General features: G+C 32.4%; 12 protein-coding genes and 1 pseudogene across 22 annotated transcripts in view; 8 read left to right on the forward strand and 5 right to left on the reverse strand.

Annotated features, from left to right (window-relative positions):
- The first annotated feature begins 11,012 nt into the window (after window positions 1-11,012).
- LOC150027340 (uncharacterized) lies at window positions 11,013-13,028 on the forward strand. Its single transcript, XM_090303937.1, has 2 exons — window positions 11,013-12,192; window positions 12,507-13,028. The coding sequence occupies exons 1-2, from the start codon at window positions 11,013-11,015 to the stop codon at window positions 12,539-12,541; spliced, it is 1,215 nt and encodes a 404-aa protein (XP_090160063.1). The 3' UTR covers window positions 12,542-13,028.
- Window positions 13,029-21,541: 8,513 nt separating this feature from the next.
- Window positions 21,542-47,356, forward strand: UPL6 (ubiquitin protein ligase 6). Of its 4 annotated transcripts, none has more exons than XM_068639887.2 (26): window positions 21,542-22,162; window positions 25,248-25,345; window positions 25,498-25,625; window positions 27,474-27,585; window positions 30,199-30,379; window positions 32,392-32,574; window positions 33,240-33,422; window positions 34,815-34,890; window positions 35,754-35,872; window positions 35,973-36,274; window positions 36,391-36,487; window positions 36,783-36,923; window positions 37,449-37,532; window positions 37,610-37,696; window positions 37,855-37,995; window positions 38,075-38,200; window positions 38,838-38,936; window positions 39,432-39,499; window positions 40,986-41,052; window positions 41,715-41,885; window positions 42,195-42,284; window positions 44,682-44,762; window positions 45,876-45,949; window positions 46,030-46,101; window positions 46,210-46,299; window positions 47,055-47,356. In XM_068639887.2, the coding sequence occupies exons 1-26, from the start codon at window positions 22,004-22,006 to the stop codon at window positions 47,119-47,121; spliced, it is 3,096 nt and encodes a 1,031-aa protein (XP_068495988.1). In that variant the 5' UTR covers window positions 21,542-22,003; the 3' UTR covers window positions 47,122-47,356. The 4 variants fall into 4 exon arrangements, 2 of the variants coding, with proteins under 2 accessions (XP_068495988.1, XP_090159295.1); XR_016521380.1 differs by having other exon boundaries at window positions 21,607-22,162; window positions 32,418-32,574; window positions 43,501-44,762; XM_090303169.1 differs by having other exon boundaries at window positions 21,607-22,162; window positions 32,418-32,574.
- A 2,647-nt stretch (window positions 47,357-50,003) lies between these two features.
- On the forward strand, window positions 50,004-60,734 carry EMB1441 (zinc knuckle (CCHC-type) family protein). 4 transcript variants are annotated; one of them, XM_068639891.2, is made up of 13 exons: window positions 50,004-50,326; window positions 50,410-50,619; window positions 50,716-50,840; window positions 51,510-52,002; window positions 52,125-52,310; window positions 53,281-53,574; window positions 54,184-54,336; window positions 55,942-56,096; window positions 57,373-57,478; window positions 57,580-58,530; window positions 58,867-58,945; window positions 59,502-59,864; window positions 60,184-60,734. In XM_068639891.2, exons 1-13 carry the CDS (start codon window positions 50,222-50,224, stop codon window positions 60,375-60,377), a joined length of 3,414 nt encoding a protein of 1,137 aa, XP_068495992.1. In that variant the 5' UTR covers window positions 50,004-50,221; the 3' UTR covers window positions 60,378-60,734. The 4 variants fall into 4 exon arrangements, with proteins under 4 accessions (XP_068495992.1, XP_068495993.1, XP_068495994.1 ...); XM_068639892.2 differs by having other exon boundaries at window positions 59,505-59,864; XM_068639893.2 differs by having other exon boundaries at window positions 50,032-50,326; window positions 50,410-50,609.
- A 1,131-nt stretch (window positions 60,735-61,865) lies between these two features.
- LOC137831967 (small ribosomal subunit protein bS1c) lies at window positions 61,866-66,101 on the reverse strand. Its single transcript, XM_068639895.2, has 7 exons — window positions 65,729-66,101; window positions 64,739-65,014; window positions 64,415-64,495; window positions 63,618-63,899; window positions 63,425-63,535; window positions 63,051-63,137; window positions 61,866-62,189 (listed from the first exon to the last, which is right to left on the reverse strand). Exons 1-7 carry the CDS (start codon window positions 65,987-65,989, stop codon window positions 62,085-62,087), a joined length of 1,203 nt encoding a protein of 400 aa, XP_068495996.1. The 5' UTR covers window positions 65,990-66,101; the 3' UTR covers window positions 61,866-62,084.
- Window positions 66,102-69,047: 2,946 nt separating this feature from the next.
- Window positions 69,048-71,473, reverse strand: LOC137831968 (putative protein phosphatase 2C 13). Its single transcript, XM_068639896.2, has 2 exons — window positions 71,089-71,473; window positions 69,048-70,430 (listed from the first exon to the last, which is right to left on the reverse strand). Exons 1-2 carry the CDS (start codon window positions 71,293-71,295, stop codon window positions 69,435-69,437), a joined length of 1,203 nt encoding a protein of 400 aa, XP_068495997.1. The 5' UTR covers window positions 71,296-71,473; the 3' UTR covers window positions 69,048-69,434.
- A 6,096-nt stretch (window positions 71,474-77,569) lies between these two features.
- LOC137831969 (Pectin lyase-like superfamily protein) lies at window positions 77,570-85,514 on the forward strand. Of its 2 annotated transcripts, XM_090303982.1 has the most exons (8): window positions 77,570-77,755; window positions 80,693-80,778; window positions 82,560-83,123; window positions 83,372-83,539; window positions 83,628-83,672; window positions 83,754-83,961; window positions 84,062-84,143; window positions 84,740-85,514. In XM_090303982.1, exons 3-8 carry the CDS (start codon window positions 82,716-82,718, stop codon window positions 85,245-85,247), a joined length of 1,419 nt encoding a protein of 472 aa, XP_090160108.1. In that variant the 5' UTR covers window positions 77,570-77,755; window positions 80,693-80,778; window positions 82,560-82,715; the 3' UTR covers window positions 85,248-85,514. The 2 variants fall into 2 exon arrangements, with proteins under 2 accessions (XP_090160108.1, XP_068496000.1); XM_068639899.2 differs by lacking the exons at window positions 77,570-77,755; window positions 80,693-80,778 and having other exon boundaries at window positions 82,526-83,123.
- Window positions 85,515-86,776: 1,262 nt separating this feature from the next.
- On the forward strand, window positions 86,777-88,961 carry EMB2786 (COMPLEX 1 LYR-like protein). Of its 2 annotated transcripts, XM_068639901.1 has the most exons (5): window positions 86,777-86,914; window positions 87,003-87,066; window positions 87,621-87,665; window positions 88,369-88,466; window positions 88,641-88,961. In XM_068639901.1, the coding sequence occupies exons 2-5, from the start codon at window positions 87,013-87,015 to the stop codon at window positions 88,729-88,731; spliced, it is 288 nt and encodes a 95-aa protein (XP_068496002.1). In that variant the 5' UTR covers window positions 86,777-86,914; window positions 87,003-87,012; the 3' UTR covers window positions 88,732-88,961. The 2 variants fall into 2 exon arrangements, with proteins under 2 accessions (XP_068496002.1, XP_068496004.1); XM_068639903.2 differs by lacking the exon at window positions 87,621-87,665 and having other exon boundaries at window positions 86,781-86,914.
- A 913-nt stretch (window positions 88,962-89,874) lies between these two features.
- Window positions 89,875-104,965, reverse strand: LOC137831971 (putative boron transporter 2; annotated as a pseudogene). Its single transcript, XR_016521416.1, has 13 exons — window positions 104,792-104,965; window positions 103,957-104,237; window positions 103,661-103,743; window positions 103,318-103,510; window positions 103,047-103,185; window positions 102,724-102,889; window positions 101,767-101,933; window positions 101,469-101,642; window positions 101,195-101,290; window positions 100,862-100,999; window positions 100,339-100,658; window positions 99,961-100,228; window positions 89,875-90,380 (listed from the first exon to the last, which is right to left on the reverse strand). The product of XR_016521416.1 is annotated as a putative boron transporter 2 (transcript).
- A 7,633-nt stretch (window positions 104,966-112,598) lies between these two features.
- On the reverse strand, window positions 112,599-117,946 carry LOC137831972 (uncharacterized). The gene is made up of 8 exons (XM_068639904.1): window positions 117,633-117,946; window positions 116,872-116,935; window positions 116,630-116,774; window positions 116,478-116,551; window positions 115,939-116,403; window positions 114,547-114,954; window positions 114,212-114,424; window positions 112,599-113,675 (listed from the first exon to the last, which is right to left on the reverse strand). The coding sequence occupies exons 2-8, from the start codon at window positions 116,917-116,919 to the stop codon at window positions 113,079-113,081; spliced, it is 1,950 nt and encodes a 649-aa protein (XP_068496005.1). The 5' UTR covers window positions 116,920-116,935; window positions 117,633-117,946; the 3' UTR covers window positions 112,599-113,078.
- A 2,988-nt stretch (window positions 117,947-120,934) lies between these two features.
- LOC137831973 (DEAD box RNA helicase family protein) lies at window positions 120,935-128,689 on the reverse strand. The gene is made up of 8 exons (XM_068639905.1): window positions 128,480-128,689; window positions 126,975-128,260; window positions 125,965-126,186; window positions 125,561-125,629; window positions 124,756-125,025; window positions 124,306-124,656; window positions 122,610-122,887; window positions 120,935-122,438 (listed from the first exon to the last, which is right to left on the reverse strand). Exons 2-8 carry the CDS (start codon window positions 128,235-128,237, stop codon window positions 121,349-121,351), a joined length of 3,543 nt encoding a protein of 1,180 aa, XP_068496006.1. The 5' UTR covers window positions 128,238-128,260; window positions 128,480-128,689; the 3' UTR covers window positions 120,935-121,348.
- A 4,332-nt stretch (window positions 128,690-133,021) lies between these two features.
- LOC137833536 (lysine-specific demethylase JMJ13) lies at window positions 133,022-136,530 on the forward strand. The gene is made up of 9 exons (XM_090303696.1): window positions 133,022-133,211; window positions 133,814-133,970; window positions 134,056-134,275; window positions 134,454-134,507; window positions 134,585-134,664; window positions 134,774-135,051; window positions 135,366-135,761; window positions 135,961-136,136; window positions 136,288-136,530. The coding sequence occupies exons 1-9, from the start codon at window positions 133,022-133,024 to the stop codon at window positions 136,498-136,500; spliced, it is 1,764 nt and encodes a 587-aa protein (XP_090159822.1). The 3' UTR covers window positions 136,501-136,530.
- A 2,899-nt stretch (window positions 136,531-139,429) lies between these two features.
- LOC137831978 (thioredoxin-like protein YLS8) lies at window positions 139,430-140,280 on the forward strand. The gene is made up of 2 exons (XM_068639916.1): window positions 139,430-139,680; window positions 139,834-140,280. The coding sequence occupies exons 1-2, from the start codon at window positions 139,447-139,449 to the stop codon at window positions 140,140-140,142; spliced, it is 543 nt and encodes a 180-aa protein (XP_068496017.1). The 5' UTR covers window positions 139,430-139,446; the 3' UTR covers window positions 140,143-140,280.
- A 3,691-nt stretch (window positions 140,281-143,971) lies between these two features.
- LOC137831975 (uncharacterized) overlaps window positions 143,972-144,179 on the forward strand; it is a 2,568-nt gene continuing 2,360 nt past the window's right edge. Inside the window, exon 1 of one of the 2 annotated variants that reach the window (XM_068639907.2) lies at window positions 143,972-144,179. This exon is cut by the window's right edge and continues 77 nt beyond it. The gene's annotated coding sequence lies outside the window, so the exon portion shown is untranslated. The other variant, XM_068639906.2, reaches the window with a different exon arrangement.

A 144,179-nucleotide genomic window follows, 5' to 3' on the forward strand; every position in this document is an offset into this window, starting at 1 on the left:
TAAATGTAGATATATTTTTTAGATCCTATGGTAAAATCATTTCTTTTATTTCTAACACTAATATTTATTTAATTATTTTATTATAGTGAATTTTATATTAGTATCTATTCAATAATTTTATTGTATTGACTTTTATATCAGTTTAAGTGATAATCGACATGGTATGTGTAGTTTTAAAAAAAATAACTTTTGTTATAAGTGTCTCCCAATTTTTAATTGAAAGGAATTTGAATCGGCCTAAACAAATATTTTGTAGTAAAATAAAATTTTAATATTTAATCAAAATAGTAAACATAAACATTTACTAGCTAATATTTATGTGTGGTAATTAAATAATAAAATGTATAATTCAAATAATATTTAATATTTATCTAATATATAAAAATAAATAAATAAATAACCAAATCTTATTATTACTTTGAAGTGGTGATGGGAGAATGAAGGTAGCTACAATTCCTTCTTGGTAGAAGTTAGGGATGTCAACATGGACTAATCCGTTTGGTATGGGTTCATTTTGCATTGTCCCGCAAAATGTAGGTCAAATTGGTTTATCATGTTTAAGTAATGCAGGTTCAATTTCTTGGTCTGCCCTACATAAAAAAAATTCATAAAAAGAATATTGATTTCTTTATAATATATATAAAAGTAGAAGGAGATTATTTTTAATTAAGGTGTTTCTTTCTGCATCCCATAAAATTACTTCTTGCACTTCATCAATTTTAAAATTTAATTTTCATAATCTAAAAGTCAATTTTAGAAATAAAAATTTAGAAGAGAAAAAAAATTCCAAAATAACCATTTTGAAACAACTATTTTACCTTTCAAAATTCGAGTTCTGAAATTTATAGGGTGCAAGAAGAAATTTGAGGTATTGTTCGCTTTGGAAATCTCCTAAGCTCCGGGGGGAGTGATTCCCCCTTAGTTGAGGGGTTAATTAAGGTGATTTTAGAGATCGTGCTCCGTCACGGTTTTGTCCTTAAAAGACGTATTGATAAGTTGAGAGATGAAGTTGTATTTAGACTGTCATCGACCTCAACTCCTGAGCGATATGAAACTATATTAACGGTATCGGAACTATATTATTGTTCCCTTTTCATTGTTATTATCATTTATCATTATTTTAATTTTATTAAAATTGAATGCGATTAATGTTTATCCTACTGTTATCTTATGACATTTTATTCCGCTCTTATATTTTATGGTATCTTAAGAATCAAACGAATAAGATTATTTCGCTAAAAAAATTATCGGCATAAGATCGCTATATAAACTTGTATGACATATTGTAAGTACATTTATATTCATTACATAAAGTTGTAATTTAATTTTAGTCATATTGTTAAATTATTATTAGTATCTATTTTTTACAATCATTAATATTGTCATCATCATAATTATTTTTATTATTATTAATTATTATTTTAATTTTATTATAATAAATCTTAAATTTATTTTTATTTATAAAAAATAAAAAACAATTTAGAAGTGTTTCTACCAACTATAAAAAATGATCTTTTAAGCGTCTGTTCCATCCAAAACGTACTTGAATCTTTAGAACTAATACCATCCTGATGATGTGGACCAAACCAGAAGAATCATAGCATCTGCCTTCAGTTAAACATAAACGAAATTTATCTTAATGTTTAACAACACAATTGATTAATCTAAAACTAAATTACTTCTAAAGTGTTATTGAAGATCTCACATCAACTAGAAATAAGAGTCTTTCATTTTATTAAGTGAGTGCAAACCTTAATTCTATGAACCGATTTTATGGGATTGAATTGGAATTTAAGTTCACTTCGTAACCAGATGCGTTTAAATTCAGAATGAAAATAAATGAAGTAAAATGGCATCCAATTATGGATTGAAAAGGTGTTAAAAGAAGAAGCCGTCAAAGCAAAGCAGAAGAGAAGAAAAGGACGAGCACCAGTGTCGGGTCCCCTGGACGCACGCCTGAGCTTTGGAACAAAATCATAACATTAAGAAAACAATATTTTTAGGCTAAGCGTGAACCCTATGTTACCCATTCATCGTCTTTGCCATTTTTTTATAAAAGCATACGTAACTATGTTTGTCTCGAACTCTACATTTCCATATCCATTCCTAAATTAAATAATTAGTGCTTCCTCTCTCGTTTACAAGCACCCCTCTCCTATATATGCTCTTCCACCACATTCTCTTCTTTTCTTTCATTGCACCCACCAATAGCAAAACCCTAGGTCTTCGTCAATTTAATCTATTATATATGTATATATCAATTTCTACGTCTATCTCTACGTATTCATCTCTTTTGATTTGTCAAACGCCTCAAAATTGGAGGCTTTACCATTATCCACATACCTTTTGAAGTTAGAGTTCACACTGTGTATCATATGGGGTGGTGGTGATTGGAAGTGGCACATGTTGAGTGCTACTTATGTTATCTAGTGACACATGTCTATAGGGCATCTTGGGGTGATGTGGGGGACCATTAACAATCTTTTATGTTGGTAACGTTTCACAGAGGGATTGGGTCATGCTGGTTATCATTGGAAAGTTGGTTATGAAGTATATAGATAATTGGATATGGTTTCACATAAAGTGAAAGGTTCAAGATCTTATGCTTAAAACCCTAGAACCGACTAGAACGTTGTACACCTTTGTGTGTGTGTGTGTGTGAGTGAAGGTAGGTACGTTGTTTTTTTATTTGTTTTTTTGTTGGATTTGTTGTTTGTTCGGATCAAAGGTTGAGAAACGAGAAGGTTATAAGAAAGCATCCATGGTTACGTTCTGGTGTGGAAATTTGACCACCAGCTGGAGCAGTAACTGTCATATTTGTCATTTTACTTGAATCCGATGCATGGCCAGGTCACCATACCCCACATTCTCACTATATTTCATACATGCTTCAAACTTCAAAACATTATATATTGATGATCTTAATTATAAGATTAATCACTTCTCGTTCTTCTGATATGTGAATAAAATACAATATAGTTAGTGGGTAAAGTAAATGAAAGTATAAAAAATGGGTGTGTTTCGAGAGATAATATTTTTAGTACCATTCATCTGTTAGTTTTGAAGTCGGTGATTTATCATGATTTTGTTTTAAAAGACACTTCGATAAAAATATATAAATTATTTAGTTCGATTTATGAACGATATGAAATTATATTAAAAATATTATAAAAGAGTGTATTTTTCTTAGGAGAAAATGAATATATATTGACTATAAGTAGGTCTAGTAGTGGGAGAGGTATATACTCACGAAAATGCTCTAACATGACCCTAGAGAGAGAGAAAGAATTTACGTTGCTAAATTTAAGTAGAGAAAGCAAATATATTATTTATCATAGAAAGTGGAGTTTTGAAAATGTTGTATATATAGTGATGAAAAGAAAGTGTGGTACATAAGTTATGAAATAACTATTTGTCTATTTCTTGAGAAAAAAGTTGTATCCATGTATAAAAGTTGAAACGCTTTGTCTTTTTCAATTTAATCTTGTCCTTATCTTTTCTTCTTCTTTCTGTGCTACCTAACATGTTTTTATATGGGACGAAATTATAACAATTAAAAAAAATGCTCAATTTCCCCATCCCTTGTTCCTATTAATTCACACTCATGGTTCTATCTTTTTACCACGTGATTTTTATTGTGGTGTATTTCACTCGATAATACTATATCTTTTAAATTGTCTTCATATTAACTCTTTAAATGCATTATAAAGAAAGTATTAAATTAAAATTTGATATATTTAACATCTGAAAACTGTGGGGGGAAAAACTTGATTCAATTTAAAGAAAAATCGTTTGAACAAATTTAGTCTCCAAAAAATAAAGCTACCCAATAATTTGTCAAAATTAATAGTAAGACATTTTAGCCTTCCAATGATTTTACTTTTACTTTTAGTGAATAATAATTAATCCTTCAATATACTTGTTTGTGCCAATTTAACATACAATAAAATTATCAGTGTCCTAAATCGGTCCCAAAAAATGTTAAGATAAAGAGATAGAATAACTAAAGTGTCTGATGCGTTTGTTATTAAGAAAGATTATTGAATATATATTTTCTTCTATAAGGTTAAATTGAGTCGATTATGTTTTTCAATTAGACTCAATTGGGGTATTATACAAGAAATATTCCATACTTTCTATTAAATTTGAATATAAAAATTGTAAGGAGATTTCTAAATATTCATTTTAATTCTATCATTTAAATTTGTTGATTTATTACATAACTTAGTAATCTTAATAAATAAGGAGATATGGAAAAAATGGTGTATGGCTCTGAATTATAGATGAGAGAGTGTATGAGGATAAAAATATATTAAGAAAGTAATGAAAAAAATATTAAGAGAAAGTGATGAGTGAGACTTGAAAATTCTGAAGAGAAATATGAGTTAGATTTGATGAAAGATAAGTGACTAAGTCTAGATACAATGGCACCAATTGAATGAAGTCTACATTTAAAAACGACTGGTCTTTAAATAATTCGAAAACTTTTCTATTTTTTAACAACGTTATTACGGCTTTATTCAATTCACTTTCCTTTCTTGTAATATTAATATATTCCCTCATTATTCCATTACGAGCCACCTTTTTTGTTTTCTTTTATTTCTTCGTTATCGGAATAATTCAATATATTTTTCTCATCAAAACATCTCTTCTTTTATACTAAAAAAATTGGTATGCAATTTGCCTTCTTGCATGATGTTACATTTCCTAATGTTTACTTCTAAAAAAAAAAATTAAACTAAATGTTCGATCACTTTAACAAATTTGCATGGAATGAACTTGTACCGGTAGACACGGACGGACGTGGCCGACCGACCAAATGCATAATAAATACAAGGGCATTTATGTAACAAGCCAAAGTAGTTAAGATACACTTCCGAAAAATAAGGAGAACACGCTCAGAGAAGATATGTTATCGGGGTATTCCGGAGCACGACTGGCAAGACCTATCCATAACCACCCTGAGCCCAAGGGATAGAAAGCCCATTAGGCAATCTTATAAATACTGTGCTCAAGCCAGAGAAAGGTATGTTTTCATCCACTTACTAAACCACAGAATCTCTCACTTACTTGAGCGTTGGAAGGAGCGACCGACCGAAGGAGAAGAAGATCGACACGTCAGCAACTATATTACGTCAACCGACCGTGCCTGACCCCATCTCTCCACTTAAGTACAGACCTAAATCTACACTACAAAACATTATTAAATAAAAATTGATTTTAAAAATCACGCATAATTAATCATTATATTATTTAAATTAAATATTATTTTATAAATTTAAAAATTATATAAATATTTATTTAAAATAATTTTTATTATTAATAAAATTTATAAATTAGTTTCTAACTCGGTATTTAATTAACTATTATTTTACAAATTTATGTCCTTTGTTTAACGATGATTTAGGAAGGGAAAAAATAATAAAATAAACCATTATATTATTGTTATGAGTCACCTGGGATAGTTACATTTTTTTGTTTTCAAATGTAATTTTCGAAGCACAACGTGTTAGGTAAAAATATTTTAAAAAATTATGGATTATCTTGGTTATACTACCATTGACACAAACACCAACCTCCACTTCTCCATCATCGTTCGCACTTGCCTACACCACTCTCTGACCAAATATTAAAATGTGACTAACATTCAAGATCAAAGTCAGAAATATGTTCTTATATGCGTTTTCGTTAATTTTATACATAAAGTTTTATGCCTAATTCTATTATATCTATATCATTAGTTTTTTTTTAAATTTGACTTAACACATTAATCAGTTTAAAGGCCTATTTTAGATTATGTATAGCTATGTTATTAGGTTTTCGGTAACAGATTATTTGTTTATTTTTTTGTTTTTTTAACCAATAATATAAAATATATTAAAACAATCTACAATGATATACATATTTAAAATGATGTGATATTTCCAACAAATAAAAATACTTATTATACTCTAACCTTTTTATAAAGTATCAGTGTTTAAAACTGACTCAGCCTCCCTATACCGGATCATGAAATTGCACTTTCTAAGCATATGAGTTTGATTCCAAAACTGCACCTAAACATTTAACACTTCACACAACCAAAACATAGAATTAACAGAATTTTAGAGTCCCAAAAATCTCCACCGGAAGAGAACTCTCATCATTACCACCTTTCTCATTAAAAAATCCAGATGTGAAACAAAAAACTACCACCGGAGAGATCTATGGTAACAAATTATTTTGTTATTTTAATTTTAATTTATCATTGTAATAAATAGTTCATCCTTAAAGACTTGATGCAAAAGCTATACTTAAGACGTTTCAGTAGAAGTTAACTAAGGAATGAAATAAACACAAACTTGGTTTAAATTGGTGAAATTCAAAGATAATGTTAGAACTTTTGGAATAGCGTCCCCCACATAGCTCCAATCTATTGAGCTTATTTCTTCCTTTTATTGGCATACGTCAACTTTTTATCTTTGATTTGAGGTGAATAAAGTTTCTTCATGGATCATAATGAAAACCATGTCACGTGTGTGTTGGCCATCCTTTGATCCACCTTTCTAAGAAACATGATCACATGCATATTCCATATGTTCCACTATAATGCATGGTGAAAATTTTGGCTTTTTGGTCTATATGCTCTGAAAAGACACAGCACATAACGCGCAACATGGACCAAAATGTTTGGGACCCTCTATAATAGCCCCAACTATAGTGCACTATATATGAACCAAAGCATTCACTTTAATTAATTACTAATGTAGGAACATAGAACCTAGCTCAAGTCACAACCTAGCTTTGGAGTTCCAATCACCAACATTTCCTCCCAAGTGGAAGGCAAAACCCAAAAGCACTCTGTTCACTATGTTACCAATTTAATCATTTTATGAACTCAGAACGTATGGTCTTGGAGTTTGAACTACGCAGCAATGTCCCTTCAAAGTGCAGAAAAAACACCTTTCTTTCTTCTGCTGTAGGGAACATGTGGTTGCGTTAAAGCCCAACACCATTATTCCTTCAGTCGAATCAGACATGGCTTAAGTATCAATATTAATATTATAACTTCAAACCCATGCAGCAAGTTTTGAAAACCAACAATTTCTTGTGTTCTTTTTTAGTGATTAAACCCTTAAACTATTCAGGGCATTAACCCATTTAAAAAAAAAAGAATGATCAACGACTCTTTAATCAGCAATTATGGATCATGCTTTGTCTGTTTTGCTTTGATTCTTTAATTAAAGTTTGAGACAGAGAGGACAAAAACTTTATGCTAATATGAAGCCATTTCTTATGGCTTTCACACCAATGTAGCAAACAAAGTCCATGAAGACAAAGCACACCATTCGTGCACTACTTAGTGCTGGTCAGTAAAAGTAACACATCAATTATCTTAATAAGATACCATTATTATATCCCAAAGAAGAAGATTCTTGGTCAAACCAAAAACGTGTGTTTCATTGCGATGGTATTATAAAATGCAAATTATAAAGATACTAACCACAATACTACAACACAATTGCTTGAAAAGAAAAAATTGGACTTGTTTTGATCTTTTGGGCAGAGTTATATGCAATGATTTCATTTTTCATAGGCCACACTCTGGAAGGTATCTTAAACCTGCTACTTGATTCACATTCAACTTTGCCTCCCTTAACAAATCAACAAGCTTAGCCAGTCAAAAACAATGTTAATGCCTACCCAAATAAGGGGATAAAAAATGAGGGTCAAAGAATCCAAACCAAATGTCAATAACCAAAATATCTTCTTACATGTTATTTAAGAAATTCTCCTAATTAAGTGGGTGAGTTAGTGAGTCAGCTAGGTAAGCATTGTGGGTGAAACTCAAAATTTGTGTTAATGTTGTCTTGGTCATTGAATTAGAATGAAGCACTCAAGTCCTAATTGATTTGAAACTGGTGTTTTGCAGCAACACCTAATGCCATTTGACATTATAAAAACAATAACCCAATTTCAATTTCTGGCAAGGAGTCAACTGCTATCACTTCTTGCCGTATAGATATCATGTTCCAGTTACAAAAACATATTGTTATTGACTTTTATTTCGGTCAACATGAACAAAATGTTATGAATCTAAATTTCAAGGATTTCTACACTAGTTGTTTTCTTTTTGGGTCTATTTTTGTTAATGGTTAAGTTGGTATAAGCATTTACTTGCATGAAAGATCAACCTATTTATAATCAGAATTGGGCCAGAAGTTCTTTAAATGTTGGGTGTTTCTTCATGCACTCCAACAAATTTCTTCCTCCACCCCATCCATTTTGGAATAGACTGTTTAACCAATCTTAAAAATGACTTTTGGATTATTCGTTTTGAAATATTATCAGGATATATTTTTTGGAATATATTTTATGAATTCTGGATTTATTATTTTGGAACTCAAAAAAGTGTTCCAAAAAAATTTATTCCAAAATCATTTTTTGTCTTCTAGAAACATTTTTTTCTTAGAGAACACCTCTATCCTCTATCCTGAAATCACCCAAGAATAATTTGGTGGATATTTTGAATAATGGAGAGTGCGGAAGAAAAATATAAAATTTCAGGAAGAAACATCCTAATTGTTGAGTTGTATTTTTGTAAACTTGAATATTATTGGATCATCTATATCTATATATCTATATATAAAAAGAATATTTTATTATAACCATTTTTTTTATACAATTTAAGAGAGAGTATACTCTCACACATTTCCACACCAAATCTCACATGTCAAATAAAATAATCTTCATTTTCAATCACTCTCTACACTCCATTTTTTGTTTTTCAATTTTGACTTATCCAAAATATTTATGTATGTATTTCTAGTATCGTAAAAGTTAAATAAAAAAAATTAGATATATAAGCACAACCGCGCCTGTGTTTCTGCTAGTAATAATATTAAAAAATGTGGATAGAACATTGTAAATAAATAAATATATATATATATATATATATATATATATATATATATAAATGGGCATGCACAGTACTCACAATATTGACGTTAAATTCTTCAAGATTTAGTAAATGATCTGGTTTAGTAAATATCAACGGAACGAAAATTCTAACAACAAAATTTTTTTTCACGTATGTGCCTTTGTCTCGCATGATAAATGAAAACTATCCTAATTTTTTTTTAAAAAATAATATATATATATATATATATATATATATGAACCATTTTTAGTGAAAGATTTACCACATTAGTGAATGAGAAACGCGTAATGTTGTGATTGGGCGGGGATTTCATTTTCGTTTTAATTTGAATATGTTAGAAAAAAATTTCTAATTTTTTTTTGTGTAGCTTTTGTTTTTTTTTTAGCTTTTATTTGTATTTGTAAATTTTTCTTTATCAAATGAAAAATTTTCTTTTTGAAAAATATTTGTTTCATTTAAATTGAATAAAAAGACTTTAATATCTTAAAAAATAAATTGTTTAATAATTAATAATATTAAAAATTTTAATTATATAATTTTTTTAATTTAAGTATGATATATTTTATTATATATATATATATATATATATATTTTTGTATGTTAGTATTGAAAATTGTGATATTATATATAATGTGACTATTCCACTAAAACAAAAAATTATTAGTTAAAAATAATCAATATGTAAAATCAGAAAAGAAAATTATCAAAATATTTTTTTTTAAAACATCATAGGAATAATTTTCCAATTTAGCAACTTTTTTGAAAAATGTTACATATTGTCATGTAAAGTATGTTTTCAAACAAATATTTTTTGTTTAAATTAAAGTAATAAATTATAATTTAAAGAATAAGATATCTAAAACTTCTTTATTTAAAAACTTTGGTGGATGAAATTGATAAATTTACTGGATGGTAAAAAAGAACTTTTAAATATATAGTAATCTGGCACAATTGAAAAAGCGAATGTCAAATAATCATTTTTCAGGAGAATAATACTATAATAGTTTAAATTACTGCATTTAACTATTGTGTTACTATCATTTTTATATGAATTGCACGTGCGGTAGTTTTTTAATTTAGCAAAAAAGTCAATCATTTCGCTAAGAGATTCATGTAGAGTCTCTTTATCAAAATTTTCACCGTCTCTACGGGAAGAATTTTATTTTTAAAGCTCAAGATTTGTTAAAGAATGTGGACCTTTGGAACACTATGGAAAAACATAGAAACCAACCCCTTCCATTCAACTCTTGTTAAGTGTAATAGTTTTTATTCTTTTTTTTGCCTCCATTTGCTTTGGGCCTCAACTATTATTCTGAATCTCATCTCTTTGTATATATCTTCTTTGTACTGTCTTTCTGCTCAATTAGATAATAATAATCTCTGAATTCCTTTTTCTCTTCAACACGTGTACTGTTACTCTTCTTCATCCACTGTGCTAGGGTCCCCATTTTTGTTTCTTGGGTTCTTTTTCTTCTTATCAGGTGGCTCCAAGTTCGTGTCGCTCTCCTTTGGCACCGCTGGTCCGGTCAAGCAACATCACGGACTGATGAGCATATATTTATTCACATTCAATAGCCTTAATCATAGATTATTGGACTATAATAATAAATAAATCCATTGTTTTAATTAATATTCTTATAATTGGGTTTATTTGGGTCTTATATATTATTATTGTTAATTTTGTGTTTTTAGGGTAAATGATCTGAAGCATCTACCCTTGTGAATGGGCCAAATATGCTAAAGTCCAGGTTGCTTCTTTGAATCAAAACAGAAAACAAATTCTGAGGAGAAGAAAGAGAAAATAAAAGCTACAAGATTCCAGAAACAGAATTGGAAGCAAATCTTCTGCAAAATAAAAAGAATTATGGAAAGTGGGAACTGTTTATATCAGGTGGCTCCAAGTTCGTGTCGCTCTCCTTTGGCACCGCTGGTCCGGTCAAGCAACATCACGGACACGCACCAAATCTATTATGGTATCAGAGCTCTTCCTTTGAAGAGCTATGCTGCGCGCTCCCTTTTTCTTTTTCGTTCTTCTTCATCTTTATGAACATTTCTTGTATTTACTTTGTTTTCTTTCTTCTTGTCTAGTGAAATGGCGGAAGAACGAACAACAAGGACTACGCTGGAACCCTCTGCAAACAGCTATCTCTATCTACATCCCGGAGAGAACCCAGCAGCTTCACTGGTCTCGCCGGTTCTTGACTCAACGAACTACCACTCATGGAGCAGGTCCGTTATAACGACGTTGAGCGCAAAGAATAAGGTGGAATTCGTTTTGGGATCTCACCCCTGCCCACCGAGGAACGATTCTACATATTCGACGTGGATAAGGTGCAACAATATGGTAGTTTCATGGTTAGTGCATTCGGTATCCCTTCCAATTAGGCAAAGTGTTATTTGGATGGACGTAGCGGTTGATGTTTTGAATGATTTAAAAACACGATATTCACAAGGTGACCTATCTGGAATTTCGAATCTGCAATTAGAGGCCTCTTCCTTGAGTCAAAATGATTTGTCAGTCACCAATTACTTTACCAAATTAAGGATAATTTGGGATGAACTTGATAATTTTCGACCTAACCCCGTTTGCGTTTGTGAGAATAAATGTTCTTGTACTGTAGCATCTACTATCAGCAAAAGGAAGTGCGAAGACCAGGCAATGCAATTCTTGCGGGGGCTTAATGAACAATTCAGCAATATCCGATCTCACGTGCTTCTTATGGAACCAGTACCGCCTATCTCCAAAATCTTCTCTTTAGTGGCTCAGCAAGAGCGTCAATTGGCAAGTAATTTTTTGATTACAAGTATTAATCATACTAGTACAAGTCGTAATTCTGCTATCACTTGCTCTTTCTGTGGAAAATTGGGTCACACCGAGAACGTATGTTTTAGGAAAGTAGGTTTTCCAAATCAAGAGAATAAAAATTTTAGGTTCAGCAACAATAGAAAAGTTTGTACCCACTATGGTAAGATAGGTCACACCATAGACACTTGTTACAGGAAGCATGGTTTTCCTCCGGGTTACAATCCACCTAACAGTAGGACAACCCCTTTACTCAATGCTATTCTAACTGACTATGTTTCTTCTGAGAATTGTCAACAAGAACAGGGAAATGGAGACATGCGCTCTGCCTTTACAGCTCAACAATGTCAGGTTCTGTCCGCATTGCTCAAACAAAATTTTGCCAACAATACAACAAGTCAACCCTCTGCACAATTAAACCAAGTGGGCTCCTTCACTGTTGATACAAACCGTAAAGAATCTCCAACAGGTAATGCTATTCTTTCAAATCTTTACACTACTATTAAAGGCTCCTGGATACTGGATTCAGGAGCAACTGACCATGTTTGCACTTGCTTGTCTGATTTCGCCATGTATAAAAGCATCAAACCTGTTCTCATTAGTCTACCGAATGGGCACCGTTTTTACACCAGTTATTCTGGAGCTGTTTCTTTTAGCAATAGATTTTATCTAACGAATGTTTTGTATGTACCTAAATTTACTTTCAATTTAGTGTTCGCTTCTAAACTTGCTTCAAATCTGAACTGCCAATTAATTTTCTCATCTAAGGATTGTGTAATACAGGACAATCTAACGAAAGAGAAGATTGGTACAGTTGATGCTAAAGATGGCTTGCATGTTTTTCATGCTTCTGTTTTTCAAAGAAATGTCACGAACAATTTTGTTCCTTCTTTTCATTGTGTAACGAAGGATGATAATGTGTGGCACAATAGACTGGGACATCTTTCTGATGAAAGATTGCATGTTTTGAGATCTCGATATTCTTGTATTCCTGTTAAAAAAACATATCTGTGTGATACTTGCCATAGAGCAAAGCAACGAAAACTTCCCTTTGTTTTAAGTGATTCCATTACTTCCAAAATTTTTGATATTTTACATATGGATATTTGGGGTCCCTGCTCTATCATTTCTATGCATGGTTTTAGATATTTCTTAACTATTGTGGATGATTTTTCTCGTTATACTTGGGTCATTCCTATGCGCACAAAATCTGAAGTGAGAACCCATGTAACTAGCTTTATATCTTATGTTGAAAATCACTTTCAAACTACTGTCAAAATTATTCGCTCTGATAATGGAGCTGAGTTTGCCATGACAAATCTTTTCTCTTCTAAAGGAATTATTCATCAAAAAAACATGCATTGAAACACCTGAGCAAAACGGTATAGTAGAGCGTAAACACCAACATATTCTTAATGTGACTCGTGCTTTACTTGTTCAAGCTAATTTACCTCCTATATTTTGGCACTTTGCTGTTTTGCATGCTGTTTTACTTATTAATTGTATACCAACACCTTTACTTAAAAACATGACTCCCAATGACAGATTATACGGTACTCTGTATGACATTTCTTTACTACGTGTTTTTGGTTGCCTTTGCTATTCCAGCACTATCAAATCTGACCGAAAAAAACTAGATGATAGATCTGTTTCTGGTATCTTTTTAGGTTTTCAACCTCACACAAAAGGTAATCTTTTTCTTAATCTTAAGAATCATAGAATTGAGATCTCAAGACATACTGTTTTTTATGAAAATCTCTTTCCTTACAAAATGAAAGATGATAGCAATAAGAGTCCCAACAGTTTATCCTTGCCCATTCCTCAATCTTATAACCCCAATTATGATTTTTTTTCTCTAATAATACTGTTACTGAGCTTGTTACTGAGCCCATGATGCCCACTGAAATTGTGGATCACAATCTGCCAAGAAGATCTAATCGATCCAGAAGGGCACCAACATATCTTGAAGATTTTCAGACTGATCTAGCATCAACACATAATGTAAGTTCAAAATATCCCATTGGTAATTTTGTTTCCTATAATCAATTATCTTCCAATTTTAAACACATTGTTGCCTCTTTTTCTTCTTACAATGAACCGTGCACTTATGAGGATGCCTCCAAACATGACTGCTGGAAAAAGGCAATGGAGGCAGAGCTCAATGCCCTCTCGGATAATAAAACTTGGACCCTTGTACCGCTTCCATCAGGAAAAACAGCAATTGGGTGTCGTTGGGTATACAAAGTCAAACATAAATCTGATGGGACGATAGATCGTTACAAAGCACGCCTTGTTGCAAAAGGCTACAGGCAACTTGAAGGGCTCGACTTTCTCGACACCTTTGCCCCTGTCGCAAAGCTTACCACTCTACGTCTTCTTTTGGCTGTGGCTTCGTCACATAACTGGGATCTCAAACAGCTGGACGTTAATAACGCCTTCCTCCATGGAGATCTACATGAAGAAGTCTACATGAAGCCTCCACCTGGGGTTGTTGTTCCTAATCCAAAATTTGTCTGCAAACTCCAGCGATCTCTATATGGGCTACGACAGGCTGGCAGGCAATGGTATGCTAAATTATCACATTTTTTACTCAATAATGGTTATGTGTTATCTGCTGCTGATCATTCATTATTTTTAAAAACACATTCTAATCATATCACTGCTCTTCTTGTGTATGTCGATGATATTGTGCTCACGGGCAACAATGCTGAGGAGATTAAGCACATCACCAACCTGTTGCATCAACACTTCCAAATCAAAAATCTGGGTGATCTCACATTCTTTCTGGGACTCGAGGTAGCCCGCAACAGCGCTGGAATCCACCTATCCCAACGAAAATACACCATGGATCTTCTACATGAAACAGGGATGCTTGAATGCGCACCTATCCCCACTCCTATGGTCCACTATTCACCTCTCTCTAGCACTCAAGGAGTTCCACTAGCTGCTGCCGACTCGTCTTCATACCGCAGATTAATAGGAAGACTTATTTACTTGACTAACATCAGGCCAGATATCACATTCAGTGTGAACAAGCTCAGCCAGTTTGTATCCGCACCCACCACTATTCACCAACAAGCTGCCTTTCGCATACTTCGGTACTTGAAGAATGCCCCTGGCAACGACATCTTTCTATCAGCAGCAAGCATCCCCCAGCTAAAGGCATATAGCGACTCGGATTGGGCTACCTGTCCAGAGACAAGAAAGTCGGTCACAGGTTTTTCAATTTATCTTGGTGAGTCTCTTGTGTCTTGGAAATCCAAGAAGCAGCAGACGATCTCCAGAAGCTCCTCTAAAGCTGAGTACCGTGCTCTAGCAGCAACTACATGCGAGATCCAGTGGCTGACATATCTGCTTCGTGATCTTCATGTTTCCTTCACCCAACCAGCACTACTGTGATAACCAGTCTGCAATCCAGATTGCATCGAATCAAGTTTTCCACGAACGTACTAAACATATCGAAATCGACTGCCACCTTGTTCGGGAGAAACTCAACGCTGGACTGATAAAACTCCTTCCGATTCCTTCCTCCATGCAAACAACAAATATGTTCACAAAGCCTCTGCCTCCATCTACATTCCAGCAACTCCAATCCAAGCTGGGCATGAAAAATCTTTACTCCCAGCTTGAGGGGGGTGTTAAGTGTAATAGTTTTTATTCTTTTTTTGGGCCTCCATTTGCTTTGGGCCTCTTTGGGATTCAGCTATTATTCTGAATCTAATCTCTTTGTATATATCTTCTCTGTACTTTCTTTCTGCTCAATCAGATAATAATAATATCTGAATTCCTTTTTCTCTTCAACACGTGTACTGTTACTCTTCTTCATCCATTGTGCTAGGGTCCCCATTTTTGTTTCTTGGGTTCTTTTTCTTCTTATCAGGTGGCTCCAAGTTCGTGCCGCTCTCCTTTGGCACCGCTGGTCCGGTCAAGCAACATCACGGACACGCACCAAATCTATTAACTCTCCCCACCAAACTTTGAGATTACAATTTATCGATATGAAATATATTTTCTAATCTTTGAATGATTATCAGTGTCCTTCTCAATATGAGGTGTCTTTTATTGGAGGCATAACACTCGGTCCGATGTTTATTAAGGGAATAATTTGATAATGATAGAATCTCATAATGGGTGCATCATTACATAATTATGTTAGAATTTGGAGGGAAACAAAGAATTCATACACTTATATATTTTCTATACATAGAGTGATATAAGAAATAAGGAATTACCACGTTTTAATCAAAATAAATAAATTGTATTTGTAAATGACGAACATGGAATAAAATACAGTTACTTCACAATATGATGAATAGAAAATTAACTTTTTTTTAAAATAAATTTAAAACATGAAAAAGATGAATTAATCATTTTTATATCATTGTACTAAAAATATGAATATGAATGAAAAGTGCGTAGTATTAATTTAATTTTCTAAAAATGCAGGATTAGAATATTAATATATATAATAAATAGAAAGTAGGATGGGTGATTAAACGCGTCAGTAAAGGACAAAGAAAGGGAAAACGGGTTCAACCATAATTAAATGCAATAGAAAGTAAGAAAAGAAATGAATCAAAATAGTTTTGTTTGGACAACAGTTTTAAGAATCACAACATCTAATCGTCCAAGATTAAGACACAAAAAGGAAAATAAAAAACAAAGACAAAGAGATTTTGCTTTGCTATCATTCCAATTTTATTCTTCAAACTCCAAACCTTCTTCTCTTTTTTTTTTCTTCTTCGTCTTCTTTTTCTCCTTTCTCACCTATTTAAGCTATTGACAAATTAAGAGATAAAATGCAAATATGTCACACCTCGTTCCGAACAACTTTCATCTTTTATCTAACTTTTTTCTATACGCAAACATGATACGGTATTTAAATAATCAAAATAAAATAACGGTACAATAATAACGTACAATAATTTCATATTATCTTTTGAATACATAATACAGAAGTTTGCACAAATTCAACAATGCATTTACAATTCATTGAAAAACACTCCAACTCCATTTTTCATCCTTTATCATTCCCTTGATTTGTATAATAAAACATGTTTATAATAATTTTTAAATATTTTTCACATTAACCATCACAATAAAAAAAACATAAACTCAATTGTTTAAAGAGAATGTTACCTGCTTTGTCGAAAAACTAATGTCCTTTAAATAGTCAGCTATTTGAAAAAAAATTGGTTCACAGGGAAATGAAAATGGTTAGATATGTAAGCTATCTAACCATATTAAACTTATTTATAAAAAAATTTACATACAGTTTTAAAAAGTTGGAAGATTCTTCTCTAAGTTAAAGTATGTAGGTAGCTCTTTTCTCCAATTTCATGTAAGAAAAAAATTAATAAAGTTTTAAAGAATATCATCCTGAAGTTTGATGCTCACCTTCAATTTTTTAATTCCTGTTTGAATTCGGAGTATTAAGAAACAAAAACAATAATCAATTCTCAATCATAAGAGAAAAAATAAAAAAACATATGCATTTTATTTCTAAAAAGTACAAGATAATGTTAAACCATTCAATTTTGTAACCAAAATAAATAGTCAGGAAGTATATTATTCAAAGATTCATATTATTCATACTTTTTTTCATTTTTTTATTTGCACTATTGATTTTTTTTTCAAATTCTTTAACAAAAATATTCTATGGAGATTATTTTTTCCAGTAAAAAAAAATGAAGATAGGGAGATAGATATTCGGGTATTTAAAAAAATTCATGATGTAAAAAGTTTTTTTTTTTTTTTCCATAATTTCTTGTGTACTCTCATCATTTAAAAAATAAATATTTTATATTTTTTTTAAATGTATTTATTTTTTAAATTATTCTAGAACATGTTTTTTAAAATTCATGAAATACATTATAGAATGTAACAAGGTTTTCATAACAAGATTTCTAAATTAAAATTTATAGAAGGCATAAATTATATTATAGAACATAATTTTCTTTTCAGAACATATATAATATTCTTTACAATATGTTTTTCAATGAATTTGATAGAACAATGAAGGAGAAGCGGATTGAGGTCTATTCAGTCATTTTGTCCGACTATGAAGTGCAGGATTAAAAATAAGGGTGTGTAGGGTAAGAAAATGACTGTGTACAAATGAAAAGCCGAAGAAAGGGCAAATAACAACATGTTTATTTGAAGGCAAATTCTCCATCTACCATATCAATTCTAATGTTATTGAAAATAATAAAAATATCCTTAATAACAAAAATAACCTTAAAAAATAAAGGAGGGTGTGAAAAAAATATTACTTTAAGAATCATTTTCCACAATTTGAATTTTTAAAACAAATTTTTGAATTTTAGAAATTCTTATCTGAAGAGTATTTTCAAATTTTGTGTTTCCATTTTTTTTTTTCAGAAATGTATTTTTTACTTTTGAGTTATATTTATTAAAATAATAATTATTTAAAATATATATTTTTGCGTCTAAAACATAATTTTTCTCGTTTAAATATAGTTATTTGTTCAAGTAAAAGGTTGGAAAAATGAGAAATTCACAGATACTTTTATTATAGGCTAATACAATTTTTATTATGAGGAGAAGCTATACATAAATTTTGGTAGGTGGAGTAGTTTTAGAAGTCTCATTGTAATAATGAGACCTAAGTTAACTTTCACATTTCAAAAATTGTTCTCTCGTAAAAGTATAAATTCATATAAACATTTTTTTAAAATTATCAAAATTTATTTCAATTAACTTACTTTTTTTTATATGTTAATATTTGTATTTTTTATATTTTTTCTTGTTTAACTTAGATTTGACTGAGTTTGAAAAATATTTTTAAATTTAGATTGTTGTAAAGAATATCTAATCAAAATTAATATCGGAAATAAATAGATTTTAATTAAATGTTTAAAAAACTTTTAATCTATATTGTTGATTGATTAACTATAATTGGCAAAAAATTGAGATTATAATTAATTAATTTAGAATGATTTGTTAAAACACGGTAATTCTAATATGATATGAAATTAGTTAAGTTATTTGTATATAACATTAATTCTGTCATGAATTTAGTTCAAGTATTTATAACTTTTAATTATTTCAATAAATAAATCTGTTTTGAGAAGACGGAAAGAAGAATAAACTTATGATTAAAAAAATGTTCCACTTCCATTAGTAAAATGAAGAAAAAGATGAGCACCTCTATAAATAACAGAACAGTAGTTTATTATAAGTAATTATAATTCTAGAAAAAAGTTTAAGGTTGTGTTAAAGAATTCAAATAGATTAAGATAATTTCAATTAGAAAAAAAATATGAAATAAAAATTATAAAGTACACTATTCACATTCTAATAATTATTGACTAATTCAACATTATTGTGTGCGGTAATGGTGACAAAAGGATATTAAACAATGTTTGATTATAACGAATATACCATAATAGACTCAGGGGTCCAAATAATACATGTGACTGGATGTAGAATTACTGTCAGTAATCTTCAAATTCTCTTAAATTTCCTTTCTTCAATGCTAATGTTTGGTTTGGTTACCTGTGATTGCACTACGATTTTCAAGTCAATACTCTAATTTGGGTATATTTAGTAGAATGTCAAAAACTTACTTGCTTCTTCACATAAAACTTTATTTATAATGTTTAATTTATGAGTTTTAACCTTTATGGACTGAATATCATATTTGTTAACTAATATACATAGGATATATGAGATGTATCTGGGTTTATATGTTAGTTAAAAATATTTTTCATATATTTTTGAAAGTGGATTGACTTGTTCTATATTATCATGTTTATTGTTGTTTGTTACTACATTTATATCATTTGGTTAGAGGATAAGTAAAATAAATAAATAAATAGTAAAATTTGTTAATTTTCTTGTTGATAAAAGAATAAAAAAAAGAGAGTAAAGATTGATAATTGAATTTACGAGTGTCATGTTTAAGTGTTAAGTGGACAACAGTGAGAAATATCATAAAAAATAATAAAAAGTAGTAAATATTTATAGAGAGAAAGTAATTGAAAATTCTAACAATAAAATAAATACACGCATGGAAGAAGAGTTATTATATAACAACCATGTTTTAGCTCAAAATCATTTTTTATTTATTTACAGGAAGATTGTTGAGCTCAAATTTCTTATTTAATAAATATTCAAAATCTTAAATAAATAAAATATAAATATAATCAAACTTATATATTAATTATTTAATATCTATATCTTTATACAAAGTGACCTGTTTTTAATCATTTCACATCGTTTCTCACTGAGATTTCTATTCTTTATTAAATTGAAATTATTTTTTTGATGTAATAAAATTAATTGTATAATTTATATCTACTAATATCTTTCTAATCCTTAACTAAAAAATAATTATTTAATTTTTACCAATTTAATAATTTTTTTTATTTTTTATAAATTATATTTGCAAAATCGTGATATATGCAGTGTTCAAAAGTATACAATTCCACTTGATAACCTATTGTTGATGTAAACAAAGCAACTACAAGAAGAAAAAAAACACCATAACTAAAGCCCGCGTAATGACTAATATTAGTTATTGGAAAGCAACATTCTTAAAAAAAAAAACATAAAATAATTCATTGGTGACTCAAATAGTTCAAATGACATCAACCATCACACCAATAGATGGATAAATGAGTGGAAGACACCACTCACAAGTTGTTTGGAATATCTTCAATAACCACCAACAACATGCTTAAACCACTGTAATTTTATAGAAAAACCTTATTAGGAGAACATGAGTGCTAGTATGGATAGAAATAAGAAAAAATGTATTTTCAAAATGAAAATTTTTCATTTGATGTTTTTTTTTTAGTTTAAATATCGTAGCATTGTGATAATTTTTTTTATATTGTTATTATACGAGTTTGAAAGGTCTTAATGTTATCTTTATCTCGTCATGTTACTTTTGATATTTGATATCAAGTGGATGAGATATACCTGCAAAATGTATTTCGATATTTAAATTAATATTCAGGACACGATGATTGAGAGTAATAAATATTGTTCGATACATATCATTGTCTTTGTTTGTGTACATATCTCAATTTTGTATGGTATATATATGTATTGACTTCTTTTTGTCACTGTGTAAATTTGTTCAAGGTTTTCCGATAAATATAAAATTTAAGGAAGAAAACTTAAAAATCATTTATGCTATTAGTGATTTTAGAGTGTGTCTATAGACACAATTGTGTTAGTTGTGAAGGTATTATAGTTGTTTGATTACAAGTTTAAAAATAATGATATTTGTTGGGTTATAAAATTGCATTATATAATTATATCTATGGTAAAAAAACTAAACACGTTATAAATATATAATTTTGTCAACCAATAATCTAAAGAAGTTTTTAAAAAAGAGACACCTTCTTCTATCACTAATATAAATTGAAATTAATTATAGCTGTTTGTGCTTCTTAGTCAGGGGGTTAAAGTTTCAATAATCCATAAAAGTTTTAAGTCAAACAAGACTTATTAATTACTTGTCGTTATTATAATTGGAATGCAAGAATACACTCTTTTTTTACTCATACAATTTTTTATTGACAATAAACAACTTGGAGATTGAAATTAAAAAAATATATCGACTTTTATTGGTTTCTTACTTTCAAGTAATCAGAAATGATTTTACCAATTAGTTTTGAAATAATTATAAAAGTAAATAATTAATATTTGCATAAGTCTTGGTCAATTTAATCAAAGCATATTTCTGGTTGTAATATAATTTTATTTATATTGAATTAAATTGATCATATAATATATAATAAACTAAGAACTATAACATTTAATTTTATGTAACTAACATTATATTTATTATTATATTGTGGAAAATTCAAGAAACAATAAAATCTTTTTGTGGCAACTAGTCAGTGCTCTTGCTACCATACTTTGGCATTTGAACCGGTGGTTTCTTGTTCCTTGCCATCAGAACCTTCCTCGCATGTTAACACACTTCACCCAGAAAGTTAAAGAAGATTCGCGTTTTCTTTTCTTATTTTCCCTTGGGAGCATTTTCTGCTTATTATTTGCATTATTATTTCTTTTCCCCGGTAATCGAAATCTGCAATTCACAATTATCTTTCTACCAACTACCTTTGCTGTGGTCTCCATATCTAGGGCTTCGAGTCCTCGTTGAAATCTCTCTCATTGCAGATTTACCACAGCTTCGCCTACTTCGATTGTTTTCTCTGCTTCTCTTTCTTTCTTTATTTATCATATTTTGAAAGTTAGGGCGTGAATTGGGCGGAGCCGCGTGGAAAGGAAATCGAATAAACATGTTTTTCAGCGGCGATTCCTCTACTCGTAAGCGTGTTGATTTAGGCGGTCGCAGTTCGAAGGAACGGGACAGAAAGAATCTTCTTGAACAGACGCGATTAGAGCGGAACCGGCGCTTGTGGTTGCGCCAGCAGAACTCTTCTGCACTCAAGATTCAGGTTTGGTTTCTCTGCTTCCGCATGCTTTTGATTCCACTGGTTGTAATCACTACGAAATAACTCTAATTCAATAGTCTAGTTAGTTACTGTGAAGTGTACCTCAGGTGGATCTACTATGCGAAAACAATTGAATTGAACTTTTATGTTTCTTTGCTTATTTATTTTGCAGCTATTTTTGCATTTTAATGCCTTGATTCTTGTAGTGAGAATTTGTTGTTGAAACTTGTGTTAAGCTGGCTGTGGCAATTTCAATTGCTGTTTTTGGAGTCTTAGGTGTGTACTTTTAAGTGTTTCAGATTGTTGAGGGTGTTTTTGAGATGGGATGATGGGTGTTCTGGCTTTCAGCCTAGCTATACACGCATAATTTCATTAGGAATCAGTAATAGTGACTTGAGCTGTTTTGAGTGGTCATGCAAAGCTAACTGCTGATTGAATATCATCATCATCATTATTATTATTTTGAAGAAGAATTTTACGAAGATAGGAGATAAAATACACCAGGAGGAGGATAGGGAGTCCTCCTATAACAATAATGAAAAAAATACTAGCTTATATTACCAACATGTACATATAAGTTCTTTCAACTCCTTGCTTATTGGTGATAACAATTTCCTTGAAATCTCTGAGCAGAGGGACGGAGAAAAGCCGTAAACTCATTCCCATTCCTTAATTAGATATGATGGTAATGGAAATAGACTACATTTTGGACATTCTTATCTGTTAGAATTACAAAACTATTCACGAGCCTACCTTTTAACAACAACACACTCCTACTGCATTCACTAGAGGAACAAAAGCACCTCACTGCCAAAAAATCAGAGATTCTCATTCTTCCCCTAATTTTGAAGCCTATGATGGGAAGTTGGTCCAAATTGTTCTAAAAATAAAATTTGCCTTAAAAAATGTCACAGCAAAAGTACTTAGTATTATTTAACACACACACATATGATTTATTCCTTAAATAGAAAATAGTCAGTAAAAACTAAATTTAAAACATATCAATCAAAAGTATATCTTTTACTTAATTTTTCTATCTCAATTCATTTAGTAGTTTGTCCTAAATTAATTGTAGGCCGTTTTTCTTTATAAAAAATATGTTTATTATTTTATGTGGTATTTTATTTTTAAATTTATTTAATAAATTATATATATTGTTTTATTGCATGGTTTTAATATGTTTAATAATTTAAAATAAGTAAAAATTAATACAGTAAGTAATAAAGTCAGCTTTTTGCTCAACTTTAAAATAGAATGTAAGTATTCTTTTCTTCATTTGTACCAAACTTGCTGCCATCAAAACTTTAATGTTCTCTTCAATGAAAGAAAGTGTAAACAACTAAAATATCAAATAAGTTTAATTTGTTTTTAATAAGTAGCCATGGGTACATATGATTGATGAAATGCAACTATAATACTTGTCAAGAATCATGTTGGATCTGAAAGCTACACGATCTAGAGGAAGTCAAGTGTTTTGTGTGGTTAGTGGTGCATGATGATATTGGGCATGAAGAGTGCAAAATTCACTCGACAAATGTGCTTGTTCTATGGAAGTCTGCCTGATAACAATAAATAAAATATTCTTGTCCCACTAGGCAAGCTCGGTTTCATGGATCACACCATTTTGCTCTACTGAAACCAAATTTGTAGGGATATTGCTTACCATGAGCTCACACTTGATGACTTCCTCTAGTGTCTTTTTTTATTTTCCTCTCCTCCTTTCATAGGACTAAAGACTGTGCAGTCTACTTTTCTTCACTTGGTCTTCTCGTGACCTTCTTTTTATATGGCCAAATCACCCTAATCAATTTTCTATTATTCTTCTATCAATTAGTTATACACAAATCCCTTCTCATATATGATAGTTCTATATATTTTCCTCTCTTGTGTGGTCGCACATCTATCTTAACTTTTTTCATTTTTATTACTTTCACTTTTCTCCCATGCTGTTTTCAACATTCACTAGTTAGACTAGCTGTTGAGTTTGGTAGTATTGTGCAATCACAAATAACCCCATATATCATTCTCCATTTTATCCAATCCTCATGTCTCCTGTGTGACATCCTTGTTGATTTCTCCATCTTTTTGTATTATAAACTTATAAACTTGTGGAATGGCATCTTTTGCTTTCAAGTCATATTCCTCGAGTATTACTAAAATTGCAATCCCTATGATCTATGTTATTCCTACCTAAGTGAAAATACTTTGTTTCCAAAGACTCTCAAAAATTCAACTTAATGCAGGATTTGCTGAATGTGTGTCAAAAAGTCAAAGATTCTCTATTTATAATGATCAAGAATGCAAAATAAGGAAAAAAAAAGAAGGGTAATAAGGGATGTAATTCCTGATCTCGAGCTATACATATTTCCCCGGAGTATCTAATCATATCTTGAATATTAGCCATGCATATTTTTCAAGTTATAGAGTATCATATCTCTAACATTCCCCATCAAGATGGATATATATCATGAGTTAAACTTGTTACAGTGTATCATATCTTTAACACTCATCTCTTCAATTTCAAATTTGATTATTAATTGTTCTCCTTGGCCAAGTTCAATGATCATTGAGGAAATAAATGTGTAGTTGTTTCACAGTTACAATGATATGGCATATAAACTGACTGAATCAATTAATCATACATTGCACTGCATATAGAATGATTTCAGCTTTGAAGATTTTGTTTACAATATTTTGCCATGGTATTTAACAATTCTCTTCAAAATTTAAATTCAATTTGACTTTATGAATTGGGTTGAATGCCTGTTGAATGATGCCATGCTATGTACTTTGCTTAAGAAAAAAAGTTTATGCAATCATAGATCATTGTTTATTTAAATTTTATTGTGTTTAGTGCCCATCATTTTTATGGTTCTAGGAAATTTGTTTTATAAAATTATAAATCAATTTTTAACGCTTACATCTATGGGAAATAAGCATTTCACATTTCCTAACTTTAAAGCTTAGGCCCCTAGAATATGGTTTCATATGTGCTATAAATGTCTATTACTGGAAAGATACATCTATGATGAGTGTTAATCCATCTTTCATGAGCATCTTGCAAATTGTTCACTGATTCTTGCTACAGAAATGCTTCAGAGGGAGAAAAGTTGTCAGAGCAGAACAGTCTAAACTACGAGAGAAATTCCTTAGCATCTATGGGAAGAACTGCCAGAATTTAGACAGGTGAATTTGGATTTTTATCTCTGAATTGTTGCATGAAATCTATTTACTTCCTTCCACTCAGTTTCTATAAAAATTATTATTGATGTATTTAGTATGATACCCAAACTCTGCACTGTTAAAACTGAAGTTAATGCCATTTTATTTGCATTCAGGAATGCTTTTGGTCCAGATTCTGATTTCCTCCGTCAGTTCCTCTATTTCTTTAATGCAGAAAATATTGAAGATTTTTTAATTCTTGTGCAAATTTGCCGATTGCTTCAACAGTTTGTTCGAGAGAGTGGTAATTTTTAATCAGAGTTCCTTTTGTCGTGGATTTTGTAGTTTATTTCATGTATATTTTATTAGGTTTTTAGCAAGATTCTGCAAGCTGGAATGTTTATTTCTTTTTCGTTTAATACTTCAACCACCAAAAGAAGATCTGTTTAACAGAACAATGCAAACCAATCCTTGTCTGACTAAGTGGACTCAATTACATGGGGAAACCAACCAAGGCCATCAAGCACTATAAACAACCTGTATTTTAATAAAACAATTCATAACAAGGTCTCTTTTATTAGTTTCTCTGAAAATTGTGAGTTTATCTCTTTCACTTTTAAGTGGATTATCTTTCATTTGACCCGTCATATGTATCTTTTATAGATCACATATATGCAGCACATTATTACTGTATCTTTAATCTTCGTTCTAAATATATTTTTTTAAAATTTTATTATGATTATTATTAGTGTTATTATTCTAAATATTTTTTATCCTGTTAATAATAATAATAATAATAATAATAATAATAATAATAATAATAATAAATATAATAATAGAAGAAGAAGAAAAAGAAGAAGAATGGGTTTTGTGGTTGGGGTGGGTGGGAGATTATCAGGTCACAAGAGTTGTATTACCGATTATGGGTCTTTGCTTCCTGCACTGTACATATTGCTTCTCCACTGCCAACAAGCCCTTTGCTGTTGGAATGAGGAAGAATGTATTTTGGAACCTTCATTCCGAAATATTTCAAGATTATCCATTCCAAAATGGGAGAGAGTGCATTCGAGAACCCTCATTTTGGATGTTAAAATGTTGTTCCTGATTGCATATTTTGAAGTTATGCTTTTATTACTTTCTGAAATGTCCATTCCAGGATAGTTTTTATGCCTGAACTTATTTCTTCACCCTTTGTGTAACATCCCACTAACAGTTATATTACTACTAATCATCACAAGATAATATAAACATATAAATAATATTCACATTACATTTTAAAGTTGCTTCAAAATAACTTTTATCCGCATAGGGATTTATAAATATATACATATCCCAAGAAAAAAAATCAAACAAAATATAAATTCTTTTCCCTCTCCTCAACATATTTCTGTTGAGATTCTTCTCTTGAAATATCATGTGCTCCTGTGTAACACTTTATCATCACAATTTGAAAATGAGACGCAAAAACACAAAACATGGTAAGCAAATGTTTTAAAATCTCACATGTATAAATCATTTACTTTAATTTGTACGTTTTCTCTCCAAACAATTATGTGGATGATTTGTGAATTTTTCATTTCTCTCAATGAATTCTTTTTCATGGACAAAAAAAGTGATAGTATAAAATCCTACCCCATGGCTGATGCTACATCTATTGTTAGTCATGTAAGAATAAGAATAGTATTAGTACCATGAACTATACTTTCTGTTCTTGAAAGCACTTGCATATAAGATATTATGGAAATTACTTTTGCTAAAGATGTTGAAGGATGTATTTATTTCATTTTTTGTACTTATTTTCTCCCAAATGAAGTCTGGTTTTATATAAAAATGTGGTTATATTTGAGACAGCACGGTAAGGAGAATGCAATTGACAACTTAGTCCCAGTTTTTTTGTTTGTTCCTGCATGTCTTTTGTAAGCCTAATCATGATTCATGGAGTCTGACTAAGTATGTAGACATAGAGACCCGAATATGTCATTCTTTATTTTTGCTGCATGCAACTGATCTAATATATTTCAATCTGTTTTTCTTGTTAGGACAAAAGCTGTATTTTTTTATTGTTGATATATGCCTCTGCATCCTTGCTGTATCTGCAAGTTTTATGGTTGGGAATGGAACTTTATGTGTAGTATTAAAATGTATGCAACAGGGGATGTTGTCCAACTTTTTGCTGCTGAGGAGTACTCGTCCAGGTGTGCTTTGGTGAACTATCGAGTGAAGCAATTTGTATATACTTGTATTCGTGCTGTACATCATAATAGGTTGGTTTCATTTGTTTAAAATTCATTATTTTTGGGCCTTTGACTTTTCTAAATTTTCTTGCTGGTTTCTATTTTCTTTTTAGTTTATTATTGTTTTGCATTGGATTCTAAGTTTCATGTTATTATTAAATAATACTACCTCCTTATATGCTTTATAGAAGAAATAAACAATTAATTGATTAACATCGATGAAAATTGCTTAGTTAGTTTCAATTTTAATTAATAATGTCGTGAATTTTAATATAGTTTAAAAAATAACCAGAGAATTGAATGGTTTAAGTCGTGATCATATTTATCAACACTATTGTAATTCAAGAGATAACTTTTCTCTAATGGTTGTAACTTATATGGTTAATAGACCAATGAATGCATCCACTTGTATGGGCAATAGACGTCTCATTATTAGACTTTGCAACAAATTAAGGGTATAAAATTTAATTCATATAATTAGGATAACAAAAAATTACACCCATTTGTTTCCCATATAGAGGACTGGGCATAGTATTAGTTAATTTCTTCTGTTTCATTTGTAGTATTTTTTAGGTGGTCAGCAGATTAAAGTCAGAAAAATGGTTATATTTATACTTTTTTTTTTGGGGTATGAATGAATTCTTCAAATGGTTTTTTATTTAGACTGGACCTGTATTCCTGAGTTTAATTGCTTCAATTAGAATGCCATTAGAAGTGGTGGCTGACTAGTGAATATGAATTTGAAATGGGTTATAGCCTATAGGCTGTGGAGGATCTTGTCAATACTTTGTGCTATTTTCTTTTATATATTGTCTTTTGTTAAAGACTTAATACTCATGTTGTTCCTTCTCCTTATACCCTTAGCTTTTGGGGGAGTTAGTTTATGACATGGGATCAAGGTCTCTATGATCATTTCGATTCTTGCACCCTCTGTCCATAATTAAGTTTATTTTAAGAACAAATGACAGATGCACATAATTAAATGGGCTTGTGCATTTATCATGGTTAAAGCCCAAATAAAATGGTTCACATGAGAGGGAAACCTTTTTATTTTTTTCATTAATAACTTAGTTTTGGGAGAGTTCATTTTATTAGTGAGAAAATTGAGGCTGTTTGATGGGTAGCAGTGTTTTTTTGGGAGAGTTTGAATGCAAGTTTCTACTGCTGTTTTTCAGTTGATTCTCAAATTCTCTAAGCGTTTTTTTTATTATGTGATTTATTATAGAGGGCAGAGAAAAAACAGAGGTAGGGGGAGGATAGAAAATCTCCAAGGAAGTTAAAAGAAAAAGGTAAAGGACAAAAGACAATTAAAGAAGATAAAAAACGCACCATGTTTGCTCAGACTATACATATCTGAGACCAGAACTTACAGAAATCATTTGAAGATCACCATAAGGGATCTGTAAACACCATCCTACCCACTTACATATCTATAAGCATTGATATACTCCCTAACCCCTGGATGAAGGATGTGGTACATAATGCTATTAGATTTTGTTCCCTTTATTTATTTTCTTAGCAGAGCAATATTGTTAAGTGTATTTAATCAATTCCTCAAAAAGCTTAAGTTGTTGGCTGTGTTAGACAAAGATCGCATGAAGTGTTTTATATCTAACATGGCTTTCATGCCTTTGACTTAAAGCAGGGACAACACACTGATCCTCTCTACCTTGTGTTGTAATTTACGTCTATTTAGAAAAGTGGGAACGTCAAAGAATTGAACTCTAGACCACATAATCACATGGTCTAAGGATCCAAGAGTTCTGGTCAAGTGAAAGTTCCAAGAATTTTAGCTTTTTAAGGATCATGGATCAATTAGTTTTTATAAATTCCTTTCAACGCAGGTTCTTAATAACTAAAAATTTTCATATTTGTAACAATTTCTATTACATGCTTTCTTGATTTCTCTCTTTTGTATGTTTTATTTCTAATTTTTAAATAGATATGGCTAAACTATAGGAAAGAGAGAGTTATTGAACTGAAACTGTGTTTTTGTACAACAGAAATTCTTTTTTTATATTGAGAAGAATATGAAATCAATACAATAAATACAAGCAATTTAATATCCTTTAATAATAAATATATGATAGGAGAATAAATTAAAACGTTTTTAATATAATATATATAGTGTAGATATTATTAACTATGTTGGATCTAAGTTGTTAAGGAAAAATTCATTTCTCTTTAAAAAGTTGTCACAATAAGATTTTGATTATTATATATTTTAAACACAGGTTATGGTGAACAATGAATTAAACTGGGCTCTGGTTTGGGTTTGGCTTGTTCCACTTCTACTTCTGTAATAATTAGATATATGGAGTCATCAAGAATGACAAGTATATGTGGTTGAATATTTGGTGATTTGTTTGTATTTCATGACATATCCTGGACATTTGTGTTGTCATTGTCCTTTTAAAAGGAAGATACATTTTGGCATGGATTTTGATGTTGCTGTATTTTTTTATTTGAAGAATACTTTAAAACCTTGGGTTCATGTTTTAGTCACATTGAATTTTTGTATATCTACATACCTGTTCCTTTGTTTATCTTGGGTACATAAAATTTCATATTTATGATATATATTCATAGGTAGGGACTGGTTTTTGTGTTATCATGCTTATATAGTATTTTTTTTCTGCACAGGTATCACTTGAAGGACCAGCTTTTATTAACTCCGAAGGAATCTAATGCATCGGCTATTCCTTTATTGGAAGTCTTAGTATTGTTGATAGATCTCAAACTGCCATGGAGCTGTAAGATAGTAGCATGTCTGTCTAAAAACAATGCATTTAGTCTACTTAGAGAGATTATTCTTACAGGAAAGGTAACATTGCAATTCTTTTTTTTTTTAGTTTTTATTTCTTGGCACCCTACAAAATCATCCTCATCTAGTGCCATATTAAGGTCAAAGAACAAGTTAAGATATCTTGGTTAACATATTTATCTTTTAATTTTCTTCATCAGTAATTATCCTAATATGTAAATATGTTCGTCAAAGTGTATTTTGTAATGCTTCCTATTCTTTATATTGTGTGTGGGAGCATTTGTTATCCTTGATACCGGTCTCATTTGAAGTTTTCTTGATGTCTAAGGAAGACTCTTTTAATAATAAACAACTAATCTCACGTGGTTGATTTTGAAAATGTGTTCCTTCAATGTTATAATGCAGTGTTTATTTTGGACTTGGCCTGACATGTGACGTGGCTTGACTCTCAAAAACGGCCACAGTTTTTATCAAAGATGATGTTTCATGGATTTATAGGAGAAACTAAGGGTTTTTACCAAAGATTTTAGTGGAGACAAACTTTGGATTTCACCCACTTTTTATTTGATCAGACCTTATTTTTCCACTCTTACTCCTTTTGATTGTGGTTTCTTGTCCCTTCAATGCAAACCATCTGACCAGAGCTCCCATCTATGTTTGTGGCCAACCCATGACACTCCAGTGGAGTTTCTGGCCCACTCGTATACACTCTGGAACACTGGAACATTGTTCTCTCTTCTTCTCTCTGTTCACATCCTTTGGTGTGTGTTCTGCTCATGTCAAAGAGGGGTCATGTTTTGTTTTATATTTTTTCTTTCATCATTACACTTAGAAATGTAAACTCCCTGTGTAGTTTTTTCTTTATTTCTTTAATGTTACTTGGATTGTTGCTGCTATTGAGCATATAAAATATTAGACAATGGTCATCCTACCATCTGCTATCTCATTTTTGGAGTTAGCCACCCCGCATTGCTATCTGGGATAATGATGATTATACAAATGATATTTAGTTTTATTATGTATTATGGTCTAGTCTCGTGGACCTATTTTAGGGTGCAAAGTTCTTCCAGTGCCTGTTTTTCTTCTTCTTTAAAATGACTTAAACCTAAAACCAAGCGTAAGGGGAATGAGGTGGCTCCTTGCTACTCACCAACAAGCATTGGTGAAATTTAGTATATTATTTAAAGGTGTAAGTGGGTATGGGTCGCATTGATTGTATTTCTCCTCTACGGATTGGATCATTGGTTTGTTTTAGTTCGGTTGAGTTCAAGTTCAATTTATCCTTACTGATTATGGTTGGTACGGGTTGATGTTTTCCAGACCGATCAAACCCAAAATGAACCAAAATACATATCACTGATTTTCAACACAAATTCTATGCAGAAATGTGGGAAAATGTTTAAGGTTATCTTATAATTTTTAATTTGTAAACAAATTTTAGAATTCAGTTATTAGTTATTTTTAATTGGTGGTAGTGGTGCATATATAAAATAACATGTTAGAGGCAAAGATAAAATGAAGTTACAATGAGTACACACCTGCCTAGAAGTACAAAGTAGATATTGATAGAGTCAGCTTCTAGATGCTAGGCAGAAGATAACCTTTTCTTTTCCAATAGGTGGGACTGAGCAAGGGCAGTAATGTAGTTTATTTATGGATTAATTTCATTTTTTTTGTTATAGAAAGCTTCCTTGTGCTCTAGAGGCTGCCAGACAGTCATTCCTCTTGTAAGGCCACGGTAGAATATGTCCTTCATGGGACCCCAAAATTCATAATGCACTTGTATTAAGATCAAAGCTTTTTTTATATTATTAATGAAAGTTATTAATATGTTTGAAGAAACTTCCATGCAGTGTATTGCATATGTTTGTGTTATAGTTCTTTGTGTGATTATTATTAATATTTGATGAATTCTGAGCTAAAGGATCAAATGTACAGTTAAATCTTATATTCCATCCACGTCATAATTCTAATCAGACTGCTTCTAGTTTTGTTATTTCGTATGATATTCATTTTATCTGTTATACCATGCTTTACTTGAACCCATAAACTACCTAAATGATCTACTGCAGGATAATGCTGAAAATTGTATTTACAGTGAAAAAGGATCATCATTGGAGCGTGTGCTTACTGTTCTAATATGCCACATTGGTCAGAAGCCATGTATCTGTTCACCAACTGATCCAGTATATAGCTTCTCATCACAGATCCTTACAATTCCTTTCTTGTGGCATGTTTTTCCAAACTTAAAACAGGTATACATTGTACTAACCTATTTGATGGACATCCTTTTCTCTGTAATAAGATGGGATTAAAGAGGTATTGTTCATCAAAGATGTTTATCTGTTCTGTAATATAAGGGGGAACTGAAATCCAGATTGATGTCATAGTGTTTAAAGGATCTATTCATTTCACACAGAAACCATGTATGATGATGATGAAATTCTTGGAAATCACTGAAAGAAATTTTACTCAGTAATTTAAACTCCTTTTATTTCTCCCTGTTGAAATACAGAAAATTAAATAATTCTATAAGTACGAACAGACATTCTAAATTCTCTTTGTGTGGATGGATCTTCAATACCTATATAGAGCACAACCCTGTTAACCAAAACTGAAGGAAAAGGTCAACATGCCATTCATAATTCAAGTAAAAGGACCATATGGAAAGACAAAATCTTTATTATGTGTTTAGGGTCTCTGCATGCTAATTTAAAAATCTGGGGGATTGGGGGATCACCTGAACTGACTAGAAATAAAGTTATCTCTATTTTTTTGCTTGTGTCTTTGTCTTTTCATATCTCCAGCCTTCATGCTGAATTTTCCTTGGCATGTTGGTTAATGTTTTACGACTATTTTTTTCTACTTGCTTTCACCTTGAAAAGTCTTGTGAGAAGTTGGATTATTTTTTTCTACTTAGGTTTTTGCAAAACAGGGCCTGGGCCAACATTATGTTCATCGGATGGCAACATGGTTACCAAATCTGATTAGTTCTCTTCCCAATGATATATCAGATGAATTTCCTACCTATGCCTGTCTTCTTGGAAATATATTAGAAATTGGTGGAATTGCTTTGTCTCGACCTGACTGTTCCTTTGATATGGTAAGGAGACTACAATTGCCATTTGTTAGTGTTATTCTAATATTTAATTTTATATTGCTTTGTGTAGCTTAGAAAATGGATTTTAAGCCTAAATCAACCTAAAAAATTTGCTCATAAGGTGAGATTTGTATTCACTAATACACTATAATTTGGTCATATCCGTCTTTGATGTGAGATTTGCAACACATATCCTCATGTCGAGAACTAGACATTTTGAGCATGGGACTAAATATTTTTGTGGTACTAGGTATTTGTGGGTGGTCCAAAAGCTAGTTTGTCTATTAATTTATTACAAACTTTGATTTGATTGGGTATACCAGATGTGATATTTTTTTCCTATAAATTTATAGTTGTGTTGCTTAAACTCTACACCTATTGTGCTTTTGGGCCTTGAACATTTTTATTCGATTTGATTGAAATGTGGATACTTTAGGTAAATGATAAACATAGAAAAGATGAATAATCTTAATAAGTAGTATTCTTTTGTTGAATATAATTGAGTATCTTAATGCCTTATAAGCAATCTTCGTGGTTGAATGTAGTTGAATGAACTTAAAATTATTTGCTTTAAAGAACAGAAGGAACCTCTGATTGGTGAGTATGTGCTTAATTAGGTATATGCATACCAGTGAATAGTAAATACAAAGCTCATATTTTAACGCATTAAAGATGTAAATAGTAGAAAAATTAAAGGTCCTAATATTTCAGTGTAAGCATAAGATAGAAAATTCTAAACAAGTATTTGTGGTCAAGATAGACTAGTAGGAAAAGGTCAATTTATTAAATATATATTCACTGGCCTTCTTTTAAAACATCATTTCATTTAAATTCAAATTGAAATTATTAATCTAGACTTATTTCTTTTATTTTTGCTAATTGTCAAACTTTTCATTGTGTTATAAATGGTGAGGCACTTAGTTTACAGCCAAAGGAGCTCATGTAATGCTTTAGAAACAATTACAATGAAGACACGTAACTTTTAATCAATATATTATAAGTCTTAATAATTTGATTCTGCTTTAACAACTGACCATATGTATAAATGTTAAACTTCTTTGTAACACAAATTTTGGAAATTACTCAAAAACACATTTTTTCTTGCTAAGCTTGGTTGTTTAGGAAGAAGGAGGAAGCACTAACAGATTGAAGAAGATTTACAGGCTTTGTGGATTAGGGCCGTTAGGCTATGCATTCATCTACCATTATGTTTAAACTTTTAACCATCTTCAAATCATTCTGCACAAAGCTTTGTCTTTAGATATGGCTGTGAAAGTGTATCTTTAAGTTTTTTTTTTATGGGGGCTTAGGGTTGGTGGTTTCAATCTTTAATGAGAATGAAGTTAGAAAGTTATTCTTAAAACCTAAGTTGATTTGTGTTTGTTTTGTATGCAGGCTATAGACCTTGCTTCTGTTACGACATTTTTGCTGGAATCATATCCATCTCCGACAAGATCTGATGGTAGAGAGAGTATGATTTCTGATTAGACCTTCAAGCTTTTCTTATTAAAGATACTATTTTCTTTATGAAATTTTATTGACAAATATCATCTTTCTTCTCTTTAAAAGAAGGAAGAATGTATTGTTAATTTGGTGAGAGTATTTCTGAATTTTTTGTTCATTATCATAAGGTACAATTACATCTATATATACATACATACTCCTAAAGAGACAGTTAGGCAATAACCTAGCCCTTTAATCCAGGAAATAACCTAACCCTTTAATCAAGGATGGATCACGTTTCCCAATATAAACAATTCTCAATATATACACATATACATTAATGTTTGGAAGGAAGAAGGCAATTACATTTCATGCAACAATATCTAAAAAGCCAAAAGGGGGAATAAAGAGTCAACCTCAGGTGTCTGATAAATTTAATTAATTAGTCTATAATCTGTTTGCATATTAGTTATAGAAACTAACTTAAAGCAAGTAGAAACCGTAGGCGAAATATTGACACTCCATATTGCAATTTGTCATGACCCAACAAAGATTAAGTTATTATTAGGTGAAGGGACATGAATGGTTTTCTATTACTTCTGTAACATCACAGCCTAGTTTTACCTGCAAACACTGAGTGTATAATTAGAAACTGCAAAAGAGTGGAAGGACACACTTTTTTTAGAACCCCAAGCAAAGTAATCTATCATACAGAAGTCAACTTACTATGCAATAATAAGTGTGCAACTTTTTCTATGTTAGATTTGAGCATAAACTCTGAAGCCTGGTTACTATATTTAATCATAATTATTATTTTTATTTTTTTGTGTGTATGGGAGATGGTTCTCTCTCTTTACCGTTTGTTTCTAAGCTGTGTAGTTTTAATTCCAGACTCTAAAATTGCTGAGGATGAAATGACTGGCGAAGATGAAGTCATGGAAGTAGTTTTGGATAGGAAATTGATTCAACAAATCTCTAATGCCATAGATACTCGCTTCCTTCTTCAACTGGTATACCATCTTGCAAATGATTTCTGTATCAAGTGTCAAAAAAAAATTCTCTACCATTTATTTTGAAAAATTGATGAATTTTGATTTTTGTCACATGCAGATAAATATATTATTTAGAGATTTTTCATCTGCCAATGATTCAGATCGTGAGCCAGAGGAGAGGGAGGTGGCAGCTGTTGGTGCAGTTTGTGGATTTTTACATGTTATCTTCAACACATTGCCTCTTGAAAAGATTATGACTGTACTTGCCTACAGAACTGAACTTGTTCCTATTCTTTGGAATTTTATGAAACGGTGCCATGAAAACAAAAAATGGTCATCCTTGTCTGAACGGTTATCATACCTCTCTGGCGATGCACCAGGTTGGCTGTTGCCGCTTTCTGTATTCTGTCCTGTTTACAAGTAAGAATCTTTTATACTATTGACTTGTTTAATAAATGCTTGTGTTGATGCACGAATTGTAGTTTCTGCACACTTTTAGTATTTCATTTAATCATAACCTGTTCTTCTTTAATCAGGCATATGCTCATGATAGTTGATAATGAGGAATATTATGAGCAGGAGAAACCACTATCACTGAAGGATATTAGAAGTCTTATCATTCTGCTAAGGCAGGTAATGTTATGGAATGGAATGCCTGTTATTTTAGTGAGACAAGTTGTTGAGAGTTCAGAGATTGAAATCTGTAGTTCCGAGGGAGAGGGAATTCATTCACAGATTGTTAAAATGAAAAATAAAATCTTTCTTGCTCTCTAATCATAAACAAGGTGTGTCAAATTTTTTCGAAGGATGTCTACCAATGTCATGCCAAAAATGTCAAAAACATCCCTAAAGTTTTAGTGCAATGCCCCTTACAAATGTAACCTGCTTTGAAGTAGCAACTAGTTTTTGAAGTTTGTTATTTCTGCAGGTGCTGTGGCAGCTATTGTGGGTGAATCATACCACGTCTGCTAATTTGGTAAAATCTGTTCCAGTCAGCACAGCAATTAAAAAGCAGTTCGAAGCCATTCAGCAGAGGGTTAGCATTGTAGTCTCTGAGCTTCTGTCCCAGGTAGAACAACAGAAACAATAGTTTCATGTTTCCTCTCTGTTGAACTTGGAAGATTTCATGATATTATGATGTTTTATCAAGGGCATCACTTGATACTTTACATTATAATGGGTTTATATGTTTGTGGCTTCTATAGTACTATGCTATAACTATTTCTGGGGAGTTTCAGAGAAACTGGACAGCCTTACTGCACTTTTATTCTTTTTTTCCCTTATCGAATAATTTTTCTTATTCCATTTTGAAGGGTATCTAATATTTTCTGTAGTGGTGCTTTCATTCCTTTTTCACTAATAAATAACCTCTGGTAAAATGATATATCATTTGTTTCTATTAAAAAGGAATGGCAATATCTTTTTTTCTATTAATTACAAGGAATATTTAGAGGTTATCCGTACTCTTCTAATACTTATTCAAGTTACAATTTCTTTGATGCCTCTTTCCTAAAAAGGGCATCTGCACTACTAATAACCTTATGCATCTGAAGGTTCTTTTATCTTTTTCCTAATTTACGTTTTCCCCCCATAGCTGCAAGATTGGAACAACAGACGACAGTTTACATCTCCCAGTGACTTTCATGCTGATGGGGTGAATGACTACTTTATCTCTCAGGTATTTCCTATACAATTGATATTTAGGGGAATATGCACAGAAACATGATTTGTTAGTTGTGCAACTTTTTTCTGCAGGCTGTTATAGAAAATACTCGAGCAAATGAAATTTTGAAGCAGGCTCCTTTCTTGATACCATTTACTAGCAGGGCTAAAATTTTCACTGTAAGAATCTCACTAAATTCTGATATTATTCAGATATGGGTTATTTTTGTATTACAGAATTACAGTTGATGATAATGAGCAGCTTTGGAGTTTCAGCATATCATATGTTTCCGATGTGTTTTCATAAACTAGCTGTTGTCTATTTATTGTTTCATCAGTCTCAACTAGCTGCTGCAAGGCAAAGACATGGATCTCAGGCTGTTTTTACTAGAAACCGGTTCAAAATACGTCGGAATCATATTTTGGAAGATGCCTACAATCAAATGAGTCAGCTGTCAGAAGATGACCTCCGAGGACTGGTAAGGCATGCTAATGTTTACTAACCATTTTCTCCCTGGTCTTGAGGACTTGTAAGTCATCCTTCAATTAAATTTTCAGATTCGTGTGGCTTTTGTTAATGAATTTGGAGTTGAAGAGGCAGGAATAGATGGAGGTGGAATATTTAAAGATTTCATGGAGAACATCACACGTGCTGCATTTGATGTGCAATATGGATTATTTAAGGTCATATGACATTATCCACTGTTTATGTTTTATGTTTCTTAACGTATAACAACTGCTAGATATAAAACCATTTTTGTACTTTGCCTAAAAGCGTAAGCTTTTGGAACAGTGCATTCAAGTCATAACCTCCATGATCGTGTGGTCTATAGTTTTGAATTTTATTACTTACATCCTTATAAACTAAAGTTGAATTTAAGCACAAGGTAGGTTTGTTCATCACAAAACTATTCACATATAGCCTAAGCTTTGAGTAGAATTTGTTCTGGATACTGTGTTAGTATTTTCATTTCAACGCAGTTGCCCAACTTGAGCAGCAAATTCAACTTTTAGATATTGTTGCAGTGGGGTGGCTGGTTTGGGGTGTATGGGTGAAGTGTGAAAGACAGGAATTGTAGTGAATAAACTTCACAGTTCATTTTTTTTTAATTTTGAAAATATAACTGCTATTATGCCTAGTAACAACGACCAACTGTTTGTAATGTGTCACTGAAAATATTTAAAAAAAAAATGCTTTTATGTTTTGTAATCTTTGGTTGGACATTGCTTCAGCAAAACACCTGTCTTTATAGCCCTTATGTTTTTACTTTGATTTATTGGTTTAATGGCTATCTGATGTTCCGAACATCATTATATCCAGGAAACAGCAGATCACCTGCTTTATCCTAATCCTGGATCAGGAATGATACATGAACAACATCTCCAATTTTTCCATTTTCTTGGTACTCTTCTTGCAAAGGTATGTTTCTGTCCATTTTCCTCCATCTTTTTAATAAGGTGTCACGACATCCCATATTTTCTTAAAATGGTCAAAATAATCCTTACATGATCTAGGGAATCTTCCTTTTCAGTTCTTTTTAATATATGAAATCAGAGGCTATGCAGCCTTAATATATGGCTAACCTGTTAACATTACCTGTAGTATAGCCCTGCAAACTTCACTCTCCAGATGTCAAGTTCGTAGGTGCAAGAGGGGTGTTTTAAGATTTCCAATAGTGTATAGTAGGAACAGGGCCAAAATACTCCGTATAAGACCTGGTTATTCTCCTCCCTTAGATAGTTTTTTTGGGGTTTAGTTTGGCTCAAGCAATCTGGTATAATGTGGGACCGTGCATAGTGATTGAATCTGCCTAGTGGGTCATTGTTCTGTATCTGTTATTTGTTTGTATGCATTATTTTCTTGTGTGTTTGTTTGATTAGAACAACACCTCACGCTTACAGATTACATTTGCAGGCTATGTTTGAAGGGATTCTGGTTGATTTACCATTTGCTACATTCTTTTTGAGCAAATTGAAACAAAAGTAAGACTTGGTTGTATTGGTTTGTTTGCCTCAGTTATTATTTACCCTATTTAAATTTAGATTGTTCAATGCTCAGATCTTGAGTTTCCATGCATTTGTTCACTTGCTTATGTTTTGTGATTCACAAATGACACTTGGTATTAATGTAATGCAAAAGCTTGTTGTGAATGTATTTATTTCTTGAAATGAATGGGCCTATGTGCTCTTCCCATAGAAGTGGTTTTCTACTACTACATTAAATATTTTTTCTGTTTTTGAAGTTTATTCCTGTGTTTGTGGTGGGTGTCAACCCAATAAATTTTGTTCCTACTCTGTTTAGAAAATAATAAGTGTAGAACATTGAGAGGGTTATATCCATACAGACTGGTAAAGCTTACTTCCTTTATGAAATTAAAAAAAAAAAACAATACAGAGATGTGGAGGAAGGGGAGGGGGTTGAATTTAAACCAATAGGAAAAACTAAAAGATGATTATGATTTAATGGCGACAAAACTGTAGCCCACGGTAAAATCTTAGGTTCAGTTCTTAGGATTGATTATTGATTCAAGGATGTATATTTTCTCTTTAAACAAACTGATTTTAGATATTAATAAGCTGTAATAGCCAATTTCTATGTACTTTCTTGATAACCAAGAGAAGATCTTTGACTACTTCCATTACCAATACACTAGCCTAAATAAACTTCTAGGATTTAGCCTATCAATAGCTTTAACTCCTAATGGGAACTAACTAACATGTTGGCTTGGTTCATTTAGATTAGGCTGTATTTCTACTCCAGTGTCGTTGATTTCCACTAGTTATTAAGGATTAATAGACAATTATAGATCTACTGTTCTAATTTGTTTTATACTATTGTTAACTGGAGAGAACCATGTTTGCGCAGCCAACAAAGTAGTAATTTGGACCTTCATCATCCTGTAAAAGATTTTAGTTACTCATGGAAGCCATAAGAACACAAGAACAAAGGAAACTAGAAAGAGAATTAATTACCTAGCTTTAAACAAAGACACAAGTCTCCTCTTAGAGTTTCTGAAACTTTTTTATATTTAAGGTTTCTAAACAAGGCCTAAAAGTTGAAGGATCCTAAAGAAAACTCGAAATATAAGAAAACATACAGATTTCTAACTGAGCCCTAGTGAAAACGTCCTAATTAATTTTTGGATGTTCCCCAAGTATCATGTAGTCAAGGGTTATGATGATTGACTTCCTATTTTCTTCCTGCATACGATTCAAATTACCTTGGATCCTTTATAAAGGTTGAAATTTTCTTTCCTATATAGAAAATAAACAAGAAAAATTACATGAACCAATAAGATAAAGCCATGCAAATTACTAAGTAAACATGCCTGTGCTAGGAATATGTAGAAAAAGAAAGAGAAATTATTGCTAATTTGATATGCATTAGTTCTATGAGAGGTTTGTGCTTTAGTGCTATAAGAAGCTATACTTCTTGCTTTCTTATGCCTTTATTTTCCGGTTGTATCAGGCACAACTATTTAAATGACTTGCCTTCCCTGGATCCAGAATTATATCGTCATCTTATTTTTCTTAAGGTAATATCTCCTCTTTGGCTTTCATTTCCTGGCATCTATTTCATTATTGAGAAAACTCTACTAAAATTAATTTAGGTACGCTAGTTATTACTGGATTGAACAAGGTTTCTTGCAAATAAAATAACAGCTTAAGCTCGTATGCAAGCTATAAAAAACTAATAGCACTATATATAGGTTACATAATTTTTTTTTAATTAACACTCACGTTTTGATGGCCCTGTGTTGAATTGATATGCACTAAAAAAAATTCAATGTTAAAAACAAATATTGTCAAATTCTAGTTTCAATGTTGGAATGAAAGAAGGGGGGTTTAAGATCAAATGTAACAATTCATCATTCATAAACATATTGTCATACTTGCATATGTATGATCAAACAACATAAAATCAACATTGGAATAGAAGGGGGGATCATAGCATGAGTGTTATACATGTTTGGACTACCACAAATATTAATGTAACTAGTCCTACCATATATACGTGATATACTACCCATAGATACATAATATATTTTAGCACTATGTTGTCCTTGGATTAAGAACTATGGGTGGGGATTTTGTAACACAATTGCTTTTGAATTAATGAAAGATTGCTTGTAGGAAAGCCTTGATTTTCTCGGTGAGTGTGTCAATATTTTCCCACTGATTCTTCTTTGACTAACAGCATTATGAGGGTGACATTTCGGAGTTGGAACTATATTTTGTTATAGTAAACAACGAATACGGAGAGCAAACAGAAGAGGAGCTACTTCCAGGCGGAAAGAACACCCGTGTTACTAATGAGAATGTCATTACTTTTATTCATCTTGTAGCCAATCATCGCTTGAATTTTCAGGTAAAGTAAGGCCTACTTTGAATAAAGTTCTCAATTAACACTCATAAGAGAAAAAATAAATGAATAGGTAAAATCAATTTATGCTTGTTAACCTTTTTATATGATCTCTTTTCTAAAAGTTGAGTGCATAAAACGTTTTTGGTTTAGTTTATGGGAAATTTTGATTCATTTGACCTATCTTTCTTGTACCAGAACTGTCTATAAGAAAAATAATTAACCAAACAAGGCTTAATTTTTTTTAATTTAAATTGCATCTCAGAGTGACTATAATTATGCATCAAATATATTAAAAATAACTATCTTTTTTAGATACGTCAACAAAGTTCTCATTTCCTGAGAGGATTTCAGCAACTTATTCAAAAGGATTGGATTGATATGTTCAATGAGCATGAACTTCAGGTTTCCTTCTATCTTGACCGACTTTCAGGCATCTAAAGCTATGGTTTTTTTTCATTTGAATTCTTATTCTTGCATTGTGATCTTATTGGTTTGATAAACAATTATCGTTTTCTCCTACATGCCATAATTTACGCCTGACTCTTGCTACAAATTTATGTTCTTCATGATTGATAATTATAAAGTGAAAAGTACGCCTTGACTTTGTTATATTTGCTTCTATGTTTTGATTTTCTTAAAAAGTGACTTTAAGCCTATTTAACTTTATAGAACTAGTCTCGTGAATGAGGTTTGTTCCTAGTTATATACTATAATTTGATCCTATTTCTAGTTAATGGGAGATCTTCAACACACCCCCTCATACCATACTCCCATATCAAGTGTGTGATTCAATATTTGTGGGTGGTCCAATAGATACAACCCACTCTGCTCCTTAGCAATCAGAATTGTCTTCCCTGTGGCAAGGTTTTGAAATACAAGGGGAGAAAAAAGTTACTCAACAATTTTAATCTTTCGTTAGCTTTTGTATAGAAAGAAGGCTATTGGTCAATTTTGGGACTTATAAGACATCCTTTAGTACATTAGAGATGATTTTAAAGTTATATTTATGGATTCGCATATGGGCACACTATCACCATTTAGCAATGTTGTTCAACAGTTTGGTATGACTCGCAATGAAGCATATCATTCATCTTTTTACCATCGCTCGAGTGCTAGGTGTATCTATCTTGTAGTATATGTTGATGACACTGTTCTTACAGACAGTGATCATCGTGGCATCTTACAACTAAAACATTACCTTTGTCAACACTTTTAGACCAAAGATCTTGACAAACTCAAATATTTCTTAGGGATTGAGATAGCACAATCTAATACTGTTATCTCTAAAAAAAGAAATGCATTGGATATTTTGGAGGAAACTAGGTTGATAAATTCAAAATTTGTTGATACACCCATGGATCCCAATGCCAAACTTCTACCCTATCAAGGGGAGCCTCTCTCAGATCCTAAGTACAAAAATTAGTTGGAAAATTAAACAATCTTGTTGTTAGTCGTCTTGATATTTCCTTTACCATCAGTGTGGTGAGCCAATTTCTTAATTTCCCTTGTGAGGACCATTGGAATGTAGTCATTTGTATACTAAAATGCATTAAAGGCTCTCCTAAAAAAGATTTGTTATATGGTCACAATAACCATACTAAAGTCATTTGTTATTCAGATGCTGATTCATCTGACAGAAGATCAACTTTCGGATATTGTGTCTCCATTGATGATAACTTGATCTCTTGGAAGAGCAAGAAACAAAGTGTTGTGGCGAGATATAATGCAAAAGCAGAGCTATGGCCTCAGCTACTTGTGAGCTTATTTGGCTTAAACAATTACTTTAAAAATTGCATTTTGGAGAGGTTAATCAAATGACACTTATATGTGATAATCAAGTTGCTCTTCATATTAGCTCAAATCCATTTTTCCATGAAAGGACCAAATATATTGAGATTGATTGTCATTTTATTCGAGAAAATATTGTATCGGAAGATGTCAAGATTGAGTTTGTTAATTCAAATAATTTATTAACAGATATTTTTACTGAATGCTTTTGTGGTCCAAGGATTGATTATATTTATAAGAAGCTGAGTATATCCGAGGTCAGTTTTATGAAATTGAGTTTGACCTCAAGTTCAAACTCTTAAGAGGTATGAAGTGCATTCCAAATGATATCATTGTGTTGTAACTAATAGTCCACAATTAGTTGCGACCTCTTCAATGGCTTCCTTAATGGTAGTCTCAAGGGTCCTATTTAGTCCCATAGTAGCTAGATATATAACTTAAAATAAAGCATATAAAGTTTAGGAAGTGCTGATGTTAAAGTCAGTTTTATTAATCTGAGTTTGGTCTTAAGTTCAAACTCTTAAGGTATGAAGTGCATTCGAAATGATATCATTGTGTTGTAACTAATAGTTTTCTATTAGTTGTGTGACCTCTTTGATGACTTCCTTAGTGGTAGTCTCAGGGGTCCTCTTTAGTCCCACATTAGCTAGATATATAACTTAAAATAAAACATTTGAATTAGGAAGTGCCAACGTTATAGTTGGTTTTATGAAATTGAGTTTGGTCTTAAGTTCAAACTCTTAAGAGGTATATAGTGCATTCCAAATCATATCATTGTGTTGTAACTATAGCCATAGTTTTTTGTGAACATGTGGTAGTCGAAAGGCTTGGTCTTTTAGTACACTTATTTGTTGATGAACTTCAATATTTTGTTGAAATTTTTTATATATATTGTTCAACTGCCAATTTTCCTGGATTCGGTTTTCAACTAATTCATGTTTTCTCTAGAATCTGTAATTTGTCTCAATGTAATTCAGTACTGAACTTGCTTCACAGTATTGTTTTCCATAGCTTTTGATATCAGGTTCACTTGACAGCTTGGATGTTGATGATTTGCGGCAGCATACAAACTATGCAGGAGGCTATCATAGTGTAAGCATCTGGTATTTTTGTGAGGATTTAGTCAGTAATGCAAAAGCAAGAAACATTCAAGTGATACACTAACTGAAAAACTTTTCGAGATTGTTCTTTTGCTTAGGGTTTTTTTTCTATGATTATTTGTTGGATTTTGAAGATAGATAAGATGGAGATTGTAGAAACTGAGAGACATGTAGTCTTTTATTGATGTATAAATCAATCACGGAGTTACTCAGCCTAGGAACCAGTACCCATTTAAGGCCTATTTGTATAAATTATTCTATAAACACTTACTACAAAAGAAAATAAAGAAGGAAAAATGAAAAGAAAAAAAAAATCTGCAAATTAAATTAATTTATGCATATGTTAATTTGTAGAAGTTTCATATAAAATGTTTCTTTTTAGTCGTTATTCCTTTTCCTAACTATAAATGTCCATGGAGAAACATATCTAAAGAAACCCTTAATTTATGAAGTGAACACATAATATGGTTGCCAAATTCTTCCCATCTCCACTCAATTAACTCAATCCTAAATCAGCTCCTTTAAATTCAACCGGCTCATAAACAGTGAAGCTTTTATTTTTGCATTTTAACTCTGTAAGGTGAGTACTTTCCGTTGGAAGAATATTTTTGGAGTTCTGATGAGCATGGGTTTGCCATTCAGCAATGGATCAAATTTGATTCTCATTCTAAGGGTCTTGGTCAAACAAAGGGAACGATTTCTGTGGAAGTGTGTGTAGTCTTTTCAACCTTCCAACTTTTGAGTATAGCATTTGATTGATGCTTAATTATGTGATTTTTAAGGTCGGCTCATGCTAAACCAATTACTGGATCTGGTTATGTTTATATCTTCTGGTTGCTGTTGCACTGAAACTTCCTCCAACTTGGTTTTCTCTTTCCTCCACGTTGGAGGATATCTGTGCTCTTCCAAATTTTACCTTCTACATAAAAGGGATGTTTGCTGATCTTGTAGCTTATGTTTGTTTTTTTTTTCCATCTATCTAGGGTAAAATATCAGTAGTCTGGATGTTTTTTAGCATTTGAACCATTTTGGTTTATCAGTTTTCTTTTTTTTGTTTGTTTGTTTGTTTGACTTGTGAATTCTGACTTGTGTTTTCATCTGATAGGAGCATTATGTTATTGAGATGTTCTGGGAAGTTCTCAAAGGCTTTTCATTAGAAAACAAGAAAAACTTTTTGAAGTAAGATGCACACCGCAATAAGATTTATTTGCTCTTTTTATGTCATGTTAGTATGAGATAAAAATTTATTATCCTTACAGGTTTGTGACAGGTTGCTCTCGGGGACCATTGCTAGGATTCCGATATCTTGAACCTTTGTTTTGCATACAAAGGTATGCTTTGATTGTATTAAATATTTTCTCCACTTGATCTCTACCAAAGTTGGTATATTTTACAGACAAAAGGATCGTATTGGAATTGTCTGATGTCTCTTATTATAGGGCCGGTGGTAATAGTTCGGAGGAAGCTCTTGACCGATTACCGACATCAGCCACCTGTATGAATTTACTAAAGCTTCCACCTTATAAAAGGTTCGTCATAGTACTTGTCTTTACAGTTTGAAGTGTGTACATGAAAATTTGTTTGTCTCTACCGTTGTAGAGCGGTTAGAAAATTAAAGATGTTTGAACTAATAACACTGACATAAGTAAGGAGAAATTGCGTTTTGTCAATTTATAGTGTATGTGTACCAGATATCTGAAAGTACATAGGAAACACAAATTTAATCGAGAGAATCAGATTCTCTAGATTTAACATTACACCGTCTTGTTGACGCATGAGTGTGTCACGGAAGAATAATGATTTTAGAATTGTAAAAATATCGAAATATAGTCTTAGCAGATTTAAAAATTTGAAAACCTTTTTAGCTGGTCTGAAACCTTATTAGGTAGTTCTTGGATATTAGTTCATTAATAAGATGTTTGTTGTGAATGTCCTTAATGTTTGAGCTTGGACATCAGTCATTATATAAGAACTTCTCTATGATAATAGTTCACGTTAAATTTAATTCAAACATTGTTTCACGTTAAGTTTTCGAGGGAGGGCAGATCTCTGGTTTATGGTTTCCACTTCAGTATTATCATTTCCCTCAATTTTGTCTATGTTACGACTATGAAGACTAAGGTTTTGAGCCACGATAACGGGAACCATTTTTCTTAACTCTAGTCAATATTCATGCATCTTTGCATGATCTTAATTCTCGATAATGTAGCTTGGATTTATTTTATCTGGTGTAAGGTTTTGATGTATTTTGTGTGGCAAACCTACTCACTCATTTTCAATGCAGTAAAGAGCAACTGGAAACCAAATTACTGTATGCCATAAATGCTGACGCTGGCTTCGATTTGAGTTAAAAGGAGGCGCCACTATTTACCGCATCATTTCGTTTCAATAGCATTAGAGGTCCAGTAATATTCTTTACTAGACAAACGCCACAGAACAAGAATATTCAATGTAATGTGAACTGAGGGATAGGAATGCCATGTACATAATATATTCATTTTCATCTTCTCACTGTCAATTTGTCCTTAAATGTAAATATATTTGATGAAAAATAATTACAGTGGGATACTTTTTTGTATCACTAAAGTTGTGTGGAATTAAATTATTCCGGAACGAACCCAACTTACACTCGATATTATCAAACATGGCATTCCATACGATAATACATAAATAATGTATTTGTTTGAATATATATATATATATATATATATATATATCTTTGAAGAGCATAAATTATACAAGTGTGACTATAAATGAGTTACATCAAATCTCAGCCCTTGATTTAGTTTTAATCTTACAGCTAATGTAAATACTGAAGAAGTTAGTCACAGTTCCTAGATTGTACACTGACTATGCTAAATAGACTTTAGTACGAATGCCTGGCAATTTCTCTTCGTGCACCATAAATGATATGACATCCCAAAATTTAAAATTTTCGTTGATTTCATTTTTCTTAGATGTGTGATTTTTATACATTCTGGATTTCAAAATTTGGAATGTTATTTTTATATTTTATTTAGGCTTTTGGATGGTCGTTTTGATTTTTTATATTCGAAATAATGTGGTGTGTAAATGGTGAAATAATGTGGTGTAAATGGTGTTGTGGTGTAAATGGTGTTAAAGATTGAAATTTGAAATTCATTTATGTTTGTTTATGAATCTTAAGGTTATTTATATCGTCTATATACGCATGATGAAATCCGGTTAGTTTTTAATAATTATATTATATTATTTATTTTATTTTATTTTTATTGTTTACTTGTTCTTATTTTAAAATATTTAAATCACGTGTTTTTATACCTTTTATTTGAATAATTTTTTTTAGTTTTAAACATAGATTTTTCTTTTATTTAAATTGTGTTTTTTTGTTTAAATCTTACTTTCTTCATTTGAATAATGTTTTATCTTCATTTCATTTGTGTTTTTAGTTAGTTAGAAATTAAATTTGACTTTTTAAATAACTATATTGTGTTTTTTTTTCTAAATTTGAATAACCATTTTTTTTATTTGAATTACAAACATAAAATTGTGTTTTTTTATAATTTGATTTTTCAAACGGTAAATTAAACTCTTATTTCAAATGGAATGTTAAAAAAATAAATTAAATTTTTACTTCAGAAAAAAACTTCAAAATAATCAATTTTACAATGATATTCAAAATAATAGTATAGTAGTATTAAATTATTATTATTAAATAACATGAAGATTTAATATTATCTTATAAATATATTATGCTATAAGTAATTTTAATTTGTGGTTTTTTATATTCAAATAAACTAGTTTCTAATTTTTTATATTTAATTTATTTTTTATAAGAATTCACGCTGAATATAGATAATCAAATTATAAATAAGAATGATGCAACAAAAACTTGTCGCAATATATATTTTAAAGTTGAGAAAGATTTTTGGTAGTAAAAATAATATGATCAAGAGTTTATAAGATTTTTCATCTCATAAATCTGAAAATTCAAGTAAGAAGTCATTTGTTAACGATTATTGAAATAATAGTTAGAGTCTGTCCAAAAATGACTCAATCGAAACATTTTGAGATTAAAATATTGGACAATGGAACATCATTGAAAATTGAAAAGAGAAAGTTAAAACCAAAATATCCCTCTGTCACTTGTGTCTAATGACAAAAAAAGTAAATAAAGAATACTGTTAACAAAACCCTTGGAGGTTATTTATAATATTTTTTAATATTTTAAACTGAAATACTCTTAATTATGAAATTAACGGATGTTTGTTATTTAGGATTACTATTTTATTTAGAAAAAAATATTTATTATAGGGTTAAGCACATTATAGATGTAAATGAGGAGGTTGAGTTAAACAAGAAGGTACAAATTAGATTTCATAATACAATTGTATAAGGCAATAGATATGTTTTTAGAACTAAAATTCTCTCAAGTCTACTAGCCCTTGTATATAGTGTCTATCTTGAATATTGTATTAAAAATATTTGTGCAACTAAAAATATTTAAAATAATAATGATATTACTAACATTATTTTTAATCACACATGATATTACTTTTATTAAAATCCTTAATATGGAAAATTCTATTACATTATGGAAGTTTAATAACTTCAACACATTCAAATTATTTTATGCTGCTATCAGTATTACTTCAATCATAGTTAGCTCAAATGGTTTAGAATATTGAAATAAATAATTCTAAGAGAGACTTATTGGTGATATCATAAACATGTGAAACAAAATTAGTAAGATGATGATTGATTACACATTTGTTTAGTTGTTTATATTTATGATGTTATTAGAAAAAAAAATACAAATATAGTTTTTTTTAGCTTGGCATATGAAATGCATAATTGAGTTATTGAGAATGTGAGAAAGTTCAAATACCATGAAGGATAGACAAAAAATTGAACATTAATCCTATCATAAAGAAGTAAACTAAAAAAAAAAATTATCATTGGATTAAAACATTAATTTATAATTTTTTATATATATTTAATTTCGTTCTTAAAATACTTACTTTTTTTTCTTCTTTATATTTTAGGCTTTAGTATTATTTTTTCCACACACATGTTATGTTTTTTTTATATATATTTTACCTTTCTTTTATATACGTTTATTTTTTAAAGTTTAACATGACATTTCTAAATATTTTAAACATCGTGTTGATTAATATAGTGGAAGTATGATGTTTAATTGAAAATATGTTATTTTTATTTTATTTTATATCCCATTATAAGATTAAAAGTAGTTAAAAACAAAGAAACAAGAACCCAAAAAAGAGTAACACTAAAAGTAAAAGCCATCACTTCTTCCCTGTAACCAAACACTTCCCTTTTCTTCTTCTTCTTCTTGTTTTCCAAAACCATTCCAATCAGTTAAATTCAATCGCTATATTACATTCTTTTCTTCTTCTTCTGCCTCACACTAATTTATCAAAGCAAACTTGATTAACCTAACCCTAACCCAAGATGGTGAAGGTGCGCATGAACACCGCCGATGTCGCCGCCGAGGTTAAATGCCTCCGACGCCTCATCGGAATGCGGTGCTCCAACGTCTACGATCTCTCTCCCAAGGTAGTACCTCCCTTTTCATTTTTTCATTTTTTCATAGACCTACGTTTCTCAATTCTATTCGATTCGATTTTCCCTTTCTGCAGACCTACGTGTTCAAGCTGATGAACAGCAGTGGAGTTTCGGAATCCGGGGAGAGCGAGAAGGTTCTCCTGCTCATGGAGAGTGGCGTGAGATTGCACTCTACTATTTACATGCGTGACAAGAGCAACACGCCTTCTGGCTTCACTCTCAAATTGAGGAAGCATATTCGGACGAGGAGGCTCGAGGATGTGCGCCAACTTGGGTACGATCGGGTATAGTATAACCCTCCTTCCATATACCATCCATCACCTTTTGTTTATTTCGCAAAAGAAAAAAAAAATCTATTTTCTTTTTGAAAACTGTGGCAGATTATCCTCTTCCAATTTGGAGTTGGGGAGAATGCAAACTATGTTATACTGGAGCTGTATGCCCAGGGGAATATCCTCCTCACAGATTCTAATTTTACCGTCATGACTCTGCTGCGGTCTCACAGGTTCTTGCTAATTTCTCCTGTCCTCTACTTTCCATTTCTTGCTTAGGAGTCTTTTAGTTTCTTCATGTGTATTTATATAAGAAGAAAATACAAATAAAACAAATCAGGAATGAGATAAGTTTCTCTTTTAATTTATACATTTGTATAAGTTTTTTCACATTGACTTCCCCACAGGCGTTGGCAAACTTATTTCATTTTTCCTTCTTATTTTCTTTACTTTTCTTTTAAGTGTTTCTAGATAAGTTAATCGGAACAGACCCTACAACTACTGTGCTATAAAATACGAAGGAGCAACTGTTTGCATGCGGGTAGCTTATGTTTTCACTAGCACACAATCATAGGATCTTTTGTTGCGAGGGAAATTAAGTGTACTTTTTGAAGGATCACAAGACCGCCTTGTTGATTTTGTATGTATTGCACTTTTAGATTTGAATCTTTTATGTCATGGGGAGTCGAGCTGATGGGCTTTGCGAGTTATGCCGCCAGACCTTGCTTTTGGAATCGGGTCTGATTAATTAAGATTGTTTTCACTTTCAGAATTCATTAGCTTGCACTTTTTTTATTTATGTTCTTCAGGTCATGGGTTGTCTGCTTATTTAATTTACCTATTTTTTGGATTCTGAAAATGTCTCTGTGATTGACAGAGTGGTTGCAATTTGTCATTAACAGGGATGATGATAAAGGGCTCGCAATTATGTCACGTCATCGATATCCTGTTGAAAGTTGTAGAGTTTTTGAGCGAACTACTATTGAAAAGTTGCAGGCATCTCTGGTGTCTTCCAAGGAAGATGATAATGATGAGACTGTTAAGGTCAATGGAAATGGAAGTAATGCTTCTAATGTAGGAAAAGAGAAGCAAGGAACCCAAAAAGGTGGGAAGTCATCAACACTGAAAGTTGTCCTTGGGGAGGCACTTGGTTATGGACCTGCACTTTCTGAACATATAATAATAGATGCTGGCCTAATCCCTAGTACTAAAGTTCCCAAAGATAAAACGTGGGATAATGCTACTATTCAAGCTTTGGTTCAAGCTGTTGTGAAGTTTGAAGATTGGATGCAGGATATTATTTCTGGTGAAGTAGTCCCTGAAGGATACATTTTGATGCAGAACAGAAGTTTGGGGAACAATTCTTCAATATCTCAGCCTGGAAATGTTAGCCAGGTTATGTTCTATTTCTCTCTAATTTTAGCAGCACTATAAATACGGAGGAGAAAATAGTAAAAAACTTCTTACTCATGTTTTTGTGGAATTTAGTGTTTACATACTTGTGTCTTTTGACACAGATGTATGATGAGTTCTGCCCCATCTTACTCAACCAATTTAAGTCAAGGGATTATACAAAATTTGAGACATTTGATGCAGCCTTGGATGAGTTCTACAGCAAAATTGAGAGTCAAAGGTCTGAACAGCAGCAGAAAGCCAAAGAAAACACAGCTGCTCAGAAACTTAATAAGATTCGCCAGGATCAGGTTGGTACCCTTGCCCAAACTGACAACACACTTCTTTGAAAGTCAGCTGTGCCTGTGGCACACAATCTTGTTAATGGAATATCTCATTTTGGATGATATAAAGGCATCATATCTTATTGAACATAAAACATGTGGATGTGAAAGTGTATTTTAAAAGAGTGCAATAAAAGGCTTAATAGTTGTATCCTCTGAAGCCCATTATCCTACTGAACATGGTGAACACTCCTGAATAGTGGTTGCATTGTGTCTTAACTCTTAACCATGTCAGATACTGTTTTAAATTATTTTAATTCCTTTTATAATTTTTTATGTATTATGTTTAGAAATAACTTTTTAATTTGTTCTCTTACTTTTTACACTTTTGTACTAATATTGATTTGAATACCATAATAAATATATTTTTTTGTAGTTTATTATGTTTCTAATGACTTGTGCTCATTTTTAAAACACATTCTTTTCTAATTTCAGTTTTTTATGTTTACTTTAGATTAATTTTATATATTATGTTATAGCCATGTCATTTCCTATAATTTTTAAAATTTTCCATTGTGTTCGTGCTGTATGGTTTCAATTTTTCGTTTGTACTTGTGCTTCCATTTTGCAAAATATATACATTTGGGTTGTGGTGCTTAAAATTATAATTTTCTTGCTATAAATGACGGGAAAATAAGGGGGGCCTATTTGGTTTGCAAAAAATTGTTCTGTTTTCATGTTTTATTTTCATTAATAACATGGTAGGAAATGAAGACAAAACATTTTTTAACCAAACAAGCTCTAAATTCCTCTTCCTTACTCCAATTTATCAGAGGGCTGAATTTTAACTGATGTATGTTTTGACTACTGGTTGCCATCTATAAATTAAAATAATTATTTATGGTTGCATGTGGTAACACTGGACACAAATATAACTTCAAATAAATATTTAGGACATCTGATACTCAGCATAATATCTCTCATTTCTGCTGTGTAGGAAAATCGAGTACATGCTTTGAGGAAAGAAGCTGATCAATGTGTTAAGATGGCAGAATTGATAGAATACAACTTGGAAGATGTGGATGCTGCTATAGTAGCTGTTCGTGTAGCTCTAGCTAAAGGTATGAACTGGGATGACCTTGCTCGGATGGTGAAGGAAGAAAAGAAAGCTGGAAACCCAGTAGCTGGCCTCATCGACAAGCTCCATCTGGAAAGGAACTGCATGACTTTATTGTTAAGCAACAATCTTGATGAGATGGACGATGATGAGAAGACACTCCCTGTGGATAAGGTTTTTATTGATTTACTATGCAAAATAATAAATTCATTAAGACAGAGAAAAGTACAAAGAGAAGGGAGGATAATGATCATCCTTAAAAAGGCAGAATAGTAAACAATAAAGGAAAACAAGAAAACCAATGGAGCAAAGCTATCCGATCCATCATGTAAATCTTCTTAAAAATGAGAGTTATGCTCCAACTAACTGTACTGAAGTGTACCATAGGCTGCCATTGCTATAAATATTGACATGGGATAAAATTTAAATATTTTATATTGAACTTCTATTAGGCTACCTAAAACATTTACAAGTTGTTTGTCTTCAATTGATTTATTCAAACTACAAATTTTTTAACACGTGTAAGTTGTTGTGCATAAGGAGACCTGCCATTGTCATGATTTTCAACCAAACATAAAATGATATTGATGTTTACCTTATATTGATCTCTTATAGGCTAGTATTATGCCCATAAGTCGGTATTATCACTTTTTCATCAACCTTTAATCTCACCTTATCACTGTCATCACTGATTTTCTTCATATTTTTTGAAAAATGCTGATTTTTAATGTTTTTTTCTCTTGAATGTTTAAAATTACTAAATATAGTATGTTTATGTTCCAGGTCGAAGTTGATTTAGCTCTTTCAGCTCATGCCAATGCTCGGAGGTGGTATGAACAGAAGAAAAAGCAGGAGAGCAAACAGGAAAAAACTGTAACTGCCCATGAAAAGGCTTTTAAAGCTGCAGAAAGAAAGACTCGCCAACAGCTTAGTCAGGTGGTTAAAACTTGTATTTGGGAATCTTTAATCTATATTGCAAATTAATATGTAGGTAATGGATTGCTATCTATAAGGATCCAATTGCAAGGTATGGGACTAGCATCTTGCATTGGAAGTATAGGATTCTGATGTGGGTTTATAAGGCCTTAGGCCCCCCGACTAAAGGGGCTAGCTTTTGTAGTTTGGTTCTCCCAAGATTATTAACAATTGGTGTTAGAGTTGGTTGCTTGTCTCAGAAAGGGCTAACTATAGCGGGACTGACTAAAAATGCTGAGTGAAGCATCTTAGAGTGTCTGCTGCTGTGATGTTGGTTCTTAGGAACAATGCTATTGACTTGAATATTGTGGGGTCTACATGATTTTTTCTATCCCGCTCCCTCTGCAGGACGATTTTATGGGAGGGTTCCGTAAGTTTATGGGTGCTTATTAATTGTGGTTCCCAAAATCATATCAGTCAATCCGACTGGTGGGAACTTTTAGTTTGGTCGAGGCATAAAACTGCTCATTCACAAAACTGGTGTCAAACTAGTAAAAAACCAATTCAACAAATAAAATTAATAAATCACTATTTTTTCTTGAAAAGTGAAAGTAGTTGTCGTTTTTTATTCTACATATAAACTTATTATTAATGAATATTATATTATATAAATTTCAACTGAAGTATGATTCACAAATTTTATACAAGCCTTCTATATGTATTTTAAATGTGTGCGGGTCTAGTCCAAGGACCTGTGCAAAGCTAGCCTCTGTGGGTGGGTATCAAGGCTGCAGAGTATGGTGGGATGCTAGGATCCAATTGCAAGGTATGGGACTTGAATCCTGTACTGGAAGTGTGGGATTCTATTGTGAGGTTTTTGAGGTCTTGGACTCGCCAACTAAACTGGATAGCTTTAGTAGTGGGGTTCCACCATGGTTCTTATTACTATCTCAAATAATCAATTAAGCAGGAACCCTTAAAAAAGTATGCAGTCTGTAATTATGGGAAAAATTAAGCAACATAATTAGTTTTGTAGAGTTTCTCATTTCAACATCTAATAAGTTTATTTGGTCATTATGATCATATATGTGCATTATAAATTTGTTACTTAATTGGGTTTCCATTTGTGGTACCGTAGGACATGCAAGTAAACTTGTGCCTATTATTTTTTTATCCTGTTTAATTTTCTAGATCTTACCTAGGCAAATTTATTATAATCTGCTTCAATACTTTCTCTGCTCTCATTAAACTGTTTTATTTTGAAAATAAAGCTTCTGAAATTTCTTAAATTTTAAGGCATGTTACAACATGTTATGTTTATATAGGAGATAATAGTATTTTTTGCCTCTTTAGATATTTGGGCAAAGGTTATTTACAAAGGGTCGTGGTTTCCTTCTTTGATCATTTTTTGTCATCTTTGGTGTCTGCTCTCCAAATTAGAAATTTACCAATGATCTTTTTATTCCTGATCGCTTCTCTCTAAATTAGAAATTAACAATAGGTTTTTATCTCCAAATTTATATCTGTAACACATTGATATGCAAGCATAGTCTGATTTTTTGCATTCCTGATTGCTGTACTTAACTACTAAATTAATTGTATGCTTTCTATCAAATTTATTTCCAGGAAAAAGCTGTTGCCTCAATTTCACATATACGTAAAGTCCACTGGTTTGAGAAATTTAATTGGTTCATTACCAGTGAGAACTATTTGGTTATCAGTGGACGTGATGCACAGCAAAATGAGCTGATAGTGAAGCGGTATATGTCAAAAGGAGACCTGTGAGTATTTCTGGTTGTATTGCACTCCTAAACTCCTCCCTCCTTGAAGCTAATGCTTAACTGTTAATAAAAAAAGTTGAGTAATGCTGAAAATAATAATAACTTGGTTCGGATGCTATCTTATTTTGAATATTAATTCTTAACTGTTAGCATGTCTCAATATTATTTGAAGAATATGTTGACTTCTCTGTCTTTTGAGAAAGAACACTATATTTAACCAAAACTTGCTGTATACTTGATTAAGAACATTGGAGCATTTCGAAGAGGTCCCAGATCACTGTGAATATTGTAAACAATGGATAAAATCATAGGAAACTTCCTTTTGTTTGAGTTGGAATACCAAATACCAATTGAAATTAGAGATTTGCTAGTTGGAAATTTATTGCTGCCCTTTGACGTATCTGGAGCCGTGAGGTGGGGGAGTTAGGTAGTAAAACTATGGTGTCCAAGAGTATTGCCTCAACTAACAGGAGGTTATTGTGGTTTCCCCCAGTTCCAACATAGCTAATGCTAGGATTCAATTGCAAAGTGTGGGACTTGAATCCCACATTTGTAGTATGGATTGTAGTGTGTGGGGTCATAGGATGTGAATGCCATGTCATTGCAAATTAAGGTTCTTGGAAATTGTTCTCAGGAGACTATTGCTTTTCTTTGTTTGGTGTCTGACATCTGAGGTTGGTTTTATATCCAAAGGATTTGTGGTTGAAGAGATAATCCACTTTTAGTATTCTCTTCATCTTAATCATCTTTCTTTGTTACATCATCAAGCCATTAGCAAATTGTATTCCTTCCAAAATCATTTATTGTCTTGCACTTTCATTGTTTTTTCTCTGAAACCTCATAGAAAGAAACTACGTACATGCACTTTCACAGTTATTTGGTTCTACTCATCTATTTTCATCTTAATCTTCTTTCCTCATTATATCATCAACCTGTATTCCTTCCAAAATCATTCCTTCTCTTGCAGTTTTCATTTTTTTCCTGAAACCTCAGATAGAAAAAACTATGGACTTCAATGCATTTAGTTGGTTATACTCATATCTCTTCATCAGACTGGGGATTTCATAAGACTTCTCAGAAGACTGGAATCTTGTAAATTTTATTTTCAATTCAAATTAATTTTACTAATTTCTTTCTAGTAAAGCACCTGGAACATCTGTAATTGCTAGTCAGAAATAAAAAGTTTTTATGCTTCACTTAAAATGTGAAGCATTTCTCTTTTTGAAGTATGATTTGATCTCTGATTCTCTCATTCATTGATTTGTTCATATAATAGATATGTACATGCTGATCTGCATGGAGCTTCTAGTACTGTTATCAAGAATCACAAGCCTGTGCAGCCAGTTCCACCACTGACCCTAAACCAAGCAGGATGTTTCACAGTATATGCTTAACACCTGCCCATACTATGTTATCTGAATTTAGTTTTTTGGTTGTGAACTAAACCAAACGTTAACTGTTACCACATCATTTTCAAATGTAGGTCTGCCATAGCCAGGCATGGGATTCAAAAATTGTTACTAGTGCCTGGTGGGTTTATCCTCATCAGGTTAGTAAAACAGCTCCTACAGGTGAGTATCTGACAGTAGGGAGTTTCATGATCCGGGGAAAGAAAAATTTTCTTCCCCCACACCCTCTTATCATGGGTTTTGGCCTTCTGTTTCGCTTGGATGAGAGTTCCTTAGGATCACATTTAAATGAACGAAGAGTAAGAGGAGAGGAAGAAGCAACAGATGATTTTGAAGAAAATGCTCCTCTTGAAGACAGATCTGATTCAGAGTCTGAAAAGGATGTCACTGATATAAAATCTGTCGCTGACTCAGAAATGAATGGTAAATTATCAGCAGATTCACACAAGCCCCTGTCAGAAGATTTTCCCGAAGATGCATCACAAACAGGTTTGGCTTCTATCAGCGCCAAAAAGGAAATTTCACATGCTTTTCCTGTGAAAGAAACAAGTATATCAAATATGGTTGATAGGGAGATATTTTCCGACATTGGCAGAGACAGCTTAGTGGCTGTGACCCCTCAACTTGAGGAACTTATTGACCAAGCTCTGGAACTTGGATCTGTTGCTAAATCAAGTAAGATTTATGGAACTGAGAACTCCTCTCAAATTGATCTAGGCGGTGACAAACATTCTGAACAAAGCAAAGCGGCAGTTAGGGATAAACCTTATATATCAAAAGCTGAGAGACGAAAGCTTAAAAGGGAACAGAAACACGAAGATGCAGATTCAAATGTTGAACATGGAAAGGATGAACTGAAACTGAAAGATATTTCTGAAAATCTACCAGAAAAAGAAGATCAAAATGTAAAAAAAGGTGGTGGTCAAAAAATCAGCCGAGGGCAGAAGGGTAAACTTAAAAAGATAAAGGAGAAGTATGCTGGCCAGGACGAGGGAGAAAGGAACATTCGAATGGCATTGTTGGCTGTGAGTTCAGTAGCTTAGATGTCCTTTGACTTCCATCCACAGGATAATTTTTGTTTTAGCCTTATGCACCACATGTTTTATATTTGCTAAATCGAAGGCACCTTGTGTCTGGAATACTTGTCACATACCTGCTAAGATGAGTCCAAAAAATGTTAAATTTAATTAATGCTGTACTTCCTAAAACATCTTTTGAATAAAACAGTGTAGGAGAACATGAGATCACATAATGGAAAATTTCAAGAACATATTATTGCCTCCCATGTAATTCTTACATATTTCTTCTGATTTGCCTGGCTCTACCTATAACTCTAAAGCTGTTTTTTCTGGTATTTGTAGTCTTCTGGAAAATCAATCAAGAAGGAAGAGACGTCATCTGAAAATGATGCATTGGACACGGGGGAAATATCTGGCAATGGTAAGCCTTCCAGATAGTTTCATAACCAGTGTTACTGAGATTGAGCTGACCAACAAGCTTGGTTTGAGTTTGGCTCAAATAGATAATAGAACCATTCTGATTGGCTTAGCTCAAATAATTTAGATTTGTGAGCCAATTTGAGCTGATTAATAGATTCGTGAACGTGCATATTATATTTTATATAAAATTGTTTATGGTAATATATTAGTTTGTTTTGTATAATGTTTTTATTTTTTTCATTTTATGTCCTGATAGACTGTTTTATGAACTAAACAAGTCAACTGTGTCACTAGGCAAGCTTCCAAGAAATTCTTTACCTAGTTCCACTATTTGGTTCATGTACAGTTGGGCCTCTTTAAAGCATTGAATAGTGACCCTGCTTGGTTCATTGCCCCGTGGTATACATGTTTTGTAATTCATTGTGTCATTACCTTGTATTTATTACCTAATTACTGAGATCTAAATTTCGCCGTAAATTAGACACAACATGTTTATACGGCAGTTATTGCAGTGTTTAATTTGTTATCTTTTCTATTGTATTATAATGATATTGTAGCAGGTCCTGTTGAAGCACCAAAAATATGTTATAAGTGTAAGAAGGCAGGTCACTTGTCTCAGGATTGTAAGGAGAAATCAGATGATCTGGCGCATAGGCATGCAATTGGTGAAGCTGAAGAAAATTCAAAAATGACTGATCTTGACACTTCCCAAGCAGACAGGGTGACAATGGAAGAAGATGATATTCATGAAATAGGAGAAGAAGAAAAAGAAAAACTAAATGACGTGGATTACTTGACTGGGAATCCACTTCCTAATGACATTCTCTTGTATGCTATTCCTGTCTGTAGTCCTTACAATGCACTTCAGTCTTACAAATATCGGGTGAAGATAATTCCTGGACCAGCGAAGAAAGGGAAAGGTTATTATTATTATTGTTATTTTTATTTTTATTTTATTATTTAATTTTACCTGAATTTTTTTGTTGGTATCTTGTCTCTTAGACTAGTAGTACCTTGTAGAAGTAAGTCTTAGAAAACTACCTTTTTGTTCGAATATTTGTATCTTCATAGGGTGTTGTAAGTGTTGCATTTACTGCATGTGTATTATTTCTTTCTGGAGTCTATGATATACTCTTTCTCCTCCACTGGCCATGGCAATCTATGTTTTAGTTTTAGAGTTGTCGATATTTGTTTCAAGATGTTGCCAAACTTATTTTTCTTTATACATATTTTGTACAGCTGCGAAAACTGCAATGAACTTGTTCAGCCACATGTCAGAAGCAACAACCCGGGAGAAGGAGTTGATGAAGGCCTGTACAGATCCTGAGCTAGTTGCTGCAATTATTGGTAATGTGAAAATATCAGCAGCCGGCCTTACTCAATTGAAGCAAAAGCAAAAGAAAGGCAAGAAGAGCAGCAAACAAGCTAGTTAGCCAACACACCTCACAGTTTTAATCCTACTTCCCGCACCTCTGCAACTCTTATTCTTATGTTCTCTATTTTCCCTGGACTAAAACTGCTTCTCCATCTGCAGTTTTTTCCCATCAGGTCAAGTTTTGTTTTGTTTCTGTTTCTTTTCTTTAGCTAGAATTTAGAAATTTGTATTGTTGTATATCCTTCTAAGTTTCAACACTAGAGAAGTTTTACATCCTTTTTGGTTTTCAGCCGTACTGTCACACACATCTACAGTCTCTGGATTTTATTCAGAAGATATTTAAACAGAGGGTCAAGAATGTTTTTATTCTCACAATCTTTAAAATGATTGATCTTTAGAAACTATTCTTTAAAAACTTCTTACTTTTATTTCTTTTTGCAAAGAAAATATCTATTAAATACAATATTGATAAACTTAACAAAAATATTAAGAATGTATTTGATAAAGAAAAGTTAGAAATGAGTTAAACAAGTCAAACTCAAGCTTTATGTTTCCCAACAATCCAAGCCAAAATTCTAACTTTGAGCAAAGCTTGAGCACCATCTTTTATGCAAGCCAAGCTTGAGTTTCAAGTGTTCAGTGCAGTTCAACTCATTTATAAATGAAAAACATTTTTATGATTTTTTTTATTCTTATTAAGCTGTATGTCTAATTATATTGTAATCTATATAAGACAATTGTGTAGATTACATAGAGTAATAAAAAAAATTACGTGAAACGAATAAAACAGTTATATTATCAGAACATTTTTTCCAGTTAGAAAATAGGAACGAATATGATTTTAAAATATTTATAAAATTGTCTCATGAATCTTTTCTATCCAGTTAGAAAATAGGAACGAAAAGATCAAAACTCTTAAATATTTAATTATTTTCAATTTTAATATATATATATATAATTAAATGATAAACCACAACAGGAGAGTAATCAAAGAAAAACAATGTTAATTGTTTAATATAATAATTTTGATCAACCTATATCTGCTTTTATATTATACAATATTATGTTTAAATAAAAGAACCTTAATTATTGTCATCAGGGACCATTCCTAGACTCAAAACATATTAAAATATCTCTAGGAGAGACTACTCACTTGTTCAACGATAAGGTAAGCCTATATTATAAGAAATTATACTGGAACTGATTTATATGACTACAAACAAGAATTTAATTTTTTTTTAGCAACGTTGATTCTGCAAGAAACTATGCTTAACAAGAAAAATGAAAATAAAAATATTATAATAATTAAATTGTTTTTAATTTGTTAAAAAGTGAAGTATAATAAAAAATTATAATAATGTGAGCACTTGCAAGAATTACTTATTAGAGCAAAACTCGAACACATTTAGTATGAGTTGCTTAAAAATAGCGTGGCATAACAAATTGTATTTAAAATGAAATATAGGTACTGCAAATGTTGCTTATAACATACACTTGCGTTTCTGGCAGTTGGAGATGATAAAGTTCAGAGACAAATATGTAAATCTGGTTGTTGAACTGCGCTTCCACTATTGTCAATCTAATCAAAGATAACATCGACAATCCCTCGAAATAATTTAGAGAGGAAATGAAAAGTTCTACAACTGCCTATTCTACAAAAATGAATTGCTAAAGAACTGTTCTTTACATTAGGTTCTTCTTTCTACAACAATATTCAGACCAAGAGAAAAACAAAAGGGGAGGAAAGAGGCCCCTCAGTTCTCAATCATGAATCCTCAGCCAGGGGTACCTCACTCAGATCCACTCCCTCTGGAGGCAAGTCTGAAGAAAGTGGTCCTAAGATTCCATCACCGCTGAGACTTAATCCACTCTGTAAACAAAAGGATAGGTATGAAATAGGTTCACCGAATGAACAAATAGTGCATCTCTGTAAGTATGCAGGAATGCTATAAGGTGATCAAAGAAATATATCCAACCCAAAGATTAAACTTGTAATAGTTGGAAGCAAGAATGTATTCATATATCTCAAGTCAGTAAAATAAGAGTCTTTCAGTAGTCTTAATTCCAAAAGATCAAAAGTACTGGTATCCCAACTAAGGTCATCAGAATTGAAATGCATATAAACTTTTGTATCTCATGTACTAAATAGGTCCACCAAAAATAATTTAAATAGTCATTTGACATAGACATTAATACGACACGGACACTTCGACACATAATCTCTAAAATATAGGACACAAGAACACAAATTTATATATTATATAACTGTGAATTATATAAATTGACAATAAAAATTTATGTGCACACGTATGTCTCAGTTTTTTTTTTGTAGAAGAAAAGTGTTTTTTATGACTGGTTCAAAATGATTTGTTCATTCTTTTTATAATCATAATAAAAATTTAAGCAATAGGTTTGAATTTTTAGAAAATTAATGTATTTGTTCTTTTTAAAAACATGTTGGAACCATGCTAGAATTTTCAGATATCCAACAAATATTTTTTGAATTTGACACTTCCCTTATTCGTATCGTACGAGTGTCGATGCTCAATGTGTTTCTAACACGGACACACCATTTAAGAGTCGTGTCCAGGCGTGTCCGAACCTAGCAAGTGACTTTACTTTTTTATCACAAGCGAAAATGCTAATGCATCACTATACCGAATGCAATCTAACTAGGTTAGCACTCCGTTCAGTATCAATCAGTGAGATAAGATTTCGAACAAATAAATACCTCTGGCTGGAACCTAAGCATATCAGCACGAGCCATAGCTTCTGCTTGCGCGATTCTCTGTCTGAAGGTCTGAGCCATCTCCTCCGCCTTTAAAAACAAATTTAGAATTATAAGGGTGCGTTGTATTTCAAATGTAATAATGCTAATGAAAAGGTTTTATCAGATTTGTCACAGAAAGGAAGAGATAGAAAGAAGTATAACATAATCAAAGGAACCCAGTATTTTGGCTGTTCTATCAATCAAAAGGACAGAAGAAGCAGGAAGTAGAAAACTGGAAATAAACCACGACAAGTGAAGCCACTTAAGTCCTACAATTATAATTTATTTGTATGAGTAGCAGGCAAAAAACTTGATTTACTTTCTTTGAATTATACCTTCTCAAAAACAAGCTTTGGGTTGCGAATCATGTCACCAGGTGAGGGTTCCAACTTCTTTGTGGAAAGACTTACTCGTCCTCGCTCCCGATCATGACTTAAGATCATCACCTAACCAAATAATAAATGAGAATTTATGTCTACATAACTTTGTGACTCCAAGCAAATGCAGTGTAGCTTATCATAGGTTTACCTTCAGAATGTCACCAGGTTGAAGAACAGTTGCAATATCAGTTATACGGTCATGACTGATCTGACTGACATGAAGGAGGCCACTGATTCCACCAATGTCAACGAAGGCACCGTATGGCTTTATGCTTTGAACAGATCCAACGACTACTGATCCAATTCCTAACTGTCCTTGGCTCTCAGCCACAGCTTTGCGGTGACTGAGGACAAGTCTAGACTGTTCCTCATCCACCTCCACAAACTTAAAAGGAATCTCCTGCTCAAGAAGATCTTCTCCAGTTGATTTCTGAGAATAGAGGCAAAAGGGAAAGTGTTTGAATTAGCAGCTGAAATCGTAATTTTTAAAATGATACAGAAGAATAAACATGAAAAGAAACTTCTTACTTTTATTTCTTTTTGCAAAGAAAATATCTATTAAATACAATATTGATAAACTTAACAAAAATATTAAGAATGTATTTGATAAAGAAAAGTTAGAAATGAGTTAAACAAGTCAAACTCAAGCTTTATGTTTCCCAACAATCCAAGCCAAAATTCTAACTTTGAGCAAAGCTTGAGCACCATCTTTTATGCAAGCCAAGCTTGAGTTTCAAGTGTTCAGTGCAGTTCAACTCATTTATACCCCTATTGTTTATATGCTTTTGAATTTTACATTCTTTTGAAACACCGACAATTAAGTTACCCTTATTTGATTCTTGTTCCCACCAAAGACCTTATTATACTTTCATTAATGCCAATAAGTTGAGCTTTTGCTACAAGTTGAATCTAATTCATGCAAGTCCGTAAATGTCAAGAGCTAACCGATGATATCTGTGAAAATGGAACAAACCCCTTGAGGCCTTCCACTTGAGCCACCAGACCACCTCTATTTGCATTGACAACCTGCCAGCCATAAAGCATATATAAGTCAGAAGATAGAGATGGATAGGGAAATGAAAAAGTTAATGTAGTTCAAGATCAAATAAACCAATTTGCAAAGGTAACAAGATCAATTTTTCTTATGCTTTACTTTATATTTTTTACTTGACAGATTACCCCATACGGATGTCATAACAAATAAGACTTGAAATAAAACAGATAAGCCAAATATTAACTGAATTAAGTTTCTCAGTTAGCAAAACCCACCTTACCCTTGACAACAGCATCTTCAGACTGAAGTTGTCTACAGCGTTCCCATGCAAGGTCATATTGGATAGACCTCAAACTCAGGATCAATGAATCATCCGTTCCATTCTCACCAATGATCATAAATTCCTCCCTCAAGCCAGGAACTATACCTGCTTCTTCCACTTTCTTAATTTTGTGGATGCAAGCCTCTTGCAGGGGTAAGTAGGCTGTGGACTTTGCAGTAATGTCAACATAAGCTCCACTCGCATCTGTGGCAAAAACAGTGCCCTTAACCTGAAAACACAAACAGAAACCATCACTAGTTCATTTGAAAACCCCCCAAAACGAATATATGTAAACAAATATATGTACTACACCCCATTACGACTTCTTTGTAAACACTTATTAAAGAAGAATATATGTAAGGCAAAAAGAATATAAAATGTACTGGGCCCTATTGAGATAAACTTCTTGTAAACTCTAATTAAAGAAGAACATATGCAAGGCAAAAAGAATTGAGTTTCTCCTGTCAGGTAAAATCAACTTACGCACTTAACTTTTATAAAAACTCCCTCATTTATCTTCTGCAAACTCAGTTCATTTTACCTTTTTATTTTCTTCTCTTACATGTATAAAAAAAGTTTCATAAATGCAGGCTACAATTGCAAGCCCCTACCAAGGATCCAAAATTCATCCTCAACCCTTCTAGATTTTTAGGGTCTCTGCCACTTGCGCCACATCAGCTGCATTTCTACAACATAAAGAATTACTATATAACCTAAATTGGTCACATCAGCTGCATTTGTCCATAATTCCCTACAACACAAGGTCAGAGAACAACACAGCAACTACAACCACAATTTAAAACCTCTTCCCCCTCTTTCATTTTCTTCAAACACAATCAATTAGCAAATGCCGCAAAATAGTATAAAATAGGTAAACACAAAACACTCTCAACCATACACATGTTCAAAACAATTTTCAGATGGTAAAGGGAATGCAACGTGCCTTTGCTCCAACTTCGGATTCGTAGTCGTATTTGTCGAGAGAGTCGCTGAATTGCTGGAGAGTGAAGGAGACGCCTTCGGTAGGAGCAGTGCGGCACCTCTCGTACGCTTCTTCGAAAAGCTGTTTCAGTCTCACTCTTTCTTTTTTCTGCGCGTTCTCTGTGGCCACGGAACACACCACCGGAATCATACGACGCCGTTGCTGCTTCGGCGGCGGCCTCCATCCCCACTGCAACTGCGACGCCGTCATCGCCATCGGCATGGCTCCTTTGTATAGTGTAGTCTTTCTTAGTGTTTGATAGATAAGGCGTGGAATACGAATTATCGAAATGGAAAGGTAATTAAGTTATCGTTTCACGTTTTTATGACGCAACAATTTTCAAGTTCAAAAATCACTTTTTTATGACGCAACAACTTTCAACTTTCACTCTTTTTACCAAATCAGAAAGTATTATGTTTGTTTACAGAAATAAAATATATAAAAAAAAAACATTTTTTTATCAAATATGTCCCTTTGTACTTTTTTTTTAAATAGCTTCCTCTTCAACTTATTTTGACAATTAAAGTAACTTACCCGAATATACTATTTTCAGCTTACATTTAGCTTATACTTTGTTTTGAAAGTTTAAACAAACATCTAAAAAAATATAATAAGTTGCTATTCAGTTAAAAAGGGGTTTTTTTTTTCTTCAAAAAAGCTTTAAAACTTGCCCGTTAAAAAAGTTTATCTTATCAAACACAAATAAAATAATTTTATATAAATTTCATCTACCAATTTCACCTATAATCTGAATAAAATGTTTTTCCAAACACATACTATACTACATATATATGTAAATACGTACATTTAAAATGCAGATCAACTAAGAAATAAAATACTAGTAATAAGATCTTCCACTTAGATTATAGAAACATGAGCCACCTGGTATCATATCCTAATAAAATATAAATTTCTTAGACAAAATTGAAAATAAAAACAAAAAATTATTTTGGTGATAAATGTTAGCTCCAGTGAAACTTATCTGCGTGAAAATAAGAGTTTCTAAATTTGTTAATGAAGATACTTCTATAAGAAATGGTGCTTAACTCTCTCACTCAAAACCCATTTTTATATTTTGCTAAATCAATATTTAATTATAACAATTAAATTATTTTTAAGTTGTTACTAGACGAAATGTCAAAAAAATTATAAAAGTGTGAGCTGTTTATAAAAACTATCTCTTGAAGCAAAATTTTGTGCAAATTTCATATAAGTTGCTTAAAAGTAATGTGCCATCACGAGTCATATTTATAGTGAAATAAGATTCCTTGTACAAAATATTTTTATTCTATTTCTCCTTTTTCTATTTTTTATTTTCATTCACTTTTTTCCCTTTTTTTAACTAAATACATACTTAACACATTTTTTACTTATATTAATGGTATAAAAATTCAATATTGATTGAACAAGGATATCAAAGATGCATACATACATATATATATATATATATATATATATATATGCATATGTGAAAATTGGACACCATTGTGGATTAATTGTGTGATTGTTGTTGGATGCAAATGGAACAAAAATGTCCTCAGTTACTGAAACATAGTGCAATGCTGTCACATTTTCATTGGGTGGTATAATAGTAATACATGAGCACTCCAAATGTTTTTGTCTAAAGCCATTATCAAAGCCTAGTGTTCTCATGTTCCTTTGCCTTCCAAAAGGATGCAACCTGAGGGTGCTCTCACAAATTAAAGCAATATTACTCCAAGCTGATTCAACAGGTTCAGAAATAATGATAATTTAATAACTCTTGTAGTATGATACTATAGTCTAATAATTGCAATTGTTCACAAATTCAGATACTTATAATCATGATTCTCTCCTTCTGCATCTTTCCAAGTGTGATGTTTCTCTATCAGTGTAGAAAGCAATCACTCAGAAGGTACTGCTCCTATCAGTGTGTTGAGTTCAATTTTAACGACAAAACACATACACCATTTATGCTGCACTGATAATGTTGGAAAATGCATATACATGAACCCCTTGAAAGTAGGTTTTAGCCTTAGCCCTACAAACATATGGTTGAAAATTACTTCTCTTTATTCTGCTTTTCTAACCTCTAAATTGTTTGCCTTTCGGTTCTTTTCATTTAACCTTCTAAGTTATGTTATCTTAATTAAGTCCATCAACCATTAGAAATTTTTATAAAAAATTGTTTACTTATTTCTATGTTTATTTGAAAACCCTATTCTAAAAAATGATTATTTTATTAACCAATACTATAATTTAGTCAATCAAACTTGAAATTAGTACAGTAAGTTGTTGGAGTTTATATATTTAGTAGGAACGCCCTATGCTTATATATTTAAGATATGTATCAATCAAGAATATAATCACTAAATTCTAAAATTTGAGGTTGAATATACACTTCGAATCAAGTTTCATCTCTAACTTGATTCAGTCAAGTAGCAAAAGATATTTGCTTCATTTGAGAATTGTGAAATAAAAGAGTAATAGTCTTATCTTCTAAAAGATTAAATCACACATTTGTGTATAGTTCATTCTTCGCTTAAAAGTTAAATGCCATATTAGGTGTTGAAGTATAATTTTACTAGTGTCACCATTTACCATTTAGAAAATTTAGTAACTAAATTGTTCTTTAACACATTTGTGAATATTGATGATTTAGATAAAATTTTAGTTCAAAATTTTTTAAGATCACCTAGAGATATAGACCGTAGTCTATTGGTTCAAAGAGCGTAACATTAATCTTCTTCGCTCCAAACTCTTCTTATGATTATAAAAGAATTTGTGCAACAAAATTGTACAGTATTAGCAGTCTTACGAAGTTAAAGATTGAAAAAGTACCATCATTGTAAAATTCCTGGTCATTTAATTCTCCCTTTGGGAGAAACGTCTACAATTTAGACAGAGGATCTGTGTAGGTTAACTTTATCCTGGTCATTTAATTCTCCCTTTGTGACGTCGTTAAATAAAGGAAACACCCAAAATCAGGTAATTGAAACAAAACTTTGGGTGATAGAGAAAAACATAAAGCCACATATTATACAGGTGCCAATCTTCCTGTGATTACATACAGCGTGGAAGGAAGATTAATAGCCCAACTTCAATTTACTTCTTATTAGTAATCAAATGTTACACTCAGATATCCAGCAGAGTTCACGAATTAAAAGTTTGATACCATAGTCTACTTTTGGTATTATCATTATGAGCTGCATAAAATTTCATATGTAGTAGTTCTAATGAGATTTCTAGCGCCTCGATTTTAGAGAATTAGAAGTAAACGTGTAGAGAAAAAGAAAACAAATAGGACGAACCGTGCACTCTACTCAACTATCTCATACCATCAAAAAAACCACTGTTGAATGCAACAATCAAGAAAATAACTAGTTTTGTGGTCACATTCACCTACAACATTGCTGAGAAGTCCAAATCATCTCTTACTTACAGATCTAACAATAATCTGAAATCAAATCCACCATTGTTCCCGCCAAAATTAGATAGCTACGTGTTTCTCTACATCCACCAAAATAACCCCAGATAAATCCCCTAAATTAAATAGGTCTAACCTCCCAACAATTATCCTTTTCTATCCCCCTACAAAACTGTTGACTGCTTGGCTCTAACTCTAAAACAGCCTACAAACACGAATCAGTCTTTTCATGAATGTGAATCGTGAGAACCATATATACATTCAGGTTCCCTCTAGCAAGCTCCTCAACCTGTTCCGGGCCTCTTCAGACAGAGAGCAGGATCTGAATCTTCGCATGTGGGGTGGACATGACTCGACAATCTGGACAGGGGACAAGCAGATAACAATCACAGTAAGATTATCTGATGAGTGTAGGCGCAAAGCTTCCTTAACTAGCTCTCTGGCACATTGTTCAGGGTTGTCATGCCTTCTTAATCCACGCCGCACCAGACTAACAGCATCCTGGCTTGACATCACATCCCAAACACCATCACAACCAATGATCAAGAACTCATCCTCCTCTGCCAATGTGACTACCTGAACATCCGGGTCGGCAATGAGAGGCGACACAGAACCAAGTGGAAATTTAAAGTCCCAATCCCCAAGGGCACGAGTCACAGAAAGATAACCATTGAGATACCCATCATCAATATAACCACCCATCTCCTCCACTCTCCTGCGTTCTGGTAAATAACTTGGTCTGTGATCTTTGGACATATCAACAGCTACTCCACGCTTACAAAGAACAGCTCTACAGTCCCCAGCATTAGCAACCATCAAATGCCTTCCAAGAACAAGAGCAGTCAACGCCGTTGTTCCACAGGAACTACTAACACTTTGTTCATCAGACAAGGCGATGTCTGCTCCCAAAAACGCCTTTCGATGAGAATCTTCCAACCTCTTCAGAAAAAGTGCATCAGCATCATACGATTGCAGCATATGAGCATCTTCAAAAAATAATCTCATAGCATTGTTTTTAACAAAGGCAGCTGCATCTGGCCCTCCATGCCCATCAAAAACTGCATAAAATGCACTAGCCATAGGATGCTCAAAGTCAAATCCAAGATGGGCAGCTAGATCATCTATCTGAATGTGCTCATCATCCATAGATCCCCTGGGTCCAATATCAGCACAACAGCCAGATCGCACATCTGGTGTAAACTTATTAGCAGGAGCCTCTAAATTTGAATCTCCAATCATCTCAGGGCAACTCACGGGCTGAAATACACACAAGAAATTAGTCAGCACCAAAAACGTTATTTGTTTAGATTAATGGGGAATTTTTTAAACAAAGACACACAGACAAATCAGAAGCTTTTCCACCAAGCATCTTATACTAAGAAACCCTATCATACTTGAACCAACTGGAATCTAAACTTTCTAATATTAAACACCGGATGCATCACCTGATTTCACCGAAGGAAAAAATGTTTAAAACGCAATAAACATAGTATGCTTTCTAATCACGCAAGGCATACTGAACACAAATTATAGAAACACCCAAATTAAAATCCTTTTAAAAAAAGTACTGCTTCTGAAACCCCCACAACCATTCCAGAAGAAAAGTTAATCCTCCCCAAATCTAACAATCAAAATAACGAGAAAGAACACGTCAAACACATAAATTCAAGGATAAATGCACACCGACTGAGGCACAAAGAAGGGAAATCAAAAAAGAAAAATTAAAATCAACCGATTCAACTTTCAAGAGAAAACCGACAACAAAACAAGACGAAACACCATTTTTTTACACCAAATATAAACAAAACCAAATTCCAAGAAGGAATATCAGAAAAAAGGAGAAAAAATTATTTAATACCGAAACAATAAAAAAAATATTCCATAAATCCAGGAAAGGGAACCCAGTAGTACCCACCGATTCAAACCGAGTCGTTTCGGTAGAAACAGATTCAGCAGCAACCCTCACGTGACCGAATATGGGAACAACGTTGGAGGTGGGCGAAACCTCGACCTTAACGCCGTGTTCTTGCGCCACGCAAAGGTGGTACTTCACGTCCAGCATCGGAATGCTCTTCTGGCAGATAATTTCCGTTTCTGTGACCGTGTTCTGGCTCACGACCATCGCCAATACGGTGCGTTTAGCTCGCCTCTTCCAAAACAATTGCAACGGATCACTAGGGCTACGGTTTAGGGATTGCGAAAACGTTTCCGATTAGGGTTTTCTCTGTTTTCTTAGAGCTCTTGACAACAGAATTTCGCGTTTGCTTTCGTGCGTTTTATTTTTTTTTTTCTTGCCACAAATTAATTAGCGGGAGTATTTATATACAACGCGCTACCACGAAATTTCACTTCACTGTACGTGGGGAAAATACAGTTGTACCCTTGGCGTAGATTGAAAAGATATTTTGCGTCCAATAAGCGAAAACGTTAAAATTGTGAAACGAGTGGTGGCGTGGGTTCGCCACGCTTCCGAGTCAAATGACGATAATAACCCTACCTCATGCTTCTTATCAAAGTTTAATTATGCACGCACGCAGACGCTATTTCATTTAGTGACAGGGATAATCCTGTCCACTAATTAATACATAATTAACGTATTATTATTTTATTTCATATAGAGATTTTATCTTCTCTTTTTAAGATTATAAAAGTCAAATCTTGGTTGTTTTAGGGTGGATTAAAGATAATTTGGAAGAAGTATATTATTATAGTGGAAATATGTTATAAAAAGTTAGTTAAGGTATTTTAAATTTTTATTTTGCGTTTAATGAATCTTTCTAGAGATATGATGCTAGTGTAAAATTTTAATGCATTTTTAAAACAGAATTATAATTTTTTTATATATTTTAGTTTAACTTTGAGATTAGTTATTTATTTTTTCTTTAAGAAAAACAGCTTCACCGTATAAAGCTATGCGTATAGAGATAGATACTTTAATGTAATTAAATAAAGTTGACTATAATCATGTTGAGTTTTGCATTTTTTCTTTTTTTATGACAATGGAATCTTTCAACTACATTAGAAAAATGAGATAATAATTTTTTTAAAGGGTTTCCGGTTTAATGATTTACAACTGAAAATCATTCAAAGGTATAACTAACTTGATTTAAATTAATTTTGAAATTCAAAGTTTATGTATCAAATTCGTTATTAAATAGAAAATAATGTTTGAATTGGATATAATTCTTGATATAATAGATTTAAATATATATATATATATATATATTATAAAAAGTAAATTTTAAAATATATAAAGTATTAGATTTATCTAACTTTTAAAATATTTTACGATAAACAACCATTTTAAATTAAATAGGATAAGATAATCATGTGAATTGAGTCGAATTATACGTTTTAGGTTGAAGTCACATATTATTTGATAACATAAAAAAAAAATGTTATAAACAACTAAAAATATGTGCTTGCAAATACTATTTATAAGATTAAAAAAATAACTGATACAGAATAGTACAAATTAATTGAAATGTCTTATCAAATATACTTATAATATTTTTTATTTTTTATCGAGAGATTTAAAGATCAAAAGGCGTATAAAAAAATTAATTAAAGTTAAAATAATATAAATAAATAATAGAATAATATAACATTGTATTAAACTCTAATAAATAACTAAAAATACTGAAAATATATTTAGTAACTGGTGTGAAAAATAAAAGTTTAATAATGAATACTATAAATAGATTATCTGTTTAATTAGTAAGTAAAGTGTTTCTTATCTGCTAATTAAAAAAAATTGATTATGACTTTATCATCGGAACTCTTTGTATGTACACATTCACCTGAGAGTGATATTGAACCTAAAAGTTGAGAGTTGACCCAAATCCAATAATTAAGTGATAATCCACATCCAGATGATAGCAAGTATAAACCCACATAACAAAGTTCAAACTAACTGATCAACCAAAAAAAAACCAAGTCACTAGTAGAAGATCGAAAAACCAAATCCACGTAAGAGCGTCCAAATTAACTATCCAACAATCAAAAGCTCAAATCAGCAATAAATAACATTAAACTGTCACTTCCTAATTTAGCTACCACATAGCATTTTATTTTTTTTCTTTTTGCTATATATTTCAATTTCTTTTATGAATTACATAACATTTGAGGGAAATCATTTGAAGCGTTTTAATGAATTTATTTCTTAAAAGTTTTGCGAAGAACATGTTAAATTTGTCTTAGATCATGACTAATATGTCGAATAATAGTAGCATGAATTCAGGACAAGGAATAATAATTAGGAAAAGGTTTATGATTGTTATTTTTTGAAATTTTTTTCAAACATGGTGTTATACATAGTGATAAATATTTTCATTGGAGAATTTATATTTTTGATATATCAGAATTTGTTTTTTAGACTTTTCTGTCTCTGTTACCTTTTTGGTGTATTAAAAACATATAGAAAGTAATGAGAAAACCTACCATTTATGTGAAAGGTGACAACGTTAATTGGTGTCTCTTCATCAAAAGTTATATTCATTCAAAGTATAGTATTTGATGAAGAGTTGCAACGGTTTAATCCACCTTAATTAGTTTATTCTTTTGAAGCATAGTTTTACATGATCTAACGAAACTTACCATACAAGGTAAAACTTTGTGTTTTATTTATTATGTATACCGGTATAGGCAAGGTTGGGATCCACCTGACTGTCCGAGGCCGAGTCTTCCTGACTGACATTTGGGGAACCTAGCTGAGGCTTAAGAGCTTTGGTTGAGAGGAAGAGGCCGACGACCGACTTGGCCGAGGCCTTAGAAGACTTGGCCGAGACGGCCGAGACCACAAGGATTTAGCTGATGGTCGGCCTATACCATGGGAACATGGCCGATGGCCGAACCCTATTACAATTAACGCTCAAATCGAGATCATCGAAGCTAATCCATCATTAAGAATTAGGTAATGCAATCCTAAGCGGTATCCACCTCGATAAATGGGTCAAACAAAGTAGGTCCATTAGAATAATATATATATATATATATATATATATATATATATATATATATATAAACACGCATCCCAAGGAGTAAGGTATGTCATTTATTATTGTTCACCTACCTGAGAGCTTCGGAGTGAGGTATGAGCGTCGGAGTGCCTTCGCAGGTACCCCACCATCTGGTGTTCAGCCGAGGCAAGTGCCAAAGGAAAAGTGGGAGGACGAGAAGAATTTCAGTTCACCACCCAGTCACCTGACCGACCGAAAGAAGAAGAAGACTTCAATAGTTCTATAGGTCTCATCTCCCTAATAGGAATATTATGTATATAAATTGTTATTATTCATGAATGTAATTATAGATAAGATAAATACTTTAGTGATTGAATGATACTTCTCATAGCGCCGAATTCACTAATGTTTAGTTTATTCACTCGGATAGAAAGGAACTAATTTGTGAGAGAATATTATGTTTGTTTCTAATTAAATGTGAAGAATCAAAGAACTGATTTGGGGAAGAAGAAGAAAATGACACAATACAATTACGCGAAGAAAACACAAAGAAATTCAACAAAACTTACGTAATATATTATAATAATAAAATAATATATTTATATAATAATAATATAAATGTATTTATAAAATAATAATAAAAGAAAATAAATTAATACTATAAATGTAAAAATTATAAAATAATAACAATACACGTAAAACTTAAATAGAGATAATATATAAAAAAAAAGTTATAAAATTATAAATAACAATAGTAAATAAATATTTTTTTAAAATAAAAAGATTATAAACAATAATAATAAAAATAAATATAACTTACAAATTTATTAATAATTAAAATAAATTATTAAATAATAATATTAACAATAATTTTTTTTATCAAAAATATTTGTTATATGTATCTATAATAAAAAATATTAAATAAATTTAAGTAATAAACATACTAATAATTAAAAATAATAAAAAAATGTATAATATATAAAAAATAATATACAAAATTTTAATTAACTAAAATTTATAAAAAAAATTATTTCATTTTTAGATTATTTTTAAAGATTAAAATAAATTTATAAATTTACATTCTAATATTTTAAAATAATTAAAAAATTTATCACATTAATCACATCACTCAAAAACAAATCTGTCTAAACAAATTTACTATAAATACCTTAATCCAAACAATCTAACTTTATTCATTTTTTTTTTAAATCATTTCAAAATATTTTTTCAAATCCTCACATAATCTCTTCCTTAATCCAAACTCGAAAATATCAAATTTCAAACATTTATAAAAGAATGCCCCACACGTAAAGGAGTAAAAAGACATGTGTGTTAAGCATGGATGTGTAGACGGAAGGATATGGTATTCATTTGTTTCTCCACACGATTTCAATGCGCAAGGTTTGTTGGGTTTAAATGAAATTCAATGTATGCAGTACCTTATTAATATAGGCATGGTCTACTTCTTCATATCCTATCTTCCTAACTCACAAAGTCAATTTTAATTTATACTTCATATACTACTTATTAACTTATAATGTGAATTAAAAGTTCATAAATTAATTTATTAGACTATGGTAGAATTAATGAATAAAATTGTTCAAAAATATATACAATAATATAAATATATCATCATAGAAATTTTATTATGAAATAAAAAATGCATTATTATGTAATTATACTTTAATTTCTCTTAAATAACTAATATTTTATGTAATTCATTTTTTTAACGATTACCTTTTTTGTGATATTAAGCACTGGAGTTTGAAAATGAAGAAAAAAAATAGTTTCATTTAGATTAAAATTTTGTACAGTTGGTAATCATAAGAATGATCACAAAAGTCAGTTTGGTGGGAGTTGGAAGAGAGGATGGGTGAATTAAACAAGCCACAAACAATGTAAAGTAGGAATAAAACCCAACTAATATTCTAATTTAAAATAATAATTTCACCAAAAACCTTTTTACTATCTCATAGAGACTATTCACATTTTTCATTGAATCGTACAAATAAAGAAATCAATAATATTTGGTGGCTATTTTTAACACACTAGACCTTAACTCGTAGAAAATACTCATGCTTAAAAATGTATAAATCAAAAGATATTTTTAAATATAAAAAAAACAAAATGCGTTAATAAAGAAAAGTAGAAAATAAAAAAGAAAAGCAGAAAGTCCATAAATAAATAAATAATAAATTGTCCATGAATTTTAATTCAATTACGAAACTATTGACATGTGTATAACATAACACAGACGCCACTTTTTTACACCGAACTTAGCACCGACCTACGTGTTATGGCTTTGAATATAGATAATATACGAAAGTGTGGACTTAATAAATGTTATTTATTATGTTATGCATTGGTTTCAGTCAGAATATGGATCACATAGAAATCCCTAAATTCTGGTTGGATTCAGATTAATTCACCATGAAGCGAAATTCCTTTCAAGAAAAGGAAATTTGCATCAATATATAAATTTACCATAAATTCATTCAATTTTTATTTATTTAACTAAAATATTTATTCCGACAACTTTTTACCATCAAAGTACAACAATTTCAAAATACACATTTAATCAATAAACACTTTAAATCAAGAGTGATTGAACCAAACCTTAAATGCCTAAAAACGTAGTATTACTCGAACTCATATTAACATTCACTTTCACTTCAATTTTAATGTCTACATCAAAAAAATTCATCAACTGAAATAAAACAATTTATCAACTTCTCTTACCTTAATTCAAATGTTGATTTGAAAATTCATCTAAAATATAAAGTTCTAACTTGTTAGCAAGGGACATAATTCACAAACAAAACATGTAACCCAACAAAGATTAAAACTATCACTTTTAGTTTCTATTATCATATTACAGCGTCGAACTAAAGATTAAATGGACATTCTAACTAACGAATCCTTAATACATGTAAATTAAATATTATTTATCTATCTTAAAATTAGGAACTAAAATTATTTTGATTTAAAAATTCACGAGATTGAAAATGAAATAAAATATTGAATAGACAATAAAAAGAAAAAGTAACACATCTTACTGTGATTAAAAGAAACGATTGCAAATAAAAAAAAATAGAGAAGAAAAACTAGAAGTCGTTAATTTCACAAAAACTAAAAATATATTTAAATTCTGATAATTTTATAATGGATTAAAATAATGTTGCATGGCCTTTGTTAAGCTTTTGTCTTGAGGAACCATCGCACACATCTTTTATTAAATCCATAAAACCAAAGAAATGTTTATTCAGTGCGAATCCATGGTCGCCTACTGTATATACCAAACTCACAGTAAACAAAAAAAGTGTTCTTCTATTTGATTCTACCATTTGGCACAAGGTTTTGCCTTTCTAGTCACTTTCCCACTATTTCTTAATTCAAAACACTTCTTCTATAAATCACTCATCACTTAATTACTATATCATATCATCATACTTATTCTGCCTAAACGGTTTTGAAAGATGAGTTCAAAAATTTCAAAACAAAGTATTAAATGGTAGATGGGAGAATGCAGCAGCTTATGCAGTTCATGATTAGCACTGTGCAAAGATAATCTTCTCTCTGCAGCTTCTGCAAACATCATCACTAGGCTTTGAAAATGACTAAACGGTACGTCCCAGGTCTCTGTTCAAACCAGATTTAGTTAATATAGTTAATTTTTTGTTCTAATATTTCAAAAGTATTTTTGTTGACTTTAATACTCATGTTTTATTTTTTAATAGGCTTTATTATGTTTTGCTATTATGTAACTGTGTCTTAACTATATTAATTATTTTTTTAGCATTAACATAATTATAGTTAATAATAAGGACTGAAAAAGGGACGGTTAGAAAATGTAAGAAATTTAAAATTAACAATCCGATTAAGATATATTTATAAGAACGAAAATCATGTTTGAATTTTTTATTTTATGTAATAATATATTAGTAACTTAAATTTGAGGGAAGGGGAATTTAGAAACTGAAAAAAAAACTAAGACTAAATTGTAGGTAGTTAAATTTGACTAAAACGGTAAGTAAATAATGTTGAATCACGCTGACAGAAGAAAAAATATGATAAAATTAGCTTTACGTTTTTTAGAGATAGTAATTGATACCAACCGTACAAGAATCTTGTTCCTTTGTATTCCACCAAGAGTTTCAAAATTAAAAGTGTTGGAAGAATTTGCCAACTAGAGCTGCCAAATTTTGCCTACACCTTCATCGATTTTTTTAATTTCAACTCTACCCTTATATTTATTTTTTTAATTCAATCCTACCCTTTGTATGTTTGCTTTTTTTTTTTTATACCAGATTGTAAAATCGTAACACCAACTAATATATATATATATATATATATATATATATATATATATATCATAATTATATAATTTGATACAATTTTAAAGGTATTTTTGGATCTAGGAATATTTTAGGATTTTACAATCTATAATACATATGGAGTGTTATGAATTCTAATATTACTAAAAATATTTTCTGAATTTTATAATTTAGACTAATATTTTTTAAAGAAAAAAAATGTACTTCCGGATTATTCTCCGGACTATAGAATCCTTAAGGTGTAAATAAAAATAATACTTTTTACAAAATATATTTTTGAACAATAAAGTAGACTTTTTGTATTATCTATGGGGTGCTCAGAGAAACTATGGAGGTGCAAGAAGAAATAGCCACTAGACTTTAGACTGTAAATTATAGTTGTCAATATTTCAGGCCGAGCGAAGTTTATAATTGGTTCATGTAGGCTTTCTTCTCAAAAATTTAGTTTTGCACCCCATGATTACAATTGCATCCCATAATAACAATAATAAAAGGACTAAAATACACCTAAACTACATTGTTGTCGTTGCAACCATTACTACCACTGGGTTTTTTTTGTTGCAGCTCCATTGTCCTTCGCTACAACATTGGAAAAGAAAAGAAGCACTATGCTTACAACAATAAATATTCGTGACTTTTTAAGATTGGGACTAATAAAAATGTTTGGAACAATAAATATCCATCTTGTTCATATTTTGGATACGAGGCGACTAATTCCAGGACATTAAGCAGGGTAGGACAAAGAAATTGTTGACCTCCAGGGATGTCTAATATGGAAAATTTAAAATTTTCAAATTTTTCAATTTGAAATATTTTTAGATTAAGTAATTCATAACGGAAAGGTGTATGTTTATGAAGTGTTTCATATTGGTTATTCCTAAACATTTTACAAATTGTTCAATTGGGAACATGTTTTTTTGCATTATGAATGCTCAAAATATGTTCCTGAACAATTCAAAAAGTATGGTTTGGAAAGCTTTTGGAAAACTAAACACGTATTAAGCATTATTTTGATATTTGATAATTAAAGTTTCTCAATTAACGAAACATAAATCCTAGCAAGTAGAAAAGATGATGAACAAAGAAGTCGACACTATGATATACTAAATACTCTTATACTAACTTGAGTATACAGTGCCTTTATATATACTTGTCCTCTCTACACTTACTTGATTGAGACTAAGAAGAGATTAAGATCGATAAGTAACAAGATTTTGATGAATTGTTTCTGCACCTGCTTAGGTATAATTGTAAGAAGTTACTTAACTTCTATTAATTTTGTGAAACAATTCACTGTTATCAGCTAAATTTTTTATTTTTCTCCTCGGGTTGGGGAAAGGGATCCACTATGTCCTAACATCTATATTCCGACAAGCTGGTCCAATGTTTAATTAAAAGGGTGATGGAAGCAAATGCAAACAAGATTAAGATTAAAATATTGTTAAACTTAACAGGTCATTGAATCAGAAACCAGAATGCAGTGTTTTATTCTTAACCTTCATACGCTGTCCACATCAGTGTCTCAAAATCAATGCCATTAGAATCCTAAAAACACAAAGCCTTGTGAATAAAACAATCTCCTAACTTTTTAACCAACCCTCTTTCTATTAGCCCGTGACACAAACTACAAACACCACCCCGTGAATTCTCACCAAACACGTGTCCCCTCTTTCTTTCTCCTCATCATATTGTGGCCTCAAACCAAGTGAGCAAAGAAAAAAGAGCACACACACATGCATAAACTCTTTCTTGGATTTCTGCAGAATCTGCTTGGAGCTGCATGTGACTATAACATTGTGTTGGAACTGTGATATCATGATACATAATACACTAACACACATTATCTCTCTCTCTCGTGCCCTATCAATCATGGTGACTTAGGACCCGCGTTTTGAACAAACCAACCACTATCTTCGCGAGTGAGGGGTGTGTATGAACCCTGACACGTGGCACAGCAGAGAGCCACAAACCATGCTGTCACCTCAGAGCACCATAATAAAGTGCACCCCAGAATCTCTCTAGTCACAAACTTTTTCTCTGTTGAAATTGCGATGGTTTATTTGCTTTTGAACTCTCACCTTCTGATTGTACACACGTGACAGGTTAAGACAAACATGAATGCATGCACATTGCTTAGAATTTTTTTTTTCACTTCGCTACTCTTTTCTAGAAACCCCCCACTCCTACACATATGTTACGTAGTAACTCATATTTGCTCACAATACAGCTGCGTGATGTATAACTACACTAGCTAATTGGATGGCTACATCAAAGAGATAAAGAGGAGAAGAAAAAAAATTGCACCATTATCAGGTGAATCACAAAGTCTAGTTGAATTTTCAATGTTGTTTTTATTTGTTTAAATAGGCACGTATGAGATATGGATACATTGGAGAATTTTGGTTTTTTATGAGGGTCACTTTCTGTGTCCTAACTTTTTATCTCTTGGTATGATAACTATCTTTGTTTTCTTTTTCTTTTTTGCATTAAATCATAAGGGGTTTGATCGCACCCGTGAATGCGCTAATTCTGTTGTCGTGTACCAAATATGTCCTTCTTGCAAATTCATAGCCACAATGAGCTAAACAACAACAAAGAGTCACGATATGTTTTGCTTTTAAATCAAAACCACATTCCCACATCTACTCTTCTTTGTGTTCCTCTTAGGCCCCTAGCACCAGTTTTCATGTTTGATTTAAATAGAAGAAAAAAAAGGGCTACACACCTTGTTTGGTTTGTAATGAGAAAGTAACTTACTGTCATATCCTTAAAATAGACAGATAAAGTTAGAGGAGTACTGCTAACAAGTAAATATATTATTTTGATAAATATTCTATTATAGTTAAAATTTATTAAAAAGTAAAAAAGTAAAACAATTAAGTTATGGATAATTTAATCCAATTAGTTTAGTTTTTGAGTTATGAACTTTAATCCCACTAATTCCCCTCCCTTTCTTTGATTATGTCTGTCATATCTGAATTGCCTTAGCAGAGTCTAATGCACCAAGGATGATGGACTAAAGCATTTTAATCAGTGTTATTAGCTTCTTATTCATTGTATGAAAAGATAAATTTTGTTTAACTCCAACTAAAAGGGTACCTGTGATTCATTATGTAAGTTCAATTGTTTTTTCTTTATACGTTCACGATTCCCACTGTGGTTAGCTTTATTCTTTTTTGCTATCTGATGCTCTGTTATTTAGAAATCTGACTCTAACTTATAGCAATAATTCACATGCCATATCTCATCAAATGTTATTTTTCAATAGCTACATATGTCTGTTTGGCCACCTCCAAGGTAAAACCTCAGAAGAAATATGTCCTATATTCGGACAAATATACTACAACACCAATTTTCATCTTCACAAATATTTTTGATAATTTTCTTGAACAGTATTTCTTCTTTATTCTAATTGCTCTGCTTACCTTAGAGGCTCAATTACCACAAAAGAGCTTATTGTTCTTGTGTTTTAACCTAAGAAGTCAGCAATATATAGGCTTTAGCATTTTCTATGAAAAATAATGGAAGACACGTTAAACTTAGAGGCATTGTTAGGACAAGTTGACTCAACAAAGCTCAAACTGCCATGGACCTTGATGTAGAGTTCTTTTCCCCGTATATTACATCTGTGACCGAGAAAATACGGATGAAGAGAAAAGGAATAAAAAAAAGAAGTTTGGTCAGTGATGGCACGATTTTCTAGAAAACTTGAGCCTCAAAGGTTCTGAGCATACACTTTTGAAAATTGTACAGAGTGCAGTTTCTGAAAACAAAATTCACAGAATAAAACTAGTGGTGGTAAACTAGGTCCAAGATGCAAGAGGAGCGAAGGTATAATGTCACGGACCACAACACAATGAACAGATACAATTAAAATAAGAGGATGGTCACGGAAATGAGGTTGGAGAACATTGACACCGTGGCACGGTTACTGCAAAACATTGACCTCCAAAGCCTCTAAAATTGTCCAACTGTTTTCTTGAGACAGTGAATCAACCATGATTCTACACGTGTCCACCTCATGCTTTAGAATTTATTCATGAACTATATCTTCTATGTTTTGAATATAAATAACAACCTTAGCTTCGTGATAGTTCTTACTATAGGCCAATCTGCTTCCAACCCTCTACATTTCTCAAGCTGGACTCTTGCATTCTCTTATCCACAGGTATCAATCATCCTTGGAGCTTTCACATTGGTGAAGAGACATTGATAGTTTAGTGTCAAAACTCATACAATTGAAGCCTGCAATGAGTCTCATTCGCTGGTCTTTTATCCTATGGATTACCATGATTCTTTTTATCCATAATTGGGATAATGTGGAAGGAAGATACCACTATCACAAGGGGCAGAAGAAAAGTCCCCCTGCTGAGTCCCCTACACCTGAGGAACCTTCTTCACCTCCTTCCATTTCCCCTGGTGTTCCCTCTGATCCTTATCCCACTGATCCTGGGGATTCCCCTTCAAACTGCATTTTCGATGTAAGATCCTTTGGGGCAGTTGGAGATGGTTCAGCTGATGACACAGAAGCATTCGTGGCAGCATGGAAAGCAGCTTGTGCTGTCGAGTCAGGGGTTGTTCTTGTTCCAGAAAATTACTGCTTCAAAATAACTTCAACTATCTTTACAGGTCCATGCAAGCCTGGACTAGTATTTCAAGTAAGAATGCTTATTGAATTTCCTAGTTCTTCATTAATTTTTTTCATGTTATATGACATATTTGTCAGAATGCAAGTGTGAGTAAGAAGCCTCACTCACACTGAATAAAGATGAGCATATTGAACAAACATATATGTGAGAAGGGCTAAGATATATAAGCTTTTGGGTTGGACCTGGTGTGAAATTCATTTGTGTGTTCTCTTGTGTTCCTTTAATGTAGCTTACTAACAAGGTTCTAATGTAAACAGGTGGATGGTACTCTCATGGCACCTGATGGACCAGAATCTTGGCCCAAGGAAGATAGCCACAGTCAATGGCTTGTGTTCTATCGACTTGATCAAATGACTCTTACTGGGAAAGGAACCATAGAAGGCAATGGGGAACAGTGGTGGGATCTTCCTTGCAAACCTCACCGGGTAAATCATTCAATCAATAACATAATACCAATTACACCATTCTATTATTTGTTGTACTCATTTAATGGTAAAAAAATTGATATTTCAGGGTCCCGATGAAAAAACTGTATCAGGACCATGTGATAGCCCTACAGTAAGTGTGAACTACTCTGTTTATACTTATTTTTCCCACCCACATGAACTGTCTTAGAATTGTTTCTCTTCTCAAATATAGATGATACGGTTCTTCATGAGTTCCAATTTGGTGCTGAGTGGGGTGAAAATTCAAAACAGTCCTATGTTTCACGTGAAATTCGATGGTTGCCAAGGAGTACTGATAGACAAGTTGTCAATTTCTTCTCCTAAACTCAGTCCAAATACTGACGGCATCCACTTAGGAAATACAAAGGGTGTAGGGATATATAACTCCGTAATAAGCAATGGTAAATACCAAAGAACAATGTCTCTTTCTCAGCATGGTAGTTTCGTTCTGTTTATATAAATGCAAGAAAAGTTGTTTACAATGATGTGATTTTTGAACAGGTGACGATTGCATCTCAATTGGACCCGGGTGCTCAGACGTGGATATAGAGGGCGTCACTTGTGCTCCTACCCATGGTATTAGGTATGTTACATAATTAATCTTAATTTCAAGTTAAATTGTGTTGCTAATTATGTTAACTACTCATTAATGATGACTAATGTACAAATGAAATAAATAAATAAACTCCCTTGTGGGTGGCTTGTTATTAGTACGATATGTTATCTCTGCTGTGTTAACTGATTCTAGAACCATTTCTGAAAGCATAACGAATGAAAAGTGACTTTCACCAATGGCATGAGTATAGTGACACTCCAAGTTGTACCCCAAGATTCCATCTAATCTTCAACAAAAGATTAAAAAGTTTCGCCTTTCAAATGATCCTCACCAATTCTCCAAAAAGTTAGGGTCACAGGAGTTATTTATTATTTTCTACTTTTAGTGATCTATATAGGTGTATTACTTAAACCGTTGGAACAGTTCAAACTGCCAATAACTAATAAGACAACAGTTTCTATTTTTCATTTCTGGCTCCTCATGATTCCGAGGCAGCATCCTCTATTCTGTTGCTTTAATTAGACACAAAAGTCATTTTGGAACCTTTATATTGGCAAGTTTCCACAATGTTAGTTTTAGCATTTTACACCAAATGCCTGACATTGGTCATTTCATTTCTACAGCATTGGAAGCCTCGGAGTGCACAATTCCCAGGCATGTGTCTCAAACTTAACTGTTCGCAACACCATCATAAAGGAATCAGACAATGGCCTGAGGATCAAGACATGGCAAGGTGGAACGGGCTCAGTGAGTGGCCTAAGATTTGAAAACATCCAAATGGAGAATGTGAGGAACTGCATCATCATTGACCAGTACTACTGCTTGTCCAAGGAGTGTCTGAACCAAACTTCAGCAGTGCATGTAAACAATGTGATATATAGGAACATAAAGGGTACTTATGATGTGAGAACTCCTCCTATACACTTTGCTTGCAGTGACACTGTGGCATGCACCAACATAACACTCTCTGAGATTGAGCTTTTGCCATACGAAGGGCAATTACTCGATGACCCTTTTTGCTGGAATGCTTATGGAACTCAAGAGACCATGACTATACCTCCACTTGATTGCTTAAGAGAAGGTGAACCTGATACAGTTGTGGAGCTCTCTGCCTATGAATGTAGGAATTAACATGTCACTTTAAGTTATGGTTGCTATGGGAAGTATATCATGTATCACATACTATGCATATAGAGCAGAGAGAGGCATTGTTGTTGGTTGTGATTGTGGTGTTGTATTTGTTACTTACGATTCGTCCCTATTTGGGGTTTCCCCTTGTGTGTGATGAGTTATAGAATTTACTCTCTTTTTTAGGAACTACATTGTAATAGTTTGATCGGGCATTTATATGTATATCATATATCATATGATAGTTTTTAAATATCAGTTTGAGTTTCATTTCACGAGTTTAAATTAAGAAATGCAGTTCATAGAGAGGTGATTACTGATACATTTAACTTTGGATTACCAACAATAATTTGGCTTGCATATACTGTGCACATGATTATGAATTACTTGAAATTTATAAGCTTACTTAATATGTCTTTAGTTTTAAAACTTAATGTGATGATATATACTAATTTAAGAGAGCTAGGTGTCCGTTTATCCTGAATGTAACAAGCAAATTAAGGGTTTCACATGTAAAACGAATGGAGTGTTAGGTTTTGAAGAAAAAAAACAGAGAGGGTGGGAAATTTTGGAGAAATGAGCTAAGAAAAGAGAAATATGTGAAATATAAAATTGAATGTTTAGTTGTTTGGTTGAGTAAAAATAAATGAGAAATAGAGAAAAATTTATTTGAAAATTATGTAATTTGATTGATTTAATACAAAATGAGGAGATAAATAAGTATAAATAGTTAGAAAAAATATTGATTCGAATCTAACTTTTAAAAAAAAAATAATTATAGTTTTCTTTTTTCTCCTCTCTATTAAACAAGACTGTAGTTTTTTTTTACTTGTGGAAAACTTGGTAATAGAATAAATAAATAATTTTTAATGAATGAAATTGGAATCATAATAACAATTTTAAAAGGAGACGAAAAGACAATGCTTAGAAACCATGGGTGTATTTAAATTTTAGCTGGAACTTTTAAATCATTTTTTAATTTTTATTATTGAATATTATGTTATCGTATTTTTTTTTTCAAATTCACAATTTACCTCAAAATGGACTTTTAAGCTATAATATGTTGTTTTTTAAAATTTCAGTTGAGTTCAAGTTAATTTTCTAAAATCCGAAAATTTATAATAATGTAGAGTGCACAATGTTCTTCTATTCTAAAAAAAAATGAAAAAAAGATAAATTAAAATATTTATATTATGTTTTTTATTAAATTATCAAACTTTGTTAGTCTACTCTCTCCGATATGTTAAATCAAACTCCTTTAAGACTATAAAACAATAAGAAAATAAGTTGAACATATAGTACATAAAAACCTGATTTATTTATCGTTTATTTATCTTCTTTAAATTTGATTTGAAATCCCCATGTATTTCATATGGGTAAAATTGTGAGCATGTAATTATAATTAAATTTTTAAATAACTCGATTCAAGAATCATACGACCCATTTTAGCCTTCCATAAAATTATTGGGCCCTGTACTAGGAATCGGCCCATTAGTGCTTTTTGTATTGGGCTTCTTAGACCCCCAAATCCCATTCACTCTTCTTCGTTTCTAGTACCGTAAAACGCAGAGTCGTTTCGTTGCGCAAGGATCGCAATTTCACGTTCTGTGCTCCTTTGCTTTGCTCGAAAACACACTTCGAGGACTCAGAGTCAGAACTGGTGATAATCGGTATGAGACAAGTAACCACTATCACAATTTGTTCCCTTTTCTGCCTTCTAACTGTTTGATAAATTGCCTCTGTATTTTTGTTTCGCAGACTCTATACCATGCCGTCCCTTCAAACTGCTCTGCCTCCTGAGCTCGCCAATAATGCTATTAGGGTCAGTCACACACCAAACCTTCTTTCTTCTCCAATTCAATCGAACTCCAACCCCCTGCTTCGTTTCCATAAGTGTAGAAAGACTGAAATAGAGTTTTGTTCCCATATCTGGAATTTTCGTTTCAATTTGATCCCTTTTTATGTTTAAAAGATTGACTAGCAATGGTAATTTTGACTGGAGTCACATGTTTAATGGTTTCACGGTTGTGATGTTTCACCTAATTTGATGAAAGGCGTTTTGGATGTATGGTGGAATGGCGATGAATGCAAAAGTTGTGTTTTCCGATGAGCAAATGGAGGAGTAATGTGAGTGTTAAATTCAGTTGATAGGGAGTTTAGTGGGATGCAAACTGAAAATTCTAACACACTAAATTGATGCAGTAAACTAAGAGAAGGACCAATTTAGTGTTTCAAATTAAAGACTTCTATAATTTTTTTAAATCTAAGGGACCAAATTGAAACAAAAATTTAGATAAATGATCAACATTCTAATTTATCCTTTTAAAAACAAATAAATAAATTCTCTTATTTACTTTTATGGCTTTTGTTTTATAGCTCTACCGTGAATGCCTGCGAAGAGCTAAATATATTGGTAGTCGGGTTAGTCATTCTTCTCTTTCTCTTTCTCTTTCAAACATGTTCAGTTGTGGCTAATTGCTGTCAACGTATTTTAAGTACAGTACACGGGAATCCCCACCATGGTGAATTTTTTGAAAATTCGGTTGTATATGTTTCATGCTTATGATGCTTGTTTTCTAGAGACATGTAATTAGTCTTCATGTTCAGGTGTTGTGATTTAACATGTTAAACAAATTCTGATCGTATCAGTGCACGGCATTACTTACTTCATATCTTACTTTTGTGCTTGTGATGCAATTCACCCATTATCATGGTATGCTTCTGCATTGGGGTTACTGTCCTGTTGTTGCCTGGCTAGTAATGCATTATTTTTACTGAAGCATTGCATTTGTCATATCCTATTGAGATAAACATTTCGTGAACATTCTGAAAAGAAAAGGAAACTATGAAGGTAAAATGAGTTAAAGTTCTTTCGTAAGTTGAAATTAACTTATGCAGTTCAGCTTTTAAAGAAACTTTCTTATCTAACTCTTCCAAAAGTTTATGAATTAGGTGTACTCGTTGATTTTAACTTGTGGAAGAAGTTTCTTTCATTTTGCTTTTGATTTTCTTCTAGAGAAGTACTTGTGAAGAAGTTTACTTAAACAAGGTTTAAACATCTGCACGTGTGACGATGCTAAGACGTGAGAAACTGATTATGCTGTATGCCTGCTTGCTATTGCAGAAACATAACACACAGCTTCTTGTTGATATGGTGAGACAACAGTTTAAGACCCACAAGCATGAGACAGATCCTGAGAAGATTCAGAAGTTGAAGGATGAGTAAGCTTGTACCTTGTACATTTATATAGTGCACGTTTGTTCCTAGTGTGGCACCGTTTTTTTCTTTGCTCCATTTCCCCTTCACCAGCCAATACATTTCTAATGTCTCGGCACAATAACATGGGCACATGTGTGTGAAATTTGCGCTTATTAGATTGGTTTCTGGTTTTGCAGTGCTGCAAGGGGGCTTATCAATCACATACTGTATGAGTCAGAGCAAATGACTGGTTCTAAATTTAGCAAGACTAAGCAGCCTAATTTATGATTCAGTTTGTCCATGAGTGCAAGGTTTGGCAGATCAAGCATGTAGCCAAAGCCTTCCAAGGTTTTTATGGTTATTGGTTAATTTAAAAAAATTGTGGAAAATAGGGCAATGGCTTCTTCTTTTGCTGCCATTTTCATAACCATACTGCTCAAGTTTCTTAAAACTACTTCTAGTTTCTACCAAATGATTCAGTGTAGAGCTAAATAAACCTTTGAAGGAGTAACAGTGAATCCGTATGGCTTTTTTTTTTTTTTTTCAATTTTAGTTTTTGGTTACAGTGAATCCGTATGTTTAAAATTCATTAAACATTAAAATTATTCAAAAAAATGTCGATTTTAAAATATTGACAGATAAAATTGTAATTCGTACAGTCACTATTTTAAAATGACAATTTTTAAAATTATTTTATACTCTTAATACTTTATAATGTTTTTGTTAATTAAAATTTACAAGTATGACAAATATTAAAAATTGTCACTAATTGTTACATACTTTAACGAAATTTAAAGTGTGTATCTTTATCGACATTAGCTTTATTTTGGATGAATATAACATTGCGTCATTTCTAAATTTGAGATAAAAATTGGACATTTTAAAATAAAAGCGTCAAATTTAATTTTATAAATTCAGAAAAAAAAATCTAACCCAGTTTACATAATGTTAAATACAATTTTCATTGCACTAAGTGAAAACATGACACGAAATAAAATATTATATATAATATATTATTTTGCTTTAGTAATTTTTTAATAGTTTTTCTACAACTTCAGTACTGGTATATACTATATATAGAACTTTTGTTCATTTACTTTGTAAGCTCCTAAATCATTTTTAAAATTTTATATTTATAATCAACTCTTAAAATTCCATTTTATCTTTATTTATACAATTTAGTTTTATATATTTTATTATATTTGTTATGAGTTTTAATTTTCTAGTATAATTTTTAGTACATTGATCGATATTTATTGTTTTATGAATCTAAATGTTCACTTTTTAATGTTGAGATATAATTGAATTTGTTTAGTTAAATATTTTTAATTTAATCCTGAATTGATTTTTAGGTGGTTGATTTTCTTAGATTTAATTTACAATTCTAATTTAAATTAAATACAATGGAGTAATTCTAGTTAAGGACCGAACTACAAAATTAATCATTATTTTCTATAGAAATTTAATTGTCCAGCTTTTGTAGACAAAACCCTAATAAATAAAAATCTAAAACCTAATTCTAAAATTAAATAATAATCAATGCTCCTTATAAATCAATTCCTAAAAACTACATGAAAACATACATGTTTTATGGATTTATGCCACTAAACATTGATAAAGAATCCTTGTAGTACACGCATAATTAAGAACCATGAGAAGGATGTATGAATATTCATCCTGGTTTGCTCAAATTGGACGAAGTAGCTTCTTCAGGGCTAAATGGTCCTCTTCCAACACCTTGATGGCTTTGATTCCCTCTGAGGCTATATATTTTATCTTGGACTTGGAAGACTAGTTAACTCTTGAGATAGGATTGGAGTGGAGCTCATCACCTTAGGACTGCAAACATGTCTTACCTCACCCCTGTTTCTACTGATTATTCCATCTAGAATCTCTCCATCATCTGCAAAGGAAGTAGTCTTGCTCAGGTTCCCTTCCTACACAAATAGAGGAAGCATCATAAAAGAAACGTAAGTGTTAAGAATGAAGAAAATGGATCTAGGATTGATATCCCTTATGTAAAATACACACATAGAGGTCCTTATTTATAGATGAGAATAATAATAGAATCAATAACATAATAACATAATAATATAAACTATGGGTTAAGCCCATTACATTCAACACTTCCCCTCAAACTGATGCATATAAATCATATGTACCAAACTTGTTACAAATATAATCAATTCTAGGCTCTCGTAATGATTTAGTGAAAATATCTACTAATTGATCATTCAAATTAACAAATTCAGTCTTGATGTCTCCAGACACAATATTTTCTAGAATAAAATGACAATCAATCTTAATATGTTTAGTCCTTTCATGAAAGACGGGATTTGAGCTAATATGAAGAGCAGTCTGATTATCACAAATGAGTGTTATTTGATTGACTTCTCCAAATTACAATTCTTTGAGTAACTGTTTAAGCCAGACAAACTCATAAGTAGATGAAGTCATAACTCTATATTCCACTTCAGCACTAGATCTTGCCACAACATTTTGTTTCTTACTCTTTCAAGAAATTAAATTATCACCAATAGAAACAAAATATCTGAAAGTAAATCTTCTATCAGACGGAGACCCTGCCCAATAAGCATCTGAATAACATACAACTCTAGTATGATTATTGTGACCATATAACAAACCTTTTCAAGGAGAACATTTAATGTATTTCAATATACGAATGACTGCATTTCAATGATCAACACATGAGGAATTAAGGAATTGACTCATCACACTAACAACAAATGAAATATCTGGACGAGTGACAGTAAGATAGCTCAATTTTCCAACTACTCTTCAGTACTTCTCAGGATTTGAGAAAAGCTCCCCCTGACTAGGTAGGAGTTTGTCATTAGGATCCATAGGTATCTCAACAGATTTTGAATTCATTAATCCAGTTTCTTCCAAAATATCCAATGCATACTTCCTTTCAGAAATAACAATACCAATCCCTAAGAGATATTTAAGTTTGCCAAGATCTTTGGTCTGAAAATGTTGACAAAGGTGTTCTTATACTTGTAAGATGTCATGCTAACCACTGCATGTAAGAACAATGCCATCATCATATACTACACCTAACACCCGAGTGACGGTAAAAACCGAATGATCTCCTTCACTGCGAGTCATACCAAACTGTTGAACAACTTTGCTAAGTTTTTCAAACCAAGCTCTGGGAAACTGCTTGAGACAATATAAGGATTTGTGAAGACGACATACTAACCCAGAAGACTCCCCTTGAGCAATAAAGCAGGAAGGTTGCTCTATATAAATTTCTTCATGCAAATCCCCAGTAGAAATACATTTTTGACATCCAGTTGATAAAGAGACCATTGTTGAAGAGCAATCATGGCTATGAATAAGCAAACTAAAGTCATCTTTGCTACTGGAGAAAAAGTATCACCATAGTCTAATCCAAAAAATTTGGGTATAACCCTTAGTCACAAGACGAGCTTTGAGACGATCAATAGTACCATCAGAACCAATTTTAATAGCAAAGACCCATCCGCAGCCAACAACAAATTTTCCAAAAGGTAAAGAAACGAGGTCCCAAGTTCCATTATGCTGAACCACACTCATTTCATCAAGCATGGCTTGACGCCAACCAGGATGAGCTAAGGCAAGTAATAGATGAAAGGCAAGTATAAAAAGGTTAAGATAACTTAAAGCATTATAATGTGGGGAGGGATTACGGGTAGAACGTATACCTTTACGGATGGCAATGGGAATATCAGGTTCAACTATTGGAGCCGGGAGGGACAAAGGATATGACACTAGAAGAGTCATCCTTTGGACGATGGGAAGACTGACGACGACTGTAAACTAGAAGAGGTGGTGGAGGAGGAGAATCTTTAGGTACAAGAGGATCAAAGACAACTGGAATATGTACTTGTTCAGATGGAGACACAAGTGGAGAAGATAAATACTTAAAATAAAGAGAAGACTCAGTGAAAATGACATATGCAAAAAATTAAATAATGGTTAAGTGAGAGTGAAAAACATTTACATCCTTTTTGAGATCTAGTAAACCCTAGAAAACACATTTGTGTGACCTAGTAGATAATTTATCTATACTAGGACAAAAATTGTGAACATAACATGTAGACCCAAAAACTTAAGGTGGTAAGGGATGGAGAGGTTCATGAGGAATTAAAATAGAATGAGAAATTTTATTCTCTAAAATCGAGGATGGCTTACGATTAATTAGATAACATGCACTAAGAACAACATCACCCCAAAATCGTTGAGGAACGTCATCATGAAGTAACATAGTACGAGTAGTTTCAACAAGGTGTCTATTCTTGCACTCAGTCACCCCATTTTGTTAAGGGGGGTATAAACACATGAGGCTTGATGAAGAATGTCATGAGATTTCATAAAAGTGTTAAAAGAATGAGAAAGACATTCACGGGCATTATCACTACGTAAGGTTCGAATTGAAACACCAAATTGATTTTTAATTTTATTATAAAAAGATTGAAATATAGTAAACAACTCAGAACGTGATTTTATTAAAAATAACCAAGTACGTCTTGAATATTCATCAATAAAAGTAACAAAACACTGAAACCCCAAATTAGACTTAACACAACTTGGTCCCCAAATGTCAGAGTAAATTAAAGCAAAAGGGGATGAAGCACGTTGTGAGACACTACTAGGAAAAGAATTGCGACTGTGTTTACCTAAATGACATGACTCACAAGACAAACTAGACACTTTGGACACACTTGGAACAAGGTGTTGCATCTTGGCAGGACTAGAATGACCTAGCTGAGCATGAATTAAAGATGGAGAATCCATAACTGTGTCAACATGTGCAGATGTGAGTCTCATGGTCTTTACCACCTACGAACATAAAGACCATGAGACTCACATCTGATGTCAATCATCCGTCCCGAACTCCGGTCCGGTAAACAAATAAAATCTTTGGTAAAAGAAATAACACAATCAAGGGAACGAGTTAGACGACTAATGGATAATAAGTTAAAGGGAGACACATGAACATAAAGAACATTATCAATAGATAAAGAAGGAAGATGAATAGTACCAACACCATGGGATGAGACCCTAAAGCCATTGGCCATGGTAATGGTTGGTAAATAACCTGAGGTAGACAAGAGAATAGTATTAAATAAATAAAGCGGAATAATAAAAGAGATAAAGAGGAAAAAAAACACACCCGAAAATTGTTAACGGAGTTCGGCCTGTTTAGCCTAATCTCCGAGCACAGCAAAAACAACTCCCTTTTATTATTATGAGAGAAGATATTACAAATTTGGATATATAACAGTGAAGGAGGAGAGTTTAATTTATAACCCTCAAACCTCCTTCCCAAACAATGAACCCACCGATGTGAGACTTGGGATTAAGCCAAAATCAACAAATCTCCACCTTGGCTTAATTTCAAGTCCCACCTAAAACAAATCTTCTCAAAACATAACAAAAACAAACTTTGCAGTGCTTCAAATTTGTGCCTCCGGGCTCCAACTTCAAATGTGCAAGATATTAACCAAGTCTAAACAGTGTTCAAACTTGGTCCTTGTAACCACCTTGGTGAGCATATCTGCGGGATTCTCCGTAGTGTGAATCTTCTGGAGAACAATCTCCTCTTCTTCGAGAATCTCATGCACAAAGTGATAACGAACATCAATGTGCTTCGTCCGTGCATGAAAGACTTGATTCTTTGCTAAATGAATAGCACTCTGACTGTCAGAATATAACTCAAGTTGTTTCTGACCAACTCCCAAGTCTTTAAGCAACCCATGAAGCCAAATTGCTTCCTTCACAGCCTCTGTAATCGCCATATACTCTGCCTCTGTCGTAGACAAAGCCACCGTAGACTGCAAGGTAGACTTCCAACTAACTGGCGCTTTTGCTAAAGTGAACAAATAGCCAGTTGTAGACCGTCGCTTATCCAAATCACCTGCATAATCAGAATCACAATATCCAACTATGCATTGACCAAGTGATTCATCTTGCTCAAATGTCAATCCAACATCTAAGGTATTTTGGAGGTACCGTAGAATCCATCTCACAGCTTGCCAATGACCCTTGCCCGGATCATGCATGTACCTGCTAACAACACTCACAGCCTGTGAAATATCCGGTCTTGTACAAACCATTGCATACATCAAGCTTCCAACTGCATTTGCATATGAGACTTTCGCCATGTATTCTCGTTCTTCATCAGTCGTCGGAGATAAACGACTACTCAATTTCAAATGAGGAGCAAGTGGGGTACTTACAGGTTTTGTATCTTCGTGTATACCAAAACGTTGTAGTACCTTCTGCAAATACTGCTTCTGTGACAGCCAAAGTTTTCCCCTCTCTCTGTCCCTGTTTATCTCCATGCCGAGAATCTTCTTGGCTTCCCCCAAATCCTTCATCTCGAACTCTTTGCTCAACTGAGCCTTTAACCTGTCAATCTCAACTTGGCTCTTTGCTGCAATCAGCATATCATCAACATATAAGAGTAAGTAAATGTAGGAACCATCTTCAAGTCTGCGCAAATACACACAGTGATCATATTTGCTTCTCTTGTACTTCTGATCCTTCATGAACTTATCAAATCGTTTGTACCACTGTCTCGGAGATTGTTTCAGTCCGTACAACGATTTGCTAAGTTTACAAACCCAATCTTCTTTACCATCAACCTTGTATCCTTCTGGTTGAGTCATATAGATTTCCTCCTCCAAATCACCGTGTAGGAACGCGGTCTTTACATCAAGTTGAGCAAGCTCCAAATTCAACTGTGCTACCAAGGCCAACAAAATTCGAATGGAGGAATGTTTAACAACTGGAGAAAATATCTCATTATAATCAATTCCCTCCCTCTGAGCAAAGCCTTTAGCAACCAACCTTGCCTTGTAGCGAACATCTTCTTTATTAGGAAATCCTTCTTTCTTTGCAAATACCCATTTGCACCCAATTGCCTTCTTACCTTTCGGTAATTGTGCCAGCTTCCACGTCTTGTTCTTCTTCAAAGACTGCATCTCCTCTTCCATCGCACCTGCCCAATTACCACTCTCTGAACTCAGAATGGCTTCTGGGTAAGTGGATGGAATGTCATCAACAACTGGAAGTGCATAGGCAACCATATCCATGAAACGAGCAGGCTTCTGAATATCTCGTTTCTGTCTTCTAACTGCAATTGGCGCTGATTGTTGTTGAGATTCTTGGGTAGGAACCTCTTCCTCATCTGACTCTTCTTCTGCCATAGGAGAGTCACTTGTGGTATTTCTTGTTGGGATCACCACTGTCTGCTCAAACTCCACCTGTTTCCGGGCACACTCCACCTGTTGCGGAGTACTATCAACTCCTTCTGGATTTACCTTCTTTAACATGGCAGATTCATCAAAGGTAACATCCCTGCTGATAATCGTCTTCTTTGCCTCTAGACACCACAAACGGTATCCCTTCACTCCAGGACTAAAGCCCATGAAAAGAGCCTTCTTTGCCCGTGGATCCAACTTTGATTCAATCACATGATAATATGCAATAGAACCAAAAACATGCAAAGAATCATAATCAGTTGCAGGTTTTCCAGACCATACCTCTAATGGGGTTTTGCCATCTATAGCAGATGATGGCAAACGATTGACGAGATGTTGAGTGTATGTCACAGCCTCAGCCCAAAACTCTCTGTCTAACTCAGCATTAGACAACATACAACGAACTTTCTCCACAAGTGTCTTGTTCATACGCTCTGACACCCCATTCTGCTGTGGTGTTTTTCTAACAGTGAAGTGCCGAACTATGCCACAATCTTGGCATACCTTCAGGAACGGATCACTCTTGTATTCTCCTCCATTGTCTGTTCGGAGAACCTTAATCTTCCTTTCTGTCTGGTTTTCAACTTCAGCTTTCCACTTAAGGAAAATTTCAAGCACATCATTTTTGTTCTTCATAGTAAACACCCAAACTCTCCTGGAAAAATCATCCACAAAAGTGACAAAATAATGCCTACCTCCGATTGACGGAGTCTTGGCAGGTCCCCACACATCTGAATGCACATAATCCAGAATACCCTTGGTATTGTGAATTGCAGTGCCAAACTTCACTCTTCGTTGTTTTCCCAGAACACAATGCTCACAAAATTCAAGTTTGCAAGCCTTCGTACCTTTCAACAATCCCTGCTTGGTAAGAATTTGCAAGGATTTCTCTCCAGCATGTCCCAATTTCATATGCCACAACTTCGTTGCCTCAGCATCCTTCTTAGAGCTAGAAGTTGTTGCCGCTACTGTCCCCACCACTGTACTACCTTGATAGTAATACAAATTGTTCTTCATCACGCCTTTCAACATCACCAGTGCTCTTGAAGTTGCTTTAAGAATTCCATCTTGCATCGTCACGACTAGGCCTTTAGATTCTAAAGCCCCCAATGAGATGAGATTCTTCTTCAACTTTGGCACGTACCGTACATCGCGCAAAATTCTGGTGGATCCATCATGATTCTGCAGCTTGATTGAACCTATCCCAGCTGTCTTACATGGATTATCATTTCCCATGTAAACAACTCCGCCATCGAGTTCTTGAAATTCAAAGAACCAATCCCGAATGGGACACATATGATAAGTACAACCTGAATCCAATATCCACTCATCTGGATACGATGATGCTGAAAGCGAGACAATTAAAGAGATATCTGATTCCACATCACTTTTGCATTCTGCAACATTTGCATCTTGCGGAACCTTCTCTTTCTTCTGCAGTTTTGGACAGTCTTTCTTCCAGTGTCCTTTCTCATGACAGAAAGCACACTCATCTTTGGCAACGGCTCGACCTTTAGACTTAGACATCCCTCTTCTCTCCTTTGTTTGGCTTTGCTGACGACCTCTTGCCACCAATGCTTCTTCTGATGTCATTGATTTGGTTTTCATCTTATCTTGCTTTCTCAATTCATGACTATATAAAGCAGAACAAATAGCATCTAACGACACATTCTCCTTCCCGTGAAGGAGCGTAGTCTCCAAATGTTCAAATTCATCAGGAAGAGATGATAACAACATCAAAGCCAAATCCTCATCCTCAAACTTCACATCTAAATTCAACAGGTCTGCTACTAATTGATTAAACATAGTGATGTGTGCATTCATAGTAGTACCTTGTTGGTAGTCAAATCGGAACAACCTTTTCTTCATCAGGAGCTTGTTCTGACCACTCTTCTTCAGAAACTTGTCCTCCAATGCCTTCCATAGTTTGTGTGCAGAAGTCTCGTTTTTTACAGCGTACTTCTGCTCTCTGGACAGGCAGGATCGAATAGTTCCGCATGCTAACCGGTTAATGATACTCCAGTCTTTCTCCTCTACCTCTTTTGGTTTCTCTCCTTCAATAGCAATATCAAGACCCTGCTGAAAAAGAGAGTCCAAGACCTCTCCTTGCCACATGCCAAAATGTCCAGTGCCATCAAATATTTCCATCGCCAATGTCAAAGTGGACACCGGGAACCTCGACCATGATGACGAGGAGCCCGACACTCTGGATACATTCTTCGCTTCTTCTTCTTGATTTGCCATTACAAACTCAAAATATAATATTCAATATTACAAATAATTTCAAACAACCCAAGGCGAACCTTCGGCTCTTGATACCACTTGTTGGGAAAAACGGGTAATTTTCCCACTAAAACAAAACCCTAACAGGGCTACCCGACAAATAATATTGAATAAATAAAGCGGAATAATAAAAGAGATAAAGAGGAAAAAAACACACCCAAAAATTGTTAACGGAATTCGGCCTGTTTAGCCTAATATCCGAGTACAGCAAAAACAACTCCCTTTTATTATTATGAGAGAAGATATTACAAATTTGGATATATAACAGTGAAGGAGGAGAGTTTAATTTATAACCCTCAAACCTCCTTCCCAAACAATGAACCCACCGATGTGAGACTTGGGATTAAGCCAAAATCAACACACCATGGGATGAGACCCTAAAGCCATTGGCCATGGTAATGGTTGGTAAATAACCTAAGGTAGACAAGAGAATTTTTTTTTTATTACCAATAATATGATCAGTGACACCTGAGTAAAAAACCCAAGGACCAAGAGAATTGGAGTGAGTAAGGCCAGCAAAGGGTGTACCTAAATGTGCAACAATGGAACTAGAGTTCTAACGATCCTCATACCATTTAAGAAATTCATTGAAAATTGCAAGTTGACCTAAGATATCAGGGGAAGTAGGGTCCATCGTAGAAGGTTGCACACAAATCTAGGAGGACGACCACGTAAGACATAACACTGATCAAGTTTGCCACAATGGTCACACTTGTGACGCCATATTCCCGACTTGGAATAACGAGTACGATCATAACGCTAAGAGATTAAAGCACAAGATTCATAAACTGGAAGAGATATATCAGTGATGTGTTTACCTGACACACAGAAAAGGATAGAACAAGTGGAAGTAAAATTGGGAACAACAGAAGATCCCAAAATCTGATCACGAACATGAGGATAATCATCGAGAAGGCCATGTAAGCCCAATAATATGAAGAACTTGGACCATCAAGACGTTTGGGAACACCAATGGTAAGGAGACTTTGACACACCATAAAGACGTTGGGTATCATTGGTGTAAAATAATTTCGCATGTTCCCAAACTTCTGAACACGTCTCAAAAACACGAATTTTTTTTAAAGATGAGCGAATAGTAGATTTAATAACAATGCACAATTGAGCATCAATTTTCAACCAACGGGAAGCCTCATTTGCAACAACAGTACGAACAATTGGGTAAGATGATCAACATAATCTTGACTCTTAAGCCATAATTTAATATACGAGACCCAAGTGTCATAATTAGTTACATCCAATTTGTCAATAGAAAGATGAACATTGACATTATTAGTATAGATGGATGGATTGGACATAGTGGCAGCCGAGGAAGCCACATACCCAGTTGTCGACGACATAGTGGTAAGAGACAGATTGGACCCAGTAGTAGGAAACGGATCCATAGATCTACTTGATATCCAATTGGTGACAACAACAACAGCGGGCTCCGACGAGATTCTGATGAAAATTTTGGCAATGGCGACATCGACGAGATTCTGGCGACAACAACTCCGGAAAGATTTCAACAACGATGGCAACTCCGGAGAGGTTTTGTTGGCTCCGACAGTGACGACTGCAGTGGGTGACGGCTGACTGTGGGTTCACCCAAAAAAATTAAATCGTAACCCTAAGCTCTAGATACATGTTAATAATGAAGAAAATGGATCTAGGATTGATATCCCTTTTGTAAAATACTATGTGTCTTATTTATAGATGACAATAATAACAGAATTAATAACATAATAACAATATAAACTATGGGCTAAGCCCATTACATTCAACACTTTCAAACCACCAAATGAACATTCAATGCTAGTTATACAAAATATTGCTTCTTCATTTCATTCATTGGAAGTGTGAATGTATGTTTGCATTGATCCGCCTTTTTTTTTTACCAAGAAATAAAACCCCTGGCATGTAGCTAAATAAGAAGGTGAACTTGAGTCTAGTGTTGAACACTTACAGTAGCTAGGTTGAATGGTAAAGCAGGTACTTCTTCATATTCTGCAGCATCTAAATCTTGAAGGTGTGCTCTTTTGAAAAACTTGGGCAGAATGTATTGCCTTACAGGAACCAGGAGCATGATCATCAATGGGAATAGAACCCCAGCTATTGGAACCCAAGTGATACCAAAACAAACAAACAAGTATACAGTCTGGAAGACTGTAAACACTGCAATGGTCTTGAATGGAACGGTTTCCACATAAGTTTCATGGCACTCCTCCAGAACTCTATTTATTTCACAATGTAAAAAAGAAAGCAAGGTACATCAGTGAATGCAACTCTAAATATCCTGAAGAGAAGAAAAACAGATAGGACATGTTTAATAACATATTCATACTTGTATCTTCTGCTTGGAGCAGTTAAAAGTAATAAACACCGTTCCCAGAACTGGTTGCCAGGTAAGTTTTCAATGGCCATGAAAGCAAAATAACCCCATAGCACAGAGGTTGGAATCATTTTCAGGAAAGGCATTGCTGCTAGACATCCTGCTACCATCAGAGACTGGAGCAGGTTGCTCACTCGTTGCTCTTTAACCTCAACAGGTAATAAATCATCAATTTCCTTCTTGACATCAAATATTGACTCGTCAACTGGGGCATCTATACTCCGCATGTTTGATGCCAATTGAATTGTTGACTCTTTCAACTCTTTAAGTCCCTGTCAACAAAGTTTAGGAAATGGTGGATGACTACATTATATACCACTTCTTGTTTGAACTAGAGACAATTAGGAATATGTTCAGTTTGTTAAACCATTAAATCAATGATGCAATCTTCAAGTTGTCCTGTTCTGAAGAGTGAGCATGTCATACAAATGAAAGGGGGAGGGGAGAGTGACTAAAAGACCACAATCCCATGTACCTGTGAGGAAGATTCCTCGTGAACTAGAGGGGTTTGCATCTGCCAGTAAGCATCTTGCATACTTCGATATACTTGTCCCAAACACTCTTGTTTTCTCATAGAACTTCGTGCTGCAGCAACAAGCCGGTTCCTAAGTAACTGCAAATCACCCAAATATAAATATGATGATAGTAACAGCACATATTTAATCACTATGTATTCTGTTTCTACTTTCTCCTCAAACGCTTCGGGCCTAATCAAGATTGTACTCATGAAAGTGTATTGCCAACAATTATCTCAGTAAATCTTTATAGAATGAGAGAAAGGAAACCTGCAATTGTAATTAATGTCTACCTGGTGCTTCAATGTAGCTAAACTTTTGGTATGCATTGGAGATTGTGGAATAACACCGTTGGACGGAGGAATCCCAATTAGACCACATATAATAACCTGTCATTCAGGTAACATCCATGTGTCACAACTAAGGATCACATTCGGTTTACAAACAGATCAGTAGGCCAAACACAATATCAGTGCCAAGGGAAAGAAAGAGCATTGCTCAAAAGTCAAAGAACTAAGCAATTTTATATAAAGCAAAGGATCAAAAAGAGCAAGGAGGGTGATGTACCATGAAGCCCAATAGAAGTAAATCATAATGGAAAGAAGGTGGCTTTCTTAAATTGAATTCTTTCTGCTGAGCAAGCTGAGATGCCACACTATGGTCAAAATAATATAGAACAGCAATCATTGTTGCTGGAATAAATGCTCCAATAATATAGAGAACTGGCACATTCAGCATGTCCTGTTGTGATTTTGAATATTTTATTAAAAATTTCAAATGGAAGAACTAAGAATATAAAAAGCGAAAGAGAGATTTAATCATCATATTTCCCAACATAAAATAATTTCCACAGAAGAGTTCATGCCTTTATGACGGTCCAGTTTTCAAATGCACCAGAGGACCATGGATTTGGACTGAAAAGACGCCTAGGAACTCCTTTTGGAATACTTCCAGCTGGAATATAAGAAATGGCAGTCCATACTAGAACCATCAACGGGACACCATAATCTGCTATGAAGCCTCGTAAACATCCTGTAATGAGAGGAAAATAATCTAAGAACTACTGAAATATAATGGGAAATTATCAAAAAACATTAGTTGAAAGGATTTTTTTCTGTTATTTCATGTTAAAAGAAAATCCTTAGTCTGTTGGTCATATTTAACCTCCAGATGATCCGCTTCCATTTTCAATGCAAATTTGATAGATCTATGAAGGTCATAAAGGTCAAGTGTTATAGGTTCAAGCCTTTATTCATTAAAGAGAAGTCGTCTTGCAAAATTAACTTTTAAGAGTAGAAACAAGTTTTTCATTGAGACAAGGTTCTATGCTTTAAAGATATTTTTTGGAATATTCCTTAGGCAATATTTTTACAGATCAGTAAGTCAACTTAGTAACATGAAAAGCAACTCTATGTAACGAAAAGTTAATTTGAATCCATTACCCCTCAACAACCTTGTTCCTTATTCAGTTTCTCTTTCAAGACCAGAATTTCTGTTAATTTATTTTATAGTTGTCGCATAGTACGTTTTAAAAGCGGAAGAAAAAAGGACGGGGAAGGATTAAATAAAAAAAATCCTTCAAGCACCAAACTGTACAGAGCAAAGTCAATAAATATGCAAGGTACTTCTTTTTACCTTATGTTAAATGGTTCTTGCAACAAAAAATGCACATCTCAATGGAAGAATGTAGTATTTCAGCAACTAATATCAACAATCCACCATTGACCATAAGAGAAAGAAAATTTCATGCTTTCTTAAATCCTATTATATTGATGATGCAAATGCACATATGACTAGGAACCTCACATTTCACAAGTCTTACCTGATCCATATCGCCAAGACCTTGCCTTTCGGCTTCTCAATGCTGTATACAGGAGGCCAAAAGACAGAACCAAAGAAAACATGCCATTTCCAAATCTCCATGAAGGTTGAAACTCAGGTGATGTTGGGTTTGCCCTCTCAGGTATGTGAAACTCATGGATGAGTCCCTGTTAAACCCAATTAGAAAGCATGTTTATCAGTTGATTTGATTTTCCTCTAACCATCTTATATTTTCATTACTTCAGGCTAGAACCACAATAATTTGCTCTAAAAGCACTCATGAGCCAATATTACTGTCAAAGAAAACTAAAACATGTCTCTTACTTTAATAGCCTCTTGGATAAAAAGCATTGCAATAAGAAGGCCAAATAGTTCCCCTACTAGGCGAGTGAACCTGTTGATGATGGAGCAAGCTCCCAAGATAGCGAATAGGAACAACAATGCGGCAGTCCACATGCATACCCTGCCCGTAAATACATGAGGAAACTAAGTTTCTTTTATAAGGCATCATACAAACAGTAACTCGTCAAAAAAATTATATCTAAGAATATAAAATGAATACACTACTTCAAACATGAAAGTGAACGAACTATACCACGCAGTCCATGCTAGAAAGAGTTTTGAACCCAATTCTGGTCTTCTTTTCGCAAAGTTGAACATGAATGTATACATAATTACAGTTGGTTCCGCTACTCCAAGAATCAGTAAAGGCTGGCCTCCTATGATAGACTGTATAATTCCACACAAGGCAGTAGATGCTAAAGTTTGCACTGCAGTGAGTACTCCATCTGCAAATTGTTGGAAGACAGAACATCAAATTTGAGGTACACTATATCACTGTCTCTGCATTTATCTAATCAGCTATCTTAACATAAACAAATTTTCTACACATGGACAAAACCCAAGAAAAATATGGATATGAGCAACAAGCAGTGTACCTGTGTCTCTTTCCAATTGTTCTCCAAACGAAATAACAGGAATTGCTGATGCAAAAAATATATACGTTGTAGGGGCTAATATCCTGAGAAACAACAGTTTAAGTAGCAAGTTACATTCAATCAAAACAATAAGTATGAAGTAATCAGGAATTGCTTAAAAAGTGTAGTAATTTCAAAGGAATACTAACTGAATTAGCAAAAAAACAAAACTTTCTATCTTCATATATGTCATGCTATCAAAATACACCCTCCTAATAAAATAATTTACTATTTTTTGTAGAATAAGCCAGGTGTACCTGAAGCCTGCTCTGAGACCACCAATCCAGTCTTGCTTGTAACACATCAATCTCCCTTGAAAGTCATTCTTAATTCCACGAAACGGAACAAATGTATCTTCCATAGTTTTTTAAGCAGAGGCAATGACAAAAACCAAAACCTTACTAGGATTTATATTTTTTAATGCTTTAACAACAGTACAGATTTGCAGCAACAGCACAGTACTTAGATTATTTAATCTTGGCAGACACCAACGCATGTGCTACGAGCATCACAGCAATAAAGAACAACCGCTACACACCTATGGTAAAATCAACAAGCAATTACACATCATTGTGATTTATAACAAGATTTATGCAAATAAACCCCTTCAATAGAACCCCAGTGGCAGCACAACTCAACAATGTTGCGCCATCTAACCCAAAGCAAAGCATAACATAAACTTACAAGTTACATTAAATAAACAAAGCTTCAAAACCCAGTTGGAGTATACATTACTTAATGACCAAAATGCTGGGAAGAATAAGCAATAAAAGAAAAAAAATGGAAACTTTCACTGTGGGAACAGAGAAAGGTTGAGGGCAAACTTGAAACACATAGCAGTGAATGGAAAGTGAGTAAAGGACAACGTGGGTCAAAACTCAAAGGCGTGTAAAAGAAAGCAGCGTCATTAATCATTGCAAAAGAGCAAGCATTTGAATGGGACAAGGAAAGGGAAATAGGAATATGCCTGGAAAAAACTAAGAAAAAAGCTACACTATAATGGGTGTTTGGAAGGAGGAGTTATGATCTGTGCTGCAAATGCAATGTATGAGAAGGAAGGGAGAGAGAGTTGGTGAAGGTAGAGAAAATTACAGTATGGTTTTGGTAAAATGAGATGTTCATTTCAAAATACATGATTACAGAGGAGAAGCTCTCATCCCATATTTTTCCACTTTACTTCTTCCCTTTGCAATTTATACAAAGAGCTTCTTCGTTTTGGTACATTGCTCTTATCATTGGATAATACTACCAAACAAAAATGCTCATGGTTAAGTAAGCAGGTTCATAAATATTTATAAACAATTAATATGGTAAGTAAACTTATTTTAGAAATTAAATTAATTTATGTATCTAATTGTTGTAGAAACTTTTACCTGAAAATATTTGTTTTTTTTCAATCTAAGACTTTTTGAGTTACATGCTTTTAATTGAGCACGTTGAAAGCATTTTTTTTTTTCTTAAATTTCGTCTTAAATTAATTTAATAAAACTAAAAATAATAATAAGTAATTATTTTTTAAAAATGAAACTCAAAAAATATGACAATTATTCAACCTTTGACTCCATTTTACAGTTTGTTTGATGTATAAATGAGCACCGTCGTATCTCATCGGATCTAGAGAATAAATTGTGTTTTTAATTGGACCTTTTATGTTTTTGGATTTTTCTTATTTTTTTTTATTAATTTAACATTTCTATGCATTTCCTTGACACGGTTTTGCACTTAGTTGTCAGAGTTAACGGTGTGATGTTACAAATGAACACGAAAATGTCTTGAATATATCATTAGGTAGGTTGAGTGATATACAAGAAGATAGATTTCATATAAGTGCAGATTTCTTACATTAGATTTTAAAAAATACACTTAATTACACATTAGATAAATACATTTTACTCTACATTTCTATCTTCACTTTACTTACACATCAGTGACTGTGCTCAACTAAGAGAGCTTAATAAAAATTAGGTCACTTTTTCTTCAAATAACATTATTTAGAGGAGTTTATCACCTAATGATATGATAATACAAAAGTATTTTTTATTAGAAATAAAAACATTTAAATTTGATTTCGCTTATAGATATTAGCCAATAATTTTAGTAGGGTCAAAATAATATAATATATATTATTGTTGTTATTAATACAGTAAAAATAGTGTTATAATTATAATATATATATATATATATCTAAAGTTTTTTTTTAATTTTTGAACTCATCGATAATTAAATTATAATAAAATTTTCAGCTTTTTTTAATATAAATAATTATATTATTGACTAGAAATTCAGTTTCTTAGTAAAGAGAGATAATTATATTATTGACAAGAAATTCAACTTCACAATAAGGACACCTGGTGGCCAACCCTCTTTCTCCTCCAAACTTTTAAAATGTTGTGTATGGATTACCTATACAGAGATAATTTTTCATTATAATTGTTTTTTAAAGGTGATTTTTCATTATAATCATTTTTTTAGTGTATGTAATTTATTTTATTTTATTTTTATTTAATATATCTCATTTTATTAGTACAATGAAGTATTTTATCATTTTATATTAATTACTTAAAAAAATTAAATTAATTAATGTAGGACTTTCTCACTATTTCCTTAATTCCTTATTTTAAGGCAACAATAAGAAGAAAGAGAGAGTATATTCATTCTCACAAGTTTTCACACTAAATCTCACTTATCAAATAAAATAACATCTATTTTCAATCTCTCTCTTTATTCCATTTCAAACAATTATATTATTTGGTAAAACCATTATTCTTTTGAGTTTACCATCAAGTCAATCATAAACTTAACGTGAACATCATCACACCCTCTAATATCAAAACTAGCAATGAAAAAATAAAATAAAAACTTGAAGAAGAGAGACTTAAACCAGATAAGAAGAAAAAAAAAGATTGTTTAATCAATTCATCATTCATCTTTTACATGTTATTTTTTGTTTTTCAATTTTAACTCTTTATGAAAGTTGAGTAAAAGAGGAAAATGTGGATACAAATGCGCTATTGTGCCTGGATTTTCACTAGTATATATAATGAGAATTAAATTAAAGAGACTTTTTTATTTTTCTATAGAGGAAGTCATTTAGTTTTCTCATTATTTATGTTAATTTTTTCCTTACACCTATTATGTTATGTTTTTTAATAAAAAAAATAAAGTAAAATACAAACTCTTATACTCATTTCTCACATGTTTTATTTCATTTTCCAAAAAAAAAGGTAATTCTCTCTCACCATACTTAAAGAGTGAAATATTAAGTTTCATGGTATGATATTTATGATCTCACGAGTTTTTTTTTATGGAAATTACTTTGAAACATAAAATGAAATGTTAATTATTATGTGTTTATATGATTTTTCTATAACCAATCTTTATCTGTTAAATTTCTTTTTTTAAACTTCTCTTTTAGTAATCACGGTTCTCCATATTTAATTAGATTTTTATAATAAATTTTAGTAAACAAGATAATATTAGTTTAAAATTTCAACTTTGTCCCTTTATCTTGGATGTTCTTAATCATCCAAATTTGATTGAATTGTATTAATCTTTAAACAGAGAATTCAAGTATATTTTACTTGACTGACAGTATTTTTTTAACTTTTTATGTTTTTACAGCAATAGTAGCAAGATTATTTTCTGCAATAAAGATTATGAAAATAAAATTTTGAAATGGAAGTCTAAATAGAATGTGAATTGATGTTGAACATGTAATAATTTGTTTGAAGTAATCACTTCTTGATAAATGTTGCATTGGTGTAGCGAGACATGATGCTTGAATCTAGAATAATGTACAAAAGTAATTTATGGAGAAATTTTTAAAGAAAAAATCTTGACACACTTTAAATTCCATATCTTAAATGTTTTATAAGAAAAATAAATCTTTAAATGAATTCTGAATAATTAATTTACTAATATGTAAGATATCTTTGAAAAAAATATTACTAAAATATAAAATAAAGTCTGAGTGTTTTATATATTGATATAAATCTCATCTTTTTAACTGTCATTAAAACACTGTTTTTATTAGTGTAAGATATAAAATAAAATTTAAACGTTTTGGATATAAATAAGTATATCGTCTTTATAATATTTTTAACCGTATTTTAATACTGTTTCTTATTAGTGTAATATATAAAATAAAATCTGAATGTTTTGGATATAGATAAGTATAATTTTTAATAAATTATTTAAAAAATATTTATTTGGTTATAATTTATTTTCATATTAATGTTATGTAAAGAAAAATAATTATATATAACCCATAGACGTAATTATAAAACAAATAATTGTTTATTCGGATATTGGATATTGTTGAAACTAAGTAAAAGTTACATATTAGATGTAATTATAAAAATAAACAATTGTTTATTTGGATATTGTTGAAACTAAGTAAAGGTTACACGTAAGATAGTTAAAATTATTTATTTGAATCCTTATACAAGATTTTCTAGACATTAAATATATATATATATATATATATATAAACAATAAAATAGACTAAAATTAGGGATGAATTAAAATCATTTAGATATATATACATGTATGAAAGTTTTGTCTCATGATGATGTTTGATATATCTATACTTATCTTTTTATTATTGTTTCAAATATTAATTAATTTTTTTATAAAAAAAATAAAAATTACAACAACTACAGATTATATTATTAATATTTAATATTAAAAGAATATATATATATATATATATTTTATGTCAAATGTCAAAAACAAAATATTATAATTATATAAAATTCAAGTTAAAGTATCAAATAACAATTGAATAAAAATTAAATAATTATATAAAAGAGTAAAAATATTCCATATGTTTCCTGAAAATAAGTTATAAAAATAAGAACTAAATATAAGTTAATATAACATTTTTAAATTATTAAATAAATTAAAAATATTTTAATAATTTAGAACGTGAATGAGTAAGAAGACGAAGATGTGTACTGAAACAAAACATATATGTAAATACTCATATTGTACTAAGTCAAGTCAATACAAGGATTCCTATTAAAATCAGAATGAAAATTCAAACAAACACAAATTCATTTATCATCTTTAACTAAAATTATATAAAAGTTAAAATGGATGATAAGTATAAAAATTTAGAAATAAAATTTATATATTTACATGAACTAAATGGTTATTATAGAAAAAAAATTTGTTGTATAATCATAGAAAATACAAGTGTAGAATGTGAGAATTTTCTTGAGTTAGTGATTTTGAATTCAACTTTTGAATATGTAATTATTGCGTTAAATGTTGGAAAAAAGTTATCTAAAATAATTTTACTCAATTTAATCATAAGGAAAACCTAACTAATATATATGACAATAGCCAAAACCTAACTAGTGAATATGATGTACCTCATTATTTCTAAAATTGTATATGATATTAACAAATTAATTATAAAATTGTTTCAAATAAAAAAAAAGTAGAGAAAGTGACTAATGGGTTAATATTAAAAAAAAATATTTGATTGGTGTGAAAAACTCACAATAGAATATTTATTCTAACAAATTATTACCAAAACATAGCAATCTCCTCTTACCATTGAGTGCAAACACAACAAATCTCCATATTCTGTTCTTAAAATATGAAATCTGTGGACTATAAGAATGTTTATTGGAAAGATGACATTTAGGAAAAAAAATGTTAAAAAGGAATAATACTGTTATTTTATATTGACAAATCTCATATGTACAATTTCTTCAACAATTTTGATGCTATTCTCAAATTAGAATTTGAGTTTCATCCCAATAGTCTTTACTGAAAATTTATGTAAATAGTTACTACAAAAATTATCAAAAGTTGAACTTAAATTCTAATATCAGAACACTTAAGCAACTACTCGCTTAAATTATTCAACAAAACCAAGCCCTAAAAGAAACAATTTCTTAAAATTCAAAATATAAATATGATCAGTAATGGACTTTTACATAAATCCTAAATAAGTATAGAACAACCCTTGAATCTTCAATTAGGTTCTTTTTCTAAATATAGTTGAGTTCAGTTCTATTATTATTCCTCGCTCTAAGTTCATTGGATCTATTCTTTCTTTTTTAACACTATAAACATTCCAATTTGATAAAGTTCATGAAGAAGGGTTGATGCATTTTATACCTAACTGGTATTATGGAGCAATAATGACCAAAACATTACACTTAGAGATATTTCATGCCTAATCTGAATTAGACAGAATCAATGTCTTGAGATTTTGAGCCAAAAATCAAGATGGGGGGCACCATGTCCCCCCTATCATTGTTTCTTATTCACCAATTCACAGAGAAGTCCTTGTCTTCTAACATACCTAATTTTCCTTATTTCTCACTTTTCACCCTCTCTTAACAAGTATTGAGAAAACACCATTTTCTTTTATTTCCAAAAGAAACAGTACATGCTGTACTGTATATTGCATGTACTGTAAAACTCATTATGGAGGAAAGCAGGCTTCTCCTATCTAATGTTAGTAAGTTAGGTATATCTCCTAATGCATCAATAATTGGTTCATCAAAGGGAACAATAAAAAGACATCAAACATAACAATTTGTGCTTATTATTGCATGCTAATTAAGACTATAATAAATTTACAGATTATCTGGTGGAACAGAAAAAAAAGGCTAAATCTTGTCCATACAAATAGATATTTAGTCATCTCAATTCTTCCCTGACATTTAAACTTAGTTGTGTTAATCAGTGTATTATTATTCACAAAACACAACCACACATGCAAAACCAGATATTTTGCATAAATCTCTTCTACATGGAGGCTCACAAAGTACACAACACAAGACTGATTCTTTTCCCTTATCACTGATCTCAATTTTTTAAAATGAGAACTTAGAATTCAAATTTTGTGAATAAAACAATACTTCAGATAAAACTCGTTATAAATTATGAATTAGATTATTATTTACTAACAAAAGTTAACTTATTATAAATATGATTGATTAACAAACTTCAGATTGGTGAGATGAGTTATGAGTTACTAATGATTTTGTCTGGTGCAAGCTTAATTTTCACGCTTTAGTTCAACTCAGATGACGTGAAAGCAGTTTTATTCTTTTGAAGGAAGCACGATATTTTGGTAATGGCAACTATGTGAACATTGACTAATAGTTAGATTCTTCATTTGAGAATTGATAATTGCATATTTGATGTATGATCCATGATATTCCAAATTCTGAATCACTGTGAAATTTGGCTTAAATAAATAGATGTGGAATTGATAGCCAACAACAATCAAGTTAATCGATTTGTTGAGATCAGCCAAACTTGACAGGATAAGTTTCATTTGGGATTTTGCTGAAAAGAGAGAAAAAAATTAGGCTTGTTATTATAATTGTTTTCAATGGATTGATACCCATGCGAAACCAATTCCTTGCCAAATTATGACAATTTGTGCAGTTAGTTTTTCTTGGAAAAATTAAAGAACTACTTTGTAGTACCAAACAATTTATGTGCGAAATATAGGACGCTCATTTTTTTTTTCATTAAGTGATTAGTTAAATTTGAAAATGAAAAAATTAGAAGAACCGTGAGAGTTGGGAAAAATCATTGTGTAAGAATTATTGTTTGGTTTCAGCGAGTGTTTTGTCTACAGCCAATCCGTGCAATCTAGTAATTTCAAAAAAGTTGTCAAAACAAATTGTACATGCACTCGTTCTGATCCTTGAATTCTATTTTATGTAACAAATAAGAAACATTACTTAAATTATATTTTATGTAACTCATATTTATTCTCAACTGGAGCGTCACGTTGAGCTATATCAATAAACCAATCACGAATAAACTATTTAAAGCTCTTTCATCCTTATTATATCAATTCAAATAAATTAGGTAACATACCATAAATAAGACATAACAAAGTCAATTATCTCCAATTTCAACCCCAAACTATTCGGCTACAATAATATAATATACGATAATATATAACAATTAAAAGATAATTCCCATTATTTCGAAGATTATCCTTAAAAATATAAATTCTTTTATAATAAAATCTCAGAGCTATATATTTTTCCTCACGTCTGATATGAAAAGGTGCTTAAATTCATTATAAATATTAGTATTTATTTTCCATTTATTATACTATTGTTTGTACTTATTTATTCACCTAAAAATAAGATATTTAATTTCATTAGAAAGTTCAATTGAAAGATGTTAAATTTTTTGATAAAAAACTAATAAAGGTTTTTTTACATTATTTTCTAACTAAAGTAGACGACTTAAGAGATAGAGAAATTAAATAAGATAAAGCCGACGAAAAATAAATATTTGAGAAATGATATTTTTAGGGGAAAAAACATTTTTCCTAAAATCTCTCATTTTTATTTTGTAAAATTAAACTAATTAATATTTTAATAACATAGAAAATGTGTTTACTTCAATTTATCACTGGTGACCAGCTTTGTTTGTCTATTCACAGTCCTCCATTCAAAACCACAATATCTGTTTATCAACCTCAGAACTACACGATCTGTTTATCGCTTTTTTTGGTTGTGTCTGAAAATAACTTCATTTTCACAAATTAAGTTCTAATGTAGAAAAACTTGAATTCTATTGCACGGTTCAACGTAAAAAAGTTTGAATGATTTAAGGAAATTCAAGGAAGAACCTGCCATACCAATAAACATATGGTTTTGATTTCTAAAGCTTTGAGAGCGTATCAACCACACAGAAATCATTTTCACCGAACAAAGTGATGATGGCATTCAGACCTACCAGCAAAAGCACAAGTGCTAATCGAGTTAAAATTTATCAAACAAAAGTTTCATCGGGTTTTGAGAAAGACGATTTTATCAAACAAATGTAACATTCCAACGAAAATACGTTGAACTGATTCCACCTTAGATTAGATTAAAACGTACAAGAATTAATACACTAGATATTGAGATATACTCTCATCTTGGAAAGCTGCTCATTTAATCAATTGTTACACTATCTTGAACCAAATAAGCATGAAACATGTTCAAAACAATAGAATAGAAATTTGATCTTGTAATATAGCAGACTCACTCAACTAATGTGGCGGGAAGTTCTAGCAGGTTTCTCAACACAGATTGGATGATCAAACTCACTCACTCCTTGCATATTGAGAACCAGCAGGCGAAAAGCAAAAAAAGGGGCGTTACACTATCCAATAAAACTTCAGAAGTCACCCAATCAACACCGTCCAAAGACCCAAAGATATAACAGCCTTGCAGCAAAACATCATTAGCAAATGAACTATATAGGAAATGCAAAGAGCAAACACACTGATCAAAAAGAAACTCAACCTCCCAACTGTAAAATGCAATTGGACAACCCATTAATCCATTTTTACCAAGTAGACTAAAAACCAGATGTTGCTTCAAACGCAAAGAAAAATTTAACGTTGTGATCCTGTTTTCACGGAAGGATCTCCTTTTCCCGGTTGCAGTGCTCTTGCATCAAGTGGGATACTGCCAACCTTCAAGAAACCAGATGATGAACCAAACCCATTGACTTTGACCTGCATCGAGCCTACTGTAAGGACATCAACTGGTTCTTTATTATCAATGCTGATGGATTGTTTAGCCTCAACCTGTTTGGGGGCAATAGTGACTGAACCAATCTTTAAAATAGAAGAAATATCTTTATCAACAGTTTTCTCAGCTTTCTCATCCACGGGGTTGATGCTAGTAACATTAGAATTACTAGCAATCTGCTCAGGAATTGAAACTAAAATCTGTTTTAAGCCATCAGAATCATCCTTGGGCTTCAAATTCTTCTCATAATCGCCAGTTGATGTAAAACTCAGCTTTTGTGAAGCTTCCAATACAGGTACAAATATCGGACTATCAAAATTCTTGCCAAGCAACTTAGCTTTCTCATCCAGCATGATCTTTTGTCGGCTTTCATAGTAGATAAAGTCATCGAGTAAAGATGTCTTCAATGTGTGATTTTTGAATATTTTCAGCATTTCCAAACCTTTCAAATATACTATCTGTGCATAAGCAAGGAACGTAGTAATCAATGTAACAAGTTTAAGCAGGAAAATAGAGATAAAGGATAATAAGCTACATTCATTAAATTAAAAAACGAAACAAATAATTGTACAAAAATAGCTTAATCCAGCGTAAAACAGTGATATACAATGTGATGTACACTAATTCACTAGATTCATTCTGAATAAATTCAAATCAGGAATCATGCATGCCAATAAAATAATATTAAATTTCTGCAACAAGATAGTTAAATCAAAATCTACCAATCAAAAAAGAATGCAATAAGATATAACTTTTAATAACAGATATTCAAGCATGCAAGAGTATGTAGACAACCAATATTCCGAAAACTCTACAATCGATATAACAAAACAATATACCAGATAAATTGAAAAATTTGGTTTAAACATAACAGGTCCAAAGCAAACTCCTCAAGTAGAAATCAACACTTACACTCACTATTGTAAAATATTAATAGAAGAAACCTGCAATGTCTAAACTTGCTAAAGGAAATACAGGCAGAAACCATATATACCTCTTGTGTATCTCTACTATTAGTTACTGGCTTATTTTCATTGTTCTCCAGTATAATGTGCCTAAAATTTGGATTTGGTACATCTTTAATGAAGTGCCACTTTACAGGAAAGCTTCCACTCCATTTGTCTTGCTGCCAAAAGTCCATATTCTTATTAAAATCAACTGTACCAATCATCTCTGCAACCCCGCAGAACTGCCCACTTGCATTAACCTTCATTAAAAAGAAAAATAGTATACAAGAAGAGGTAAGTGTGACTTGCATGTAGATAACATAGAGAGAAAGTAGATATACAAATAATAAAGAACCAGGATTAAAATTCATTGAACACTCACAGAAAAAAATAGAAAGATGGGGCAGACTCCAGACTTTTCTGCTGCTATTTTCTTTGCATCCTCATAAGCATTCTCTAATTTCTTGTTTCCATGAGGTGTTGATGACCACACATTATATTTAATGCTTTTGTGCACATCGTCCTCACTGTATGATTTTATAACAAAAAACTTGGCATTTTCGTAGTCAAGAGAAAAATCCTCCTTGTTGTATTGATCAGTATAAATGACAATGTTTCCCTGTTCATTACCATCTCCTGTCACTGTTGTATAGGCTTTCACAGACAGCTGATTTTTTGATCTACCAACTCTAGGGCCTCGATTTTGCTCACCCAATATATCAGAGCTTCCATTTCCACCACTTGGAATTTTGCCCATGTGAAGCTTCGGCCTAAGTTTAGCAACTGCAGACTGTCCATTAGCATTAGATCCGAAATCAGAAAATTCACTATTTAGTAAAGAGCACATTTGAAATTGTATCTACAGGTTGAAATTAAGAACCTGAGTCAATATATCCTACAAAACCAGAGCAGTATAGCAACCAAAACAATTCTCAACAAAAACGACATTTTCAAAGAAACCCCAATCAATTATCAAACCACCTACTCATCATGAACATAATTTTATGTAGGGTTATAGATATCACACAACAGAAAATATCTGCAACCAAAAAATCCTTTAAAAAATATTTCAGCAACCATAAAAAGTTATGGAGGAAGACTCGTAGAGAAAAGTGCATAGTGTATACATATGAACAAATTAAAAAAATGCAGAAATATGATTGCAGTGCAAAAGAAAATGAAACTCAATCATACAGTTATAATAGTAAGTCTAGAAATTTAAATAACAATGAAATAAAAGCAACAATACAACATAATTATGTAAATTCAATACTTAAAATAACAATACAACATAATTACAATAGAAAAGAAGAAAAAAAGGAAAGAGACAGATGGCACTGCAGAACTAAAGAGCAAAAGGAAAAAAGGGAAGGGGAGGGGAGGGTGGAGCTATGTTTGGGTTGGGTTTCGGGCATGGGTAGGGTATAAGAACTCAACAGTTTAAAAATAACAAAATTAGGGTTTCACTACCCTCGAGATAGATCACACTGACCCAGTTTCTTCCTCACATCAAGGTGCAGGGATGTGATTTCCGCCATGGTTCTTTTTCAATAACACTGGATTTAGCCAGCTTTTATTTATATAAAGATCTTCTAAAATTCCACAAATTAATACTCACCTAGCCAAATCCAAAGGTGTAATTAAAAAAATTACACATTGGTAGAGAAGTACTAACAACTAATTTCATGCAGATATGTTAATTCTCATTTAACTATAAGCAAAAATGAGTAAATCAACAATTCAAATGTAATTTTAAAAAGGGTAATACAATTACCTGATGAACAGCTGGTGAAGCTAAATTGAGAAAACTACCACCGGACACACTTGCAGGTGTTAAATCTTGCTTCCTCCCATCATTACCTCTTGGCCCTTCTGACACCCTGGCCAAGGAACTTGTCTGATTTGATAAAAATTTTGAAGAGTTCCTAGAAATGTTACCAGAAGCTGAATTGAACTTATGTTTCAAACCTCTTCCATCAGGTTTACTTCCAGAAGCACTGGCTCCAAAAAAGGAATCTGCAGAACTATCATAAAAATTGTCCAGCGGAACAAGGGGAATATAACCAGGTGTAGAAACTGGGTTTTGATAATTGGGGAGGGTGTAATAATGTTGCCCTCCTCCAAATGAGCCATCACCTCCAATCATAGCACCAGGAATATAAGGATTATATGGATTGTATGGAGACTGTGCATATCCATAACTATAATATACATACGGCAAACTTTCATTTTGTGCACCCTGAAAAAAGAACAGCGCCATTAAAAAACATCCATTAACCAACATGGATAGAGAGAAACAGGGGTTGAACTTACCGTGTATTGAACATTGGGACCATCTACACCAAAAATCCTATGGTGGTCCTCCCATTCCCCGGGTGTTTCAAAACCTAAACACAGTGAGCAACAAATTATCACCATGATGTAATTTCCAAACAAAACTAATGTTATAATGTTTCTAAATTTACCTGTACAGTAATACCCATAATTGGTGGCAGCAGGGTAATACATGTTCTGATCAACATAAAACTCAGGGGCTCCTTCGTTAGTCATGACCTCAGTTTGTTCAAGATTTGGGTTTGAAAAGTGTGAATTCAAATCAGTACCTTCAATCTAAAGTAAAAATGAATGAAACATTTACTGACTATCACCAAAGTAATCCTGAAAAAGTAAATACTAAAGGACAGAGGTTACAGATTATTTTTTTTACCGTATGTGCATCATGGTTTCTAGTTTCAGAAACATCATACACTTCCATACCAGAACTGCCACCACTGTAGACAGTCGTAAAAAATCATAACATAAGCACGCATAACAATAAAAAAATTAATTAAAGGTAGAAATAAGAAACACTGTAGATATAAATAATGTTTCCATCGAGTAGGAACACAACCTAATCTATACTATGTAAAACACTCGGAAATAACTTCTCAGCCAAATTTTAATACACTGAAACCCCACAAACATGAAGGACAATACAAATACAATAAGCTACAAACAGCAGCATGCCAAGTAACCAAACTAAACCACAATCACAAACACTGTAGAAACAAGCATGTTGAGTATATCAAGTAAATTCCATCCTACACTATCAGTGTTACATATCTGATAAGCACCAGTTCATATTCTAAACCCACCCTAAATTTTTTCTAATCGAAGTAAATACTAGCACACAATTAAACTTCATTCATTCCTTCAGGCCGCTGAAGACCTCAAGATCAAAATACAGCTCAGCATCATACCGAATAATAAACCAATTTCGCAAAAACGAAGAGAAAACGAAAATTCACGCACCCTTAACCTACACTGAAACCAGAAACTCAGTTTCCACAAGCACAATCAAGCGCAATACCGCAGAAAATACACAAACAACATGCACTCTCGACTTATCAATTAACATACTATTCGATAAAAAGAAGTCGAGAAACAAAAACGAGATAGGAAGAGAGAGAGAGAGGGGAGTAAAATTACCAGAAGAGAAGAAGAGGAAGAAGAATCAATGCATGGTGGGTGAAGAACGCGGAGGGGAATTGGAATTGGAGAGTGAGAAGAGCGAAGTAGCGGCTCCGCGCGGCATTGAGCGAAGCGAAAACGAAACCCTAAGCAGGAACCGAAAGGGTGAAGCTTTTGGCCTGCGAGAGAGCCGTTTTGGTGAGCGTAACAAAAAAAACCAGAACCAACAAGTGGAGTAGTGAAGAGAGAGATTGATTCCCCACTATAAGATACGAAGCGTTTGCTATTTCTTATTGCGCTCCCTTTTCGAGTTACCCAATTACCCCTCTGCCGCTTTGGATACAACGAAAACGCCACTTTGAACATGCCAACGCCGTCGTTTTGGCTGCTTGATGCGCACGCATAGTGATTGGTTAATCTAGCGGTGGTCACTGTCCAATGCTGGCCTTTGATTTGTTTTCGTTTTGACAATAACACCCTTGAGATTTGTCCACCGACAATGCCATTGGTCACAACTATTGGAGCCGTCATGTGACAAGAAGAACGACGTGTGAGAATAAGATTTCTCCCTTTGTAGCCGAAAACGGGTGTATGATTCCCTCGCTTTCTTTATCAGTTTAATTGTGCTCCTATTAATATTGTTCACTTCTTGGTAGCTATATTCATTTTTTAATATATAAGTTTCATACATGGATAAGTTGTTGGTCAAGGATCTTAGAAATTTAATAAAAATACTTCAAATCAATATTAAATTTATAATTTAAAAAACATGAAATTTAGATTAATTTGATTTATTAAATATTTTTATTTAAACAATACAATTTGAAAATACCAGATTTCAAAATTTTAGTTTAGATAGAATAAGTTTTTTGTTATATAAAAAAATTTATGTGTATTTTAAAATTAATTTTTCATATTAAAATTATTAAAAATTATTTACTATTTTAAATAACTAATACTCACAAATGAAGGAAGGAAGACAAGAAGAATAAGAGAAGAAATATAATGGAGAGAGAAACTGAGAAGACAGAATACCAAATTAATCTTACTTTTTTAATAAAATTTAAAAATTTATAATTTTAAGTTATTAAAACACTTTCATAATTTTTCAGAAAAAATCTCAATCCAAGAAAATATTTTAGCACAAAAGGTTTTAAATTCTTAAAGTCAACCTCTTAAATTTGACTATCTAAATACCTAGTAAGTTAATTTCATTTTTCTTTATGCTGAACAAAATTGAATTTTAAATTCATCATGATTAAGCCATCTTAGTGTAGTTGTTTATAAATATTATTTTAAGTTAAATAACACTGTTTAAAACTTTATAGTCGTAATTAAGCAATATAATGTTGTTGTTTATGGAAATTATTTAAAGTTAAATAATATTATTTAAGAAAATTTTAGCATTGAAGCACATACATATACATAGACATTACTTATAAAAACCATAAAAAAATATTATAAACATAGGTTATTATTGTATACTAGAGTATCTTGTTCTCCTTTACCAAAAACTTTGAAAACAAATAAAAAATAAGACAAATTTGCATGTCAAAGCAATAATTCTAATTATGATGTTTCACACTTCATTTTTCAATAAATTGATTTTATTGGACGTGGATTAAAAAGTATACTAACAAATGAAAATGAGATTCTAAACAAAATCTTACATTCAATTCCTCTGTTTCCTTCTTGTATAAAGATATGAACTTTGTGTTATTACATTAAACTTATTTAGTTTAGTTATTTATTTATTATGTATTAAATTTATTTATAAATTCTATTGTCTTATAGTGTTTCGTATTAATTAGCATACTTCCAATTTTACCTAATGAAGGTCACAAAAATCCAATAAAACCTAAAAATTAATGTTTGTGTTATGGGTATTTAATTAAATTTAAAATAAATATTATTTTTGAAAACATGAATAAAGATTAAATACATTATATTACAATAAATATATCCAAAAAGGAAATCTTATGCATTTTTCTTCTATTTATAGTGCACATACATAAGCAAAATTGAATCACACAAAAAATTCATAAGTAATAAAACAACTATTTTCTATCTTCCCTCTTTATATCTTATCTTTTGAATATACTCTCAATATTTATTGCCTTTCATTTACATTTACAACACTACTGTAAAATACATGTATTGTACTATTAGTATGTAAGGAGAAAACTTCATATCTATGTCTTGTTTTGAAAAAGAAAATGAAATTAACTTGAATGAGTTCAAATCAAATTCTGAAAAAAAACTTATGAAAATAATTTTTACAAAATTTAGTTTTATGAATAAGTTAAAACTTACGAAAAAAAATGAATTAATTTTTTTCATGAATAAGTTTTTTAAAAAATATATAAAAAGAATTCTATATATTTAGTAGGTGATCAAAATGAAAGGAATTTGTGTTTGGGTTAATATTTTTACATTCTACAAATCTTTGAAAATCATTTTTTATAGTTTAAGCCTTTTTTTTTTTTTTGGTCGTTAAAAGGTTGAAGTAACTGGGTTTTGAGAGTTCACTTGCATGCACTTACATTACTTGTAGATTGCCCATAAATTAATTCCATATTTCACTAAAATTCAAACTAATGACTAATTTTAACCAATTAGATTTATCTTATAATGGAAGTTTTTGAGAACACGATAGTACCAAAGAAATGTTAAATTGTTTGTTATTTAAAAGTTGGTAGAATTTTGAGATACATAGGATAATAATAATAATAATTTAAAGTTGGTCATTCCCAATGAGTTATTTATAGGCCTATCTAAATGGTGAATCTTTTAGTGCGGCGACAACCCCAGTACCAGTGTGAAAATACCAAAATGAGTAACATTATGGGATGAATCTGCTGCTCAGGAAGAAAGTGCAGAAGGAAGCAAAGGAGAAAGTGGATGCTTTTTTTTTCTCACCATTAATTTAACACTTGCTGCAAAAAAAACAAAAGGGATTATGTTCCTTGCTTTGCCTGTAAATATCTTACCCACTACTCCAGCTATCTCTGTTTATCACAGAAGTTTTTTCTTCACAAAGGAAAAAATATAAGTACTGGGAAAAAAGTAATAAAACCAAAGGTATAAAAAAGGTTTACTACAATGGGAGATTTCCCAACTTCTCCCACCCTTAAACAACACGTTGAAATCAAAAATTTTCCTTTTTAGTATAAGAGTTGAACAAGTTGCCGCATCAGAATTAGTTAATTACGTATTATTAATAATTCGTATTTTTTTTTATTTCAGTTCTTTTGCAAATGCCCTATACATTCCAGTTAACACCAATAAAAGAAAATAAAGGGGAAAAAGGCAAACAATAATAACCATAATGTCAGGTGAGTTGAGCTGTATGCCTAGTACAAAACAATAATCGATTCATTACAATTTGTTTAATTCCAATTCCACAACTAATACTACATATAAATATTAAAATAATGCCCTCCAATGTAACCAACCAGACAGATACGTAAGATAGACTAGCATAGCCAATTGATCAAAATTAACCACCTGTGGTACCCAATTGAACAACTCTCACTGAATAATGTTGATGCAGTATCATATCATATTAGACTCTTAACTCATTTCTTACAGCACTACCCCGTGAACCAACCTCTAGCCATAAGGTAATCACCATGTAAAGACAATCTTAAACTTAAGTGGAAGGTTACCCACCAATCCACTCAAGACAAAAAGTTAGAAATGCCTTTCCAAAAATCGAGAATCCAATCATGACTCTAAACACCAGAACTTGATTGATGACTAAGGTCTGCTGCTACAGCTTCTGGATTACCTGGATCAGAGCTACCAACAACAGGTTGCTGCTCGACTTGTTCATTTCCCAAAGAGGAATTCGCTTGTGTGCCAGGACCAGGAGACAAGGGAAGCATTCTTGGATCAGAAGTTCCTACCTCGTGGGCCCTAAGATCCTTTTGATCAGGAAGGGGTTGAACTGACCTATCCCGCCTATCATAACTGGGGCTGCGGCTGTGGCTCCGGCTCCTGCTCCGGCTGCGACTGTAACTTCGTCCACGGGACCAGCTGCGACTGCGACTACGACCCCTGCTCCAACTCCTGCTCCTGCTTCTACTACGGCTTCTGCTGCTACTTCTACTATAATCCCATGTTCGGACTCTTTCTGGGCTACGACTATAACTTCTGCCTCTATTTTTGTAAGAAACATCCCTTCTGTTGTCAAATCGGCCACGTCCCAGTCCACGGTCATCCATACCACGTTCACCCCTACCCCAACCAACATGACCACCGCGAGGACCACCAGATCCCCTACCCCTGTTGCCCCTACCAGGAAAGTAATCACCTCTTCCACCAGCTCCATCCCTCATGCCACCACGTCCACCAAAGCCGCCGCCACCACGTCCACCAAATCCCCCATCCCTCATGCCACCACCTCGACCACCAAAGCCACCATCTCTCATGCCACCCCCACGGCCCCCAAAACCACCATCCCTCATGCCACCCCCACGACCTCCAAAGCCACCATCCCTAATGCCACCACGGCCACCAAAGCCACCATCTCTCATGCTACCACGACCACCAGTCTCCCAACGCCCACCACCAGAATCAAACCGACTCATCCCACCCCGTTCCTTTCCAAAGTTTGAAGGCCCACGCAAAGCCATCTGTCTTAACTCTGGAAGCACATGCTGATTAGCACCCTCCAAAACTTTGATTAAGTCACCTGCGTGTTTCCAGTCCTGCTCAGAGAAAAAGGTATATGACACTCCAGTAGCACCTGCTCTTCCAGTTCTTCCTATTCGGTGTACATAGTCCTCAATTCCAGTGGGGAAATCATAATTGATAACCACCCTATAACATAAATTCACAAGTTCAACTACAATGAATCATAAAAAAACTCCTGAAGCTAAGGCCCCAAGGTGCTAAACAAAAGGTTCATCATTATCTAGCACATGCAAAAGTAACATAAAAACTCCATAATATGACCCATTCATTTATATTCTTTACCACAAAGAGGCTAACCTTATATCCTTAATATCAAGCCCACGAGCTGCAACATCAGTGGCAACCAGAATTGGTGACTTGCCAGTCCGGAATTGACTTAAAACCCAGTCTCTCTCACCTTGAGACTTGTCTCCATGAATTGCAGCAGCCCCAAAAGTGCGACCAATATTACGAGCTAGTTGATCACATAACCTCTTTGTGGAGCAAAATATTATGACCTTAGAACCACGTTCTTGGGATCTGAGAATCTGCTCCAAACGCCTCTGCTTCTCCATTTGTGGGACAAATTCAACATACTGCAAGTATACAAATTACATATGCAAGGCAAAAAAGAATATAAGTCCCCAAGAAACTAAAACAAAATAATGTTCTGCATTTGGAACATATTAAAGTAAATCTATCCATAGAGAAAATTAAAGAAGGATTATTTAATTGACTGTAAATAAAAGTCAGAATACAAGATAACAGCAGCACAATGACAACGAATAAAAACAGACCTAAATAAGCTCAATAGACAATGCCATATGCCACAACAGAAAACAAATATATCCTAGAAAACGGTAATTAAGAAAAAAAAAGTCATTCACACAAATTTCACACAATTAAAAGGCTGTTTTAATTTCTTTAAGTAAAGATAACGCTTGCAATACCCTTTGTAAAAGTGAACCATTCCCAAAACTTACAAGCACTCACTACATGTGACATTCCCCTTCCCAAAGCTGAAGAAAGTTAAGGCTTCCTAAAAAACAGAAAATGCAAAACAATGATATCTTAAAAATCTCAGTGCACAAGGTTCCCATAGTTGTGGGGTCTGGGTAAAAGGTCAGACATGTACAGGCCATTTAATCATGACCACAAGGTTAAACACAACAATCTTACTCTAGGGCCAAGTCTCAGTCCTTCCAGAAAATAAACAAAAAAGAAATGCAAAACAGTTTAGAGGACAATGAAACCCCGAGTACATTACTATGTTAACCCACATGAAGGTCAACATGACGTAATGACCATAGAGAAGATGCTTTTAGATCAAGTGTTTTGTTAAACTAAATGGCATTAGTAAAAAAGAGGTTGCATTAACCAAAATTTCAAAAGTGTCATCAAGAATTCTAACTTCTCTAAGAATTATTTTGATGGCATTCTCATTTAAAAAACTTCAAATACCACAAAGAATAAAACAACAATAATCATGAGTTTGAAGAGTTGAAATAGTATGTCAATGCTTGTATATAGAATGTTTTGTGATTTTAGACAAGCATCCTCAGTCCCTTCCCTCGAGCATAGTGGTTTGACACCCTCAAGTTAGAAGTAGTTAGATAAACCCCTAATAAGTGATGACAACTCCAAGAATCAAACCTTCAGCATTATAGGTGAAGTAGTTTGCAGGTGTCCCAATTCACTTCCATAATCAGATATTTAGATATAGAATATAGTAACACAGTATAAACAATAGGAAGAAGCCAAGATTCATACAAGGAAAATAAATTTGTTCAAATTTGGAGGTTTAACACATGATCCTTAAATCCTGAAGTGGAACCTCGGATATAGAATATAATATATAAAGAAAAAAATTAAAGGAAGAAGCTAATATTTGTAACAGTAGCACAAAAAATGAAAACAAATTGACCAAATTTGTAACTCTGAGAATACAGACAAAAGATAAAACTAAAATTACCATCAACTTTATATTTTAAAATAAATCGGCACAAATAAATACCTGTGTGATAGCTTTATTTGCAGCAAGCTCATCTGCACTTCCAATGTTAACCTGGACAGGGTTAACAAGAAGTTCACCAGCAATTTTTCTTACTTCTTTTGGCCAGGTTGCTGTGTACATGAGAGTTTGTCTCCGTGCAGGAATCTCATCCACAATCTTACGGATTTGAGGCTCAAAACCCATGTCAAGCATTCTGTCAGCCTCATCAAGCACAAGTAGTGAAACTTGCCCAAAGTCAATTTTCTTCATTTCAAGTATATCATTGAGCCGACCGGGTGTGGCAACAACAATGTCTGCTCCCCGGTCTAATTCCTTCAGTTGAAGGGCTTTAGGTGCTCCACCATACAAGCACTGCAAATGGAAAATAAATCAGATGAACCCCAAGATAAAAGCAAGCATTAATAGGCTAAAACTCAACAAAAAGGAACAGATAGAAATATTAGGACAGACCGTGCAAGAGACTCGTGATGATCGACCAAACTTGATAACCTCATTATGGATCTGTGTCGCAAGTTCACGAGTTGGAGCCAAAACCAATACAGTGGGGCCATTCAGAGAATTATTGTGTCGCTGTCTAAGAAGAATGAAGGCAGGGATTAGGTAACCCAATGTTTTCCCCGAGCCGGTTTTGGCAATTGCTACTATGTCTCTACCTTGTAGTGCAACAGGCCATGTTTGAGCCTGTATTGGTGTTGGATTTGAGAAACCAGCAGAATATATCTGAAATGAGAGTATATGACAAGATATCAGACCTATGAAGGGTGCACAAATCCAATGCCATTTGATTTATAAAACACAAAATTGCATCCAACTTGTATAATTTAGCAAACAAAGAAAAAAAGACCCATAGGTTATGGTTGCTTACAGAAGCAACTTGAGGCAATTAAAAAAGGCAAAAAAGACATAAGATGCGGAGCCAATAAGCAACAAATCCCAGGTCACATAGAAATTTGAAGAATGGAGGGCCATCCACCCTTATAGAAGATGCCCAAGAAAGGCTCCAACCATCCATTATGCAGGCTCCAAAAATCAGGATAGTGGTTGCACGTGTAATTGTGCCAATAGCAGATTAGCAGTGCAGCGTACGACATATGCTCCTGCTCTGGAGCAGATATCGCACCTGCGACAAGCGAAAATAGACAAGTTTAAAAGTAAATTTTAAGTTAAAACAATGGGGGGAAAGGAGTAAAACCATTTCTTTCCTAGGAAGCACCAATGCATACAACACCATATAACAGGAGAACAATAAACTTACCTCTCTCAATATCTCTGGAGGGAACCCAGTAGCATCAAATGTCATGAAAGGAGGGGGAATGTCACCACCCTGTCCAGTGAAACATAAATACTGATGTAAAAAAATTATAAATATGCAAGAAATATAAATTAAAAAAAAAAGTCATTCTACACAAAACTAAAATCAACGGAACCACAACCATGGAATTTATCCATAACAATCTCCCCTGAGAAGATTATTTTACACACTATATAAGAACAAAGATAGGTTTTGCTTTCACTTCTTATTTTGAAGCATCTTAATTATTTGTAACATACAACACAAGTAAATCATAATATCAAATATGCCTAGGATATTGTAAAATCTTGGTCTAGATGCTATTTGTACTAAGATATTAAACTACAAGGGTCAATAAAAGTACTGACCGTTGCTGTAACTTCATGTTGCTGACAGTAAATTTCAGCAGGTGAAAGATCACTAGCCTCAGAAGATCCCATATAAGAAGGCCTCATTAAAGTGTTAGAGGAAAGGGGTGAAGGTCCTCCCATTGGAGGAACAAACATGCTAGGTATAGCATTCCCAGCAATAGCACTTCCATTTCCACTTGGCATTACATTTTGAAAAGGAGCATTGCCAACCCTCATATCCTGCAATGATGATTTACAGAATCATAAAATGAAAATATTTAATTGCGACAAAGAACAAGCATTGATGAGAATTATGACTAATCAACTTAAAAATTAAAGGATTAAAAATTGACAAAGACGACATATTATCAAGAAGTTCATCACACAAAATCTTAAGTCACTTGCTACTAAGTGTCTCAATAAATGGAGGTTATTTTAGGCATGCTGATTATTTCCCTTTAGCATCAATGATAGCAAGTTGGATGCTAGGATTTTTGGATCTTTTTGAGGAATTAATGAGGAGTGTCTTAACTGATCCAGAAAGATGCACCAAGGGTGTATAGTTTGGATGCAAAATATTATTTCAGAGAAAATGGAAGAAAGTTGGTAAAAGTGATAGACCACGTGTAACTTAGTGCTCTCACATGAGATGAAAATGAAAGTGATCTTTAGTTGAAATGTGAAACATATACCCTTCATATCCACCCACCATTACATTTAAGGATATAAAGGTAATTTACACATAGACCTTTTCTGTTATTGCTTTTCTATATTCTGAGGGGAAAATGAATTTCAGCCAAGTACATCACTAATTGCAGCCATTTCATTAAGAAAAACTATTTATGGAGAGAAATGAGGATCTGATGGAGCTTTCATACATTAAATCAGTATTTTAAACAGTCATGGCCGCATCGAAATAACTATAATATTTCTCTAGCAATTAACTACCAACACAAATTAATAATAATGATGAGTTAGAGATTGAAAAGTGAAACAAGTTTAAACTTTGTACTAAGGGGGAAAAGTACCTGCGGATTTCTTGGAACGGGTATTTGAGTCATATCTGGTTGCCGACGACCCATTGTTGGCATATCTTTGTTAGAATTATAGTAATATTCGTTTCCTGCTCTACTGCGCAAATTATCCTCGTGACTCATTTTTTGGCCAGCAGGATGGACATTGGATGGGTGACCATGCATCATTCCTGGGCTCATCTGCTTATGAAAGTTAGGACCATGTTGGTAATATAAATCAGATCCACCCTGCTGCAATGGCATTGCAGAGGGCGACTGATGCACACTGCCTGATAAGGCAGTCCTGAATTGCTGGGGCTGGCCAGCATTGACACCTACATTAGGCATTTGACCAGAAGCTGTGTCAGCAGGAAGGTTCTGATTATTCTGAACAGGCAAGGTACTCCTTTGTGGATACTGGGAAGGTGAAAGTCCAACCTGGCTTCCATTTTTAAACTCCGCTTCCTCTACCTTTGGAAATGCTGTTTGTTGATTTTCGAAGGGCTGACCATGCATGCTATGCTGAACCTGCTGGGGGTTAGGTTGCCCAGGTGAGACCGTGTTTGGCTGAATGTGCTGAGAGTTTGATTGCCTGGGTGTAATAATGTTTTGCTGATATGACATATAATGCATGTTTTGGTTAGGGAACTGATGTACTTGTGGAGGTACAATATGTGAACCATGATCCTGAGGCATTCCTTGCCCAAAATGCTGGGAATGGATTGCCTGTGGCGGCATCTGATGTTGAATTTGCTGTCCTTGAGGCTGCTGCATCATTTGCTGCCCATGGGGCTGCATCATTTGCTGTCTGGCTTGATGCAACCCGGGTTGCGGCCCTGACTGTGTCATCAGTGAGTTCTGCTGCTGGGAAGACTGGGGACCCTGAGAGGGTTTCTGCTGAGTGGCCTGCACCATATGGGGACTCTGCTGCTGCTGTTGCGGCATCGATTGCCCATGCTGTTGGGCAAGGTGACCCACCTGCTGTTGCGAGGGTTGCCCTTGCATTAACTGTTGTCCATGTTGCGGCCCCATCCCACCAGCCTGCATTGTGTGAGCCACAGGTATAGGTGCCAAGCTCGGTGCAGAAGCCACAGGCGCAGGCAAGGGTGGCGTTAAGGGGGCAGGTTTTTCATATTGCGTGACATTGGTTTCAGGATTCCAATAGTATAAAAGACCAGTACTGCCATCAATCAATCCCTTCCACGGTTGTGGAAGAGTAGGGTCATCGGGTGCATATCTAGGGCCAAGCCCTGCAGGAGCTGCCTCCGCTGTTGCCATAACAAATTCGTATATGTATATCTCTGCAATCAATAACCAGAATTCAAACAACACGCGCAACACATTCAAATCCTACCGAAATACAATACCTAACAAACTTGATTCTAATTTAACACCATCAGAATCTGATTGTTTAATCAAGGATTATAAAATCCTTAGAGAAAAAAAGAAAGAAAGAAAAAGTCCAAGAACCCTAGAATATAAGATTATGATTTGGAAGAAGAGTGCAGAAGAAAACTTACCTTGGGTTAAATATGAGTGAGAATCTAAGAGGTATGTTGCTAATGGTGATTTGGCATGTTGGAGTTATGCTATGAGATGAAGAAAAAATCGTGCAAAAGCAAAAGGCAAAAACAGAGGCAGCGTAATGGGTTAGGGTTGAACAGACGGAAGAGGTACATATATAGATGCAGGTGTGCAATTTAAGCTCAAATACAAGGGACCATATGATTGGAAAGTAACTCTTATCAACGGTTCTTATTGTCCAATGTTCCCTTGGGTCCACTGAATATTATTTTAACAACTGAGCAACCGATCACATCTCAACCGCTGATAGTTCCCTTGTGATATTTTTTGGTTCAACAAGCAGGTCATTATTTCAATAATATGAACCTATATATTGAAATTTATATTTAAAATTATCTATTTAAGTTTTATTTTTAAATAAAATCAATTGGTTAGTTTTGTTTTATTTTATTGATAAAATATATTTTGGAGTATTTATAAATTTACTTTTTAGTTAATTTTATTTTTTTGTAAGTATTTTATTCACAAATGAACTTCTTTTTTATATTGCTATCTTTTAATATTCATGTTGGACAACATTTTATTATATTTTCAATCAAATTTAAAATAATATTAAGATACTATATTTTTAAGTAGACATCATATGTTAATTAAAGTAATGGTTAAAAAATACTACAAAATATAGATTATTGAAGTTTAATTTTGATGTAGAAAAATAAATATCACAAAAAATTGGTAAAATAAATAGCTTAATATAAAAATAATAAGAACTAGTTATTAAATTACTTTATTGATACTTTAGAAAGTAGAAGAAAAAACATTTTATATATAAACAAATTATACTTTATTGGTGAAAACAAGTATAGACGCGTGTGCACATCTTTTATAATGATAAATGGTATAAATATAAATAAAAAATTAGTTATTATTTTAAAAAAAATATTAAATAAAAACTAATTTTAAATAAAAAAATAATCAAATGACTATATTAATTAAATTATATACTATTTTAAAAATAATTATTATTATTATAAGTAATTTATATCATTAATAATAAATTTGTATTTTAACTCCAACTAGATTTTAAAGTTAATAACTAAAGTTTTGATAATTAACTAAATACCATTTTATGAATTATTTATTAATAATATAAATTATTTTAAATATTAATAATTTTTTTAGTCTTTAAAATATTATAAAATAATTAAGAAGGTTATTATAGTGTATGTTAAAGTTATAAAAAATTATATACATGAAAATAATTATACACAAATAATAGGTTTTGTAATGTTGAAACAATGTAATAAGAACACTTATAAATTTCAATCACATATAAAACTGAAATAATTAAGTATACATAATAGTCATAAAAAAATTATTATTATTTAAAAAGTTCATCAAGCTCTTAATATTTTTTTTATTTTGTGCTTAAACAATAAATAATGAAATTTAATTTTATAAGCATCGAATTTTGTTAGAGTTGTCCATTTGACTTATTTTCCATGAATCCACACTCACTCACTCCTAGCAAAATAAGTCTCATTTTATTAGCCCAATTGGGTGGGTTGAAAAAACTCAAACCCTTAAAGTCCCACACATAGTGGGTTAGGGTTACGACCATAATGAGTTTGACCTATAAATACCTCAATTAATTATTAAATATTTTTTAGGATTACACTAATCCTTAAAATGTTATAGAAGTCATATTGAACCCTAAATACTTTACATTAATTATAATTTGATTCTTAATTAATTTTTACTATTTACAATTTAATTGAAATATTAATCCAAATTGAATTCGATCAAGCTCAACCACTTAATTTGACATGGACTTGACTTGAGTCAACTTGAGGGCAATTGCTTCCTGCACCCAATTAATTGTGACTGACACCTGACGAACTTTTTAAAATCCGATCATGCCCTTGTCTTCTTCATTTTGAAAAATATTGTATGTTGAGGTAGAGGAAGTTCATTGTTGTGTGAAGCTTTAGTTCGCACCATCTTCTAGAACTACCTCCACCTCTAGTATGCACTATCTTACAACATATATAACAAAATAACATTCAATCCAACATATATAAAAAATTATAACACATATAGTATAAAAAAACAAATGAAAAAAAGTTCATAGAAGCCAAGTGCCCTAAACTATCTAACACTAATACGGATAACCATATCCGCAGAACAACAACAACAACACTACGGAAAATTTTGTCCACAAGTCAAATACCCCTTGCGAATAAAAATATCCAGAGACCATTCTTCCACAACTGTAAAAATATCCAAAAGCCAGTCCTGAACTACGGATAAAAATATCCGGAATGCAATAGTGAACTATGGATAAAAAAGTGCGGAACTCAATAATGAATTATGGATAAAAATATCCAGTAGGCATGACAGAGTACCTTTCTCCGACGATGGTTCCTTCTCCGACTTCAGAAGCTGACGGTGGCGACTGCTACTCTGCCTGCGATGATGAAGCTCACTGATGGTGAAGGAAACCAATGGAGACGACAGTGGCCGAGGGTGGCTGCGGCTGCTGCTTCAAGCACAAATGAAGAAGAAGAAGAATAGGGTTGGGTGCATGAGATTGGGTGCTTATCACATTTTAAGATATTTTCAGATTCATTAAGGGTAGATTAGACTTTTCCTATGTGTGATTGGGTACCAATTAAAAATGATATGGTGCAAGGAGAATCTGCCCAACTTGAGGTGGCCCTCCTTGACTCAGACTCGACTTCATTAAGTATGAGGTGGGCCCGACTAGATTAAGCCTAAGGTGGACCAAATTGACTTGGCCAGAGGTGGGATTAAAATGACTCAATCTGACGTGAACCAATATGGACCTAACTCAACTCGATCCAACGTGATCCCAACTTGATTCGATCCAACATAAACTTAACTTGATTCAGCCCAATTCGATCCAACATAAACTTAACTTGATTCAGCCCAACCTGGATCTAAGTTGACTCAAAAACAGGTTGTATGGTTTATCATACATAGACATTAAACAATTTTAACTACATATCCAAGACTTATAACTTATAAAGATTTGTTTTATACTTTCAGAATCACAACATTTTGTAAACTTCTAAGATCCCTTAAAAAAACATGTTGAAAATTGCCCCTGCGCTTTGCTCAAATGTGCAAGAAGCTACTTATCTTAAGTATGATGTCATGTCAAAAGAGTTGCGCAGGTCAAGAACATTTATTTATTGTCCAATGTCACACTGTTTAGTTTTATGCATACACCTTTACCCCCTACGTGAAAAATAGTGAAGAACCTGCTTTATCTTTAGTCTTGGGGTCTGTGAATGTAATGCAACAGCAATTGCAGTTCTTCCGCTTCTTCGAATTGGGTCTTCGGCCGCACAAACCTTTGACACTAGTAAATTATCTTCTTAAAGAAACTAAACTGAATATTTATTTTTTACTTATTTGGTTTTAAACCATGTATATATATATAATCGTGTCTCAACCACCTAATGGAATAACCGCATTTAACTGACTGGGAAAGTTTTTGGCAATAACTCCACTCTTCTTCCTCAATATGTTTTCTGCATTTTGAATGTTCCTAATTCTCATGACTGTCTGTGCTACAACGTTTCCTGCATTTTGAAAGTATGTAATCGTGTTCTCTTCTGTTCCTTGCTGCGTTAATACAAACAAAAACATTCATTCATATATAATATTTGCATTTGAAACTGTACACAGGAAAGAAATACAAAAGTTGTTTATATGTAATAACATCACTTTGCATTCTGTCTTAAGAGAAAATATTAATAAAGGATTTTATTCTATTTAGTCACCATAAACAACAGTCTTCCTAGTTTCTAGTATCTCCTTTTCAATTCTTCTCATCATTAGATAAGGAAATCATGAAACATTAAAACCCTGTTTTGAATGCCAGATTTTCAAGATTATATCGATTTGCCCGTGTAATGTTTGGTGCCCCTAGTAATGTATTACTCTCCTTCTAAGGGGAAAGGGTGTTGGAATTTAGTGAATTAAATGCTTGGATCATGGCCATTTTGAAGCAACAATATTTTATGCCATTATTACTTAAGATTTGTTTGGAAAGGAATCCAAAATGAAAGCAAAATGGTTCAAAATATTGCAGTAGTAGTGAAGTTCTTGCAAATTGATCAAGGGAACTCTTCTTTCACTTAATGTAGATAATCTCAAGAAATCTTTTTATTCTAAAAAAAGTAAGTTTATTCATAATCATTCTTTCTGAACCATCTGAGGTAGAAAATAACAACTGTAATTATGCTTTTCATCACATGAAGACCCATCTATTTAATTTCTCCAATTTTGTTAAGTTAGCTTCATTGTTGCAATCAAGTGAATTTTTATAGTGATTAATGTCCAATTTTCATAATAATTGTTAAATATATTTTAGGCTGGAGAAAAGACCTCCAAGGTTGGACACTGGTGTCCCTGAAGAAGAATTAGATGCTAGTAATCCTTGATATATAAAACGACCAAATAAAATGGGTGCACCAAATGCTTTCAGATGTGGAAGAAGAGGAAGAACAATGGCTGGTAAAAGTTCAATTACTCAGCCAGCAACCAGACATGGCACCAACAAACTGACCAAAAATGACTTAGCTGATCTAGAATGGACCAATAGGATTCCAGAGTGTCCAACTTACTACCCATCAGAGCATGAGTTTGACCATCCTTCAGTTTATCTGCAGAAAATAGCTCCTGAGGCTTCTAAATATGGTAATGTGATAGTAGGTTATGGATTTTTTCTTTTAATTACAGGTAGTTTACATTGTTTTTATGAGGTAAGGGCTTGATCTTTCATTGAAAAGTTTATACCAAAATTTCCTTTGTATAAGAAATTGATGTCATATTTAGTATGGTGTATAAATTAATTTGGCATTTTTGGCCTTATTCAGATGCTGATTAGTATAATCATTTTAATCTAGCAAACAGAAATGGCAAGATTCTTTTAGAGGTGTGGGAGGGGGAAAATGAGGGAATTAGATAGATATAGAATTGCAGCTGGCATGCATGTGTCACTTTCCTTTACAATTGAAAGGAAAACTCTCTGTTTCCACTCAAATGTAAAGTTACATACCCTTTAATATTTGACCCTCTAACATCCATTGTGTTTGTCCTCCTAAGCTTACTAGGATGCTACTTACTGACATTACCAATTCTGTATGTAATTACTTTTGGTCTTCTTCCTCAAAGTGTTCAAGTTACAAACTAAAAGGATTTGGTTTAAACCAGAATTACTTATTCTAACAATTACTTTCTGTATTTATTTTTTCTTCTTATTTTACTTGCATGGTTATTGTTTCATTGTCATATTTCAGGTATGTGCAAAATTGTTTCTCCAATTGCAGCCTCAAATCCACCTGCTTTTGTCTTAATGAAAGAGAAAAGGGATTTCAAGTTTGAAACAAACTTACAGCCTCTCCGTCTTTCTAAATGGAATGAGAAGGATGCAATAACCTTTTCAATGAGTGGCAGGTAAAATAATATCATGCTTTTAAGCTTTTGTACTGCTTAATTTATGTAAAATAACATAATTGTTGGTTGCCACTGTTTCAACTAGAAAATATACGTATGAGGAATTTGAGGCTCTTGCAAACAAGACTTTTTTCAGTAGATTTCATTGTTCTGGAGGTCTTCCTTCTTCATGTGTGGAAAAGGAGTTCTGGCACGAGATGATGCATGGAAAGAAGGGAAAAGTTGAGTATGGAATCAATGTTGAAGGTAGTGCCTTTTCATGTGATCCTGATGACAGGCTTGGGACAAGTAAATGGAATTTGAAGGTTGTTTTACTGACTTTATGCTTACTCCATTTCTCTTTTGTGTCATATTTTTTATTGTCATACATTGCTTCTCAAAAATTAGAGTCTGCTAATAGAAGTTAATATATTGATTGTTATTTGCAGTAACATTTTTCATGCAGGTATTTATTCTTTTATAATATTTTGCATTTGCTTTCAGAATTTCTCACGGCTACTGCAATCGCCGCTACGTTTAGTTGACATGGAAATTCCAGTAAGACAACAATGTTGGAAACCTAATGAATTCAAAAGTTACAATTTTTTCTTTCTAATTCCATTTCTAAATTTCAGGGAATAACTGATCCTATGCTTTACATTGGAATGCTGTTCAGTATGTTTGCATGGCATGTAGAAGATCATTATTTGTACAGGTACATCTGAGAACTGTCTTCTTTTCCACTTCCCTATTCATTGATCATATTTTAATTTTAACCTATATATATATATATATATATATATATATTTCTGTATTCTTTGCAGCATAAATTATAATCATTCAGGTGCAAGTAAAACTTGGTACGGCGTGCCTGGCTATGCAGCCTCTCAATTTGAAAAGATTGTCTTACAACATGTGTATTGCAATAAGATCTTAACAAAACATGGAGAGGATGGAGCTTTCAGATTTCTTGCACAAAAAACAACCATGTTCCCACCAAATGTCATGCTACAACATGATGTGGAAGTTTACAAGGCTGTACAGAATCCAGGAGAGTTTATCATCACCTTTCCTAGAGCATATCATGCTGGATTTAGTCATGGTAATATTTCATTCTCTTCACAGGCGAATCTGTGAAATTGACTGCGCATTTTCATTGACATACAATTATACAAATTGAAGTTTTAGACATGGATTACAGTTTGATTTTCAGGCATGATCAGGGTAAAGATTTTATATTCTAAAATGTAATCAGAGATAATTTTAAGTATAACTTCTAAAGTAACTCTTATAAAAGTACACAATCTCACCATAGATGACAAATTATAGTAGGATAATCGTGGAAAACCCTTTTATATTGTCAATACTTCCCATCTAAATTCTATTAATTATTTGATTTTTTTTTGTTGATCCTAGGTTTTAACTGTGGAGAAGCAGTAAACTTTGCTAATGATGAGTGGTTTCCTCTTGGAGCTGCAGCTAGCAGGCGTTATGCACTTCTCAGAATGATGCCTTTAATTCCATATGAGGAAATTCTTTGTAAAGAAGCAATGTTTGTTTACAAGTCCTCAAGGGTCAGAAGTTCCAAGAACAAGCCTGAAGACAAAGCATCTTATAATGCTATAGTGCAGCCTTTCTTGCATCTTATGCAATTTTATATGACATACCTTTTGCAACAGAAGAGTTCAAGAAACTTGCAAAGGTCTTCCAATACATCAGGTTTGGTGATATGCCGCATATGCCACAGGGATTGTTATGTAGCTTACCTGCTGTGCAAATACTGCTTTTCTCATCCGATTTGTCTTTTCCATGGTAAGACAACATTAATATATTCATTTTGAGTATTGTTATTCCAATTGCTTCAGTAATTGATAGGCTAACTTGCTTTCAATGACGTCTTAGATGTAGACTTCATGATGCTTTGAGACGTGTTAACTTTCAGTTTGCTAGGAACAAGATGATTTGGTTCTTAATGACATGTTTTTTTGGCGCTGTTTATTATGTCATGTAGACATTGCACCACATACTTGTATATGTGGAAGATTTTATTCTATTTTCAAAAGGAATGACATTTTCGAACTCGAAGAAGCCGCCAAAAGTTTTCAACAGGAAAAAAAGTGCAACGAGACATTCTCTCTATCAAGTATTTTCTCCTGTTACAGAAATGAATGCATCAAACATCTTGAGGTATGGATTGGGACTGACACTTCAGAATCTTCAAATATACCATTCTTTGCTTGCATCACAAATATATTGCATTCAATTTTACTTTATCTTGAGGCTGCTTATTTAAAGGTGTCTAATTCGTTTCCCTTTTCTAAATTAAAACTGAAAGCAGGATCATCCTTGGCACGAAGAAAACAGTGTAAGGGGAACTGCTAATTCTCCAGGGGCAGCATCTAAACCGAAAACAAAAATAGCTGACTGCATTAAGCACAGTGTTGAAAATAAGACAAGAATGCTGCATTGGAGAAACTATGGGCTTCCATCTGTGAAGGGTACCAATAGGCCAGAAATCGTTTATAACCTGAGAAAACGGAAATCAAATTGATTCTATGAATTAATTCCTGCAACAAAATCTATGGACAACTTCTAACAATTGAGTCTGAACAAGTAAAATAAGCTATTAACCTTCTTAGTGAATTCACAGGATAGCCTCTAGTCAGATTGATTCAGATTTCTCCTGGTTTATTTGTTAAAAAAAAAGTTGCATACTGTAGATTAGTTTAGCCTTTTTCATTCCTTCTATTTAGTATTATTTCTGAAATTTGTTAGCAGGATGCACTATATGTTGAGAAGACTGTCCTTGTTCTCAAACATTGTTGATACAGTAACTCGACGAAGGAATTATAGTCTTTTATTAACTTTGTTTGGTATAAAATGTTTATCACTGCTGATAAAAAAAAAAAATAAAAAAAAAAATAAAAATAAAATGTTTATCACTCTGTCTTAACTCTAGTGTTTGCTATCTCAAATATAACATGGTTAGAACTACTACTCTATCATGCACCAGGTAACAGCTGAAAGATTTTTTTGTACTTTAAGAGATTCGTTAATGACCAACATTGGGCAAAAACCAGCAGTAGCTAACTTGGAAATCTGAAATTTTAAGCTTCAAAGTAAGTTTGAGAAGTTTAATAGGTTTCCCCAATTAGTAACTTAGGCAAGATGAGAATTTAGAATCAAAACAACAATAAAAAACATGAGTAAAGAATCAACGAAAGTTGTCTCCATTCCAAGTTTTCACCAATAAACCTGATGTAGAGTTGAAGATTAGAAAATGAACTGGGAAGCTGGAGTATGATTTCGCTCCTGTGGAATAAGAAACTCCAACCATTTTCAATTCACATGCTCTCATATCAGTGTTGAGTGTTGTGTCCATAAATGTATATCAGTGTGGCTTGTGTTGGGGTTATAAATGTATATTTTTTTAAAATATAGTAAACAATGCTTTTACCAGATTTTTAAAACAGCAAACTGATATAAACAGAATTTTTGTACGAAAATACAGAACAGAGTGAAAGAAAATGGGATAGCATTTCCTCAAGGCCACAAGGGTTTATCATTAGTTAATATCAGATATTAATCGTAGCAACCAACAAACTTTGCGTGCTCAATTCTAAAACTTTATGAACTTTGTGCCATGCGTATTTGTGGCCTAGCACAGCTGTGAAAGCTTTGTGAAACATGTAGTGATATCCAAAATATAAGGACAAAAATTGGTTATACGCGTTCACCAAAATATTGCGTTTTCGATATTTAAGGAAAGTGAACAAAGTCACCTGCGAGACATGTGGGGGCAAAGCTGCACAAAAGTGGTCAATATTAAATCCCAACAAGTCTGAGATGATACTTCACGCCAGAGTTTCAGAAGAAGCTGAGAGTCGAATTGATGAAGTATGGAATTCTTAATGGAGAAGTTGTTATACATAATCTACTGTGATTCATGTGTAATTTTATATACAGCTTATTACTTGTATCTATATCTTTGCTACTAAACTTTAAAGTACCTAATTTGTACTTTTATCTATTTTTATTTCCAATATAGGCCAAAAGTTCTGTAATTGCCATTCCAGTTATATACCATGTAGCTGCTGCCAGCATGCACTGCAACCAAGAGCTATTAACAATATCCAGAGCAAGAGAAACCCACATGTTCTTGCAACTCATGTGTTGACCCAACTTTATGTTGTACTTGAACTGTAGCCACTGCAGTAACCATTGGTAGTCCTCGTCTAATAGGGCTATTTTGATTCTCATATGATTCATGATCAGTTTCTTTTGTGTTTTTCTGTCCTTTAGTAGTAACTGAAGGCTTCTCAGGCAGTCGGTTTCCTGTAAGAAATGTACTCTAGTTAATGCACGAAGTGGAGAATGAATATTGAGTAAGGAATGCAAGCATGGAAGTTTTAGCATAATGAACACAATTTTGTTATGTCCATTCTTGCTTCCCCCATTACATTTCAAGCTAACCTTAGAAGACTTAGAAGCTTTTTCCTGGAATCTACTCTGAAACTTCTCCACGTCTACAAATATGTTAGCAACAGGAGCACCGGCTGTATGAGCTGCTCCTAGGTTGCCACGTGGTTGCTTGGACATCAAGAACTCCAAAGCTGCAAGGTTGAACCTCTCAACAACCCGAATGATTATTCATGAGAAGTAAAATGGAAAAGGGAGAATCATGATTTAAAAACTCCTTACCAAAATACTTATCATATTAGTGCTTAAGTTGAAATTCTTCCAAGATTAATGGTTCTCCTCTGATGCCTATACAAATTGTGAAATCCTATCTAGATAATGCACTTTTCTGAGCACAATGAGTGTCAGTCTCAGTCTTTCTCAATTTCAACAATTGCTGCTTGATAATTGCTCAACCGATTCCTTTATTAATTGCAAATAGTATGATTAAGAGTAGAAGTGGATTTGCACTGGTTTATTATAATAAAAAAAATCATTTTTAATAAGTAGTAAGTTTTATGAAAAACTGTTCCAAATAACTTTTGATTATAATCAGAAATTAAGGTTATTATTCTTTTCAGATTTTAATTATTTTGAAAGTGTATAACAACAAGTATATAAACAAAAAAAAAGTTATATTTAATAAAATAAAACGTTAATTGATTGGGCTTACCAGTTCAAGCCCAATGCATAAAGCAATAAAATTCACAATCCAATCAAGACAATTGCTTCCTGCACACAACACAATTTCAAAAATTCCGAAAATATCCTTTATTTTGAAAATAAAAATTTGGAATTGAAAATAATGAATTCTGGAAAAGTATATTAAAAAAGATTATTGTGTTCTGGATATAAAATTTGAAAACAAAAAATCAAAATCCCTAGATAAAAAAATCCAGAATTAAAAATAATACATTCCAAAAAAAATTATCTGAAAAAGATTATTATGTTTCAGAAAAGGATTAAAGGAGGTGTGAAATGTAATTTTATATGTATATTTTTTTTAAGGATATTTTTGTCTTTTCCTGGGTGCAGTGATATGGTGGAGGAAGCAGTTGCCTCCAATCAAAATCAATATCTGTTGTGTTTGAGTCGAAAGCTGAAACCGAATCAATTAGGGTTCCAAGAAATTAAGAAGAAGAAGAAGAAGAAGATGTCGTATCTGTTACCTCATTTGCACTCAGGATGGGCCGTGGATCAAGCAATTCTTGCCGAAGAAGAGCGTCTCGTCATCATCCGATTCGGTCACGATTGGGACGAAACCTGCATGCAGGTAATTTCAATTTTATATCGTGAATTTTGAATTTCATGCTGTTTCGTATTATGAATTGTGAATGGTGAATTTTAACTCGATTAAACTGCATATTGTGAACTGTGCTGGTTTTGATTTGAATTGCAATTATTTGTGATGAAATTGGGAGAATAGATGGATGAGGTGTTGGCGTCGGTAGCGGAGACTTTAAAGAACTTCGCGGTGATATACCTGGTGGATATAACAGAAGTGCCGGATTTCAACACCATGTACGAGCTCTACGATCCTTCAACTGTCATGTTCTTCTTCAGGAACAAGCACATCATGATCGATCTTGGTACTGGCAACAACAACAAGATCAATTGGGCTCTGAAGGACAAGCAGGAGTTCATCGACATTGTCGAGACCGTCTACCGCGGTGCGAGGAAGGGTCGTGGTCTTGTTATCGCTCCCAAAGATTACTCCACCAAATATCGCTACTGATTCAAGCTGATCTGTAAAGTAAAACAAACGAATTACTCTGTCAAACTTTTGGCAGCAATACCTGCTTGTTGTTGTTTGTTATCGGAACTTGCTACGTTTTATAAATAAAAATCTGGAACTGAGTGTTTTTAATGTTTACATTTTGTTTCTACTACAACATTCTATTAGGAATGTCTTACATTTTAGTACTTTTTGTGGCTGTTTTAAGTTCTTATAAATAAATAGTTGCAGAAAACATACACAGAATATAGTTCCCAATCTGCTTTTTTCGTTTAAGATTTGAAACTTAATAGATGCTATCTGTTTCATACAGTTTAATGAGTTTGAGTGGTAATATGAAATAGGTATTGAGATAAAAGGTTCTTTCCTATGAAAACCTAGACACTTGAAACATGGAATGGAGAGGAAAGGTTCTTAAAAATTCAAGATATGATACAGCTTATAAATGCAAACATGAATTGATAAAAAAACTACATCGTAGTTACCGATCTCAAATGGTGGCATGTGGAATTCATCTTTGAAGATACTATAGTGGAAACATGTTGACTGCTATTTTAAGTATTATAACACGGACTAAATAATTTTGAAGCATATATCATGGTAGCAGTGATATAGCTCACGAAAAACTGATATTACAGCAGCAATGGCTGCTATTGTCAACCGCTCCACTATTTGAATCCAGTAGTAGCCCAGTGCTGTTCTGTTCTCTGCTACTCTGCTATACTATAGTGCACTATTGACTACCATGCGTTTCATAAATGTGCTGTTTATAAAGTAACATTATTGTTTTACTGTATCAGTGGGTGATGATTGCAAACACAAACAATATTGTGATCATAGCTAAAACATAGCTACATGTCCTTCCATTGATCACATAAAAATATATTCTCTCCTCATAAACATGTTATAAAGTTACATATTTTCCCCCTACTCATGTTAGAATGTCATGGAAAGCATCATCAGTCCTACTCATAAGTAGTTTTGACTGTACAAGTGCCTATTATTTACTATAGCTCTTTAAGCTAAAGCTAATGGACATTAAGTGAAGTTGCCCAACAGGTATAAATAAGTACTACATCCTAGTAATTATAGGCACAATGCAGAGCTTTTTCCATACATCTCCATACTTGCATGGTTATTGTTTCATTGTAATATTTCAGGTATATGCAATAATTGTTTCTCCAATTGCAGCCTCAAATCCATCTGCTTTTGTCTTAATGAAGAGAAAAGGGATTTCAACCAGACAATATACATATGATGAATTTGTTTTGCATGATATCATGCTTGTGCTTTTATGATTTTGAAGTTGTCTTTGAGTCCAACAAGGTTGTTATTACTGTTCAGGGTGTTTTTATTGGTAAAGGGTATATTCGTAATGATTTATTTAAGTTGAGTCTTATATGCCTTTCTCTCCTAATAAAATATATAATAGTCCTTGTTTAATTATAACAATTGTTGAAAGTTATGATATGTAACATGGTAGTAGTAAACTTAAATGTTATTAGAAGAATGATGCCTTTTAATCTTATTCCCAAATCTTGTATTGGTTTGAAGCAAAAATGTGAAACATGTGTTCAAGCAAAGCAACCATAAAAGTCTTTCAGTACATTTATGAAAAAGGAAAGTAATTTATTTGAATTGATTCACAATAATGTGTATGATAGTAATGATGTGTTAATACGTGGTGCTAAAAATTATTTTATTAACTTTATCAATAATTTCTCAAGATATTGTGTGTATTTAATAAATCACACACATGAATTATTTGATAAAATCAAAATGTACAAAGTGGAGGTAGAAAATCAATTAAAAATAACGAAAATTAAGTCTACAATTTCTAATAAATATGGAAAATATGTCTTTAGAAATGAGTGACTATTGTTTGAAACTAATGGTATTGTTCATGAAACAACACCTCCATAAAGTCTTTAATCTAATGGTGTAGATGAAAGAAAAAAATAGAAATTTACTTAATATGGTGAAAGTTATGCTCCCAAGTTTTTATTAAACTTGGCTAAAAATATGTGAGGTGAAACTTTATATTCTGTTTGTCGTCATATTTTTGTAAATATTGCAATAAAACACTTTTTATGAGTTATAGAGAAAAAGAGAACCATATATTGAAATACTTTAAAATATGAGGATGTCTGGTAAATGTTAATATAATTTTTAATAAAAAAAATTAAAACAGAGCGTGTTTTTATTAGATACTCTTTACATAACACTATCAATAGATTTCTTGTTATTAATTTTGACGTAATTGAAATTTTTAACAACATTATTATAAAATTTATTGGTATTTTTTAAAAATAATTTTCCTTTAAAAAATAAATTGACATAAAATTGTTAATAAAAATATTCAAAATGAATTTAGGAGAAGTAAAAGAAAAAGAAATGCTAAAGTTTTTGGTCTTTACTTTTTTTTTTCTCTTAAGGATGATCCTAAAACTCATGGTGAAGCAATGAATTCAATTGATGCTCTCATTCTTTATAAAGAAGCTATAAACAATTAAATGAATCATCTCAAAGGAAATAAAAAAAAATAAATGTATATGAGTTTTTAGGGAAAAATCAAGAACTGGTAGATCTATGTGGTGTAGATAAATTTAATTCAATACTTGTTATTAATTGCCATAGTTAGAAGGTGTATACACATATCCATGTGTTTTATTACCATTGGAGTTTTAATTGTTCTTGATTGTATTTTTAATTTAAAAAATCATGAAATGAAAATTAAAACCACTTTTTTAAATGATGTACAAAAGAAAATATATATTAATAAACCTAAGGACTTTACAGAACTAGGAAAAGAAAATAAAGTATGATTTAAAACAAGATCAAAACAACAACATGAAAAATGTGATCCCATTATTCTTTATAGTATGATTTTCATATTAATAATAGTAATGAGTGTATATGTAACTGCAAAAAATAAAACCTTTATTTCCTCCTCATTCTCGTTTGAAAAATAATAGTACATGTTTTTACTTGTTTTATCGATAAAGAATATAAAGTTGTTGTTGTTACCGATTTTATTTATTATTTAGAATACTATATAGTGAGTTAAGCAGTTTAATTAGCATCTTGTAAATTCACTTATCTAATATGATCTCAGTCATTTTTCACAATTAATTACTCATTTTTTATAATTTATTTACAATTTATCTTAAAGCATGGAGATGTTTAGAGATTATTTTGGGTTTTTAAAACAACTTTTCTACTACCATAGTTTCACTTAATATTCTAATTTTGTTAAAATAAAAGTCGGGTTTCACTAAACAACTGATCACATTTAATACTCGTGAAAATAATAAATATTATTATATATAATGATTAAATTTCAATTAAAAAATTTATCAAATCATAGTTTTTTTTTATAAAAGTTTATTATTATGTTAGAATAAAATTAATATAAATTTCTTAGTTATATAATCATAAATTATATTTTTTAACATATGAAATTAATAATGTGAAATGCTTTCATTAGAGAAGACTTTAGTTTTTGTTTATATTTTATATTTTTAAAAATTATAAAGTCATTTCCCTTCGATACATAAAAGTGTTTTTTAGTTTCTCAGATTTATTATTTAAAACTAAAATTATTTCGATTCTAAATTTACCATACCAAAATATTTTTCAAAATCAAAATTAAACTACGCTAAAATTTTGAGAACTACAAACTTAAGTAAATCAATATAAAACAAGACAAATTAATCATATTTTTTTTATCAAAACATAAAATAATTAGTCTTATAATTACATCTTATGTTCATCAATCACCCTAATGTTAAATTTAAACAAAACCAAAGGGGTAAACAAGTAAAAAAAAAGTTTTGTGAAAGAACTGGAACTTTCTCCTGAAGCGGTGCCTCTTCTTCTTCTTCTTCCCATTACCAACTTTCATTCAAACAAATCTTCCCAAAACCCTCTCAAACCAAAATCATTTGTTATATACAACACATACAAACACTGTTCCTACTCATCACATAAACTTCCAAAGCAAAAGCCAAATACTGAGAAAAGTTAGTTAAATTAGT

Source organism: Phaseolus vulgaris, chromosome 6 (assembly GCF_051622355.1).
Source record: "Phaseolus vulgaris cultivar YP4 chromosome 6, ASM5162235v1, whole genome shotgun sequence".
Classification (NCBI taxonomy): domain Eukaryota; kingdom Viridiplantae; phylum Streptophyta; class Magnoliopsida; order Fabales; family Fabaceae; genus Phaseolus; species Phaseolus vulgaris.

Coding starts and splice junctions, on each gene's coding strand:
- LOC150027340 (XM_090303937.1), top strand. CDS start 11,013: ATGGCGGAAGAACGAACAACAAGGACTACGCTGGAACCCTCTGCAAAC. Junction 12,193..12,506: donor CCGTAAAGAATCTCCAACAG/GTAATGCTATTC, acceptor TGTGTAATACAG/GACAATCTAACGAAAGAGAA.
- UPL6 (XM_068639887.2), top strand. CDS start 22,004: ATGTTTTTCAGCGGCGATTCCTCTACTCGTAAGCGTGTTGATTTAGGC. Junction 30,380..32,391: donor AGATTATTCTTACAGGAAAG/GTAACATTGCAA, acceptor GATCTACTGCAG/GATAATGCTGAAAATTGTAT. Junction 34,891..35,753: donor AAGATCTGATGGTAGAGAGA/GTATGATTTCTG, acceptor TTTTAATTCCAG/ACTCTAAAATTGCTGAGGAT.
- EMB1441 (XM_068639891.2), top strand. CDS start 50,222: ATGGTGAAGGTGCGCATGAACACCGCCGATGTCGCCGCCGAGGTTAAA. Junction 50,327..50,409: donor TCTACGATCTCTCTCCCAAG/GTAGTACCTCCC, acceptor CCCTTTCTGCAG/ACCTACGTGTTCAAGCTGAT. Junction 52,311..53,280: donor ATAAGATTCGCCAGGATCAG/GTTGGTACCCTT, acceptor TCTGCTGTGTAG/GAAAATCGAGTACATGCTTT.
- LOC137831967 (XM_068639895.2), bottom strand. CDS start 65,989: ATGCCGATGGCGATGACGGCGTCGCAGTTGCAGTGGGGATGGAGGCCG. Junction 64,496..64,738: donor ATGCTGTTGTCAAGGGTAAG/GTGGGTTTTGCT, acceptor TATGGCTGGCAG/GTTGTCAATGCAAATAGAGG. Junction 62,190..63,050: donor TGCTTAGGTTCCAGCCAGAG/GTATTTATTTGT, acceptor TTTTGTTTACAG/AGTGGATTAAGTCTCAGCGG.
- LOC137831968 (XM_068639896.2), bottom strand. CDS start 71,295: ATGGTCGTGAGCCAGAACACGGTCACAGAAACGGAAATTATCTGCCAG. Junction 70,431..71,088: donor AAACGACTCGGTTTGAATCG/GTGGGTACTACT, acceptor TGTGTATTTCAG/CCCGTGAGTTGCCCTGAGAT.
- LOC137831969 (XM_090303982.1), top strand. CDS start 82,716: ATGAGTCTCATTCGCTGGTCTTTTATCCTATGGATTACCATGATTCTT. Junction 83,673..83,753: donor GACCATGTGATAGCCCTACA/GTAAGTGTGAAC, acceptor TCTCAAATATAG/ATGATACGGTTCTTCATGAG. Junction 84,144..84,739: donor GCTCCTACCCATGGTATTAG/GTATGTTACATA, acceptor TCATTTCTACAG/CATTGGAAGCCTCGGAGTGC.
- EMB2786 (XM_068639901.1), top strand. CDS start 87,013: ATGCCGTCCCTTCAAACTGCTCTGCCTCCTGAGCTCGCCAATAATGCT. Junction 87,067..87,620: donor TCGCCAATAATGCTATTAGG/GTCAGTCACACA, acceptor TTTGTTTTATAG/CTCTACCGTGAATGCCTGCG. Junction 88,467..88,640: donor ATTCAGAAGTTGAAGGATGA/GTAAGCTTGTAC, acceptor CTGGTTTTGCAG/TGCTGCAAGGGGGCTTATCA.
- LOC137831972 (XM_068639904.1), bottom strand. CDS start 116,919: ATGGAAGTGTATGATGTTTCTGAAACTAGAAACCATGATGCACATACG. Junction 116,552..116,629: donor TTATGGGTATTACTGTACAG/GTAAATTTAGAA, acceptor CACTGTGTTTAG/GTTTTGAAACACCCGGGGAA. Junction 113,676..114,211: donor ATAGTAGAGATACACAAGAG/GTATATATGGTT, acceptor GCTTATGCACAG/ATAGTATATTTGAAAGGTTT.
- LOC137831973 (XM_068639905.1), bottom strand. CDS start 128,237: ATGGCAACAGCGGAGGCAGCTCCTGCAGGGCTTGGCCCTAGATATGCA. Junction 126,187..126,974: donor CCGTTCCAAGAAATCCGCAG/GTACTTTTCCCC, acceptor TCATCATTGCAG/GATATGAGGGTTGGCAATGC. Junction 122,888..124,305: donor CAAATAAAGCTATCACACAG/GTATTTATTTGT, acceptor GTATACTTGCAG/TATGTTGAATTTGTCCCACA.
- LOC137833536 (XM_090303696.1), top strand. CDS start 133,022: ATGGCTGGTAAAAGTTCAATTACTCAGCCAGCAACCAGACATGGCACC. Junction 133,212..133,813: donor TCCTGAGGCTTCTAAATATG/GTAATGTGATAG, acceptor GTCATATTTCAG/GTATGTGCAAAATTGTTTCT. Junction 134,665..134,773: donor GAAGATCATTATTTGTACAG/GTACATCTGAGA, acceptor TATTCTTTGCAG/CATAAATTATAATCATTCAG.
- LOC137831978 (XM_068639916.1), top strand. CDS start 139,447: ATGGTGGAGGAAGCAGTTGCCTCCAATCAAAATCAATATCTGTTGTGT. Junction 139,681..139,833: donor GGGACGAAACCTGCATGCAG/GTAATTTCAATT, acceptor TTGGGAGAATAG/ATGGATGAGGTGTTGGCGTC.